The sequence below is a fragment of the Ruditapes philippinarum genome, unplaced genomic scaffold, assembly GCF_026571515.1.
Source record: "Ruditapes philippinarum isolate M1 unplaced genomic scaffold, ASM2657151v2 ctg265_1_1_1_1, whole genome shotgun sequence".
Classification (NCBI taxonomy): domain Eukaryota; kingdom Metazoa; phylum Mollusca; class Bivalvia; order Venerida; family Veneridae; genus Ruditapes; species Ruditapes philippinarum.
The window spans coordinates 641,413-764,164 of record NW_026855197.1 but is presented as its reverse complement, the minus strand read 5'-3'; the positions used below and the strand labels follow the sequence as shown (position 1 = coordinate 764,164).

The following is a 122,752-nucleotide window of genomic DNA, read 5'->3' as shown; positions in this document are numbered from 1 at the left end:
AGGTCAGCCTGCACATTTATAATATCTAATTAGGACTCTGTACTATTAATGGTTCTGTACTATAATTTTGTTATAGAAATCCTACTAACTTACAAAAGGCTGTGGAGAATTCATAGCAGCACAAGTCTAGAGAACAGTTAACAATAATTATTGGTTTATATATTTTAACACTATGCTAGATACAGGCCATAAAAACCTGTGTAGTATATACATGTACAGAGATTTACATATAAACCTAAAACAGGTTTTTTGGTAATAACTTATTAAGAAATGTTTAAGTTAGTGATAAAATATTGACACTTTTGTATTAATTTTTATCATTAATTTTATTTATGAGTTTTATAAGATAATTTTCATGCTTTGACAGCATTGATATATCACATTTAGGAAGAGGGTTGCATGTAATTATTGTATATCTAAGTACAAACGTTTTTTCATTGTATGATTTATGATACAATATTTTTTTCTCTATGCAAATTTGTATTATTGTTAAGTACATTGTTTATGAATATTAGATTTTTATTGAGTACAAGGTTGTATATTGTGTGTGAAATATTTAAATTTTAAGGTTGTAACAGAACTTTAAAGTACAGGTAAAAACAAGACTGGTCATTGTGTTAGATATAAAGAAGTAACTCTCAATGAATCTTGAAATGAATAAAGGGTACCAGTCTATAGATATACTGCCCATTTAATGCTGTTTAATCCATGCATCATGACAGCTTTCATATGATTTTAAAATCTACTAGTCTTACCTTACAAATGTTTCTGAAGAATCTACTAGTACTGACACTTGTTTTTATTAGCAAAGAATCAGGTCAGTTCTAGTTCAGAATCCAAGAAACACTTGTAGTATAGCTGCCTGTTTGAATATGACTGAAATATTATGAAAAGTGGTGCTTTACTTGATTCAGCAAACATACATGTATTATCACATGGCATAGCTAGTTTTCAGTGTAATATAGCCAGAATCATACTTATTTCTTTATATGTTGTAATGAAAGTTTCTCCATGATAGAATTTAAATGATATGAAAATGTACCTGACAAATTGACAATGGTTATTTTGCTGTTTATATTAAAGATTGTCTGGGTTAAACATGTTATTTTGTGTAAACTTGTAACAAACTTGTCCTAGAGATGTTATATATACATATAGCTAGACACACTGACGTCGTATGTTATATAACACTCTCCTGAACTTGTTCAATATGAATCTATATGAAATGATAACTGATGAAAGATTTTACATGAATCAGGCAAGATTTATACCATTTTCTACTCATTTTTGCCCTATGAATGACTGTTTTACTTTTTATCACAATTAATTTGTACCCAAATAAATTTGTTATTTTATTACTTTATGCTCAGATGATGATGAAACTTCTATACATGACAATGAGAATTCTTTGTTTATGAAGTTTACCAGTATTTGTTATTAGACGTGAGTCTATATTGAGGGATATGTTGAAGTGATGATAGGGCAGGCTTATACATAAGACTGGATATTTAAAGATTTGAGTCATAAAAAAATATCAAATGTCTTTAATTTAAATTAACTTCTTTTTCTCATGTTTTTGTTTCTATCCTAAAATACTATAAACAGGAATAATTAAAAAGGAATAAATATGAAAAGCACTTTAATAATAGCAATAGTTTATAAATTTATACATGTATGTCTATTTACCATTGTTGTAAAACTTCCAATTATGTCACAATAATGGTCCTGTAAGAAGTACAATGTACCATGTTAAGACAGTTTAAGTATACTAGTTGTAATGAGATTTAAAAAATTGTTTTGTTCTGTAATACTTCATGTGATATTGTTAATGATGATAATGTTTAAGATGAAGAACAAATTTATTAAAACTTAAAAATAAGATGATATACATGTTTCTTTCCTTTTTCTGAAGTTTATATGAAATACTGCAATTCTTGTAGAACAAAAAATAATTTCAAACACTAAAATGAACTATTTTGACATCTATTGCATTATTTGAGTAACATTTTTCTCACACATAATATTTCATTATCACACCAATATGATATTTGACTATCACACCAATGTTATATTTTACTGCCTAACCAATGTGATATTTTACTCTCAGGCCAATGTCACATGTGATATTTCAACATCACCCTTCCCTTCCATACCAATTTAATATTTCAAACTCACAACAATCAGATATTTTATTGTCTAATATTATCACTCACACCAATGTGATATTTCGTTCACACCACTGAGATGTTTCATACTCACACCAGTGTATTTTACTCTCACCACCAATGTGATATATTACTCTCATGCCATGTGATATTTCACTGTCATACATGACTGGATATCTCACTAAAAAAAACCATCACATTTTAATGTATTCTGACAGGAATATTATATTATAAGGTTATCTCACATTATTTAGTACAGTAATGAATTATATATTCTGTCAAACCTATATTGGACTTCTAAATTCGGAATTCTGTGCTGTATGTTACGATGCCGTCATCAGAAAGCTAACATCAACAGATGGTGAAGGAAGACATCAGGCGTGCATTATTTCACTATTTCACGTATTTTATATTTCTATTTGGGCAGAACTAACGACATTCCGTAAGTCAATATGTAATACATGTAACATGAATTATATTTTCTAATTTAGTATGTGAGTCTTGTGCCTGTGTTCAAACATCTGCTTTCAAATGATACCAAAACAAAAGCATGTATGTAGTCAACGGACGACAGATTTTATTCACATTTTATAAACGCTCGATTTAATTAGTGCTGAAATAACGGGCTTACATAAAAACTTGAGCAAAACTAGGAAATTCTGCTATAAATGTTTAAAATGACATTGGTAATGTTTCTTGCAACAACGATCGAAGAATCTTATGCAATTGTTTCGAGGTGGATGCATAAATTAAAAAATGGGCACGAATCAAGTAAAGAGTGCTTGTAATTCTGGTAGAGGACGTTTCATAGTTACTGACAAAACATTCATAAAGTCAAGCTTATAATTGTCAAAGAATCCCGGCTTTTATACTTACTGAGATAGCCCATATCGCAGGGATATCAAAATGAATTTCATTAGGTGAATAACTGCCACATGGATACCCCATTGCTAACATATTACCAGAAGAAGGAGCGAGTTCGAAAATTAATGAAAATGTTTCCTGAATATGACGGTCGCCGTATTTATAATATTGTGACTGGTAATAAAAGTTCGTTAGACTATTTTAATTTACGCCATTTTTCAAACGTGATAAGATTTGGGCTACGAAAAATATTCGTGGAACTTGCATTGCCATGAAAGTTATGTATGCTATTTTTCAATACGCCGTTTTGTCACATCCATACCAAACGTATTCTTCAGACTTGACACCATAGCTGTGACTTTTTCCTCTTTCCTAGACAGAAAAAAAACAACTTGCAGGTCATCGCTACAAGAGTAGAAATGAACTTCGACAATTTTAAGTTATTCAAAGGTATACCTATATAATGAGGACTACACTGAAGCATTCAAAAATTGGATTATAAAACGTCTGAAACTTTGTATTACAGTAGGAGGAGATTATTTTGAATGGTTGAAATAAAAAAAGTAAAATATTCTGGCTCTTTTGTTTGATTTATTGCATAGCATATTGACCTACTCTCGTAACATACATAAGAGAATCCAAAATCTCTGGTGGGACAATAATGTTTATAAATACTATATTATTCCAGTACGTCTGTTTAATATGACTTATATATGTCATGCATATTTCTGTTTACCTGGATAAGTCGAAAGTGGCATGCAGAAATCGGGTAAAAATAGGCATGTAGTTTTTATTATATAGACGATGGTCGCCCTTCATGAAGACATACATCTATGAAATATCAATTATAAAATCGGTCGGTGGGTCTTACAGTCGAAATATTGAAACTAGTATGTAGTGTGCACTGAGAATGTATAAGTTCATCTCATATTCTGAAGACTTGACACTAACTTTATATTCGTACTTTAACCATAATATTCATGATGATAATGGTGATGACGATGATGATATCATGATAAATACATGACGATTATATGATGTGATGAAGAAAACCTTGTACAATTACAATATTATCATTGCTAAATAAAATGCCAGCACGAAAAAGCTCATAATTGGAAATTAAACTTATTCTATTCTATCTGTTCTTTTCAGTGCTGGATTTAATGATTAACCATTATTGTGGCGTGCAGAAAGAAGCAAATAATACAAACAAACAAGCAAAAAAAAAAAGGTTGCAGATTCTTAACCGGATATCTTACGTTACGGCTCTTTTCAGCCTTTAGCCATTCTATTCAAGCGCTTAGTTGACATCGATCTATATCACTTGGCGGTTTGGTTGTAAATTTTGTATTATTTTTTTTTCGAAAATGCGAAAATAAAGGACGAATTTACATGTTTAAAGGTTTGTTTTTAATTGAAATCGTTTTTAATGTTTTCTGTATGTTAATATGTTTCAATGAAATTCAAGATCCAGCACATTTTTGCATAAATTACATGATAAATGTTTTGTTTACAAGTTTATACATGTTTCTATGCTAACAAAATTATTAATTGTTTATGCACTTACCCAGTTTTGTAGCTCTAGTTATTTAATTGATAGTACATAAAGCTGTTAGAAAGGCAAACTTAAATGGTGCACATCAGGAGCAACACTCCTCATAAACTCTAATCACTGTCCATGATATTATGAGTGTGGACTGCAAATTCTGGATGCTCATATTTTATCCTGGAAGTGGCTGGCCCGTACGGCTAGCCAAAAGTTCTAGCCGTACGTGAGTCACGTACGACTAGCCTGGACACACTGTATTGGCTAGCCGTACGGCACTTTTCAAAATTATATGGAAGACGAAAATGCATATGTTATTTTGTGTCTTTAAACGACGATTTTAATCAAATCTCCGCATTTGTCCTAGTGTGTTCACTTTATCACTTTAATAAAGATGCTCCGCAATTTTGCAAAAAAAAAAAAAATGAATACGAGTAAGCGTTGTATTATCTATCTTAATAAAATTAAGTGTCAAAGTTGCATGTTATAACGACCTTAATTTTCATGCTTATGATTTGTATGAAAGATGAATTGTTAAATCTGTTAATTAAGCACATGGATGGAATAAATAATGATCGGAGGCGAATAAATAAATAAATAAAAAGAATATCTAAAGAAAAAAAAACGGTGAAAAGGAGAAATAATATAATAATGCAAACTTTCCTTAATGATGGACGATGGACAAACTTCTATTATCAGAGCCTAACAACAATTATTTTCGGTGTTTTTTTTTTTGTTTTTGTTTTTTTAATTTAAAAATTAAACTTAATGAAACAAAAAAGGATTATTATCAAAATTTTGTAAACTATTTCAATTGATGTTATTTAACTGCAACCAAACGCTATTTTTTCTCGACGTCTTGAGATGACTAAGTACATTCTTTACTGTAGCCAACACGTCGATTAATCTCTAAAAAGTAAACAATCTTGACTAAAATCCTCGCTTAAAGTCATAATTAACATATGCACTTTCGCCTTCCATATATTTTTTAAAAGTGCCGTACGGCTAGCCAATACAGTGTGTCCTGGCTAGTCGTACGTGACTCACGTACGGCTAGAACTTTTGGCTAGCCGTACGGGCCCGTACGGCTAGCCACTTCCTTTTATCCTCATACTGCCAGTTTTCAATTAATGTACACAACAACTTTTCAATCATCCCAAGAAATTCTGTACTTTTTGAACATATTTGCCATGTAACCAAACTGAAACGCACATCTTGTATTTACTTTGATTACATTTATCAGCAAAAATGTCAATTATGGCGATAAAAACAAAATACCTGTACTTTCGTTCAAATCACAGGCTCTAGTCACATAATCAAATATTTTACATAACCGGTCTATATATGTATATAAAGATATCTTATTATAGTATATAGCCCATATATAAAGCTTTACAAAGTTTGTTTCAAGCACCTGTGGTTCAAATTAAGTAAAATATACGTTTTTCACTAATCCTTAATTTATCCAGTTACAAATTTCAATAATTTTCTGAAACTATTTGATTTACAGACTCAGTTTTTTGTGTCAATCTGTAGAAATGGATTCTAAGTTGGACCATTGCTTCACTCTTATTAAGTCATAATGTATACTGCACTTCAAAAGCTATAATTTTGATACATCTATGTACATATTTTACTGTACAATTCTTAATTGGAACATAATATGTCAGTAAAGTAACTGTCACTTAACCAAAGAAAAACATTCTCTCTGATAACTTTTCTAGAAGCGAGTCACATATACCCTAAGATCCAAAAAAAATTCAAAAGAACATGCTTTTTCTGTAATGCAAATTGAGATGTACATTCATACCCAAATTGTGACAGCTTAACTACTGCAAATAGATATCAAAATTGTAAAATGGCATTATAGATAGGTTAAAATTGTTTATTACCATAATTTATCTGAGGTTGAGTTATTCAAAATTTCTTCACAATACATAATTGGTTATATTTCAACATTGTATGACCATTTTTATGTGGTGTAGTACATATTTTGTTAAAGACATTTTCTGGAGTTTTCATATAGACATACAGGCAAAATTAAAACTGTTCCAAAGAATTTCTTTAAACTTGACATGTTGTTAGAACATTTTAAGTGGGAACAAATTGTGGTCACCGTTCTCATTTTTGAGTTATCTGCCCTTGAATTGGACTTTTTCGTTAAATTTAAGAGCAGATAATTTACAATAAAGGGAAACAATACATTTTTTCTAATTTTCATCACGATTACCTTCGTCTTCGTCGATATGCAAAATATCAAGAATGAATTTAGAGTGGCTTGTTTTTTTTTCACTTCTTCTTTTAACCTGTGCATTTTTTCTTAAAATATATCCTATTTTTTAAGAATTTCAAGTACCTTGATTTTCATTGAAAAAAAATTACAGAAACGATATAAGGAATTGCAAGTAATTATGTATTGTATTTAACAATAAAAAGAAAAACATTATCCAGAAGTAAAAACAAGAATTCATTTAAGTATGTATAAGTTATCTGCCCTTTAAATGACCTTAGATAAGTAGAAAATTATGATGCAGGGGCAGATAACTAAGAAATGAGCAGTTTTAGAAATTAGGATTTGAATCGACTAGACAGGTCGGACTACCAGATTGGAATATTCACTAGCCCAAAAGACATTTCACTAGCACAATTGATATTCATTTGTTCAAAACAGTTGTTTATATTGCCTCTGAAAATACAGTAGCCTGGTCGGGCTTGTTACTGTGAAAAGTTGGTAGCCCAGGAGAAATTTGGTAGTCAGGGGCTATCAGACTACCGCTAATTTCGAAAACTGAATGAGAACGGTGACCTCAATTTTGTTGTTGCTTAAAATGGTTTTGTTATCATATTCTAACAACATGCCAAGTTTAAAGAAATTCTATTGAACAGTTTTAATGTTGCCTATATGTCACACTTGAATTTGCTCATGTCATTCTAATTGGCCCGGGTCAGCAGAGCTAAAAATAGAAAAACCTTTAAACATCTTCTTCTACAGAACTAATTGATGGATGATCACCAAACTTTGTCTGTAGCATTCTTGGGTAGTCCTTTATCAAGTTTGCTCATATTAATTTGATTGGCCCCTTTTAGGGGTCTCTAGGGCTAAAAATAGAAAAACCTTTAAACGTCTATTTCTACAGAACTATTTGATGGATGATCACTAAACTTTGTCTGTAGCATTCTTAGGTAGTCTTTTATCAAGTTTGCTAATATTATTTTGATTGGCCTCTTTTAGGGGTCTCTATGGCTAAAAAAAAGAAAAACCTTAAAATATCTTCTCCTACAGAACTAATTGATGGATTATCACCAAACTTTGTCTGTAGCATTCTTGGGTAGCCTTTTATCAAGTTTGCTCATATTAATTTGTAGCCTGGTCGGGGCCGCAAAAGCTAAAAATAGAAATACCTTTACATGTCTATTTCTACAGAACTAATTGATGGAAGATCACCAAACTTTGTCTGTGGCATTCTTGAGTAGTCTTCTATTAAGTTTGCTCATATAAATTTGATTGGCTCCTTTTAGGGGCCTCAAAAGCTAAAAATAGAAATACATGTACCTTTAAATGTGTCTATTTCTACAGAACTAATGGATGGATGATCACCAAACTTTGTCTGTAGCATTGTTGGGTAGTCTTTTATCAACTTTGCTCATATTATTTTGATTAGCTCCTTTTAGGGGCCGCTAAAATTAAAAATAGAAATACGTTTAAACAGCTTCTCCTACAGAACTAATTAATGGATGATCACCAAACTTTGTCTGTAGCATTTTTGGGTAATCTTTTATCAAGTTTGCTTATATTAAATTGATAAGCCCCTTTTTGGGGCCACTAAAGCTAAAAATAGAAAAAGCCTTCGAACATCATTTCCTACTGAAATTATTGATAGATGATCACCAACCTTTGTAGCATTCTTAGGTAGTCTTTTATCAAGTTTGCTCATATTAATTTGATTAGCCCCGTTTAAGCTAAAGCTTAAATGCCCCAGGTCATGGCATTTCTTCAAAAATGATTGTTTAAACATATTCTATGCTCAAATTTAATATTAGAATATATTGACATTCCAACACTGAAAAGCAGTTGTTTCTGGTGAGTGACTCAGAGGGCCATCATGGCCCTCTTGTTTCTTTCCTGTTATTAACATGCTATTCATTTCCTCATTCCACAATTTATGAAAAATAATATAAACTTTAGCCTTGTCAACATTCCTTTTAACCTGAAAGATACTCAGGCTATGACTGGGTTTTGAAGCCCAGACCTCTAGATTACTAGGCAGGCAAACAATCATATTGCTGCAGTATTTTGCTGTTTGTGAGTGACATATGCTTTTAATCGCTACTTAGAGTAGCTAATGAAATTATGTCAATAATACGAATAAAGCAAAGCCTAATAGCAAGTTGTATGACAGAATTTTCTGAATTAAAGAAACTCTCCGGAGAACGACTTGTGTGAACTTTCTTTAGGAATCTTATAACTTTGAAAGTAAGGACACCTGAGTTTAGAGATATGTCCTATATAGTAACAGTCCTGAATGCAATCTTCAATAGCATACCAAATTACCCATAATTTTGTACGGTTGGTGTTTGATGCTATTGCCTGTAGACTTGATCTCAGTTTTTATTCAAAAATTTAATGAAGTCTAAATATTTCATATCATGACACCAAAATAGCTGAAGAAAAAGAATTGCATGGGTATGATTATCATAAAACTGAAGTGAAAAACAATAAAGATTATGCTAAATTATTGCAATATGTCAATTTAAAAGTTATAATTAATAAATTGTACATAACTTCACTTGCAAAGTATGAAAATGATTTACAAAGTGATTTTAAAAGGTCAAATTTAACAGGATAATCCAAGCAAGTTTTATTTAATACTAGTAAAATCATTATCAAAATTGTGTGTTTTTTTCAGATGGCTGAGAGTAACTTTGTGATGCAGAATCAGTTGAAGTTTAATCTGGGAATTCCACTGGCTGCCTCTAATGTTGCTGTTAGGTAAGATATCATAAGTAAAACAATTCAGCATACAAATTGTTATATGATTCCATTTATAAGCTTTCAGTTTAAGGAATAAAATAGAATTTTTAATTATTTTTAACATTTCTTATTATCTTGTGACAGAAAAGAAACTGTCACAATCTTATAACACCAATTAAATTTTAGGGAGTGTGAGTATTATGAAAACAAACATAAACGATATTACTGTATATTTTCTAAACTGGTGGCCTTACTTTTTCGGGGATCCTAGAGGTTAGGTACTGTAAATTTGAAATACCATCAAAATAAAATTAATGTGTTCTGTCTTTGTATAATTTATGCTGAATTATGTATACTAAAAGTACCAGCTCTGTTAGAATTTGTGCTTTTTTCCTTTGTAAAATAAATTATCAAATTGGTAACTCAGTTTTCTTTTTCTTTGTATAATGAGGAGAGGGCTGGAGACAAGTATAATGGGTAGAAAATATAATTATCGTATATGTTAGTAAGTTCAGATGAATAAATTGTCTTGCGTTATTCAAATTTTAGGTATCACAAACCGAATCCAATTGTGGTTGAAAGAGCTGGTGGTGTGATCAATGTACCTCCTTCATCTAGACCTGTTCCATCCAACCAGCCTGCCTCAGCTCGATCCTCTTTAGCAGATGATAGAATGGCTCTAGCTGTAAAACTTGCTCAGAGAGATTTGAAGAGGCAAAAAGAGAGCATGCCAGCTAGGAGCAGAAGTCCTTCTCCAAAGGCAACAAAAACTAAATTTAGTAAAGGTATGTGTACTTCAAGTTTACAATAGAATAGATTTTCAATCTTTCAATCTCTGTAAACATGGCTACCATAAGTGGATGTTTGGGATTTATTTACACCTTAATTTTGGCTTGTGACTTCCAAAATGTAATGCTTTTCCTGCTGTACCTTCTGTAGACTTCCTGTATCAGATTTTGCAGTCTCTGACTTATAAATGTTTAAACTGATTGGAAGCCCTGCCACAAGATCCCTTCCTGTTTTCAATATTGACAAGTGTAGATCATTAAATATTGCAATTTACTTGGTAAATTCATGCTCCTCATTTTTTTCTGGTTTAATGATCTACAAAAGACCAAAATTACAGTTTACTGTATTTTCCAAATTTACTTTGTATATGATAAAGAACATTCTAAGAATTTTAAGAATTATATGTAATCTGTAGGTTTATGTTTGACTGATATATTTCTAAATTTGTTTTTGCAATAGCTAGCTTGTAGTCATCTTAATGTAATGTTTGTACATGTATAAATATTATAAAATGAATGATATTTTAAAGGTGGAACTAAGATGGTGTATACAAAAGACTGTAGAGATAGATCAAGGAGATTACAGGAGAAACAAGCTGGTAGAGATCCACTGAAAGTTCGAGAACAAGGCTGGAACTCGGGTACTACTGTGGCTAGAACTCAAACACCTCCCAGGGATAGAATGGCCAGGCTTAATCTACCAGGTACATTTACGTTTTATATAATACTTCTTGTATGTAATCATGTTCTTCACAGTATCACTCATTTAGAATGGGTTCAGGTATACCTAAATAAAAAAAATTAAGTCATGAATTCGGTAAATATGAACAAAAAACAACAACAAGTTACAACAACATTTTTTTGATACTTTTTTATGCACTGATTGTTTAGTAGATAGATTTAGTTTATAAGACAATTTGGCACGTAGTGGCTACTTATATAATCCTTGTTTAAAAGGACTCATTTCTTCTAAAATATGTGTTGATTGATTTAAAGATTGATCTAATATACTTGAACTTGCAACCCATTAGAGATATAGATTTAGATCATTATCAAAGGTCTATATAAACTTAATTTATATTTTCAGTAACAACAAACTCTCCCCCTACTAGAGATACAGATCATTATCCGAGGTCTATATCAAGTGATAATCCAGTACAAGAGATTGAGAGAATGCAGAAAGAGATGGAAGGATATCTACAACAAATACAAGTCATTGAGCAAAAAGCTATGAGCGGTATATTTTCATATATAATTTGTACTTGTTTCTCACATTTTTTTAATGACAGGGATAGAGTACTCTTATACTTACTTAAGCGGTCTGTTATACTCCCCAGTACTCTGCCAAACTTACAAGTACATGTTGAAGCACTGTGTTAAAAGGAGTTAGTTCTTATAATTCTCTCAGCACAGGTAAGTACAGCTGTTTATGAACAAGTGGTTATGGTTGTTTACTTTAAACCACTAACCTACTCACTGCTCTGTGTTTAAAGCCTGTCATGGACTTTGGATTATTTCATAAGGAAACTATCCAGCTAGTTTACAGAAAATATGTGGTTCTACTCAGGTGCACATTGTGTCTGAAATAATGCATAGGGGGGGGGGGGGGCACCTGAGGTCTTCCTCCGTCAGTAAAACTGATAAATCGCCTTCTGACCTATATAGTGTTGGTGCAATATAATGAAATCAAAAACCAAAAACTCTTAGCACTGGCAAGTACTTTACTTAAACATGCAGCATTTCACATGAAAATAATTACATATAAATTCATATTTTGTTAAAACTATTTATATAATTTTCATTGGTTTGATTTTTTGTTAAAACTTTATTCAGGCATGTAGCTTTATAATCTTTTAATAAAAAAATGATTTTTTTTTTGAAGAACTGTATTAATCTCTTTGTTCTTTTCATAGTAAAATAGTAAAAGGCAAGACTGCAAGAGAATATATTTGTTGAAAAAAAGATGTTATACTTGGTGTTATAGTGGTAATTTTATGTAGAAATCTTGTTTTTTCATTGTTTTAGAGGGAGCAGGAGATTTTATGCAGCCAGCAAAGTCAAGAAAGAGAGACGGTTACCTGAGTGATGAGGAGGATCCGGCACGGCGCGCACTGCGCCAGGAAGAACAAGCTACACGTTCGGCACGGCAGATCTATAACCTGAGGCAACAGGTTCGAGCTTTACAAGATCAGGTGACTAGAGGGGAAGGAAGAAAAGTTAAACACACTAAAAAGGTTGGTAGCTTTAAATTACAGAAATTTATCTGTTTAATTAGGTTAAAAAGTAATGTTTAAACATCAAAATAATGTTTTATAGGTCATATAGATGTTGAAAAGCAAGAATATTAGGCACACCATGTGGTTGACACATATAGTATCAAAGCATGTATAGCTTTAGTTTATTATGTTTCTATACTGGTTAGGGAAATAAACTTGGCCGAAAAACCGTGTTTTGGGGGCATATTTCATTTATTTGTTTACGTATTCTGATGAATCTTGCACCATAATAAACTTCAGCACTTCGATTTTCCGGTATCATCATAAAAGTTATATTCAGAAACATAGCGGGTAATTTAGAGAGGCCCTGGAAGAGGTACGTAAAAAGGATATTTTTAACGCGCGCGAGTAGATAATTCCGGCTCTTTGTTTTTCTTCTTAAACGAGTAAGTTAAAAGGTAAAATAAAATGTTAAGACATTTTATTATTTCTTTGCTGTTCATTTATGTCAAATAAAAAATATTTGTTACCAAAATTGTTGAACATTACGTTAGTATAATGAATATCTATGATAACACGATATTTATATGCAACGTACTATGTAACATATAAATCATTTTTACGTAAAAACACATGCATTATCATTTATTAACGTATAACGAAATATGTAGTTAAAGAATTAGTGATTCTTATTTATTTTTGCTTAGCTTAACAGAGTGAAGAAGAAATTATTTTAGTGGTATTCAACCTACACATTAACATATAAAAGGAGCACTTAACATCAGCCTTTTCAATCCATTCCACTTAAAGATTACAATTGTGTCATCAGCTCTTTTTTTCTGAGTTAGCAAGACAAAAGTGAGTCTGAATTTCATCTACAAAATGTATACGTAAACGTCGTCTGCTTTATCCGTAGTCGGTCAATATATAAAAGTACCCCTGTGCGGGCCTCAAAACGAGCATCTGCTGCACATGCGCACAACAATGGGATTCCCGTACTTTTTATAGGCATGTTTTGTAAACAAACAGGTGAAAGTCTGTGTTATTTTTTAAATATCTTACCAAACTTGACAAAATTTCCAGATATTGTCGAATTCCAGCGATAGTATGAGATGGTGAGCTTGATTACATTAAAAATTCTGATAACTCGATTTAATTATAAAGAGCCGAGTTTATCAACCAGCCGAAGTTATCTCCCCAACCAGTAATAATGTACAACCTTTGCAGAGCAAAATCCTTTTGGAGGCAAACAGTTTGGTTGTTGTTGAGAGTTGTTGCTCTAGAGAGGTTATATTTGTTCTTAAGTATAATTTACTTTTGGGAGAATTGGTACTGTTTTTGTAATGGGTTTATTGCTTATTGCTATGCAGATGACTGCTCTATATATATATATAGCACTACAGGTGGCATGATAGAAAGGTTAACACATTAAAATAGGAATCTAAGGATCCTAGCTACATGAGTTCAAACCCAGTAAGAAGAAACTTGAGCAAGAAACTTTACACTCATTTCTCAGTACACAGGTTCCAGGAATAGATTTGAGAGTTTGTCTATAAGCTCATAGCTTTCTACACAATTTTAATTGAAATGAATTCTGTATAGACTAATAACTTTTTATTATGTTTTTATTGGAGATAATAATTTTGCTGAACTATATTTTCATCTAGAGTCAGGTGATGTTAAGACTGGCTGCTGCACATAGAGGAGCTGTACGAGCTATCCAAGGGTTTGTAAACCAGCAGCTGCCACAACAAGACTTGCGCAAGGGACTCCCAACTGGCTACCACGAGCTAGCATTGTTGATAAGACAGCTCGCTCTGCTCAGTACGCACATTCGCACCAAGGATGACTCGGTCAATGTTAAACAAGATCTTATTAGTATGCTTGATAGAGTAGATGTAAGTGAAATCATGATATTTAAGATTTAGTGGTTATTTATCTGTTTATTTTGTTGGATTTTAAGGCAAACCAAAACTGTAAAGGTTTTATGGTGATTTTCCAGCTTTACTGGTGAAGGTAGACCAGTAGTGCCCCTCGTGCATTATTTCAGGCATAAGGAGGGCACCTGAGTAAAACCAATGACCTTTTATAAGCTGGCTAGTTAGCTTCCTCATATGAAAAGTTTGAAAGTCCTTGATGGGATTCGAACTGACAGCACTGAGGGGCAAGTGATTTGAAGTTGATGTCTTCAGTCACTGCAGAAATGTGATAACATCATGTCAAAATATAAAGTGATTATTTATTCTGCATTGAAATTATTTTATCTATAATCTCAGGAAATCATGACAATCCTATTAAACATTGGAACTTTTATTTTTGCTTATTCCTGTCTGAAGAATTTTATACTGAAAGTTTATACTGTATTGCTTGACACAACTGTATACTTAAGTTTATAGGGATCTTGTGATTGTTATATTGAAGGAGTTGAACAAGGCCTGGTGTGCTGAACTAGAAGAAAAAGAGGATCAAGTTTACACAGAGGAACCTCGCCGGAAATCACCAACAGGCCGGCAGGGGGCGCCACCTGTACAGAAAAACAAGGTCAAACAAGAACAGCAGAGAAAATTTGGGAAGGAAAATAGACCGAAAGGTAGGAATATAGGAATTTGTCTATGTTGTCTACCATATAGTATAAGTGATGTAAAAGTAATCACTGTTGTGGGGGGTGGTATTTAGAAATTTAAAATTTTAAAATTCGATTCATACAAATATTTAATTTGTCATATAAGTGTGAATGATTCCATTAAAGAGCATAATGATTTATAATTTAAGATGTTTATTAATACTATCTTGTCAATAAATGAGCAAACCAAAACATATAATTATAACAAATTATTGACTAACCATGTTTATTTCGTTTTGTTCTTTTTCAGGTTTATTAAAGAAACAGTTCTACAAAGGAACAAAGCCAATACAAAAGTCTCAAAAACCAAGTAAGTACTGGTAGTGCATACATCTAGGCATGTTTAACTATGTTGTTTGTAAGAATATGTAGGAAAAAACTGCTTCAAATATCAAGTAAATATTAAAGATGAAAATGAAATAATTTTTTTAGTAAGTAAATGTAATTTCTACCTAACTGATTGTCATTCTTGTAACCATGACATTACATTCATGCAAAACAATATACAAGGGAAGATCCATTGTGAATACTTGCTCGTCACTGTATAAATCCTTTGAAATATATTCATATATTTTTTGGGAGCCTGTAGGGGGCAGTGTCTAGTTTTCATTATATAATTTAATAAAAAAAAAATAGTTTATCACATGAGGCTGCTTGTTTTCAATGTGATAGAACCATTATGTATTTCTTTATATTGCACATGTGTAATATTTGCAATATAACATTTGCATACATTATCACATTACAGGAAAGTTGACACCAGAAAGACAGAATGTTCTTCAGGCAGGAATTCAGGCATATTTGAGAGAGGATGCAAGACAGGGCGAGCGAAATGTTGCCTGGGAGATACCTGGTGATGAAAGTATGGCCACTGAGCAAGGCAACTCGAGTTTAATTCTGCCAAAAGGTTTGCAGTTCAAACGGGAGAAAGCTCAAAGATCTGTAACACTGGCAGTTCCAGAGTCACATTTCTCCGACCCAACACTTTCTTCCTGTCTGAAAACTAAACAACATCAAGAACATGAACCCAGAAGGTATCAATTTACATGTATATCACACTCTTACATATTTAAATAATGTATTTTGCTGGGTAGATAAAACTTGTTACATGTTTATGAGTGGCTAGAAATTGTATTTTCAGAAACATAGATAAAATATTGATTTCTATTGACTATTTGAAAGGTCATGTCTACTAATTCAGTAAAATACATTATCAAATCAAATGTTTTCTAATCAGTAAAACTTTTTTTAGTCAGGAACCATGGAGACCAGGTGGAAGTACTCACAGGTCCCCTGGCAGGTCAAGGTCACGAGATAGAAGTAGGTCAAAGAGTCCAAGGTCAAGAGTAAGAAACATTCAAATGCAGGATATGGATACAGAGCTGATGCAGTAAGATAATTTAGATATTGTTATTTCATTTACATGTACTTACTTTATTAATAAGACTTTAGACAATAGATGTTTTGTCACTTTTAAGATATGTTATCAACTTATGAGGATATTTGTTTGTTTTCAATGTAATTTTGTTGGTTATTTAATCATGTTCTCAAATTGTGAGCTCTAGAAAAAATACTTTCAGAAGTTGTGAAGCCAGGAGCTGAGATACCTGTAGATTTTTATGGGTCATTTGGTGTACACATTACTGTTGCAATGAAATTGGAATTTGTCAAAAAAGTTTTATATGTTAAATGAGATTTTCATCAATCTTAAAATCATTAAGAAAATGTTTCCTAGAACATGGGTTAGATTTATCAAATTGAAGCTGAATCCTAATTGCTCTTGTATATAGATGTATTACATGCAATTTGCAGGGAGTTATTTCCTGAAGGTGTTGATGGAATGGGCAGAAGGGGTAGGTCAGCAAGTCCAAGGTCAAGGTCACAAAGACAGAGATCATTGAGTCCACCTAGGTCACCAGAAACAAGGTCAGTGATATAATTCTTATATCATTTAATATGAATTGTAAACAAATTATCATTTCAATAAAACTTATTTAACTTTAACATGTAGCATGGAAACCCTGTATTATCAATGTACATAACTTTTTTGCCATGTTTGTTTTAGGTTTAAATGTTGAACTTAATATCTTAACTTTAGTGTCAAGCAAACATATTTGCATTAAACATTGCATGTTTTGTTGAATTGGGTCAAAAACATTTTAAGTTTGTCATAAGCTTGACCATACATAACCAAATATTCAGAATACTGGTTAATAGAGATGCATTGATAATACAGAGTTTGAGTATATTTCCACAAGCAGTTTTACAAAAACAAGCAATAGTTTACTAACCATGTATATTTATAGGTCACGTTTCACTGCACACAAGATGAGGTCAAGACTTGATAAGCTGCAACAGAAAGCTGAAGTAAGTTTGACTGACACTTTAATTCTTTTTTTCTTGTCTGCCCAAAAAGTATTTAAGACAAGCTTTTGGTCTGCAAACCTTAAATTTTAGAGTTCAAGTTCAATGATTTTGTTTTTGCTGAACTGATCTGATTGGCTTCATAAGGGTCACAGGACATAATTTGCAGGTCTTGTTTAACTGAAAGGGCATACCAAAAGAAAAAAAGAGAGAAATATTAAATATATAAGATATAATTGGTAACATCAGCAATAATTAGTTAGAATTTTACCACTAATTTTTTAAGTCATAAAAATAACAAGACTAAAATTACCATGTGCTTTAATGTTTTAAAATATGATAGGATTTCATATGAGTTTGATTTTAACATGCACTTTCCAGTAGATTTTTCTCTATAATTATATATCTAGTTAATGAATAATTGCAATGTAAATCAGAAAAGGCATTGCTTCATTCTTTTCCCCCGCTATTTTGATCCAAATTGTTTGCAACTTTACATTTTAGATATATGTGTATCATGTATGTATATGATCTATTTAAGGATATGAGTATGGTGAAGGAAAGGGAGAGAGAGTTATCAGAAATTAACATGAGACAGATGCTTGCTGAACGTGCCAGAGAACAGGTATTTTATCATGTATAACACAGCATGTTGTGAGTACTTATTCACCATCAGAAATTCGGCCCCATTCCCCCCACAAAATAGTATGTTTTTCCCCCCTCAAAGCCGAAATTTCCCACTATATGGCAGCCCTAATTTGCCTGCAATGAATATCATTTTTTTTTGCAACTAACTGCCAAAAATGTTTTACTTTTGCTGTAAGAGTTACTGTTAAGCAAGGTTGTTTACAAATCATTTTCTGGTAGGTAAGGGGAGCTACTCCCGGCGTCCCAACAAGTTTAACATGCGACACATTGATAATTTAGATCCGTATATTAAGAAAAAGCGACGTATTTTAAACTTGTGTTGCAAGAGTTGCTCCCCTTTTCTACCGCAAAGAAAACAATATAAAATAAGTAAACAAATAAAATTCCCCCTCCTATTGCATATTCCCCCCTCCAATGGGCACTGACCCCCTTCCCCAAAAGTGAAAAAAACACTGTCTGAAAAACAGTGAATTATTTTTTGTTTGTTTAAGAAGTGGTAAATGAATAAAAGTGTCAAAACATGATGTCATGACTTAGTCAATACAAGTTATGGAACATAAAATGTCAGTTTGGATGTACATGTATGTCTCTAGTGGGAAATGACTATATCTTTATCAAGTTTAAAAACAAGTCTGTCCTCTATGTACCTTTATAATCATGATAAATACAGTCAAACTAGTGAACAAAGGTCCATCCAAAGTAGAGACTGAACATGACTTTTATAGACAAGGGGTCTTTATATTGTGGTTACTCTGTTGTATTAAGTCAATGAAGTTTGGTCAAGAAGTGGCCTCTATAAACAGTGTGATTTTTATTCTGAAGTGGTCTTTAATACAGGTTTAACTGTACATGTTTCAGGGCAGCATTAAAGGTGACATGATGACTGATATGATATTAAATGACATTTTACATGACACCGCAGCTGAGTTGCAGGCTGTAGAAGATGACAACAATATCTATGATGAGGCAGTAACCATGCAGCATAACCCTACCCTAGAAAATATTTATCAAAGATTAGAACAAATGGAGGTAAAGTTTTATGGAGAAAAAGTTTTCTTTTACAAAAATTTTGTTCTTGACTTCACCTTGTTAAATTACTTTAGCAAATGTTTTTTTACCTATCATATACTGTACATGTAAAAAATATCGCTGGCATATTTACATCTTTTTATTACAAAATGTTTAGATAAAAAAATGTTTCAGAGCAAAAAAATGTGTTAAGACATAGATTATTACCTATCTGTACAGCTTGAGGCGGTTGATATTAGACGTAGATGGGGTACTCTTCACTTTGAGGAGGAAAATAGCTCATCAATATTGAAAACCAGAAGTATAGAGAGGCCTTCAGGACCAGTTGCCATGGAGATAACAAGAAAAGATCCCTCACAGTCTCATAGAGTTCAAAGTTCAAGGTAAAAACAAAAACACGAAAAAAAAACTATCACCCATAAGATTCAAGGTGATCCCATTTATTATTGTCAAAAAGTGAGTAAACATGTAGCTCTGGTACCATATCCTTCACTGACCTTATGAATCTTTTATGATGAGTACATGTACTGATGCAGCTACAAAATATAATTAGAAAACATTTCACAAAATCATAACTATTGCAAATTTAAATTATTTTGTGACTATTTGAAGAGTTGTTGGGCTGTCTTACTTGTACAACTGCATATAACTTTGGCTAAAGTTTTACTGTCAATTTCATCATATTTAACTTAATATCTTATTAATCATTGACAGTACATGTATTTGCTTGAAACTTCACAAATGTCTCTATTATCATAATTTAAATTCCTTATCCAAGACCCATACCTCTAGCATGAATTTTTGTATTGTTTTGATTAGGTAACACACTAGCATGATACAGGGATATGTTAGTTTATTGTATAATTATCTTTTTGTATTAGGGCATTTGACAAGGAGGCAGAAGGTCCAATAATCTTCACAAAGTCTGCACCAGCACCTGGTTATAGTCAGAGAACAACTATAGTAGAAACAGAGGAGGCATTGTTGAGTGATTTCCCTATAGATTTACCACTGAGGTAAGTTGCTGCTACATCTTTACACTATTAGGTCACTCATACTGTTCAGTTTACCAATGTGAATACATACAAGCTACAGTAGAAACCCTGCATAAAATCACCCCAGAATAATGACCACCTACTATTTAGACGGATCTTTAATCACCTGGGTTTCCACTGTATAGTGGGGTGTGAGGGCCTGATCATTATATACCAGTGGCTACACCATTAGAGTACAAATTTAGGTGTTCAGACTTTGATCCCATTTTACTCCAATTAAAATTACTTATAGTATTTCAGATGAGAAATTATTTTGGAAGAAACTGTGAATGATTGTGCTATGTATTGGTGACTTACATCTAAATGCATTCTTGCTGATTAAAGTAATTGGTGATTTCTTTTGGATATGAGTATTGCTGTACATTGAGCTACTCTTCAAAAACAAAACAATTTACAATTTTAAGGAGGAGACATTCATACAAGTTTGCAGTTAAGCCTTAAAAAAAATGAATGTATAAGTAAAAAAAAAATATGTTTTGAAATATTTTATTGTAGGAGTGGTAAGATACGTTTAAAGTTACCCGACTCTGCTGTGAGGGATATTCACAGTAACCTTGAAAAATACCAGAGACATTTAAGAAAAACTTCACACCAGTCACACAGTAAATTTGATCCTTGGAAACTCGTTGAGGAGTAAGTGTGCTTTTTATTTAATATCTTATTATTATTTTAGGTATAATTTATTTACATATACATGTTGCTTGTTAAAGTCAGCACAGTAGGTAGAATTGTAATGTAAAGAACTTTGATTGATATTGATTAAGCTTTCTATACAGTACATATTTCTCTATGACAGTTTGATTGGTTACAATATTGCAAATGCAGTTCATTCTTTATACATGTATTAAATTATTTAATTAGAGAAGTAAAAGTCAGTTTTCATAGAATTTCGAGGCTTGCTGCTGCTTTATGTTGTTTCTTTACTATTAATTATGTCTCCCCCACCTCGGGGGGAGACATATTGTTTTTGCCCTGTCCGTCCGTCAGTCCGTCCGTCCGTCCGTCAGTCCGTCCGTCCATTCTTCGTTTCCGGACGATAACTAGAGTTCCTTTTGACCTACAGCTCTCAAACTTCATAGGATGAATGGTCTTATTGAGCAGATGATCCCTATTGTTTTTGGGGTCAGTAGTTCAAAGGTCAAGGTCACACTGACCGTTGGTCAATTTCTCGTTTCCGGATGATAACTAGAGTTCCTTTAGACCTACAGACCTCAAACTTCATAGGATGATTGGTCTTATTGAGCAGATGATCCCTATTGTTTTTGGGGTCAGTAGTTCAAAGGTCAAGGTCACAGTGACCGTTGGTCAATTTCTCGTTTCCGGATGATAACTAGAGTTCCTTTTGACCTACAACCCTCAAACTTCATAGGATGATTGGTCTTATTAATCAAATGATCCCTATTGTTTTAATGGTCAGTAGGTCAAAGGTCAAGGTCACAGCGACCGTTGGTTAATTTCTCCTTTCCGGATGATAACTAGAGTTCCTTTAGACGTACAACCCTCAAACTTCATAGGATGATTGGTCTTATTGAGCAGATGATCCCTCTTGTTTATGGGGTCAGTAGGTCAAAGGTTAAGGTCACAGTGACCATTGGTGTGACTACAACACACAACACACTTATTGACCATATCTACCAGAGAGGCTTGATTGTGAAAACGAGTGGAGTCATCCCAACACACTACAGTTATCATGATTTGACATACATTGAAATAAGAGTTGTCTTTCAATAGTGTAAAAAATCTGACAATATGAACGTTTGTTTCAAGTATCATCAAAATCCTTCAAAGGGTTGAAGAGTTATGGAGCAGACACAATTTCCTTTAATTTCGTTTGTGAAACTATATATGATATGACATTCAAGTGTCAAGTAGACCTTGACCTTGGAACCAGCCATACGAAACATGTACTCTACACGTTCTCTGGATGTGGTGAATTTTTGTTTCAAGTATCTACCAGAGAGGCTTCATTGTGAAAACGAGTGGAGTCATCCCAACACACTACAGTTATCATGATTTTACATACATTGTAATTTGAGTTGTCTTTCAATAGTGTAAAAAAATCTGACAATATGAACGTTTGTTTCAAGTATCATCAAAATCCTTTAAAGGTTTGAAGAATTATGGAGCAGACACAATTTCATTTAATTTCATTTGTGAAACTATATATGATATGACCATCAAGTGCAATTTCGTTTGACGCCCGCCTGCCATACGCTGATTGAATAACCAGGATTTTCAAAATTGAATACCTGGTTAAAAACAAACAGTTTAGGAAGCATCTTCTCATACAACCTTAACAATAGAAACCATCCATAGACAGCCTTCATTGAAGTGACTACCGGGTATTTACATTATCTTATCTCCATTTCCATTCCTGTTTCCATTCACAGTTATTCTCAGCAGTGGGGGAGACATGCGCTTTTTTACAAAAGCATCCTCTAGTTTTAAATAATAGTTCATTTGTGATGTGAATATGAAATTTAACTTGAAGTAATTTTTGCGCCTTTTGTTAAATAGTACAAAACATTCAAATTGCTATTGATTTTAATTACAGAATATCAGATCAAGTTTTAACAGAGTGCCTTAATGAGATAGAGAAAGAACTAGAAGATGTCGAAGAAAATATTGTCCATCAAGTTTGTAAATCTGAATTTGCTCTACCAGAACCTTCTACTGTACAAAAACATGTGGAGGAAGTGAATGAGGATTATGGGTATGATCAGAATATGGAACCAGTCAGTACTAGTAGACATGAAAGTTTGAGAAGCAGACAAGATGATAATTATTTTAGAACCAGTCAACAGGAAGTTGATGAGGCATCTGCTCCAAGAGAAAGTGCAGAAAGGTCAATTCTTCAAAGTAGTGCAGACAAATCAAGAGAGAATGGACATAGCTCTAAAAAAGAAGTTAGTTTTGGACAGGATGTGAGTTATGGACGAGAAGCAAGTTATGAGAGGGAAGTAAGTTATGAGAGGGAAGTAAGTTATGAGAGGGAAGAAAGTTTTGAAAAGGAAGGAAGTTTCGGACATGGAGCTATTTTTGACGCAGCTGATTTAGATGCTGCATTTGATGGAGACACAGTGAGAGATCAGTATGTTGATGATACTTATGAAGAAGATGATGAAATCTCAGAAGTTTCACCGATAGATAGTGACGAACTTGAATATTCCACAGATGAGACTTGATGATTTTGTTAGTTTATTCTAAGTATACTTGTATGTAGGAATTATTTATATAGGAAAGTATAAGTATGAGTTACAGTGAATGTAGCATTATCTATTATATATCTACATCAGTTGTGGGTGCTTATTTTGTTGCCTGGAAAAATTTTGATTGGATAAAATCAAATTAAAACTAAACCTTACTCTACTAAAATTGTATAATATTGGCTTGTGTAACTTTGGAATTGTAAGAATCCATTTATACTTCAATCTTTAACCTGAGAGCAGTAAAATAATTCTACTAATGCAACCAGTGCAGACCAAACGTCACATTCATAGTATGCAGTCACTACTGGGTCAATAGATATTCTGAAATCTGCCCTAAAAATGATGAATGGTTTTGTTCCAGAAAGATGGACAAGTCCATTTAAGATAGTTATTGTGGTAAAGATATACATATTTCAATCATAAAAAATAAATTTTGTATAGCCAATATTATAAACTATGGATACACTGCACACAATTGAAGACTTTAATCTGTTGGCATGAGTAATTGATTATTCTGATTAGTGTTTAATGATGTAGAAATATCATATGATCTTTTTAATATCTTATTTTAAAATACATAATATAAGTCTTAACTTTATGTATAATATTTTTACTTATTTTTGTTTATTCATCCATCTTTACCAACTTATTTCCAAAAAAGAACTGAATGTTTTTTGATGACAAACGTTAATGGTTTGCACAGCAATTTTATTTGTTGCTTCATTTGTATAAATATTTGAAAGTATGAAATAAAATAGTTTATTAGGTAAATATTTTTTCATTAGACACTACTTTGTTTGTAGTGATCAGATTATTAGCTTATGTCCTGTATTATAAAGTTAGTTCTTTTTAATATTTCTCAAATGTTTTTAATTTATCATCTCTGAATGTTGTTGTGTGTTAATGGGATTACCAAAACTGCACTGTCATCATTTAGCACGCAGTGAGGACTACTTTGTACTGAATAGTGCCTTGATATTTTACAATTTTTATCATCAAAGAGAATGCCAATAAACATTCTCCCTGAATGACAAGATGTTTGATTAGATAGCATATTGACACAGAAATAGAATCATCATTTTTTTCGAAAGGGGGAGGGCAGGGAAGATCAACAAAAGTTGAATAGAATACTGAACTATATAATTACAGATATGTTTTTCGGAATATTTTGAGGTTGCTATTAGAATGAATTATGTTAAACTATTTATAGAATACTCTTTCTTGTATGATTGATTATAGGTATTATCAAAATGTTATAATGCTAAATACCATGGTATTTTTCCTTGTTAATATTGTATACATATTATATATGAGCCGCGTCACTACAAAACCAAAATAATGGTTTTGCGACCAGCATGGATCCAGACCAGTCTGAGCATCCGCGCAGTCTGATCAGGATTCATGCTGTTCGCTATAAGTTTCTCTACTTGTTATAGAGTTTGTAAGCAAACAGCATGGATCCTGATTAGACTGCGCGGATGTGCAGGCTAGTCTGGATCCATGCTGGTCGCAAACTCATTATGTTGGCTTTGTCATGACGCGGCTCAATTGATTTTCTGTGATAATAAATGTGATATATTTACTCTAGTTATTTCGTGATGAATCATTCAACAAGGGAACAAATGACATATCCAGTCTTCTAAATATTCTCTATCAACTTACATTATATAAGTGACTGTGAACTTTTATCAGCCATTAATGACCTTTATTGGGAACAATTTAATATTTTTACATAATTCTGTCTATTGGTTCTAAAGTTACATCATATTAGCTGAGTAGGACAAGTGTCAAATGTGAGGACATGGGATTTGTGAATCATGTTTTACTGTGACGATTTATTGGACAAAAATAATTGTTTAATGTCATTGTTTCAAATGATTTGTTTAGAGTTGTCAGCAATTAGTTTGTGAAGATATTGCAATTTTCTCACTTCTTAGTGTGCTATGATAGCATATTACTCAAAACAAACAAATGCCCTCACTATACCTATGTGATCCCTTCCAAATTCAGTTTGTTCAAACTTTGCTGTATTAATATTGGTAGACAAAGTACAATCTTTTACCTGTTAATATATATATATTTATACATCGGATCCGAGAGGTAAATTTTAGAGTAAAATAAGAACAAAAATTGAAAAAATCGTCTGGAATTCGGAGTAGACAGGTTCCGGATCCGAAAGGTTTTTTTACTATTGAAAATAGAACGAATAAAATTGGGACCGGACACTTTGTGCGGATAAGAAAGGATTCCGGATTAGAAGGGTTCGGATTAGCAAGGCTCCACTGTACATACATCTTCTTGCCAAAACTTGTTCTTTCCTAATTCCATATACATTCTCTTTGATCAGATCGTGCTGATTGTGCTAATATTTGTTTATTCTCCTAAGACTTGTCCACCTGGACTTTTGAAAAAAAAATCCTTGTGAAAATCTGCATTCTGATATATTAATATTATGATTTCTCTTCTCTTAGGATCTTTCAGTGTCTGCCTTATTAATGAATCTACCATATTACCTTTTACTCTGTCAGTGTGACTTAATTGCAAACACACACAAAATTACAAAACCATCTTGGTGATCTCTATATAGAAAAATATCCCAAATACTAACTTTTTTCAAATTTTACTTTTAAAAAACAACATATAAATCACAGCAAATTTATTTTCTAGTTTTGCAAAATGTTTCCAATTGTAAAGTACTATATCAAGATCAAAATCATACAAACAAAAATTCAAAACTAATCCCAACTAGCAACTTTTATGCTAAAATATAAGTAATTGGCAAGGCTTTTTGGCATGCTGAACAGTTTTTAGTAGTTAAACAATAAATCTTTTCAACTATATATATTTCTGTAAACATCTTCATTTTAACACCTAATACCTGTGCTGATGACAATATTTTCATGAACTTTATTTTGCACTGCAATACAGTAATTCAATGTCTGTTTGTTTTTTCTCTTAGATTTCACCATACAGTATAGTGATATTAAACGCAATCGGTATAATATTGCCCTTTATACGAATATGAATTTATATAGTCATAGTACCGTAATACCGGTGTTCTTAAATTTTAGTTTTTTTCCTAACGTATAAATTGGAAGTTCCAAATATAGGTTATATATCGTTTCCGCCTCCGTTTCTACAGACATATTTGTTTAATCTTGTATGTTGATTCCTCTTTTATCTTATGCTAAGAAGTTCAATGAGCATTAGTTATACGTTTTATCTGATGTTATTACTCTTTGATAACAGAAAGGAATTTAATAAAGTTGTTTTGTCCCATAATCGATGCTTAAATTGTGTTACCATGGTAACGAGAATACTTTCACTGTATTTCTCTCTACATCAATAAGTGTCATGTTGTATTGAGATACAAGCAGTTTGTCCGAGTTTGGAGTCAACACGATCTTGTGTGGGTTGTTAACTCCTTCCACGATGACGTCACCCATGATCTCACCTTCCGTGTTCACCATCAGAATATTGTGAGACTTATTTCCCGCCACAAATAGTCGGTTGCCATGCAACGCGATGCCTTTTGGCAGTTTGAGCCCGTCGTAACGTATTTCCCAGAGCTTCTCCCCTTGTGTAGTCAAGGCGATCACTGTCTTCTTGTAACGGTCAGTGACGTACATACATCCTGCTGTTCTGTCAAGGACAATGTATTCTGGGAAAAAGAAGAGGTTATGACCTACATTATCTTTACTTATGACCTTCAGCTCGCGCCCATCACGTGACATCAGCTTCACACAAGGGGGAGAGTCGTAACAGCAGACAGCAAGCATATAGTTGGAATAAGAGATTCCCCAACATTTTGCCCCAGTCTGAATTGCTGCCAGAATGGTTATATCTGACTCCCGTACCTGCATCAGTAGGAATCTCTTCTCCCTTGGCAGTGTTACTGCAATCTCACTTGAAGAAATGGCGGTAATATCAAACGGACGGGCCGACAACACTCGCTCACCAACCCAACGATAATCCGGATCGTAAAGCTTGATTTTACGATGAACTTGGTCTGCCAGAAGTATCCGACCATCATTAAGAATTTCAGCGCCAGTAATACAGCAATTATCACGGTCCTGAGCATTCCGAACTTTAAAATATACTTCTAGTTTGCCCTGTGGAATATTATTTCTCCGCTCTTGTATTGGAACTGGTGTTATAGAGGGGGATGGCGGGAAGATCTTGAGGTCGCTGTCAATATTTCGCGTGTCCCTTTTCTGACGATGGCTCTTCTTGGGTGAGTTGGACTCCATCGATTCGTTACGCGATTCAACAATTCTTTCCTCTGGTATTAGAATGGTGTCGGCCCGGACTGTGTATGGTGGCGGGATACGGACTTCTTGATGGGAGAGAGAAAATTTCCCCATCTCTTTCAACGTACCTAGGAAGATTTGCAAGCTCTGGTCTGGAGAGAAAACAAGGAAAACATCTTTCATATGCCTTGATACTTCCTTCAAACTCTTCTCGCAGAAGTTCCCCTCTCTCCTCGCTTTATTGTAGGTTATCAATACATCTGCGTCCGTACCATGCGTCATCGAATTTTGCAATACTGCTGTGGCGTTCTTAGTGGTATTAACAAGATCCTGGGTGCGCTCGATTTCTCGTTGGAACTGGATTACCTCTGCTTTCTTCAGATCTTCAAGTTCAGCTAACGCTCTTTCCTCCTGTGAAGAGAGTATATCATTTATTTGCTGACGTATACTAGATATCTGTTTCTTTACATTACTAGCGGCATCTTCAATAGTTTCCACGGCGTGTTTTCGGTTGTCAAGGATACGAAGACCCCAGCTGGTCTGATGTTTGAGCTTCTCCATCACGCTTTTAGCCTCGTCGCGTTGTTTGGAAGCTGCCTCGGAGGAGCTAAGAATACTCGTACAAAGTCGATGGAAACCGGTTGCACATGTTGAACAAATTACCTGAAATTGAAGGATAATATTACTGTTGAGCGTAAAAGGGGGTTTGGCCCATTGTCAGTTTATTACATAAGCGAACTCCGTTAGAAAATCCACAATATTCAACGATAACAATAATTTCAATTGTGAAATGTTATATTACATGATACAGAAGTGATAACTATTAAATGTGGTATTTTTGTCATAAGTCTGATATTTAATTGGTGGAACGGAAACTGTTCCTATTTATTCATGACTAAAGTATAGCTGTTAAGTCTTTTTCTTAATTTCATTTTACTCAACGAACCTGCGCGTGATCCTCGCAGTAAAAATCAAGGAATTTGCCCTCGTGTTCTTGACAAGGTGTCCGCAGCAACGTACTCTTGATAGGTTGAAGTTTGATACTGGCAATGTCAACCTGTTTATGGTTCCTCGAGATCTTCAGGCTGCTGTGCTGGTTCTCACAATCTTCACACATGGCTTCACCGCAGTTCTCACACCACGTGACCGCCAACGTGTTTTCTCCGCGTGTATCACAAGGATCACATTTCCTGCCCTCGGATCTTAACTTGACAGCCTCGATTAAACCAATGATAAACTGGTTTTGTGGTAACGATTCCGCCCATGTACTTGGTCCTGCAATAAATGTATATAAAGATTTAAGAATACTCTCCATTCTAGGATAATGTCGTACTATCTTAAAAACACACGCAAAGCTCATCCAAACTCGCATGTATAAATATGCACGATACATACATTAAGATCATATCTAGGCAGGTGTGACAGTGAGTAAAACGTAATTCTTTTACAGTTTCTATTCATTTCTTAGATAACATGTACTGTAAAATTAAAGCAACTCTATTCTGCATAGAATATTTCAGAAAATTACTATATACGTGGTTAAATACATAAGTTTAGACAATCGCATCTTGACGGCCTTAACGTCAATCTTTCGTATAAGGACTATGTGACAAATTTAAGAACTTTTATTAGTTTCAAATACCTTGTAAAACATTTGGTGAATCAACAAACTGATGACATTTCGGACAATCGAACCCCTTTGGCACGTGTACACCTTTCGTGTTTGCGTCGATGTGGTCAGATATACAGGTCAGACAAAATGTGTGTAAACACGGGAGAGAACGCGGGTCGGCATACTCCTCAGTGCAAATAGGGCACGACAGAAACTCCTCACTCACGTGACCTCCTTCATCATTATCCTCCATTATATGTTCTTTTATCCAAATAAATGCAGAAAATAAGATCTGCAATGATGAAAAATGAACAAACACATTTATGTTTACTTTAAACAAGGCTTATGTATTTTCTTGTACAGTAACAGTCGAATGAGATTCAACGAAATCAAGTGTCTGAATGGTTAAAAAATCTGGGAAACAAAGTGATCCCTTGAAAGCATTAGGCACAACAAAGTTACAAATGAAAATTGCAGACTAGGTTTGATTGATTCTGTACATGAGGGATAATGAAAAGTGCAACATCCCCCATGCCCACCCCCCCCCCCCCCCCCCCCCCCCCCCCAGCACCGACTTGAGCGGTACTCAATTTGCAACACTTAAAAGTGCAGGAAAGTCATAGGTGATCAAACCCCTCGCTACTTCACAGATAGTTCGACTCCCGATTAAGGCACATTACATAATGTAAAGAAGTTATCTAGACAATGACTTTAAACACACGTGACTGCTCGTGACAAATATGCACGTGAACAATCGTCTCTGATCTTCCTGAACCAGTTAAAGCTGGAAATACGTCATATGACCTTAACACTAACCGTGTGACTGATATGCATACTACAAAATGAATAAATACAAACTTCTTTAAATTGATAACTTTACATCAAACTTTCAGATCACTTTTTATTTAAAAATAAACTATACTGAAATAAGAAAACATTAAAAAGAAATCAGAAATAAGTTTTACCTTCTCGAGTTAATAATTACTAAAATCTCTTATTCCACCATTTTAATTAGAAGACAATATAACAATCCCCTCGTCGTTAGGGAGAGGTGTTTGATTTCTTTTGTGACAGTTTAGAAAGCCAATAGAATAACATGTTATATTTATTGATCTTTATTTTCTTTTGTTTTAAAAAAATGTTGTTAGTTTACTTTTGAAAGTGAAACCATTGTCGCCATTGTGTAAATTAATCTTTAGAAAAAAATGTCCGACAAGGATTTTTACTGTTAAATAGTTTTTCTCCTTATTTCTGCACTGTAAGTATCTTTACATTTATTTTATCACTGAACACCATATTTCACAGATCAGCTCGAAGTTATTCTTATTTCTAATAATTTGCCTCGTTAACATAGTTATTAAGTAATTTAAAACGCGAGTTGAAATGTCAAGGGGTTTGAGCAATTTCATGTTCTTGATTAAAAACTTTTTGCCATAAATTGCAATCAAAGTGTTCATTACTTTTTTCCTAGTAATAGAGAAATGGGAGAATGCTCAGATTTCTGTTTTACGATAAAATTATCGTATTTGTAATAAGATCATGCCATATAACACTGTTATTAAACTGTTCTTTTTTTTACAATCATATTTGTAAGTCTATCCTCTGAAAATGAGATTACATCGTTTTTAATTGAATGTTGATTTTGTTGTTGTTGTTGTTGTTGTTTCTTTAATAACTTGTAAACACGTTTGAAAATGTTATGCTATCATAGGTATGTATGCACCCTTTACGATGTTTGTGACATTGGCATAATATCATATAATATATAACAATATTACATGTTTGATATATCATATCGTAAGTGAGTTTTATTAATACATCAGACCAAAAGTTCCTTTTCCTTTAACATGTTTATATAATATTCTCTGTATTTTTTGGGGTTAAATATAGATATATTTCTGACTCAATGGTATAAAGAAACTGATAAAGTATCAATTTCAGCCAACTTTTTTGATACATATTATAAAGTTGCCACAAATAGGATTCAAACCAACAATGACAAGGTCCATATACCAAACGTTACCACAGCTCGCGGCGAGTTTAAAGAGCCAACTTTTTAAGTTTATTACTTTCATATATTTTCAATGAGTGAAATAGACATGATTTTAAACAATGATATTTTTATCAATATAGGATTGATTTCAACTGTAGTTCAAATGAGTGGTTTTAAACAAATACCTGTTTACAACAAACTTTTTCTGTTTAAGATCAAATATCAGCATACTTATAGGCATTAATTCAAATGACTAATTAAAGTTCTAAATTCTGTCACGGTTAGCAAAACATTGCGTACTACAGGGTAAGAAATCATTATTTTGTGACAGACAATTTTTCAACTGTTTCGCTTTTCACTGAATCGTGTCTAATATTTAAGCAAAATTACTTTAAATTATTAAGTTAAAAAACTTTAATTTAAATTTGTAATTTAATTAATATATAATACTATATTTCAAAAGGGGAATCGCCCCCAAATGACGAAATAAAAGTTTTAAAAATTTAAATTCATGCAAATTGAAAAAAATGAATAAATTTTGCTTTGGAAAAATTAATTAAGATTCATTGAGCCTCCCCTTAAATTTAAAATAAAAAAATTTAATTTTCTTCTCTGGTACAAAAAGGTTTTATAATGTTAATTAATAGATTTAAACATTTAGGTGCTTTCACGTGAAAAAGTAGCTTAATATGAAAGATTTGTATATTTAAAAAATGTTATTTTAAAATGGTATTTTTACTTCAAATAAAAATAGCTAAACTTTTACTTAATTTTCCAAAAAAAAAGAAAAAATTGGTTAAATTTTTTGGCAAATGGTACCATTTTGGAAATACGAAGGACACCAAAAAAAAGCATTTGGAGACCCAAAATTGGCCCTTTAATGATAAAGGCGCCCTTTTACAAAATCCCCGGCAAACAATAAAGTTCTTTTTTACAGTTTAAAGAGAAGACTTTCGCCATGGAGCGGAATTACAATACCATTAGTGAAGATTTTCTCACGTGTCCTATATGTAAAGATGACTTTACTGACCCACGTGCCTTGCCATGCCTTCATGCTTTCTGTAAAACGTGCGTCTCAGATCACATTAATCAGGTGACTAAAGGTCAAAGGGCACCTAAGGGTTTTGACTGTCCCGTATGCAAGCGGTATGTTGATGCGCCCGACCCTCATCAAGCCCCGGGGACATGGGCGGAGAGATTACCATCCAGTCATCTCATCAATAGTTTGATGGACAATGTTCGTCTGCGGAATGACGTAAGTAAATGCGACCCATGCTTCCGCCGGAAGGATAAGGTCATTGCCTCGAAATGGTGTAAAGAATGCGCTGAAGCACTATGCGAGCAGTGTGTCGCGTTTCATAAATCGTTAAAATACTCGCATAACCATAACCTGTTGGAATTTGAAGAGCTAAGACAACAGCCCATTAAGAATACTTTACCAAGACCACCATGTCCACAACACGAAAATACAACTCTTGGTTTCTTTTGTGAGGATCATCAGAAGGTCTGCTGCTCCTCGTGCGTTACGGTTGATCACAGAAAATGCTCTCACGTGACTACAAGCGTTGATGCTGCTTCTAAATATAGAAATGAAGTTGATACACTCACGGAAAAGCTACGTCATCAAAATGGTTGGTCAGCAAGAATAATGGAGAATCGACAGCATAGTATGAAGCTTCTGGATGACGCAGAAGCTCAGTTGAAGAGTCAGATCATCAGTATCAGGCAGCAGTTTGATGAACTTCTGCGCACGCAGGAAAAACAAATGCTTGATGATCTTAAAGCAATTAAAACAAAGGAGAGACATAAATATGAAAAAGAAGTGGCCAAATGTGAGGAAATGATTTGCACGACGGGAAATGCGTTAAACATCGTGAAGAATTCGATGCAGCATGGAACTGATTCAGATATTCTCATGTCCGTGAACAGTGTTAAGAAAGAAGCGAAAAATTGCGATCGCAGTCTGTCAGAATTATCCAAAACCTTAACAGACATTTTGTTAATATTTACACCAGACCGCATGTTATCACAGGTACTTGGTTCCCTTAAGGAGATGGGAAAGATATCGTTCAGCCACTCACATGTGCACGTGCAGCCTCCATACAACCTTAATGTAAACTCGAGCATTGACTCGGAACCGGAAACAGAACGTTTCACTCCAGACACGCCTATTCACGAAAAGGAGAAATCTCTGACACAGAGACGACATCTTGAAGAACGGAAACTCATCGACGACACTCCGCGTTCCTCGAGAATGTCTCAACAGTCCAAAACAAGTTCAAGAAGATCCCGGCACTCGCCAATGTTGAACACCTCGCGCAGTATGACTAACTCTAAACAAGATTCCAGACAGAGCTCTAGACAAAACTCTGTGTCCAAATTTCTGGACGATTCTCCGCGTTCGAAGGCGTCGAGGAACTCGGACATTTTCCATGCTACAATTGACGCGATTGAAGGCGAAACTACTCCGCGCAGTAACAGTCGTATACTTTCTCCTATGACACCAATGGGACGGGGCTCAGACCGACGTATCAGTGGTAACCCAGCCGCACTCGAGTTCTTTTTCAAGGTAAGGTTTCTTTAATTCATTTGTACGGTTGGTTTAAACATATTTATTCGACAAAACATTTAACAAGTGAACAATATTTACAAAGTACATTTTGGGATTGGGCAGAAAGCTACAAAGCTTATGAGCTAGTGTCCTCTCCCATTTGTATGGTTATTACCTTGTTACGTTTTAAATAAAATGACATCTTTCCATAATAAGATTATTTCTGGTACTTTGTGTAAATGTTTTTTCAGTATATTTGGTTGCCTCGCTAACATCAGTTATAATGGTACATTACGGCTGCATAAAAATATTGTTTATATATACTCACTGTGACATTAAGTAGGTAAATTGGTGTAGCCCATGTGATTGTTCATATGTGATGATGTTCTTAACATGCTAGTTCCCATATAAAATTTTTTTCCCCTTTACTTTTTTTGGAAAAAAAAATGTTTTTTGAACAAAGATTACAAATTTAAATTTTTTTTCAGGCCCCGCACTGGGTCAGGGAAAACGCGAAAAAAGTTACTGGGCAAAGGGGGCCACCTATCTGTCGGAAAGGCCCTAATTAAAAATAGTTGATCAGATGTTGAGGAAATTGGAAATTGTTTTTATCAGAATTTTTTCCTGGATAGGAGAGAAAGTTTTTCCTGGGCCCGACCTTAAAAGATTTTATGTAAAGTTACTGATAACGAGGTTTGCCGGGGCCCTTTCCTAAGAGAAAAGAAAAAACAAGTCTTTTCCCCGGGAATGAATTATTCCTTTTAGTTAATTTTTTAAACTAGGCCAGATAAGGCTTGCAAGGGTTTAAAGGGACTTTTGCACATTATTTGTGTTGTTTTGTATCATTGTAATCATGAGTTCCCTATAGCTGATGACACGGTTATAAAGAAATTAAAGCCGTGATAAAGTGAAATTTTACATACATTGTAATGTCAACAATCGATCTATGTTATGCCCCGGTCACATATTCACGGATAATGCCACGGAAGAGCTACGGTCTAATCGTTCACGGATTACTACGGAAATAGGAAATTTCGTAGTCCGCTACGTTCCAGTACGGACACACAACGGTATGAGTACGGAGTCCGTATCGGATTTACCACCAAAAGCCCCCGGAGAGACACGGATAGTTACGGACCGACAACGGTTTTGATACGGAGCGACACGAATCAGGGACGGACGCACTAAGGATACACTACGGTCTGCTACGGTATAAGCACGGGTTAGTACGAATAAGTACGGTCTAAAACGGAGAAGAACGTATTGATACGGAGAAGAACGAATTGCCACGGATCTATACGGACCTAATACATCCGTCCACAACCTCTTGCTTGCTCATTTACAAAATGCCTTAAAAGAAGAACACCTAGAAAACGAATTGCAGAGTTCAATGATTTTGGCGGAGAGGACTCGGCCTAATCGCGTCCGACCCCCGAGACACATCAGGTCCGATTAAAGTTCTTTCTTGAAGGACGCTGGATCCTCAACAAGTTCGGCCATGAGAGCCTCATACTAAACTTGAAGCGGTCTTCGTAAAAGCCCATCTCTAGTCCACCATCTCGTCTGTCTTCTCTTACCTGATTAGATATGGACTAGTAATCATTAATGAAAAAAGTTGATCAATACTGCTTCTCTTTTGATTTTAAGATTTGCTGTTCATCTTACAATTACATTAGTTATCGTGATGTTTATGTTTTAAAAATATGTAAAAAGCTTATTAATTAATCTTATTATCACTCAAGGGCCAGCCTCCGAGGCTTATGAGACACTTCGTTTTATGTACATATTTACTCTTATTTCACGATCCAATGTTTGTAAAATATGTAACATTAAATGTTATTCTATTACTTATGAATTGTAGTACGATATTAATATAAATTTACTTCTATGCATGTCATCAAGCAGCTCGACCACAGCCTCCGCATTCTGAGCCATTTCAATATAAAGTTGCAGCCAGTAAATGGCAATTATCATTTATTAAATGTTTCCGCAAATATGTCTGTTTTTTATCAAGAAGGTAGTATTTATACCCTTGAAAAAGTACATGATACTTAATTCATCCGTACTAAACAGTGGTGGACCGTACCATTCCGTACCGTTTCGTGTTGCAACGCAATAAACCGTATAAGACCGTGCTAATCCTTGCCTCTCCGTAGTACAACGTATTACGATCGTGGCTTTCCGTGACAATGCCGTATTAATCTATATTAAAACCGTAGCTTATACGTAGGGTAACCGTACAAATACGTAGTTCTCCGTACAAAACCGTGGAAATCCGTGACAAGCTGGTGGACTACGAATCAGTACGGACTAGTACGGTTTTCGTACGGACCAGTACGTATCAGTACGGATTAATACGGACTAGAACGGATACACTACGGTTGATTTTTCCGTAGCAAATTTTTGTGCATGTTCAAAAATTGTCAAGGATCGCTACGGATATACAAGGACTACTACGATTGATTACGGTTACAATACGGAGAGCTACTGACCAGTACGGGTAGCTACGGACAATGCCGGAATTAAACCGTGGCTCTTCCGTGGGCGTAGTCCGTGAATATGTGACCGGGGTATTATGTATCTGTCAAACAATACATGTAACCGTGGAATATCACGCAGTTTATTACAACCGCATATATCATTTTCATACCATCAGTAATCCTTCGTGATATCACGATTTCGATTAAACCATTAATTTGTCTATGTGAGGTTTAGAGCGCACGCTATATGTTCAGCGAAGTAATTTATTGCTGTAGTATACGTATATTTTATTTTATTTTTAATTGAAGAACCACAAATATAATTTTTGAATATTAAAATTCAGTTCGACAGACGGACTTTCTACCAACGTTCACTATCAGTACTGGCGCGAAATGTTGGGGTTTAGATTTTAACGCCTCCTACAAGAGATTCGCCGTCTGCTGTTATACTCAGCCGCCATGTATCAAGATATTCTCTAGAAGTGATGGTCGTGAAATTAAATCTTTGGCACGTGACAGAACCGGTGTTGAACTGTTCTTCTTTCCTGACTACGTTGCGATGGACAGTGCAGGTAAATCATAAAGCTACAATGTAATTCTATGAGTTTGTTTATTGGTAATCTAAGAATAAAAATTCAATTAAATCGAATACCATGGTACTGTATAGTAAGAAAGATGCAGGACATCTGAATATGGTGTAGGAATTGTGTTATTTGTGACTATTTTCATTAAAACGCGCGTGGTTAGCGCAATACATTATTCGTAGATAACAGCGCAAGGAAAACTGTGTTTTTGAATTATTTTCTCTTCATTGAAGAAAATTAATTACGACTTAAAAACGATTTGTAGTATACAGCAATCTAATTTCTGTCAGGTTCTATTTTCAGGAAGACATTTGTTTGTTACCGACAAATACAAGAAATCTGTGATAGGGTTGACGATGGAAGGCGAGAAGAGATGGGAATGTAGTTATAGTGGTTTGAAGAACCCACGTGGTATATGTGTTGTAGGTAACCGTATCTATGTGGCAGGATGCCGCTCCCACAGGTTTGTTCTTTGATGTTTAGTACTTTGTCTCGTGCAATGAAATGTTTACTTATTAACCGACAAAGTATGTCTTTTTCTCTCTTTTCTATTAAATATTTGAGGAAAGATTGTTTATTTTGTAAAACGATGCATTTCCAGTTTCATTCTTTATTTTTTGTCTGGGATGTTTTTTCTTAAACATAACTGTTCTCATACACTTGTCATATTGGACCTGTGATTCTATCCAGGTGCTTGTTTGGGTGTCAATAACATGCAAAGTTGCTTTAAATATGATCCTACTGCGTCGACGTAACTGACACTATACCCCATCACACACATATGCGGGCATGCAAATAGGAAACTGTAACTTTTGACAAGTGACAATATTTTGATCAATTTTCAGTTGTTCAAACATATTTTAATTTAATTTCAGCGTTGTGTTGCTAAGCACAGATGGTGAAATCATCGGGGACGTTATTGTAGAAGGGATTTCATTCCCCAACAAGATTTGTCTCAGTCCCCACAATGATCGTCTGTTAGTTACTCAGTTTCAAGGAACGCTTATTGACATAGAGAGAAACACAGTGAAAATATACAGACTTGATTAATCAAATTATTCCATGTGTGAACGCTCATCAAAAGAAACTTTATATTGTGTGAAAAAATATGTTACAGGAAAATTAGAGATGAATATACGGTATATTAAGTGAAATTAAATATTTATATTTGATTGTAGTAGTAATCTGTTACATACTCTTGTTGATGTATAATTCTGATTGATTGATTGATTTGCAAGCGATTGCATATCTGATTTAAATCATTATTTTTTAATTATTTGTTTGTTTATTTGTGATTTATTGCTTTACTTTCTTTTAACTGGTTGTTTATTAAAAGTTATATTGATTAATTGATTTATTAATTTATTTATTTAAATGATCGACTGATTAAATTGAGATTGGACTGTTGTTGGAATAAAGTATATTTGTTTGTTCACTTGTGGATGGATGATTGATTGATTGTTTTATTATTGATTGATTACATATGATTGACAGTTGTACTCATGACTGAATAACCATAGAATTTACTTTTGCAGCTTAACATTGATTGATTGATATATTGATTGACTGATTGTTTGACTTGTGATTGATTGGACAATTTACTGGTGAATGATTCTTTTATTAACTAATAATTGTTATCTTAATGATTGATTAATTTTTATCTATTGATGGATTCCTCTTTGATTGATATACAAAGTTTAACTGGACTTCATCATATATAAAGTTGATTGATATAGTATTAAATGAATTCTAATTGAAATGATCAGTGCAAGTAATGATTAATTGCTTTGATAATATATTTTTTGAATTAATGTCTAACTTTTTTTCTGTTTTGCTATAGAAATGTTAATACATGATGACTGTGATATTAAGTGGTATACCCATCGATGATGTAATACTTTAGGGTGAACGCATCAATAATGATTGAGATAATTTAGGTAAACGCATCAATAATAATTGAGATAATTGGGGTAAACGCATCAATAACGATTGAGATAATTGAGGTAAACGCATCAATAATGATTGAGATAATTCGGGTAAACGTATAAAAAATGATTGAGATTATTGGGGTAAACGCATCAATAACGATAATGATATTTTGGGATAAACGCATCAATAATTATTGAGATAATTTGGGGGGAACGCATCAATATTGATTGTGATAATTGGGGTAAACGCATCAATGGTAGTTTTTATATTTGGGGGTTATGCACCAATGATGGTTGTGATATTTGAGGTAACGCATCAATATTGATTGAGATAATTTGGGGTAAACGCATCAATAATGATTGAGATTATTGGGGGTAAACACATCAATAATCATTGTGATATTTGAGGAGCAACACATCGGTGATTGCAATATTTGAGGTTTAACCATCAATGATGAGTGTGATATTTGTGGGTAAACGCATCAATGATGACTTTGATGTTTTAAGTTAAAGGCATTAATAATGACTGCGATATGGGGGGGGGGGGTACATTAATGATAATTTGGATAATTGGGGTTTAACACGTCAAAGATTACGGAAATATTTGCTGTTATTTGTTGTGAGTGTCATAATATACGTTTTATTTAATTTATTTTTTGTCTTCGTTTTCTTTTCTTTGCACGCATTGCGACTGTTTTTTTAAATAAATAAATCAAAAGGATAGATGCATGCTAAAATTAAAGTTATAATACTGCTGCATGTTATGGACAATAGGACACGCGTTGACGGCGTTTTTTCTATGTTAGATTAAGTAGACATTTTATAATTTTTTTGAAAATGTTTCAATCTACATGTACAAAGTAAAAAACTGTTGTTAATTTGTAATTTTTGATATATATATTTAAAACTTGTTTCACTTACTTTTGAAAATTGTTTAGTTTTCTTCAATGATACAGTGATGTAGAAAATCTGACAGTTTGTACTCGTGTGTGTTAACAGCATTAAATATTTGTGTGCATTAATGTGTTTTCTTTTTAAATGTCCATTCATAAAAAATAAATGTTAATATATCTGTATACACATGATAGGAGTTCACATCCATATATCTTATTCCAAAATGTCATATAAACGTGTAAGCTCCCTTTCTTTTTTATGTCTCCTTGAAAAAAAATCAACATATAGGGGTTACTTTTGTCGGCGTCGGTGGCCGCGTCCCCTTTGGCTTGTCCGGAGCATAACCCAGTCACTAAAAGTCGGATTGACTCCAAACTAGGTATGCATGCTTCTTTCAATGACCCAAAGTGCACTGTATAAGAATTGTTACTATGCTCTGTGCATTTTTTTAGTTCATGCCCTTCATTAATGTTCATACTTTATTTTTGTCCGGGTCATTTCTCCTTAACTGTAAAAGCTATAGCCTTTAAACTTCATAGGATGATAGAAAGTGCAGTACTCAAAAACTGGTACTCTGTACTTCATGATTTTTGAGTTATTGCCCTTTGTTAATTTTCATACTTATTTTATATCCTGGCCAATTCTCCTAAACTTTAAAAGCAATTGACTTGAAACTTCATAGGATGATGGATCTCCTTAAGAAGTGCAGTGCACGAGAGCTTGTACTCTGCACGTTTTGACTTTTAGTTATTGCCCTTTGTTAACTTTTATACTTAATAGGCTTGTCCAGTGAGTTATTGGCCTTTGTTAATTTTTATAATTTATTTTTGTTGGGGCCAGTTCGCCTAAACTATAAAAGCTATGGACTTGAAACTTCATAGCATGAGATATCTCATTGAGAAGAAGTACAGTGAACAAGAACCGATACTCTGTACTTAGTTATTGTCCTTTGTTAAGTTTCATACTTGGTGGATATCCGAGGATGCATATCCCTACATTCCAGCTTCTGGATAATTTTATAGCATTTCTTACCCCAAGCGAACTATATGTGGATTATGACAAAGTAATGATGTATTATGTCTACAAATATTGGAATATTTCATTTATAACCGAACGCTTGATTACAGGCGTATGCATTCAATAATCGTTAGCTATAATTATCAAGCTCCTGGGTGACCAAGACTCCAAAGACTTAAGATCAATTATGTCATTGACAAGACGGAAACCAGATCACAGTTATACAAGTGGGGTTATATTAGGTTAGTGGTGTATTAGGTCAGGAAAGTAATTAATTATCTTAACAGGAGGCTAATATAATTTTAGTATTTCCAAGAATTGTTCTAAACATTAATTAGAATAGATGTAAAAATACTTATAAGTACTAGTATACATTGAGTTACAAGTACTAGTATTCATTGAGAAAGTTGCGAAAACAAAATGGACAGTTTTTGGATTTATTTTCATACCTCTTTCCTCCTTATCCTTTTGAACGCTATTAATAGTTATTACTTATCAATGCTCTTCATAATTGGAGGAAATAAAAGAATCAAACAAAACACTTGTAGCTGGGGGTTGCCTTTTAGGGCTGAGGCATCAGCATTGCAGTCACCGCGTTTATTTCTGTATCAGGCGACTAAATGGGTTCGAATAATTGGACTCTATGCATCTCATAGCTCCAGCAGGTGAAGTGCTTTTTACCCCTGGTGTTGTAAGTTTGAAACATCCGAGGTTAGCCAAAATCATGTTTCCTGTTTCGGCGCCATGTGACCTAAATTGTGTTATTGTGTTGTAAAACCAAACAAACAAACATGGAAATCAGCTCATGACACATTGAAATAGGATATTAATTAACATCATTTATCAGAATGAAAGAATAGCTGCTAATATACGACTCTAGTAAGTTATGTACAAGAAAAACCCTACGTCCGTCCCGTTTCAACCTATTGGAATAGCGGAGACTTAGACTTTTTCCTGAGTGGATAATGCGTCGGACTAGTAATTTAAGCATTGCTTATCGCTTGGGGTCAAAACTCAGCAGGAACAATCCTTTGTTTTCTTGAGCAAGCAACCACACACCTTTTGATGAGTACTATTGCTTGCATGGCAGGAACGGATTTGTTGGGTTTAACGCCGCGCGAACATTGTGTAGGTCGTATGGCGACTTTTCAGCTTCACTGGGGAAGGAGGACCTCAGGTGCCCTTCCATGAATTTATTCAGACACAAAAGGGCACGTGAAGTGAACCACTGACGACATTAACCTTTTGGCCACGGACGCCTCAGAAACAGTTTCGAGAGTGCTTCTCAACAACAATCAAACTGAAATAAATTCTATATACAGTAAGAAATGATCCTATTTTGAGGGTACATTAAAAAGATCACTTTCTAAATGTCCCTAAACTACGAGACGAAAATCAAAACCATCTCATTGACATGAAGTGCGGGGATTGAGGAATATAAAAAGTCGGCCTATTTCCCCCGCCATCAGCGCATTACTTCGGGGTCGATGTCGAGATATTAATCAAATGACTTATGAATTATAATATCATATATTTTCTACCTTCCATTCAGACTAGGCACACGTCTTTAAACTAATTTCCACTGAGAAATGATAATCAAATTTTGAAAGTTACTGCATGTAAGACGTTGAACGCAATTAGTTCACCACGAATGTATAATTAACATTAACCCATTAACCAGCAGAATTCCTAGAATTAGGAAATCTAATTCCACGTGCACTAATACGTCACGGTTTAGTATCGAATATGCAATGGTCTTCCGTTGCCATGATTATGGATTTGCCTTGACCTAATCGTTATAACGATTTTGTGCGTTTTTTGTGCGTTTTTTGTGCGTTATTATTATTATTATTATTATCATTATTATTATTATTATTATCATCATAATCATCATCATTATCATTATCATCATCATTTATGTGCTTGGAGTGGGGAGACTGAGGTGTAAATTGAATTACGCTGTTATTTGATCCGGTAATCCAAACTAGCTCTTGATAATGTCATCTCAATTGCTGTAATATGCTATATATAATTTAGTATCTCCCTGACAAAGTCTTATATATATTTTATGATATTCACATGATGAACACTGCTCCCATTATAATTTACAATATTTCGTTAAATTATTGTGTCCGGTATTTTTGTTTGCTTTAACACTATTGCAAGACAATTTTACAGTATTAAGTTGCATGTTATTGAAGTAACACATACTGACGTATAGATTCTTAAACATTTTATTGAAACATGAAACTGCAATATTGTCGGAATAAGCTTAACAATCACGTGACACATGCACATATTGGAATACCTTAGAAGACATGTTGCCATGACGATTTGTATGTAATTTATGAAGTAATATTCTACAAGATGTTATTTTCTGCAGACGACAAAAATTTCCCGCGCTGATGGAAGAACAGACGATGTTTTCAAATGTGTCGAAAATGTCAACAACTACAATACCGCTTCAACATCAAGGTAAGCTCGTTAATTGTCTTTATTTTTTATAATTTCCTTTTACAGATAAGTGTATTTTAGAAATCAATATACTGGAATGTTTTCACTCATTTAATGTTATCATTGTAATATTTACTTTCGATAATTATATCAAAACGTTTACAGGTGCGTTCACAAAAACTGACGAATCAATAAGCAAAAGCGAGACCGCTTAAAATGATGCTTTCTGATTAAGGCGTGGTCGGCATTACTTTTTTTTCTTAAAATAAAAGACCGACACAGATCACGTGATTGATAAAGTTTTCTGTCAATTACAAGTCTATGATGAAACTACAGTTTAATATTTATTTGTGTCATTAAATAACAACATGGAAATTGTGTGTCTCGTCAAAAACATTGTCTAAACATGGAATTACTCTTTCACGCATCTGTATAATTATATACATAACTTCAGAAAATAAATACAGGAATGAATGAATAAATAAATAGATAATCAATCAATCAATCAATAAGTAAATCAATCAATCAAATGAGTGAGTGAGTGAGTGAGTGAGTGAATAAATGAATGAATGAATGAATGAATGAATGAAAAGAAATAAAGAAATGAATATATAAAATAAATGGGGTGAATGACAGGTTGTATGTTATAAAATTGTATACTTTTGCACAACAAATAACATGTGTTTAAAGTAAGAATTTTGCGAAGCTGACCACGCATTGTTCATGTGAGCGTCTTTTATTTGCCTTGTAGACAAGTTCCCATTTTTCTATGGTGGCTGATTCGTGCCATTCGTGTTTTCGCCTCGCGACCCCGCCAAGAGAAAACTCGAGAATAAACGAGTTAATGGCGGGACGCGGATCGAAAAGTCGCTAATTAGCGGGGGCGCAGCGTTAAGTTTAATAAATAAAACTTCGCCCCGCGGGGCGTGGAACGAGATAAAAGAAATAAATCAGCGGGGGCGCGGAGCGAAAACACACTAAAAAAGCGCCCCCGCTAAATAGCGTGTTTTCGCTCCGCGCCCCCACCATTTTAACTTGTTAATTCTCGACGTTTCGCTTGGCGGGGTCGCGGGTCGAAAACACGCTAATGAGCGGAGGCGCGGGGCGGAATTGTATCCATTAACCTTCGCCCCGTGCCCTCGCTAATAAGCGTGTTTTCGCTCCGCCGTTTTATTTCTAAAATCTCGCTCCGCGTCCCAGCGGGACGACGTTTCGTTTATTAAACTTCACCCCGCGCCATCGCTAATAAGCGTGTTTTTGCTCCGCGCTCCCGCCATGTAACTTGTTAATTCTCGACATTTCGCTTGGTGGGGTCGCGAGCACGATTAAATTGGCGGGTGCGGGTCGAAGTTAAATTTATAAAACATTGTCCCGCGCCCCCGCTAATTAGCGTGTTTTCGCTCCGCGCCCCTGCATTTTATTTCTTTAATCTCGTTCCGCGCTCCCCGGGGGGTGAAGTTTTATTTATTAATCTTCGCCCCGCGCCCCCGCTCATTAGCGTATTTTCGCTCCGTGCCCCCGCCATTTCAACTTGTCCGGGGTCGCGGGGCGAAAACACCATATTTTTCAGCTTGCCATTTTGAATTGATTTTAATCAAAATTTCACAGAACTTTTATCGCCAGTAAATTTCGATACCTGTAATACCATTATGTATGACGGAGTTGTGGCCCTTGCAATGGCTAGTAGATAAGACAAGCTCAAATTTTCTGCATTACGTTTACATTTACGTCGGGAAACAAAGATAGTCACAGATTGTTTATCCTTCAAATATGATTTAAAATATCATTTATAGTCATTTTTTAAAGCATCAAGAGAGTCTATTTTACGAAATTATAAATATATAAAAATAAATACAAATAGCTTTTACTATGTCACTTAAGTTCTAAAACTATCTACGTCTTAAAATCACTTTTTCGGCGATAAATACATGCATGGTGCGTCGCAACATGAATATAAGTTTTTTACTCTTTGTTTTTTAAATTTAAAAAGATGAAAAAAGTAGCACATATATCTTAAACAAAGTGTCTATGACGTCAAACTTTTCAAAAATGTAAAAGAACCTCTTTAAGACCATGCTTAATAATTTAACAGGTGTATCAGATTTCCTCTTTGACTTTCTGTTCTCGACGTGCAAATCTTACTTTTAGTGGGCAATAAGATACGTATCTCCCGGCAAATGTTTTGACTAACACTGGAACACATTTCTACATTTTTATTCAAAGAAATTCACTGGAATTATAAAACTCGAAACAAAAATGTTTCCAGGTACGTAAAAGTTTGTTTAAAACGTTTCCTACATGTATATTCAAGTTAATTTTCTTTAGAAACCAGATACATGTATATGCAAGTGTTACCATGACTGGCGTCAGTATTCTAGGCAGCAAAATCTACCCGAACACATTAAAGGCACATTATGCGTCAGAAATGAATAATTTTTTCTTCCTTCTTTAGAAAGGGCAAACATTAGTTTTACAACATTCAATAATGGTTTGTAAGCATGTTAGATGCTTGGGCGTTCGAAGGATAACCCACTTCCACCTCATACCAGTGAGACGGCACTCGCAAACGATTTCTTGCGTTACTTTAGTGACAAAATCCTTAAACTTCGTGATGATCTGGATAACATAAACACAGAAACATCATCTTCAGTGATTGATAGTATTATGGCATCTGATGTACCATCAAGTGAAAATATCATGAACAAATTTATACCACTAAATGAAAAAGACATAATCAAACTTGTGAGTGAATCAAAAACAACAACATGTGAGTTGGACGTTATGCCAACACCAAAGCTGAAAGAAAATCTTCATTTGATTGCACCTGTTGTGACAGAAATCGTGAATCGGTCATTGTCTTCTGGTGTTTTTCCAGAGACGTGGAAGAGCGCTGTTATTAAGCCCCTTTTGAAAAAGAAAGGCCTTCCCTTAGAATTGAAAAACTATCGGCCTGTATCAAACCTGTCATTCTTGTCGAAAATTCTTGAAAAAGCTGCAATGAACCAAATTTCAAGCCACATTGAGTCCAACAATTTGTTACCATCTTACCAAAGTGCATACCGTAAATTTCACAGTGTTGAGTCTGCTATGATGAAAATGTACAGTGATCTGCTAGAAACAGCTGATAGCCGCCATGTGACAATAGTTGTAATGATTGATTTAAGCGCCGCCTTCGATACTATCGATATACCAATATTACTTGAAATCCTACAGAAAAACTTTGCCATACAGGGTATTCCATTAAAGTGGATCGAATCTTATTTAACCAACAGAGATATGAAAGTAGTCATTGAACAGTCTTCATCGGATACTGAGCCACTGAGGTTCGGGGTTCCCCAGGGTTCTTGTGCTGGACCGGTGATATTTACTCTCTATATAGCTGCCCTTAACAAAAATAGTCCAGAAATATCCGGCGGATTTGTATGGATATGCAGACGATCATAAAGTGGCATTTAAAATTAGAGCTGGTGACCATCACAGCGAAGAAATCGTTCGCCAAAAATTAACTGACTGTCTTAATGATATTGTGTCATGGATGACTAGATTTAAGTTAAAAATGAACAATAGCAAAACAGAAATCATCATTTATGGTACAAGACATCAGCTGAAGAAATTGAACATTTCAAGTGTCAATGTTGGTGGAGTCGAAGTCAACTGTGTTGACAATGTGAGAGACCTTGGAGTACAGATGACCAGCACTTTAAGTTTTGACATCCATATTCAAAAGAAGTGTCAGATTGCACACATGCAGTTAAGAAATTTGAAAGCAATCAGAAAACATCTCACTCAGAAATCTGCAGAAATCCTTGTTCACGGTTTGATTCATTCACATTTAGACTTTTGCAATGGATTATTCGCTGATATTCCAGCCTATCAACTTGATAAATTACAACGTGTGCAAAATTATGCTGCTAGAATTGTCACTGGAGCTGCTTACTATCAATCCAGTGCTGAAATTCTTAAATCACTCCACTGGCTTCCAATTCGAGCAAGAATCATGTACAAAGTTATTGTGACTGTGTTTCGTGTTGCAAATGGCACCGCTCCATTGTATCTTCGTAAATTGTTCACTAAATGCCAGAGTCAGTACAGGAAAAGACTGAGATCCTCATCATCTAGCCACATTCGGTTTGATATACCATCAACAAATTCAAAACTTGCTGATAGATCCTTGGCCATTGTGGGACCTAAATGGTGGAATTCATTGCCAGACTATCTGAAGGACATTACCAATGAAAATCAGTTTAAGGCCAAACTTAAAACATACTTGTTTGGACTGTTTTTCAACTAGAGTTGTAGATTGGCTGTGCCATCGATACTGGGTTTGGGAGTGTCTTGATCAAGCATATGTGTATATAGTCTTAACAATGTACAGCGCAATCGAATATTTAATACATTTTTGCGCTATATAAATGTCTTGTATTTGTATTTGTATTTGTAATCAGCGAAAGAAATAGCGCCGGATGTGAAATTATTTGTTATGAAAGTAGCAAAATTTTAACAAAGTAGTATTTTGACTTAAAATACCGTACTAAGTCACTGTAACTGTTCTATCTGCCAAAAGACAACATAGGCAAAAGATGGTTCATGTGATTGGCCAATCAGTAACCTTTTAGAAATAAAAGCAGGACATCAGAAATAAAAATCTTTTGAAAAATAAAAAGGTAAAAAATAATGCATTTCTGGGGCATAATGGGCCTTTAAAACACTAAAAAATCTGCAAGTGACAACCAGTTTGATTTACAGGTCTATATAGAAGCACATACTTCTAACGTCTAGACAATTAAATCCCTATGCACGTGAAAATTGATATATAATGTGATAGAAAACAAAAGATTATTTCATCGTTATGTGAAGATAATTCTATTTTATAATTTTCTTGGGACTTCACAAACACCCTATACCTGATAAATAGACGATCAATTTAAAATGTTTGGTACCTAAGCTTTCTCTAACCGTATTAAATCTATTATTTATTTTGAATATTTGAGGAAAAATGATATGTAAACACGTGTATATATACAAAACCTATATAATGATTAATCATTTTGAATGGTTACATTCCCGTTTAACATCGATATGTTCTAACATCGATATGTTATCGGTAAATAATAGATAACCAAACGATGACCATTAATTTTTCTCCAGGAAATGCATGTACCGTAAAATTTCCGGTTTTCAGACTTACACCAATGAAAACTGATACCTCGGTTCACTTTTAGTTGACAAATCGATATATGACAGGTGGACATAGATATATCACCGACGGACATCGATACAGCACCGATACATTACCGATAAAAATCAAGCAGTTATATATCATTAACAAACAACGATATCTACAAGACGTGAAACAAAATTTTCGATAAATTTATTCAGGATATGGGAAGAAATAGCATGTTTGGTATTCGAATATTATGATCATTTATAGACGCAAAATCAAACCGAGTCTGAGTCTAAGTCTTTCGCTAAGAAAAGTAGCCACAAATATTTATTGCATCAGATTTGCATAATTTGTGTTGACATTACATTGAACCCCGTCTACGTCCAAGAATTATCAAAATTTACTGGATATTTAAGACGATAAACCAACTTGATATAAAACTTGATATAAAACTTATTTATTCCGTATTAAAGGCACATTGAACCTCGTAAATGTATTCATTCTTTCTTCTGTAGAAAGGGCAAACATGTATTTTATAAGCTGTAATAGTGGATGAACACTGTAAGATGCTTATCATCTGAAGAAAATAGAGCCAAATGTGAAATAATAGTGATAAAGGTATCAAAATGTAAACAATGTAGTATTTTGACTGACATACAAAACAATTAGTCATTAATTATACCTGGATTATTTGCCAAAATGCAAAAAAAAAAGATAGCTAAGGACTATGACCACTATGTAATGTTTTGAAAACAGTTACAGGGGGTAACAAATATAAAACATTATTTTTTAGTATTTTTGAAGCTTAATGGGCCTTTAATTTGATGATGTTAATGTCCCCTGTAGCACACCGTAGAAAGTATGGCGACAGATTGTAACGCACCTTTACCTACTTGTATCGATTCATCAACATGAGCGCGACAGAACAATGTTTCACTAATAAGATCAAATTAGTGACGAGAAAAAACTAGCTTTAATGGAGGTGTGTGTAAATATAGTAATATTATATTATTTACTAGTATTTAAAGGCCATCAGTAACGTGCATAGACTACTTGTTCTTGATGAAATGCTATTGCTAGTGGATAATGTAAGACAGTGCACTTGATACAGCATTTCAGTTCTTAAAATGTGCGGACATACAGTTGTCCATAACCTTGATCCCGGTTCAACAAATCAGATTTCGACAGACTTTGAGTAGCAGGAAGTGGTTATAGTGGAGGAGAGGTGTAGGGAGTCGTAGCAGATCGACCCCCGGAGCACGCGACCGCTTTAAAGAAGTTTCGTGCAGTACAAATGTGTAGGAATTACTAGTATATGTATAACCAAGGATTGTATTAATTGAGAATGTAATAGTACGTGATCCGGATTATTAATAATTGTTGCTTAACCAGTTTTTTTTCTTTGTTGTTGTTGTTTTGTTGTTGTTTTTTGTCTACATTACATCAATGTGATATGTAGTATCCTACTAGATAGTATGTCAAATTAAATTATGTTGTTTTTTTCATTTTGAGTACTGTATTAACAATTTGTTAACTAATCTTTATTGACAGATCGTTTATTTTGAACTTATTAATATATGTTAATAAATCAAATTGTACATATATATCTTGGCTTTCAGCTAATACAAAATGAGAGTCGCTTTTCTGTATAAATTGATGTTAAAATTTTCCTGTTTTTTTTTTGAAGATCTTGTGAAGTGTTTTTTTGAAATTCTATAGCCTATTGTCATAAGTATTTAATTTTTGATGATGTATTTGGTATTTTTGGACTTCTGACAGACGGAATATTTTATAGTATATCAGTCTTTAATACTAAAATAGACAAAATGGTGTTTACTAAATGCTATTTTCACTAAGACATACGTGGCCTACACGTATATGGAAATTCTATTGTTTAACCAAGTATAAAACATAATTTTAGTCTTTATTTAAGTTATAATATTGACTTATGAGCAGTTATGTAACACATAAAAAATAATGAAATCTTTTGTCAATCAGACGTCAAGATGAATACCTACAAAAAGTACTTTTTTCAAAATGATAACATTTTATCATTAGCTTTTAATTTACATACGTTCACTATCAATTTTAGCATACAGGTAGCCTTAGTCTAAGACAAAGAAAAAACCAACAAATTATAACTGCATATTTGCATAAAGTCATATACAGCTATTGCATTTTACAACATATTAAACGTTGAGAAAAAAGATGGATATAGACAAAAGTATTAGATGTCCAATTTATATTTCATGTCTAAAATGCTTTATTTCAAAAAGTTGAGTAAATTAGGCAATGACTTTGAAATGTTCCCCTTATTTAGGCAAAGAATTAGATGTTTTGTTTAAAGATATGTTTGATTATGTCTTTCAGAGTATTGAAATATATAATACTATTTTCTCTATTTTAGTGATGATTGAGAAATGGATGCTTGTGCTACTGATCGTTGGTTGTACATCACTCGTGTTTCTGATTTGTTTTCCCATCGACTTCTATCTGTACCGACGTCGCCGACGACTTGCTAGAGAACGGAAAAATCTCACCATGTATAGACCTCAAACCCAGTCCAACAGAGCCGCCCAAATCCACGCGAAAGTCACTGTAGCGGAAGTGGCTGCAGAAATAGATTTTGAGGAAATGAACAAAAAAGACCGGAAAGTTTACCGCGCTCAACGCGGAATCATGCGTTTTCTTAGCCTAATTAGAAAGAAAGACAAACAGACACTGAATCATTCAAAGGATTTCAAATCTGAGAATAGCTCCGAATGTCGCGTTCTTACCACGCCGGAAACAAGTAATACTATGGCACATTCGGAAAACAAAAATCATTTAGATCATAGTACAAGTACGAGGTCACAAGATTTCGGAGAAATCTCGCGAGGTGAGAAGGACTACGTTGAGATTAATGTGCCGAACTCCTGGAAGAAAAGTATGGAATTAGTAAGTCAGGATTCTAAACAGTTTAACTATGGGGAAAATGAACCACAAATCAATTCTTCAAGCACCGCTTATAACCCCGCAGAATCTAGGTCACATATTATACCCGTAAAAAGTAGAGGTACAATCAATTTCAAACCGGAAAGAAGTAACATGACATCACGTGACCATACCGGAAGTAATCGAGATATAATAGTTGAAAGTAAAGCAGAATATGGTCAATCTGAGGTCACCAAAGGTGAAAACATTCAAAGTGAAGACAGTGGATTTTATACTCATCTTAGTGTTGAAGATACTAATAGAGAAATGTACACGCCAATTCAAGAATTTCGAGACTCGGACAACGAGACGGAATTTCAACATCAAGAAAATCTTGTGCATTCTAATTCGGATCAAAATATCTCTTTCACTCCCAAATCAGCTAAAGTTTCGTTTAAATCAAGAAAAAAGGGTAACGTTATTTCCCCAACAAACAAACTAACGTCCAGTTTATCGGAACAATTTTGTATTGAAGAGAAAGAAAACAGTACCCTGAGTAAGGCAAGAACACTTTCTCTCTCTACAACTTTCGAAGAGCCTTCGGCACGATCTAGCAAGTGGACCAAGAAAAAAGAATCAATTCTAAAGAAACAGTCGTCTGACTCAATGCCCGAGTTACAGCGATATCAAAAAGAAAAATTTTAAACGTTCGTGAATTTAATCAAAACATTGAAAAGTTAATCAAAGTAACCAATGCGTATTAATCTGTTTGTTTCGTACTTTTTTGTTACCTATATGGTATTACAAATTGCGTTTAGCGATGGGTCAAGGTAGTTGGTCCTCGGTCGGAGCATGTTAGTAGAACGATTAAGGTGCATTGTACAATGTATATTTGTTATTTATAACGTGACGTGATATAACAATAATATATGTGTGGACTCAACCTGCAAGTGATAACTTTTGAAAAATATACATTGTAACAAGAAGTATTACATTATATTATAACACTCATTATACTTATTACTATAACTGATTATTTATTGTTGCGGTGAATAATTCAAGCCTATCCATCGAGTTTGTAATAAATTCTTCATACAAAAATACATATGCACCATGTTTTTATAATTATATGAATAAAAAAACCTTTTTGATATAGAATTTACCAAGCTACTTGTCAGATATACGTGTGTGGTCTTGTCAATATATATTTGTTAAATACCTGTCATGTCAAGCTGTTGATATATAAAACATTGTATATAATGCTCATATAAAACTGTTCAATTAATTTTAATAATTTTGTAAAGATTTCATAGCCTATGAATTTTGGAGAGCGCATAAAGACATTTGTCGAAAAAACACTCTCTTGATATAATACCAGCCAATTATATCACTGATAATATAAGGTTATTATACACTGTTGAGCAAAATAACTGAATTCTATTGGACGAATACACACCTGTCAAACATATATTGGACGAGGCGCTACCCGATTCTGATATAGGTTTGCAGCTGTGTACGAGTCCAATATAGAATCAGTATTGTTCTCACCAATGTATAAACACCTCTTCATTTCACATTTTTGGCATTTTGACAGAACTTTGTTACTTGAAGTACAAATGGAATTGATATGTTTTTTTTTTAACCAGAAAATGAGGCTAGATGGAGTACGATATGCATTTGATAGAGATGTTTTAGAAGGCTATATGAGGTACCGTCGGATATGTATTTGATATTGATTTTTGGACCCTGGAAATGGAAACAATGCTTAATTGATAAGATTGGATCCGATATTAATATCAATTGGAATATCACGTGACCCAAACGCTGAAAGTTCATATGGTTATATTTGGTGTGAAATAATGCATGTATAACTATTGCTAATATAATACAGAAATAGAACAAAATCAGAATAAGATACCATTTATACCAAATCAGAAGAGATTTAATAAATTCAAGTAAATGCTCAGCTCTTTATTGCCTTCTGAATTTATATGTATATAATAATCTTTTATATATAACGAGTTTCTTAGAATCTCCGTTTATTGATATCTCGTTTCCATAGAAACACGAATCAATGTAAATAAATAGAATTCTGTTATCTACGCTTTTAGCTCTGACGTTATTTGATTAAAATTGTGTCTGGTCATTTTTCCCCTTTTTTAATCATCTCACAAATAAAAAACAAATGTTGACAGGTTGACACTCCGAATCGCACATTTGTTGTGCGACAATGTCTACTTCTTAAACACGGTGTCTTGTTCTTGGGAACTTCTCCTTGGTCATTTTTGTTTATTTTCTTGTGTTTTATCTACGCTACAGGTCATTGTGACGTAAAGGGAGACATAAAATTACAACAAAACAACAATAAAATACATAACCACCAGCTGAGTTTTACGTGCGTTTGTATAGTTTTGTCCATTTTATCTTTATCCAAGGAAACCCATATCGAGGACTCCCACAAAATTGTGACAGTTAAAGTGAATTTGACTATAATTGAATATCTCTAATGCCATAAATAATTATGTTGATAGTATTTAGTGTAAGTGTTAGATACATGGTCCAATATGATATAACAATATATAGCACGCAATTAAGTGCTATAGAAAAAAAATACTGTTCATCATATATATGTTTATAATAAATCACTTTAGAAATCTGTCATTTTTTTGTTTTCCAGAAAAATTTCATAAATTCTTTGCTTCGTTACTTTTTTAATAAATAATGAAGCTGTCAAGTCAACACACATTAAAGTGGATTGGTCTATCTACAATGGGCATACTATCCATAAGTATTTCAAATATTGATAAAAACAATAGAAATGTATTTGGATGATGTAATAAAATATTTCTGGTAAACTAAATTTAAACTAAATTAACAATAATATTTTGTTCTAGAACACTTTATCTTCTATATAGGATGATATATTCATATCAAGTGATGTCCTGGTTGTTCCTGAAAATACACAAAGGTGTGTGATATGATAATAAGATTTTCTTTTGAATCGATGTGTTATACGCCTATATACGAGTAATTTGATATAATTTAATAAAATAGAAATGTGATAATACACTAAATTAATTAATGTTGTTTGCTAAGGTACGATCTCTTTAACACTCTGTATAAGTAGAGTCATACTGTTGCTCTCAGAATTGGTAAATTTACTTGATTTATTTCTGGATTATGAAATGCCTTTGGCAAATTTGCGATAAATTTGTAAAGAAGTCAAAAACTTTGTAATTAAATGGATATTCAGTTCTTATTAAAATAGGAATTTCCAATAGATTCTGACATACATTCTTAGTTTCAGGAAACCTCTCCTACATTTCAAATGTGATATATGCTGCCAGTTACTGGTATAGGAAGGTATGAAATCACAGCAATAGGTTTACCTTTATTTTCACAAGTAAATGTCTCTAAACCCTCCACACATCGTCATCTTATTGCGGTTACATCATAAGTTCTTTTAAATTTAATTTGAGTTAATTAATTATTGCACTAAGTTGACAACATATCATTTGGATCACCTGTAAGATGTTACGTTGAATGAAATTAAATACAGATAGACAGACAGACAGATTTACAATCAGGTTCTACAGTACATACCCTTGAGAACATGATTCATTTTAACAATTGTAGGTTTATATACACATGTATAACAAAATATTTTTATTCTTATTAACTTGTTTTAATCAACTAACACAAAATACAAATTTGTCATATTGTTTTTGTGTATTTCCTTCTTTCATCGCACTGTTTTAATATTGTTCATGTGACTGATTATTTTTTATTTTAACAAAAATAAGCCTGCCCATTATATATCGTTCCATGAATTTTCAGTTGCTTAATCTCATGTTATCAAACCTTTAATCTCACCTGTGATCTTCAAATAAAATTGATTTTTTTTTCGTTTTCGATTACTTACTGTATTACACGACTAAAGGGAAGGAATGCATGCAAATATCTTAAATTATAGTCGTCATAGTTGTTCCCCTTGTAGTGTCATTATAGTCTCGTCATAGTTGTTCCCCTTGTATTGATCGGATTGGTGTATTACTATATTTCTGACAAAATGTGTTTTATCTTAGATATATATTAAAACACAATATTGACAGTGGCGGGTCAGAGAAAGTCTAAGGAAGGGATAACGATAGTGGTTGGTGCTATTTTGACATTTTTGCTGAGCATACATGCATACTGCCTGTTTTCAAGTAGATGAATATGCACAATTATCAAAATTTGCCATGTTTTATCATACGTGACATTCTCATATTTATTACATCCAGGGTTTGTTCTTTAAAGAATGGTTTAGAGCATGTAATATGCTTATCACCTGGGGAAAGTAATTATAAATTATGAAATTATTTGTTATAAAAGAAGCAGTATGTAAACAACGTAGTATTTTGACTTCCATACAATGTACTAAATTACTATAACTGTACTACTTTCCAAAATGGGAATTGATAAAATCAAAATACTCAAATTCTCCCATTTTGTATATGGGAAAATGACGAAACATATGGTGATGGGAGTATTCTTCCATATCTTAAAATTCTTCCATTTAAATTAAATTTTCAAGCATGCGAATTTTTAAACTCGGCATACAGAACTGTACACTAGCACACGCGCACGCAAACACACACACATCGCATGCGTGCACGCACGTACATATACGTGCACACACACACGCACAAATATTCTACCAAAATACAGGAAACACTTTATATATAATTATCCTTATTGTTGTTTTGTTTTTTTCTTGTTCAAATATTAGTAAAAGCATCAACACGTTGTACATTTGTACATTGCAAGTTACTCGTGTTGTTTTATTCAGCTGGTGATTCGGTATTTATTTAACTTAATTATTGTCAAACGGTAAATAATAGATCAGAGAGAATTAAGAATGTTTGTTTGATAAAGTTAAAAACCCGCATCTTTAGGTAAGTCAGTCAATAAACGTACAATTAATTAAATGTGCCTAATTCGATAACTGCAAGAGAAAACTTCATTAGAGTGTCGCTCAGGTAAACAAGAAAACAACAGAAGGGAAATCACTGACGTGTTTCACTCCCACCAGTTGTTTTCTTTATAAAAAAAATCTGCGTTCTTTTCTTAGTGAAATATGTAAAGAAGTTAATGATTATATATATATAATTCTGTTTTACTTTGCTTTGCTGTATTTTTTTATAAATGGAAGAGGGGAAAGGACTTTTTCCGTGTAAAAACTTATGATAATTTTTTACGTGTTTGAACCAGTGGATAAAATGAGGATGTATTGCAAATTAACATTTCAAATAAAAATGGATATACTCGTACACTCTATATCAATTTAAAATATATGTTACTTCTCAGATGTTGAAATGCCCTATGATGTTGGAAATAACACACAGAGGAAGAATAAAAGAAATGTAAGTACATATTATTATATGCTTTACCGTGATATTTATGAATAGGTTTGGGTTTATAAGTTATAAAGTACCAAATTAAATTGGTCAATAGCGGCACTGACAAATTTAGTGTTTGAAATTATTTTTTAAAAGGAAAATGTAAATGTGTTACAATTTATTTGGCATACTGCAATCCAATCGGACAAAAAAAATATTTCAAACACTAATTGGTTATTGTTTTGTTCAAACACCAAATATAACATTATAACAAGCAAGGATAACATAGATTTTTTCTGCAATGTTTATCATACAGATTTAATTTAAACAAAACTTCAATAAACATTGAAAATTGCATAAAATAAATTTTTACGGATATAGTAGGAAGCTTTAAATGCTTAAAAAACGAGTTTTGCCAAAGAGCAAATCATTTTTGTCGCCGTAACATATCAGGACATTCATAAAATCAAATACCCTATGGACGCTAAAGAGAGTATCACGTGCAAAAGAAGGGCACATCATTTATTTCCTCATTTTTATTTTATTTACTGAAGTTAGCTCTTGATAAATAAGATCGTAAACTAATATTACACATCCCGCTGTTTAATTTCGTATATCTTTTTTATATTAAATTTCTAACTATTTACATTGAACAAATTAAATCGTTTTATATATTCTTTTTCATTACTCCAATAATTATAATAAGTTGGCATATATACATTGTACCATGTTCATGTTATAGCTGTTTTGCAGTTCGCCTTCGGAAGACAAACTTAACAAACTTTGAACTGAAAAATTTAGTACTTTTCCACATTCCTTAAAAAATACATTTTAACTGACTGATATTAAAATAATCTTGTGTTTTTACGGTTTTAGTTACATATTTTTGGGGGTTTGAGTAACAGTTTTGGTTCCATTATGCCTCTGAAATGCTTTTATTTTTATTTCTCAAAAACTTTTTAATTTCGGTGTACTTTTATAGTTTCCAAAATCTACTCATTGGCCAATTACCTGAACAATCTTGTTCATCTGCTGCTTTTTTGGCAATTAGTACAGTTATGTTAGAACATGTATTTTGGATGAGTACTTTGTTTACATTTTGCTACTTTTATGAACAATTATTTCTCATCTTCAGGTAACAAACATTTCACATTCTTTTAAACAATTATTTAAATATTATAAAATTCATAGTTGCTCTTTCGTCAAAAGTAAATAATTATTTATTTCCGAGTGAGGAAAACGCCTAATGGTCTTTCGTGCACCATTTCAGATGTGTAATGGACGAGTAAAACAATCGAGATACTGGCATAAAACATAAAGTCCCTGTAGGGTTTCGTTCCCGCATCGACTAGAGGCTAATGATTCCTGATGGTAGCAATTTCAATAAATAAGCCACGAGAATGCCGTGTATTACAGTAACATAAAATCGGTACATCAAATAAATCATTTTAAACGCAATACCTACAAGGCATATAAACGTGCATACTGATTGTTTTGTAATTCCAGTAGATATTATGCACTAACAATTGTTTCGTGGCAGCTAGTTGATGGCAACAGCTGTATTTAATCAACCGACAGTTTTTCAAAATATGATATATCGTATTCATTATTACAAATGACATTCATAGGTATTCAATACTTGTTGAATACTAGACTACTAGAATTAAAGAACAGGTAAAACTATACCGTGCAATAAATAAACATGGAACTTATGTCTCATAAGTACGTGTAGGTTCAATACTGAATTTATTCAACGGGTTCAATAAAGTCAGTATTGAACCTAAACGAATATAATATTCTATTTATCTCATACACAAAATAAAGACTGTTTAAAGTGTAAAAGAACCATATTTTCAGGGTCTTTAGACCGTTTGTATAACGCAAATGACGTGACGTCAAATTATATGCACGGGCATGATACCATCTTCACGGAGTCGCAAAAGCGGCACGGGTATGTGATAAAAGAATCTTATTTTGCTTTAATTAGTTTTGGTCCTTACCTTTTGTTTTTTCGTTATGTTAAAGCGAACTGGTCTTCAATGAGCACACATTGAATAACTGCTTCAAATACTGATAAAAATAATACAAATGTATCATAAAAAACGTTGATGGAGTTTTAAGTGATTAAGTGATGAATAATAATATTTTGTACAATTTATCTGCGGTGTAAATATGTATCATGAATTGTACAACACATTCATATATAATTCTTTAGTGGTCTGTTGTCATGCCTAAATTTTATTAACATAATTATTCATGACCTTCAATTATAGACTAATTCACTTTAAAGATATTACGACGAATGTTAGATCTATTCTAAGACCTAAATTATTGTTTATTTTTCTTTTTACTTTGTAAAAAGTTCTGAGGAGATGTATGTGAAATGATCTTTACAGACGAACGTTTTTCTCATTCGGTTTGGACTGTGCTTGTTAAATTTACTAGAAAAGAACCAAAACAAGTTTACCTCTTGTCGTTAATTTGTAATACTTTTAATGTAAAAAAGCAACAAACACAAGTACAAAATGTACTTTTTGCAGAATAAATTGATTAAATTAAATTTTAATATTACACAGAAGAGAGGAGGACTTTAAAATTGATCCAAGTCAATATTTTAAGGGAATCAGTAATCTATGATTTATGACAGGATCCGAATTGTGTTTAGTTTTCAATATATGTGTTTAACCCTTTCCATAACCATAGAATTCACGTTTGGAAAATAATAAAACGTCGTGCATAATCCCCATGTGTTTCTGTGTCATTCACTTAGCGTTTGTAATTTTTAAGTTATATTAGGATCCAGATTTCTTCGAAAGGACAAATGATAGACGTGAAACAGACAGATGAAGGGATGAAAAACTTAAAATTACACAATCTCCATATAGTTCTCTATACTCATATCAAGTATCAACAACCTAATGTCTGTACTGGTAGACGGACATACTGGCAACAAGACGGACGGACAGACGGAGGAAAAATGTATCTAATATGACGTGCATAATCTCTATATGATTCTCTACTTACATACCAAATATTATGAACCCTAGCATTTGTACGTTTTGAGTTATGGCAGGATCCAGATTTGTTCATTGTCATTGTTTTCCACCACTTCCGTTACCATAGTATGAACAGCAATTAAAAGTTAAATGACGTGTATAGTATCCATATGGTTTTTCTGCTCCTTAATTTGCAATTTACCAAATATCATCAACCTAGCTACTGTACACTTTTTTTCTGGCCGAATCTAGATTTTATTTCGGTGGAGTACTTAAATGTATACAAGCAGAATATGAACAATTAGACAACTCTTCTACTTTTGAAGGCATTCATATCCGAAAGAAAACTAAAACATGGATATGTGTGTTTGTTTGTATTTATGTTAACATGTATTGACGTTGCCATAATGAAATATTTGTAAACAGCCAAAGGCAATGCCAATAAACTTTGAACTTTGATAATTATTTATGTATTTTAGGGAAAAGCGTTCACAAAGTTCATATATATAGACCGCTGCAGTGTCAGGAATTCTTCCTAAATGGCCAGAAGTTAAATTCACCGACAATAGATGGAACAGTTTGCATTAAATGATGATGATTTTGAAACGACCGCTGTGAAAATAGAGTTACCTCGACAAGGTTAGTATGGAAATGATAAATATGGTAAACAAAGGAACAAAAAAAAACAAAAAAACAAAACAACAAAACAAACAGACAACAAAAACATGCGTTCTGCATATGGATCTCTTTACACTAGTACTCTCTGTATTTACGTGCATTTGGTGTTACTATAATGCGCTGCGTGAGCACGTGTACTCAATGTAACGAGGGCGGTATATGGGTGTAACACGTGCATTTAGTTCAATATAATGTTTACTGCGTAATACGGCTTGACTGCAATTAATTTTGTGTAAATACAAAAAAAATTAAAGGTTTCCATTACATAGACATTGTATATTATGACGAGGTATATTGAAAAGGCATGTGTTTGTTGAAGTACCGCACATGCATTGATTATAAAGAAATTGGTATCTTAGCGATGTCCCTTCGAAATGAGACTCTTACCCATAGCGACTTGGATCGTAGTTCGCCGTATAAGACTTAAAAATGTAATTGCAAGCATATAAATACTAGTATTGATCAGGAAAATATATTAAAACGTTTTATTTGAATAAGCTTTGAGTATTTGAGATAACATAATTAGAAAAAAAAATCATCCACCGAACTCTTGATTTACAAGAATATTACAAGCGTGAGTCTGTGAACAAACGTGAAGGACAGGAGACAGCTGGTGACAGCTGCACATTGATATGTTGCAGTTTCACTCACTGCAGGGGGGGGGGGGGGGGGTGTCGGAAAATGCAAACCTCAGAATATGAACTTTCCCATCCCAGGGCCGTATAGATAAGGCGTGGAACAGCTTAAGATTGATGTACTAGTACCTGTATTTTGCTATGACAGGTTTTATCTTTATTGGTGATCTAACAGGCCATGACCGTAGATTTATGACCAATTATTTGTTAGTTTACTGTATACCGAAACAAACAAATAAATATTCCTCACCAAATGCCGACAGAGTACAAAAGAGAGAAAAATAAATAATTCATATAAAGATTAACTTCTCCCGCAATATTGATCCTTGCTCCCGTTAGAAGCTTCTAAAGATATTCTAAGATAAGATTTTCTATTGTATGCCTTCACACGATTTTGATAATTAAGTCCACCAGACATGTAACAATAAATAAAACTTAAAATAGATCTGCTTCCCTGGATAAAATAGGTTATATAAATCAAGGTTGATTGAAGTTAAAGAAACATGTCCGCTTCAGGGTGGCGAAGTACGTACAGATTAAGAGTGAATATTTTTCACAGAACAAGAAGAAGCAGTTTTATTGTGGTTTTATTTGTTGTTAATTAGATTAGATCTGTTACGGTAAGGACTTAATTAGTGTCTAGTAAGAACAAAAGAATTAGAAAAATTGATCTCTGCAAATCATGTTGCGAACACCACTTTACCATATTTGTACGATGCGTTTAGCACTTGGTTTTTCATATAATATGTAATTTAATTTTACCCATGAGATATGGTTCTATATCAAACAAATTCTAGCCGGAGTTGAGTTAAAAGTATTGAACGGTTTTTAGGTCTTCTGGCACAATTAAATAAATATTCTGGAAAAATCGAGTGAACGATTGATCTGAAATTTTGCCTACAACCGAAGTTATTGGTCCACACACATCAAGTGATACTAAACTCTGGAAAAAAAATTCCAGTCCGGCCATTTCGAAAAAAAAACAAGTGCCAACAGAATAAAGTCCCTTAAATGGAAAAATGCATCCACTTCCTCATGTTATTGCCTTGTTAAGAAATGATACAAGTTGAATTAAAAATGCTTGCAATAAATGATACAAACATCGGACCGAAAAAAAGTACATTTTCATAAAACATTCAATTGTAAAGATAGTGTATAATAAATGCTAAACCCACTGTGTTTATGTAGAAAAAAGTTAACATTACTTTTTGACATTTATTTCAGTGATGATCGAGAAATGGAAGCTAGTTTTACTCATCGTCGGCTGCTCATCATTCATGTTCATCATTTACTTTCCTATAGACTTCTTTTTGTATAGACGAAGAAAACGTTTAGCAAGAGAACGCCAGAAACAAAGCGCGTGCAGATCTTCACCGGTAAGAGCGGCACAGTGTCATGCTCACGTGACACCGCCAAATGTTTCCGCTGAGACTGAATATAATGAAATAGATGAAATTGAACAGAGAAAACTCCGAGCTCAAAGAGGCGTTATAAGATTTCTAAACATGCTTAGAATGAAGAAATCGAATGCGGAGATGTTAGGAAACAGGGACACAGTTCCCTCAGATAAAAGCGTCAGTCCAAGAGTTAATATTATACCGGATCCGGAAACAGTTACGTCTACAAACGGAAGTGCTCATTTTTTGAGTGACTTTGAAGGCAGTTCAATTCAGAAATCTAATTATAGTTTGTATGATGACGACTATCTCGACTATACACCGGAGAAGAAAATATCAAATACTGCCAAAAACTTGAATGAAAACCAAGATGTGTATTCCATAAATATGAGAAAATCACACTTGGGAGTTCAATTCGATAAGAAGATGTCAAAGTTTACAGCCGAAAAGATCAACAGAGGCTCCCCGCCTAATACTAGTCGCGGTAAAAAGAAGACAGGTTTGTCCGCAATGGGACCACTTGAAAATGCGACAGACTTTTTCAGTGAATCAGATTATTTCATAAGTCCAGTTCCGTCTAGAAATGAGTCAATGATTTACATTGGAGAAAATGATAAAGACATAGTTAACATAAATAAAGTTCATCAAGAAGTGATATCAGATACTAACAATTTGTCGTCTGCGGGGAATATATTCGACAATGAGTCAAATGCACCGACGTCTAATAGTGTTAGAAACAGCGAAGTTAAGACGGACGATTCGTCTGAAAACACGCGGGACAATACTGCGTTGATGTTCCAAACAGATTCTGATAAAGATAGGAAGTCTTTTGTCAGGCATAAAAAGTTAAATCATTCGCAGTCGGATATGTGTATGGTGAGCAAGCCGAACTTTTCAAAACTTTCACATAAGAATGGTCGGAAACGTAACGTCATACTACCAGTGTGTAGTGATACATTTACAGAACAAATGAACTATATGCATACAGAAAGTAGTTCCAGTGATAAGTCATTGCCTATTTCCATACCGATATTTGCGGAATATTCAGGTACTCCTAAAATCAAAAGGAAAAAGAAGAAAAAATCCATTTTGAGAAAGAAAGGATCAGATTCAATGCCAGATCTTTTCTACGACACAGAGTCATTCAGTTGTGCAAATGAATAATTATTATTTTTATATGTTGTTTTATCGTGCCTGAGTTGCAGCAGCTGATACTAAAAATGGTAGTTTTGTTTCGGGGAAATAATTGCTTGTGTTGTACAGCTAGAGACCTCAGTTTGGTCAGAAACACGAACCACTTAATAAGGCGTTAAATCTTCGGCAGATCATTCAGCCTGTAAACAACTAAGCAGTGTTATTTTCCTAGCAAGAAAACGAGTATCTAAGTCGTAAATGATGGCAACTGTTTCCACATGAAAATTAATAATATATTATAACGCTGACAATGGTGGATATTGTTTGAAAAGTATATAACCTCCTAGTGTTTTATTTAAGAAAAATCTTAAATATGTTCTGGCGATATATTTTTAAAGATTTGGTCGAATGTCGTAATTACATAGCATAATCACCAGATTATAAAGTACATGTATATGCTTTAGAAAAATGTTTCCCTTCCTATAAAGAAAATATAATAGAATATACATTATGTTTTCTATAAAGACTGTTTTTCAAACGGTCCATTAATAACGAGATTTTGTTATAAAACGAGATGTATTCCTTATGAATACATATTGTAATAAATATGTATACAATTGTTAATTTTTATTTAATTAGTGAACTTATCGGATCTTCAGAAATTTAAAATTTAATGCTGCAAATACGCATTTGCGAATACACCACTACTATATATTCCAAACAAGAAAGCCATGTTGGCTATAAATCGCTCACCTGAGAACTTTTCCAAGACAAAATTATAATTCTCATAATTCTTATAATGCAAATAAACAAGTAGGTCACTGTTCAATGTCATGCAGGTCAAAGTTTTATCCCAAACGTAAAACTCTTGTTTTTTTCTTCTTCAAATATTTGGGCCATTGCTGATAAATTTTAAAGTAGGCCACTAAAATGTCATGTTCTGAGTAATTCCAAGAACAAAAGTCTATATGTGATCAAGATTTCTTTAACAAAGACAACATTGTCGCAAAATACATCCGTCACAAAAGTTTTTGAGAGAGATGTGGGAATTATAGATATGCATAAATAGGAGATATGCTCTGGGCAATATCCGGAAAATATCTGGATATTTTTATCACTCGTGACATTGACCTTGCAAATATTAACCTAAATTACATGTGTCACACTTGAAGTCATGATAGTTATCATTTGTGTTACAATCCGTCAATAATTGATGACTAAAATGGTCCCCGTACACAAACTTTGACCTCTCTATGTGCCCCTGAATTTGGTAGCAGGGACCTGGATTATGTGCACAATAAGCCTCACAATGGTGAATATTTGTGCCAAGTTACATTAAAATACCCCAATGAATGCAGATGTTCGGCTCCGAACAAGCAGTTTTCAATGACCTCTAAATGTGGCCATACCCTTTAACCTAGAGACCTATTTCATGCACGTGACACTGCCTCTCATAGTAATGAACATTTCTATGAAGTTTCATTAGAATCCCACCATGCGTGGAGGAGCTATGCTCTGGACAAAATTTCTATATTTTATCATCTTTAGTGACCTTGGCCTTGCATATATTAGCCTTAATTAAATGTTTCAAACCTGTAGCTATGATAATCAATAAATGATTACTAAATGGTCCGAATATACATTTTCATATTTTTATCTGAATTTTGACCCCTATGTGTGACATTGACCTTGGACGTAGAGACCTTAATTTTGCACGCGACACTCCGCCTCACAATGGTAAACATTTGTGCCAAGCTATATTGAAATCCCTTTAAGCATGTAGAAGTTTTGCTTCGGACAAGTTTTTTCAATGATCTCTAAATGTCACCTTGACCTTTGACATGGAGACCTAGTTCATGATAATAACACTGCTTGTCATAGTGGTGAACATTACTATGAAGTTTCATTATAATCCTTCAATATATGTAGAAGATATGCTCTAGACACAATCTCTATATTTTATCATCTTTAGTGACCTTGACTATCATCTTTAGTGACCTTGACCTTGCATAAATTAACCTAAAATAACATGTTTTACACCAGTTGTTATGATAATGACCATTTGTGTTTCAATCCCTCAATAAATGATGATATAATGGTCCGAATACACGTTTTCATATTTTTATCTGAACTTTGACCCCTATGTGTGACCTTGACATTAGCCGCGTAGACCTAAATGTGCACGCGACATTCTTCCTTACAATGGTGAACATTTCTGCCAAGTAATATTGAAATCTCTCCATGTATGTAGACGTGTTGCTCCAGACAAGTTTTTTTCAATGACACCTTTGTGTGACCTTGACCTTTAACCTAAAGACCTGTTTCATGTGCGCGACACAGCTTCTCATATTGGTGAATATTTCTATGAAGTTAAATTAAAATTCCTCCATGCGTGTACGAGATATGCTCTGGACAAAATCTCTATATTTAATCATCTTTAGTGACCTTGGCCTTGCATATATTAACCTGAATAAAATGTTTCACACCAGAAGTCATGATAATGACCATTTGTGTTTCAATCCCTCTATAAATGATTACTAAATGGTCCGAATACACATTTTCATATTTTTATTTGAACTTTGACCCTATGTGTGACATTGACCTTAGTTACAGGGACCTGAATTTAGCTCGCGACTCTGCCTCACAAAGGTGAACATTTGTGCCAAGTTTTATTGAAATCCCTCCATGCATGTAGAAGTTTTGCTCCGGACAAGCGTTTTTCAATTACCTCTAAGTGTGACCTTGTCCTTTGACATAGAGACCTGGTTTATGTGCGCGACACACTTCTTATAATGTTAAGTTTCATTAAAATTCCTCTATGCGTGTAGGAGATATGCTCCGGACAAAAAGTGGACGCCGCCCACTCGCCCGCCAAACGGGCGTATATAAAAATGTCACTGTTATAGTTCATGTGAAACATAGCATCAATGTTGCGCGTGGCCATAATTTCATATGTATACAATGATTTCATATAGGGACATAATCGACGCCTGGTGTGTGCTAAATTGTAATCGAAGGTCGATAATTTGAACCTCTAGGCCTGATGGTTTCGTTCAATATTTTCACTGTCTATATAAAATTAATAAATCCTATTAACGGGGCAATTATTGACTAAAATTTTGTCAATTTTTAGCACTAAATGATGCGATATACTAATGATCAGAACAATAGGCCATGTAACATTGGGGATGATTCATACCCATTTGGGATTTGTTTAATGTAAAAGAGTTTTATTAGAAATTTCAGTATTTAGACAAAAAAAAATTTTAAACTAGTGCAAAAATTTTCTTAAACTTTGCACAACTACGAAATTTGTGAAAAATATAAGAAGGAAATTATCAAGCAAAATGGCCTTCAAGGTTATCTGACCTTAAGAATTGCACTCAAATTTTAATTGCGAACAAGTATTCTATGTTTTAAAATGAATATCCTTTGGTAACTAACCTCAACAAGAAGGTTAAGCATACAAAACAATCTCAGCTAATCTACATGCATAACTTTGCAAAATATGATTTTACGATTATTTTCCATTGTGATATGGCATCACATATACCAAGTACATGTATAGTAAAATGGATCGATTTGTTTTTTGACCAATGAATTCACGATTTCTTCAACGGCGAAGGTAAAGACACTATCAGTAACAGTAAATTTTCTACAATATGCTTAATAGTTAACTTCTTAAGGTGACAGCAGACACTTTCCGTGGTACTCACATAAATGTCATTTAAACCAAGTTATTTTAGTAATAATTGTTATTTATTTAATCTTTGTGCATTAAATGTCGTTGATCATCATAAAAAATAACATATTTGAAAAAAATGCCTTTGTAAATGATTGATTTTGAATAAAAATCCTAAAATTTTAAATCGTCATATCAAAGTCATTTTTTATTTTTTTTGTCACCAAACTTTTGGAAAATAACCATACTTATATTATCTGGGGAACCGTGTCTCAAATTTTTTTCTATCTTTTCTCAAAAAAATATTACGTAACGTCAAACATTTTATGCGACTTTTTTCACCATACATATTACGTAATTAAAGATAATTAAGTCGCTGATTGAGCAAACAAAAATCCCTGACACAATTCCCTCCGTAAATGAATTTCCTTTCATGTGCTTTAAAACCGCATGTTAATTGCTTGATTATTAAAAAAAGTTATGCCGATTCAAAGTTAGTCCGACCCGCATCAAACGAAGTGTCATAAATCGGCTGTTCTCTCTCGGACCCCTACGTGTCACGTTAATAATTGCATAATACACAAATATCGCACCAGAGAGGGTCACAAGATTGCGGTAACATACTCTAACAAACATTTTATGACCCAGTGACATCTGACCAATTAAAAAAGCTGCTGATTAATATCAGTTTATAGCCGAAATTTCTTCAATTCTTAACGTGATTTCCTGTGCCGTCTGGTATCTGTCGCACATGTCACGTTTACTATCGGTAAAATTTGAGGCACTCAGTGGGGGGAAATGGAACGCATTTGCGCACCGCTAGCGGGGTATTTAATTGTTTCCTTTTTGAAGTTTATTATTATTATCATCAGCATTATTATTGTATTATACCAGTGTCACTCTGCCTGTGTATTCGTGTATGAAATTCCGTTAAAATATAAGATAAAATAACAAAAAACTGAGCTTCTGACAGTCTTTTAAAGTCCATGGTAGATGTACAAATAAGAACGGGATATTATATATTTTTTCCACCAAATTGATAATGATGCACATATTTTAATAGAAATAAAAGGTATTACTCGATCATTATGATCTGGCCTTCTTGACTTCTATTATCATGAATATCATCTATGCAATTTATTTTCACTGAGAAAATATTTTAATATCTTTTTTTTTATTCATAGAGAAATAATCATCCTTAGACAATCTAAAATGGTTTAGAAATTTGTCAGGGACACCTTACCACAAGTCATATAGGCTTTCACATAAAAAAATGTTGTCTGTTTTTGTTGTTGTTTTACTTGACATTATTAGAAAACGAGGTTGAATGTAAAGTTAGCCCTTGAATCCGTACAAAAGTCTGTCAACTCAATGTAATATCTATCAGATTAACGGGACAGACAAATTATTTTCACACATTATGGATATTTTAGCAACTACATTTTTAATCTGGGACATACGATAAGTTATAGTATATCCCAGTTTTAATCAACCCGGCCCGTGGTTGTGCGATTTGCCGCTATGCTTAATTATTTGTTTCATACATTATGTTACGTACATTGGCCGACAATTTCTTAATTTATAAAAAAGACTAAATGTTGAGATATTCATAAAAGATGTATCGTAGTTGTACGATACATGTATTACGAGAAGTATGGACCAGTATGGACCTGTAATTCACGGATATATGGAACTACCGATTTCCCTCATTGATGCCTCAACAGGGGGCGGAGCGTTATCGATAATTGACAGGTTACGCGAATAGCAGATACAAATAGTATAGGTACCGTTTTAAAACGTTTAAAAACACATTTTTTGGACTAACTGCTTCCAAAATTAAATCACGAATGTGTTCAGAAAAGGTTGATAAATCTACTTAGCAAAAATCTCATTTTAGGTATTTTCAGTGATAATTGACTCCGTTGTCACCTTAATTTAATATTGAACATTACACAGCTAAATTCAATTGGTTTTATTTGCATCATCAAGGTGCAACCACATACGAAGTTTTAATGTTATAACTTTGTTAGAATTAAAGTTAATGACTTTAACATTTGAGAGATTTTGGCATATTCATATTTTGTGCTAAAAATCACTCTCCAATTGGGAGTCAGGTGCATATATTGAGCAATTGTGCATGGTAACATGGAAGTATCTTTACTAACTACCAGTATGTTTAGTTACTATGTATAATTGATGATTTATATTTCGATATTTATTACTATCACTGGGGTAGTCTTGACTAGATGAGTAGATATTAATGACTCCAGAGAGGTCAACTCAATAATTCTCATAACTTACATAACGAGATATTCTCCATGTGCCTTGGTATTGATGCACTCTGTTTTAATGATCACCACGTGGCATTTGTTGTGGCAACACTGCTTCATGCAAAATGTTCGTATTTGAATTATAAACCATGTTCCAGGTAAATATCTGTCTATACCAATGGTATATATAACTTTCTACTGTAGTTCTTTTACTTTTTCTGATATACTTAGAGATTTTTTTCTATGTTGAAATATGTATAGGTGTAGATAATGTGTCATAATTTTCTGCAAGGGAAAAGTACAAGAGCTACATTGGGAAAAAATGTACCACTGGATTGGGAAATATTGACCTGGAGCATGACATATGTTTATTAATCAAATACTCAAGTAAAAAATAACCAAAAATCAATAGCAGTGATCCAATATTACTGTAACACATGTAATATAATCACCCACAGCCAAATTCAAGAGATATATATATGTAAATGGCTGCGAATTCGGAGAAAAATGCATATTGTGTTTTCGTAAATTGTATATAAAGTTAATGTTCCTTGTCTTTTTTTTTAAGTTTACAGCTGTAATTTTATTCCATTCTCAACATTATTACGAGAGGTAAACAAAACACCAGAAAATGAAACTGATATTAGGTGGTGTTCCAGATAACGGCAGAGGGGCACATTAATTTTACCAAAGCACAGTTCAACCACCGCAACGTTCCTAGGCAGGCTATCAAGCAGTGTAATTACCAGTGCTAGTTGCCTTCACTTTGACAAGGACCTGATAACTTTTGTACATACCAGAGCAGAGGTACAGTGCGAATGACTTCACGATCAATCACAATGAAAGTGACCTGCACCATCTGGGATTTGGAACCCAGGTCGCCCGATTCACAGTCCAGCGCTCTGATAAGAGGTGATCTACAGATAATGATTCGCTATTGGCCAGCTAGTATTAATCACTATAAAGAATATAATTTCACAGACGTTATATCAATAGTTGTACATATCTTATTATGGTATAATTTCTAAGGGCCATTAAAGCAGGTAATTAGATTTGTATTAGACTTGAAAATGATTCATATTGATAAAAAGTTCTGCTATTTCAGAAGGAAATTGTGCTATATAAATGGTTTATTTGTTGATTTATTTATCAAACTTTCAGTAATAAATAGAGAACCTTAGAACTCTCTTAAATGCACCAAATTACATCAATGTTTTCAAAACTTAGCGATTGTGTCACTAAACTAGCTATGTAAATTTTAACAACTTAATATGTAACATAATATAAACAACTGGAATAAAGATCATATTTATTTGAGATATGCATGTACATGTATATAATTCTTGAAAATTAAATTAATTGAAATTTAATGCAGTCCCTTGACATATAAGAACAAAGAAATCATGTAAAGCAATATCATAATGTGAAAACAATATTGATTTAATATACAAGGCATTATGTGCCTTTAATTGAATGATCATAACCATACATACATTTAACTAGGTTTAAACCTTTTGAAGGTAAACATTATGTACTTTATAAATGTCATAGAACAAAATGGTTAACTTTATCCTAAGATAATAAGATACACTAAAATCAGACTGTTAGTTGACCAAACCAGTTTAACATTTTATGAATCTGGTCTTGAACACTGGTCCTAGCTGTACCCCCGTAAGCTTTGTACTGACTCACTGATGTCTCATAACTCCAGATCTGTAATACATCCTCCGTAAACTCACCACTGAAATATGTACAATAAGTTATGAATATAAATGTACAACGTTGTGTACAATACAGGATAATTAGGGCTGGTACACAATTGTTAAATCATAAGGGACTCACTTCCATGTTTTTCTACAACCAGAATACATTTTAGTATTTGAAAGCCCCTTGTCTGACTGTGCAGACAACACATTATTAAGTCAGCTGTCAAGAAATAATTTTACTCCTACCTGACAGATTTTAAGTCCTCTAAAGTCAGTTTATCTATGGAACAACCTTTAGTTTCTGCCAAGGCCACACAACTACCTGAGAGACCATGTGCTGTACGAAATGGTATCTGAAATCAAAATATAGTAAGTAAAATAATTATAAAGGTGCACTTATACTTACTCAAAGTTAAATTATATAGCTTCATGGTAGATGTCCTGTGTTTCATTTCCAGTCTGGTAAAGAATTTGATATCCAGTCTGGTAAAAAATTTGATATCCAGTCTGGTAAAAAAAATTATTTTCAGTCTGGTAAATTTTTTTTATTTTCAGTCTGGTACAGAATTGGATCTCCAGTTTGTACAGACAGCTTATTAATAATATTAGATTTATTGTTATTTACTGCTTTGCCACGTAAAACAATGATTTCTTTACCAAGAACAAAGTTGTTAAAATTAACACTCTTCCTAACTAACTAACATGACAGCGTTGTTACAAACTGACAAATAAACTCAACAATTGTTTAACTTACCCCTTTTCTTACTAGGTAATATGCCAGATCTGTGGCTAACATATCTGGACTCTGTGCTGCCTGCATTTTCTCCTCATGTATCTACATGTAAATTGCATTGTTAATAAACATCTTATTGAAATAAAATATTGGAAGAACAAAAGCCTAGGTTTATGCGGGAACTTTATTTCTTCACAAAAGGAAATAATTCAGTGAAAAATCAAAGTTGTAATTATGGGGTCAAGAGTCTTAGCCCATGACTTATAGCCATCATCCTAAAGACATGTGTTTAATTTCAGCTGAAAATGATGTCCACTGGCAAATGAGATATTAAGCTTTAAGTAAAATTTTAAACAAGTGTAGCATTGATATCAGGATGAGTATATTATTCTTCACAAAACTGGGCTAAAAACTTAATAACTTTATTTCTGCCACTGAATAACTTTATGAAAATGAAATGTTGACAAAAAAACTATGTATTTCTTACATAAACTCAAGTCAGATTTATGTGTCAATTTCTATTAAAGTTACAGATTTAAATTAGGCTTTAAAACAAACCATTAACAAACATTTCATTTTAAAATTATGTTCATGGCTAAGTTTTGAAAAAAGTATCATAGAATTACTTTTTAACTTTGCACTGATGCAATTAAAATGTCCCTCATGCAATTAAAGTGTCCTTGGCTTCTACAGATGGTAATGGACTAGAATGCATGCATAGAAAGATATTTTAACTAGAAAACTAGACAATAACCTTTAGTGTAGAAATAACACCTGTAGCTATCTGTAGAGAATCTTCAAGTGTGTCGTACACATCAAACATGGCGACTTTATCCTCCTATGATTATATAAATAATACCCTACATTACTATACAATATATATATATCTAGTTTGACAATGTCTAATTATGCTCTATTAAGACTAAAGTTGGAGTTTCTTATCTGGAACTAAACCAGTACCGGTGCCATATGGAGAAACACAGATGGAGCCCACAATGGCACCAATCAATGATCCCTGGGTTAGAGGCAGACAACGTGTGACCACTAGTTCACCTTGCAAAGTATGTATTTATTGACCAGTATTAACGGTGTTGAAAATTGTATACATTTGTAACAGATTCTTACCTCATAGATATCTCATAGCATATCTATATTCATGGTTGCAATACAAGATTAGCTGGTAGGGAAAGCAAAAAGTTAGGCTAGATTTTCTTGCATATGCATTTAAACTTCTTTTATGATTTTAACTCTGTAAATACAATGTATTAGTGAGAATTTGAACTGCCCTAAGCCACCACCATAAAGTGTAGACACATGGCCATCTGGTTAACATGTCAGGCAAGTTATCAAAGGATTTCTAGCTGTATGGGTTCAAACACCGTCAGTTGTTGCTTCTTTGAACAAGAAACTTTACAGTACTTTCTCAGTACTGGTTGGTTCCAGGAACGATCAAAGAGTGTGTCTATAAGCTTATAGCTTCCTACACAATCAAACAAAAATAAATTCTGTATAAATTATTGGTAAGTAAGGCCAGGCAGCATATCTTTGTATTCTGTACTGTTGGCCACTGAATTGTAAAGTTTTGACATTGAAATCTCCTTGAATAACAACGGATGATTCCATATTCAAAACTTATATTAGTTTAGCAGTGTTGTGCAATAACTTATGACAAAATGATAATAAATGATTATTATACTACACCTGTAAATCTTTGTTGTATGTGCTAGGTAATCCCTTCAATGTCATCATAAACCCACAACACTGAAATATAATATATAATTAATGTACAATGTCATGGTGATAATAGTCTATAGGACAAGATGCATTGAGGATTTGGGTCAAACTTTGTAACAAACATGTTCGCTTAAATAAGTACTAAATGTCTAAATTGAAGCAGTTAGTTTACAAAAATTTGAGGACATTAATTATTGCTAAAAAACAAAATGTAAATTATCAAAGGTGGGTAACTGGTGTTGTATCATTTTAAGGTATTTAATTTTTTTACTCCCCTTTGATTCTATTGAGATTTACAATACAAAATAAAGAAAACTTTCAATAAGGAAAAAAATAATAAGAATCGGTTTTTCTTTCATCTTTAATTATTTAAAATAATATGATAAAAAATAAAGAAGAAAACCTTACTCTTCCAAATATTGTTCCAGATTTGCCCCTGATTAATTCTAGACTGTCTGAGTTTTTCTTCTGTGGCATTAGACTGCTTCCTGTACTACAACAATAAAGTGAAAACATTTTATTGAAAATTTGGTCTTAGAAGTGCATATTAGTAATAACAGTTTAAATAAAATTCAGTATGAAAAAATTGGTCTTAGAATTACATAATTGTTAATTATGTTCAAACAAAATTCAGTACAGATTTAGGAAGTTTTATTACTCTTTATAATTCAAGCTTTAACACACTGAAAAAAAATGGGAAAACTTAATTGCTTCCATATATGTCCTGCACAATGTTTAAAAGTTAAAAAAAAAACAACAAAAAAAACACAGAATGCATTTCAACTCAAACCTTGCATTATCCACAACAATACATTAAGAATTGATATCTTTTTCCTAAATATATCACTATTCACTAGCACTAGTAAGAAACTAGTTGAGGCCAGTTTGTTTATGTAAGAAGTTACCTGTAAGCATCAGACAGACTAACAAAGCCAAACTCTTTACTGGAGTACAGTATCAAATCTTCTGCCCATCTACTTATATGAATACTCATTAAACTTGCCCAGGACAAAAACTCAACTGAAATTTAAATAGATTAGCTGAAATTTTAACTGAATTTTAAATTGAAATAACTCAACTGAAATTTAAATAAAGTGACTGAAATTTAAATAAATCAAATGATAGTTAATTAACTCAACTGAATTTAATTAATTTAACCAGAATTTAAAAGAATCAAATGAAACTTAAATAACTTGCCTTAAATTCAATTTATTCAACTGAAATTGAAATGACTCACCTAACTCAACTGAAATTTAAACTACATTAGGAGCAATTGAGCAAAACTTACTGAAAGGATTCATTACATGTTACAAAACAAATTGCAGACATGGTTTAATCAATAAGTCTTTTCACAACAGGCGATGGAAGTACCATATCAATCGAAGACATGTACAACTTCTCAAGTCCCAAAAACCATTGTTTTAAAACTATTCAAACTTAAAGTATTTGCATTAATGATATGAAGACCTCGGACAGGGGGAGACACCCACTGGTAAGTACAACTGAAGATCTTCAGCAAGTTAGCTGGTAATTGTTTCCCATAATGAAATTAAAAATCTAACCTATAAAATCTCTGTCACTGACTGCATCCAAACTGTTATCAGTTACACCAGAAAAACCAAGATCTGAAAAAATGAAATAAGAATCATAAGTTGTCTCCCTTTACACACTAGAAAGAAGAGTTATTTCCCTTATAAAAACAAAAATGTGTTATAAAACAAAAATTCATTATCTTATTTTTCTTTAAATTAGCTGAAAAATCATTTTCAAAAATCATTTTAGACTTACAGACACATCAATTACTGTTTATTCTCTTTAATAATAGTCAACTTGCTTAATAAATTCAGTAATGAACTTAAATTTATTTAATATTTTCTATTTATTTATACACTTAAAAGAGACCTTTTGACAGAAAACGTTACATTTCTACTGGGTTTTATTTTTTCAATAAGTAACCATGCCTGACAGCAAATGCAACAACTGTCCCTGCATATATTTAACACATTTTGGTTCAAACAAACTAAAATTTTTGTTTTCAAATATTTTTTTAAAATACATTTGTATGCCGCTGTGATATTACACAAATATACTATAAATAGATACGGAGTAGTTATATTGAAGTTACAGTTATGTACAGATTGTAACACATAAATGGTTCCATCTTACCTAGTTAGTAAATTTCAATTAAAGTTAATCAAACAGGGCAAATTTGACCAAAATACTCATGAAATTTATCAGTCTAGTTAAAGACTTACCAGTTGCCAGGGTAACTCTGTCTATATCAAATGGATTTCCTGCAATGGCACCACTTCCTAGTGGACATACATTACATCTGTCTGATAACTGGGTCAGTCTCTCATAGTCTCTCCTCAACATCCAAACATAACTGTAATATACAGAGAATAATGGTTTGATCACATTTTTTATTTCATCAAATGATATTTTTTCCCAATGGTACATTAACATATGGATCTGTAATAATTTATTTATTTCTTATTGTTTTCACCATATGATTCAGATTTGGTCTTGATTTATTATTTCATATCAACTTTTATGACAACACATGTTACTAACCTAGACACTGGGGAACTTATTTATATTTTCAAAACAGACTCATTGTTAATTTTTTTTAAATGATAAACATTACAAGGCACATATATAATTATTATAAATAACAGGTGCCAGCAGGTCGTGTCCTCCACTATTTTCAATGCCTGATAATATACACTATGTAATGTAAACATGGATATGGCAGTATTAGGAATCAAGATACTACAGGAATAACCGAATATTGTAAGTTCATATACATATATGAAAGTTAATATACATGAATAATTCAGTGGAAATTAAAGATCGAAATATTGGTCTTGATCAGTGATTAAAACGATTACTTAAGTTTCACAGCATAGATACATAAAACATTAATTCTAACCTCATCATCCAATGGCTCCATCTGATTGGCTGAGCTCTCTGTAGATGGGTGTATCCTGGCATTAACACATCTATCTCACTTAAATATATTATACACACTTATTATAAAAAGAGTAATTGAAACTAAACACATATTCTTTTCTTACGAATAAAAGAACATACTAATAAAACATAAATAGAAAATAATCAAACCTAAATAATAAAATCTTCAAAAAGAATCCTACAAATGTTTTCTAGAAGTGAGAAATCTTCAAAAAATGAAATATTTCAATAACAAGCATTTCTCAATAAAATATAAAGTAATTTTTATGATTTTTTATCAGATGTCACGTTGTCTACATTTCTGTATTCAAGTCATCTCATAAATGGAATATTGCAGAGAGAAAAACAACACACAATATATATAGACATCAATGGCATCAGAGCAACATCATTCAGCTTAATATCATTTTCAATACTTTTTTTGAAAAATCTGACCAATTTTTATGTAAATTCTGTGAATGACTTTATTTTTTATCTTTTTCATAAAAAAAAAATCGTATTTTACTTTTAACTATGTAATTCATGAAAATATAATTACTGGTGAACACAACAATTTTTATTCTCACCTTTCAGCTCTTTGAACCATAACTTTCATGAGATCAACAAGACGAGATTTCAATGATCTCACAGCTTTTCTAAACCATAATCTCATATCCACAGCAACTTGATCATTCCTACTGCGACCTGTATGTAACTTTCCCGCTGTATCTCCTATCAGTTCCTGTTTGTAAGACATGTATAGGGATTTTTGTGTGATTTTTAAGTGTGTATTAAATATAAATGGTAATGACTACATTAGGCGCATGGTACTGGTCGGGGACCATAAACCGGACACTTTTTGAACATTTTTCTATACAGATTTCATAACTTCAGACCTAAACATTTGACACAGTACAGCTAGGTTCTTCTCCTAACTAACAAACTAGTTTGTTTATTTCTGATTGTATTGACACTTTTATCTGAGGCTCGTTAAGGAGGGTATCAAAATTACCTAAATTGTCTACACTACAGTACCATGTGTCCGTACAGATATGTACATGACGTGATTTATTTCAGATAAAAGCTTGGGTGTTTTAATTTTTTATTTTTAACATGATTAACAATATTTCAGCAACAAATGCTGAAGTTTTGGAAATTCTATAGTTTACTCTGCAAATGATTATAAATGGTATATGAGGTCAGGCATTGCTTTCTTGATGCCCAAATTTCAATGTCAACATTCTCAAAATAGACATTAAACAATTAGCATTTACGAAGTTTGAAATAAATTTATTTACTTAATTATTGAAGAAAAATGCAATTATTGTTGATAAAAAAGTGACTGACAACCACTGAACAAAATCAATTATGCTATAAGCATGATATCAGAAAAGTTCAACAATCAAAACTATAGTTCAGTTCAATATGGACTGTGCATTTCATTACAATAATAGACTCAACTAAAAATGTGTCCATAGGACACAGATTATGGACACAGATTCTCCCCAACATTCTACTATTCTGTCAGTCAGTAGACAGACAGCATGGCAGCAGAACATAGGTAAGTCATTTTTCTTTTTCTTTTTTGAGGCCCAAACAAGGTAACCCCAAAGGTAAATCTACATTTACACCTCCAATCTTTTAGCGGGGGCATAATAAAGTTTCAATTACATCTGGCATATTTCCTCTGTCATAAATTTACCAAAGGATCTTATCAATGTTGTTTTTTTCTTATAAGTCCCCAACCCCCATAAAAAGTCACACTTTAAACTGTATTATGTACATGTATTACCTTGAGTCTACGTTCATTAGCTGTATGAATATCTTCATCACCTTGTTTGACCTCAAAAACACCACCTGACCATTCTTCACCTATCTGTATTGAACAAATTAAACAAATTTATTATTTTTTTTAAAAAATGGTTGAATCCATCTTAAATTGCCAGTCTATGAAAACCACACTGACAGTGTCCACTTGTACAGACCAACTATTATTAAGTAATGATATATCATTTTATATATTATAGCAACATGTAATTTGCAATAGCAAGCACCTGTTATTCGACTTTTGATATACATGTAATTGATATAGTTAGGATTTTATTTGTTTGTTTTTTTTCAAAGTATTTAACACTTACTATGGATGATTTCATCATTTCCATAATTATTAATGTTCTACTGTAATAAGTGTGACCTAAGCTAGGTGGATAATTTGGCTAAAACTGAGCAAATACATGTGTACATAACAAAAAATTCGCAATATTTCTACGAAAGGTTCCTGATCTTTTATTTGGCACTGCTAAAAGCAAAGGTTTAAATGTTAAGACATTGGTAATTTGGTCTCCTTTTATAATAAAGATCTGAATATTTTACTAACATAGAAAATTCCTGAACCTGTTGGAACCACATATAATTTAGCCTTTACCAACAGTATAGACAGGCTAGCCAGCACATCTGTGCAGCCTGACCTGGTAGCTGAATGTTTTGTATTTTGATGTTGAAAAGTGAAAATCCTTAAATATTGAATGGACTGTTCCAAATTCAAAGCAAGGCAAAGTCTATTATACAAATTTTAGAAGGTTAAGGGTTAAATTATGTTTTTTTTTTAATGTGGCTTGATTTAGAATTATTGCCTAAGTCTTACCTTATCTAAACCACTGACAATGGCCAACATTTCTTGTTCTGTAAGAAGACCTGCCTTGTGTATACATCTAGCATAGGCTTTACTTCCGTCAAGGTCTTCACGCCACATGCGTTTATCATACGATATTGATTGATTATATTTCTCCATTACCGGGTCTGTTGCCCCAGTAAACCTACCACCCCATAGCTTGTTACCCTGTTTACAAGGGAAAAAAAGTATTTTACACTCAATTAAAAAGCACAAATTTGCAAACATCACTGTAAACAAGATATGTTTCCATAGGACACAAATTAACCCACATACCACTGTTTTATCAGTCTACAGATAAACAGCTTTACAGATGGACAACAACTAAATCTATGTACCTCCCATCTCTCTTGGTAGGGGCATAGTAAAAACAAGTGTAAACAAATGTTTACAGTCAGATTAGCTGAAAGTATATCAAACATATAACTTGCACAAACATTGTTCACTTATTGAGGTTTCACTTAATTATCATGCACAGTCACAAACCAATTAGACATTTTGCCTGGCCAAGATCCGACTGTGTTAAGTATTGGAGGCAGACTTCCATGGTTGATCCTAAGTGGAACCTTTCACTAGCATACTGGAGTGCCATGTCATATTAAAGTATTCTTCAGCAAGAGTTTGGGAACTCACACCTGGCAGAAATTAATGAATTTCAGTCAGTCAACTTAACCAACTGGCCAAATAACTCTCACTAAAATTAAGCAAAGTATCTCTGTACAAATGCTTGTCAACTATCTGAGTCCAATATTAAGTCAACTATCTGAGTCCAATAAGTCAACTATCTGAGTCCAATTAGTTCTTACTGACCTGAAAAACTTTGAGCTATGCTACAGTGCAAACTTTATGAAAACAAAATAACATACCTCTGGTGTTGCCATCTTCTTCAAGAAACAACACTAAGATCCACTTGCTTAGAAGCAATCAAAGGCTGAAATACTAGAAATAATCCACTAATCAAAATGCTAGAAATAATCAACTGGTCAAAATGCTAGAAATAATCAACTGGTCAAAATGCTAGAAATAATCCACAGGTCAAACGCAAGTAATAATTTGCAGATCAAACTGATGGAAACAAGAAAACTAAATTAAGACATGAATTGTCAGAGAAAATTTACAATCGTACAAGTAGACATGATAATAAGAAAATAATTAGCATTAATTTCATGTATTCATTCTATCTATATAAAAAGCTAGTAAAACAAATAATTATTGTATGACCTAATTTACAAACGTTTAGCTTTAGATTATCAATAACCAATTAATAACCAATTAAAGAATAACTCACCTGATATGTTGATTCAAACCTCTTTATCTCCACTACCAGCAATAATCATACTGGTCACTTAGCAACAGATAAAATCAATTCTTTTCCATCTGTCAGAAAGTTTTGTCAAATTAAGCTGTTAAATTATCTTGTTATCAGTAATTGTTCAGGGAGAATTTGCTGATAAATATAGAAACAGTTTACTTAATTTACACACACATGTGAGACAATGTTGACACTGTGTGTACCTGTTACTGATAAGGCAGTTTTATATCCTTGCTTTACTCAAAAATGTTTAGTTTTACCGGATATCTTTATTTCATGAGTCTTTATTTTATCATTATATAATCCCAATTGAATTTTAACAAGTGACCAGCTTTCGAAACCAGTACCAAATATTGACGCAAAATGGATAGAACCATGTCCAACCTTGAATCCATGGCTTATTAGATAATCCATGGCCTATTAGGTAATCCATGACATTAGATAATCTATGACCTTTTAGGTAATCCATAGGTTATTAGATAATCCATGGCCTATTAGGTAATCCATGACATTAGATTAGGTAATCCATAGTTTATTAGATAATCCATGGCCTATTAGATTATCCTTGACCTGATTATTAGGTAAACCATGGTATATAAGGCAATGCATGGCCTATAAGGCAATTCTTGGTCTATTGGATAATTTATGGCCTATTAAATAATCCATAGCCTAGTAGTTAATCCATGGCCTAGTAGGCATACAACAGCCCATTAGGTGTTAGGTATGAAAAGACTGAAAATTTAATTTGTGACCTCTAACATGGCAGGCACTTACTTTATTATGACACAGTTACATTGTGTTCAGGCCAGTTATTCACTTAAGATAAAATTACAATCTTACACATTGAACTGTTTATTGTTAACTTTTTTAAAATTTTATATTTTAAGTTAGTTTGTACCTTGATTTACTGAGACAAAGTCAACATGTAGTCGTGTACATGTGCGATGAAATCAACAGTATAAATCAACAGTATAAAAATAACTAAGTGACATCTTAAATTAATGATCAGTCATGAAGTATGTAAATAACTTACATGTATAATTTTGTACCAAAACAACTGAAGATTGTGAACTGATTCACCTATTTTAATTGAAACAAACTGGAAACTTAATCATTTAGAGAAAATAAAATTAATGAAGCTTGAAAGTGTAACACTTTCAAGCTTCATTAATTTTATTTTCTCTAAATGATTAGGTTGCTTCTCACGAATACGAGATAGGACAGAGTTGTGACGGCCAACCATGACACTAGCGTTGTCAGACCCATACCCAATGCATTGCTTCCATGGTATATTCTGATCCCTGAAACAGAAAAAAATATCAATTATCATACCTAATATATTATTCATCATTTCATAATTTAAAACAGTTTAAATTGATCCTTCCAATTAGATGTAAATCATAGCCTTACAGAATATTACATTTTGTAGACACCTGTCGTGGATGCATGTTAATCGCCATGACAATTAACAATTTTCATTCAAAATAACATAATTGGCATTAATTGACAGTGTATTTGTTTAACAATAAACGGTACTTACCAGATTTTAGTCTCCCTCGCATGTGCCTAATTACTGTTATCAGCAATTATAAACCCCGAAGTCAAGCTGTGAAAAACTGACAATATACAAACAAATTTGCCGATACCAAGGTCAAGGTAATTAGACTGTGTTACATTTTTAGTGAAATAGACAGACTGTGGATGGGTAAAACGAATCGATATCGGTAAACCAGTCAATAAATGTTTACACTGATCATGATTACCGAAACGCTTGTGTTGTAAAATTTTTATTGCTTTTGAAATGAAATATCGGTAGTTTGTAAACCCCGAGCGGTAGGGGGGTCTTAGTTGGCCAAAATCGGTAGTCTACCGCCCAAATCGGTAGGGTTCACATGTATGAGTGTTATAGACAAAAATTTCTGAATAACATTTTGAATCAATCTTATTCCAGTCATAAATGTCAGGTTATAAAGATGGTTCTGTTACAAATATTCACTTTAATTTACTTTTAATATATATAGGAACACAATTTCTAGTTTAATTTTTGGAATTATAACATAATATTTCCTCTTTTTTAAGATATCTTTATTTCATAACAAATCAAGGGAGACAATTCAATGATTAAAGTAAATCTTAACATAATTTCTTCCCTTAAATTATTCAATGTTTCAAACAAGATACATAGGTAATTACACCTATACTCTCTGAATTATTTTACAGACTTCATTGTCTCCTCATACTTTGTATGATTTTGAAAATACAAACTAAAACAGTTTTAGAACATACTCTAACAGTGCAAATGCAGAGAGAAAAAACATCCCATGAATTACAGTATTAACTTTATATCATTTATTCTGTATAAAGTTTATTTTCGGGGGCAATATAAATGCCTGGCAATGTGTGGGATGTGCTAACATGTTGCTGTTACTAACAACAATTTGGTCTTTTTCATAAAACTGCCGATACTCAATGTTCCGGTTCGTCAATATCTTCATCTGGTGCACACTGTAACACAAAATCATTATCTTATTATTACCAAAACTTTTGATAACCCCCTAATATCATTTTCAATGAATATCAGCATAGCCATTACAATAAAATAGAGCAAACCAAATGCAATGCAACTTTGACACTTTACAAATCTGACAAACATTATTAGAGAAAATGTTTACTTTGCACATCCTTAAGGCTTAATGGCAAACATTATAGTTTTTATGTATTGAGATTCTTAATATAACACAATTTTCTGCATACCCCCATACCCCCAGAAAGGGCATTGACCCTGGTGAGCTTAACCTTTGACCCTTTGGCCTCTGTGTGGCGGGTAGCTCAAGGTGCATGCACCTGCAAAGTGTCAGGCTGTAGGTGGAGGGACTTCTGAGTTATGGCCAAGGTTAGTTTTTAACAAACATACATACAGACAACCAAAAATCAATATGACCTTCAGATTTATAGATTTGAAAGAATAAAAACATGTTTGAAGCAATAGTACATTGGATAGTTTATTATTCTATGACAAAATACTCCAGCTTAACACTATTGATGTAAGATTACTACTCAAGACGTACTGAAAGCATTACTTATATCAAAATATATCAAATTACACATGCAATTACATTTCAATAAAAACTTACGTAGTATTCAACAAAGCAGACTTGTCCGTCTTCATTTTTGATCATATATTGTAGTGAGAGGAAACCACGGTTATCTGTACGTATAGACACTCTAGATGATAATGCAAGGGCTTTCACTGACGGCTTTAACAACGATACCTTATACCTAAACAGTTAAAGAAATGATAAATAAATATATAAAATATTAATTTTTGTCCCATTTCAACAATATTAACATTAAAAGAAGTAAAACACATTTGCAAAAAGCAAAAATTACTGTCATATTAGAACATAATTTCATGTCTACATTCTTGACAGATAAGTACTTTAGCCTTCATGAAGAGGTGAAATTGTTAAAGAAAAGCATCAATGAATTCTTTAAAGAAGAGCATCACATGAGGTGTTAAGGCTCTTTTGTTCAGAGCAACCACTGTCACAAAATTTTAAGTTCAAAAGCAGCGTAAATAAAACAAGAACTGTTGGAGGACAGTAACGCTCGACTATTCGAAAATTTGTCACAAGGGTGATTCATTGAGTATAATAATGCTTACCTATATGAATACATAAAATTGTCCGAAAAGGTACAAACCCTTCAAGTTTCAATACATTCCCTTCAGTAGTTATGGAGATACAAGCTTACACACAAAAACTTAACCAAGAATTTATGAATCAAAAAGGGGCATAATTATGCAAAAAAGTAAATCAGAGTTATGGGACTTGTGCCAATCATCTTAGATAATCGCAGAGAACAAGTGTGTGAAGTTTCAATCCATTCCCTTCAGTAGTTATGGAGATACCAGCTTACACGCAAAAACTTAACCAAGAATTTCTAAGTCGAAAAAGGGGCATAATTATGTAAAAAGGCAAATCAGAGTTATGGGACTTGTGCCAATCATCTTAGATAATCACAGAGAACAAGTGTGTGAAGTTTCAATCCATTCCCTTCAGTAGTTATGGAGATACCAGCTTACACGCAAAAACTTAACCAAGAATTTCTAAGTCGAAAAAGGGGCATAATTATGTAAAAAAGCAAATCAGAGTTATGGGACTTGTGCCAATCATCTTAGATAATCACAGAGAACAAGTGTGTGAAGTTTCAATCCATTCCCTTCAGTAGTTATGGAGATACCAGCTTACATACAAAAACTTAACCAAGAATTTCTAAGTCGAAAAAGGGGCATAATTATGTAAAAAAGCAAATCAGAGTTATGGGACTTGTGCCAATCATCTTAGATAATCACAGAGAACAAGTGTGTGAGGTTTCAATCCATTCCCTTCAGTAGTTATGGAGATACCAGCTTACATACAAAAACTTAACCAAGAATTTCTAAGTCGAAAAAGGGGCATAATTATGAAAAAAAGCAAATCAGAGTTATGGGACTTGTGCCAATCATCTTAGATAATCACAGAGAACAAGTGTGTGAAGTTTCAATCCATTCCCTTCAGCAGTTATGGAGATACCAGCTTACATACAAAAACTTAACCACAGGGCCGCCGCCGCCGCCGACAAATGGGTGACTGCATTAGCTCGATTATTCTGTGAATAGTCGAGCTAAAAATGAAGTTTTCAGAATTATGCCCTTTGTCTTACAACTGCACCTTGTTATGATAAGCAAATATTCCAAGTTTCATGTCTGTCACTTTTAAAATATTTGAATAATGGGCTAAAGTTTTTGCACAACAATGATAACGATTTGCAGTGATAATAGCTTGACTATTTCTTCGAAACAAACAAGCTAAAAATTGGTGGTTAGGAACAAGAACTCGGGTTTCATACAGACACAGATGCTAACACTATCATTATGTTCAAAAGTCTTACAATAACTACTGGTAAACATATTATGTGGCATGATGGAAAATGTATCATTTTATTTTTGTGATTCATGATATATCATAGAAAATCAACATTATACCTATTTGTTTGAGTTTGTGCACATTGAAATGACTCCATCATATCTGAATCTTTTGGGAAATCTGACTGAAATGTAAAATTACCTTTACAATAAAGTTATTTCAGTAGTTTACAATGATATAGTCTACCAGTAAATTCAAGGGAGTGTCCATAGTAGAAGATTGAAGGTAGCCTCCCAGAAATCATTGATTTTTCAAGGTACATGTATTTCTTTATCTATTTTAGTATGATAATTTCATCTATGTGGGTTTTTTTCTTCTAACTATATCTGACTATACTGACAACAGTGGCAAAAGAAAAACAAACATATGGCCAAATCATGCATGTACGAGGGTTGTCCCAAAAGTCCGTGACAAATTTTATAGCCGGTTCATTTTTAACGCCAATTGAAAATAATTCACACATACAACAGTTAAGTTTATTATTTAACATTACAACAAATCATTTACAAAAAAGTTACTCAAGTTACTTAGAAATTTTCAGTATTAACGACATTGGTTTGAGTTGCCGGCGCACGTCAAATAATTTACATTTTGTTATGAATAGGCTGAAATTAATTACGTATATTTCAAATATCTGATGATGTGTCTGCACAATGTCAGGTTGACTTCATCTGCTGCTATGTTTAAATCATCTCAGAAAATTTTAGTTAAATAACTTAAGAAACGAAAAAGATAGGTATAAATGAAAATATCTCATATAAAATAGGAAAGTTAAAATGGCGACGTTCAAAGAATTTGCGGCGCAGTGAACAGGTCACTCAGGTTTCATGACTATTTCGAGATGACACATGTTACGATTTTCAACAAATATACCAAATAGAACAGTTTAGCAACATGTCCTGAGCACTTGTGTACAAAAGGCATGAACGGAACCAGAGTTTTGCGCTACAAAAAGCGAAAATATGGAAAACACGGATAGGAAGACCGATCTTCGCCGCCTATTTCCTACAGCAAAAAACAGGTGTAACGAGACCAGAAGTTCGCGTATAGCAAAAATTAATGTATGCCATCCAAACATTCAACAGACATTAACAACCACATGATTTAAATCAGAAATTAACGATTACTGGGTACCATTATTGCTTTGAAAGCCATTGAGAGTATTTGAGAAAGGCGCCTTATATAGATTCAACACGGTCTTTGACGTTGGACGTGCGCCGCGATTCAGTTAGTTGCCATGGTGTTTATGGCATATTTTTGTTGTTTGTTGATATTTTTCTATGAAAATTTGTGAAAATGTTTAAATTATATGGGTTTATAACATATTAAAATATAAAAGTCGTACCTGTTTCATTTAGCTTTTAAACAATCTTGTCACAGAATATTGGGACAACCCTCGTACTTGATTATTAACACATATTGTTACTTTTGAAAACATTTCTTCTAGGCAATCAATGGGTAAAATTCAGGTTAGTTTTTTTTATCTACATAAGAATTTTGTTATGTGTCATACAAAATATTTCTTCCTTTTTCTGGCAATTATTATTGGAAACTGCTTGTCTTTCTGTTCAATGAAAGGCACACAATTCCCACACAAATTATACTAGTACATGTAATTAAACTCTTAAAAAAATCATAAAGGTCAGATAATTCCTAGGTCAAATAATTCCTGTCAAGTTTGGCTGGTATTTATTTGCTCAGTAGTTATGCAGATAATATGTCAAGCTTAAATGAAAAAGATGTCTTGTGATCACAAAAACACAATATGAGCTCGATTTATACTTCATGTGCTGCCATGTGTTGTTCTATACTTACAAACGTACTGCCAGCATTCCCGAAAGTTGACAGTCTAAAATGTGGTGTATCGGGTGACATCAGGAACTCTAACACGTCACTTGTCATATCTAACTCACTAAATGCCTCCTTTAAACACTCAGTCTGTAAAATATCAAATTAGTCTATATTATTGGTCTAGCCTTTGTGCTACCTACTCAAGAAAAAAATCAAATGAAATTATTTTTTTCATATTTTTACAAGACATTGTATTCAACAAGACTAATAATATTTGATGTTCCTTCATACAGAATTTATTTTAGTTTGATTGTGAATGAAGCTTATAGAAACACTCTCAAATCCATTCCTGAACCAACCAGTACTGAGCAATGAGAGTAAAGTTTCTTGCTCAAGAAAACAACAGCTTGCGGAAAGCAATCGTTGTATTACAAATCTGACCTGATAACAACTCGGCCATGCCTTCTTAATATTATGTAGATAAGTGAAAAATTTAACACAGATTCAGGTATAGATCTATATGATTACCTTCAATACACATGTATAAATACAAGAACATGTTATATTTCTAGAAGAACAACACTTTATTGTTTCAATAGATACCTAATCAGTGAGACATATCATAATTTTATATATTTGATAAAAAAGAAAATGCAACTTGTTTTGTTATTTTGTGTGTGCATATACACTAAGCATTGTACCTCTCTAAGAAGTTTAATTCCAAGCTCCAAACAGTGTGATCTGAGTATCATATGACTTGTATACATGTACCACTTTTATTTTTACAATATCTCATCTAAAAACATAGAATAAATTTCAGTATCTCTGTTCAGAAAAAGAAATTCCAATATATATAAAACATTGTATTTTAATATACCTTCATAATAATTTTATTGATGACATTAGTACTGGAGAAGTTAAAATCTAGAACTTCATCAGGGTCCAGTGTTTTAATACTACAGTCTGTCAGCACACCATCTTCTTCAAGTCTACAATACATAATCAACATCTATAGCTCCACATGACTTATAACAAGAGCTGTCTGAGAAGCTGCATGCTTCACTTTTTCTCAATACTTGATGGTATCATAAAAAGAAAGTATATAAAGGACATAATACTGAAATACAGCTTTGAGAGCCATTCTGGTCAGTTCAATAGGTGAGACTGTGAATAGGGTGATCTGGGTTCAATTCCCTGAGAGTGCAGATCACTTTTGTTGTGATTGATCATGAATTCCCTTCTACCGTCATTCGCACTGTGCAATTGATCTGGCATGTACAGAAGTTATCAGTTTCTTGTGAAAGGGAAGGCATCTAGTACTGGTGAACTGCTTGACCACATGTCCAGGAATGATGCTGGGGCTAACCTGTGCTCTGGTAAATTCAATGTGGCTTGCTGCTGTGATCCCAAGTGAAAACTACCAACACCACTAATTCCAATACTGCTTTGATAATTTTACATGCCCGATATATAATGAAAAACTTACATTAATAGTAATGGAGAACCATATCCAGCATAACACATCTTTAAACTTGTTGCTGATCCTGCCACGGGTCCACTTCCAAATATAGTCAAACATTCCTACATATACACAAACAAAACACACAATTACTGAATCAGATGTACATGTACATGTATATTTTTATCAAAATTTCAAGAATAACACAGAAACCTCAACCAAAACTTCATGACATAGATGCTGACTAGTGTTAGTAGGACAGTCCTTTAATGTAATAGTTAGATGCTAATAAAAAAAATCAAGATTTTTTTTTGTGCATTTACTTTAGCACAAGCAATCAGACTTGTTAAATCCTCTGTCCTTCGAGCTCGGACATTAAATGCTACCTCATCTCCTGTTGATGACAATACACTGAAAAAGGAGCCTTTACCCTTCATTCATATATATTTTTCACTATAAAATTAAGAACCTAGTCAGTTAAGTAAATTAGTAATTACTGAACTGCCTTCTAATGTTACTGCACACAAACTTCAACCTGTTTGTTTGTTTTGTTTGGTTTTACGGCACAACAACACAATTTAGGTAATATTACGATGAAACAGGAAAGATGATTTTGGCTAACCTCGGATGTTACAAACTAAATAAAGTAACACCAAGAGTCAAAAACCACCTTACCTGCTGGAGCTAGGAGATACATAGATTCCATTTATTCAAATCCATTTTGGCTACAATTCTGAAGCCTCGACACTTAATTAAAGGCAACCCCTTGGCCATAAATGGAAAATCTTTAACATATGTGTATAATGCATAGATCCCTGACCTATCTAAATCTTATTATAAGATTAGTGGTTACAATAACAATTTCACCACAACCTCTTTGTTAACAAAAGAGAACATGTCAGTGTTAATTTTGTGGTTAAATCTATTACTTATATTCAAATAAAAGGTCAGAGTGGGGTCTATCAATCATGACAGAGATGCCGGGGTCTTACTCGATATACCAGTATTTTATATACATTTGTACTAAGCTAAATTTGTAGTAATCTATATATTTTATATTAAAATAAATTAATAAAATTAATAAAATGAGCACAAACCAGTAATACTGTGAGATTTATTTTAAATGTAAGTTGTTCTTCCTTGATAGTGAATTCCTGAAAAATTCCCTCCTGTATGAAAGCATTTGCCTGTATACATTTGGCATCCTCTACTGTAACCTTTAGTCCCATAGGGCTGGCAAACACTGTGGCTGTCTGGCAAATGAAATAAGAATATTTTCATTTTTATATTTCTACAATATTTAGGTTTTCAAATTAGTGTAAATGACTAGATTTTATCTCCATTTTATTATACATGTAGCACCAATATATAAGATATTTTTATCAGTTTACATGCAGATGAAAGAATTGTGAAACTTTTTCTTATCAAGTCTTTAATATATGATAAATTGGGAATGTCCCTCAAAACTGCAGCCAATGGAGGTAATGCAAGCTTCGATCTATTGCTGACGAAACAGAATAAATCCACAAGAGAAATCTCAGGTGCACAACTTCACATGCTGAGCAACATTCCTGTAAAGTTTCATGACACTAGATCAAATACTTTTTGAGATACATGCAACACAAGTTGAAAATCGTAAATTTTTGCACTAAAAATACTAAACAAAATTATCCACATGAAAATAGCCAGATGCACAACTACACATGCTGATCAACATTTCTATAAAGTTTCATGACTCTAGGTCAAATACTTTTTGAGCTACATGTGACACAAGTTGAAAATTGCAAATATTTACTACATCAAGGGCAATAACTCTAACAAAACAGAATAAATCCACAAGCAAAACCCCAGGTGCACAACTACACATGCTGAGCAACATTCCTGTAAGGTTTCATGACTCTAGGTCAAATACTTTTTGAGATATGTGCGACACAAGGTGAAAATTGCAAATTTTTACTAAGTCAAGGGCAATAACTCTAAAAATACTAAATATATCCACACAAAAATACCCAGGTGCACAACTTAACATGCTGATCAACATTCCTGTAACTAGAAATGTGTACATAGGACACGGATGCCCCCACACGCCACTGTTCTGTCAATCTTATGACTCTAGGTCAATTATTTTTTGGACTACATGTGCCACAAGTTGAAAACTAAAAATCAACAAAGGGCCATAATTCTGTTAAATTTGGTTGCAGCAGAAATTCCTTACTTTACTACCATCTACACATTAAGGTTGTTCATCCCTGGAAGTTAAAGCAAAATCTGCCATCCGGTTTGCATTCACAAAATTTCTACATAGTATATAGTGAAAAAATCAACAAAGGGCCATAATTCTGTTAAATTTGGTTGCAGAAAAAATTCCTTCCTTTACTACCATCTACACATTAAGGTTGTTCATCCCTGGAAGTTTAAGCAAAATCTGCCATCCGGTTTAAGAGGAGTTGCGTTCACAAAATTTCTACATAGTATATAGTGAAAAAATCAACAAAGGGCCATAATTCTGTTAAATTTGGTCGCAGCAAAAATTCCTTCCTTTACTACCATCTACACATTAAGGTTGTTCATCCCTGGAAGTAAAAGCAAAATCTGCTATCCGGTTTAAGAGGAGTTGCGTTCACAAAATTTCTACATAGTATATAGTGAAAAAATCAACAAAGGGCCATAATTCTGTTAAATTTGGTTGCAGCAAAAATTCCTTCCTTTACTACCATCTACACATTAAGGTTGCTCATCCCTAGAAGTTTAAGCAAAATCTGCCAACCGGTTTCAGAGGAGTTGCGTTCACAAGATTTCGGGACGTACGGACAGACGTACGGACGGACAGACAGACAGACGGACGGACGGACACTCGGACGGACAAGTGCAACGCTATATGCTCCCACTCTGTGGGGGCATAAAAATTCATGACACTAGGTCAAATTCTTTTTGAGTTACGTGTGACACAAGTTGAAAATTGTAAATTTTTACTAAGTAAAGGGCAATAACTCTAAAAATACTAAATATATCCACATGAAATACACAGGTGCAAACAACACCTGCTGATCAACATTTATATGAAGTTTCATGACCCTAGGTCAAATACTTTTTAAAAAGTGCTATGTGGACACAAAAGAGAACGGACAGACAGACAAGGGTAAATCTAAATGCCCCCTAAAAGACAAGGGTAAATCTAAATGCCCCACTTTAGGGGACACAAAAAAATTAAATGTATGCAAGTAAAAAGATGTTGCCATAATCCTTAGAGCTTTAAACAAATCCTTATATTTTCTTGCAAAATTCAGAGATAGTTGTACAAATAAAGATATTTTTAAGCAAATTTTTTACTCATTAAAAGCAAATGGCTAGAAACGAACCATAGGCTTGTATATTCGTAATATTTCCTCTAATTTAATCATTGGTTGGTTATTCAGGGATAGCGCGAACGCAGTCCCCACACAAATAAATTGCGTACCCGAGTAACCCACATTTGGGGCTATCGCAGACGTCAGCCCAACCGAAGTGCAATAGAGGGGCCTCTTTCTGGGGAAACCGCCTTGCTGATCACGGTATTCCCTGTACCAGGTAAGTATGATTTCCACACATTTTCTGCAGATTTTATACGACAACACAAATACAAACTTACGACCACTCTTTAATCATAAAAGAGACATAAATTTAACCAAGTTTATTAAATGAACCATTCAATCAATTATTTTAATATTAATATCATTATAATCCTACCAATTTCTTCTTAATAAGTTTAAATATAATTTCAACTTACACAATTTTGATTTTACAATAAATGCAATAAAGTAGAAAATTTACTTAGATTTAATTAACGTACATCCATTTTCTATAGTCATTCTAAAAATAGCTTGACTATTAAGGCCAGTTACTCTGTTTACACTACAATGATACATGTATGGGAGTTACCTCCAGTTATGTTGTATATAATCAGTGCATGACACGAACTTAATCTACATGTGAAAATATTTGCACATATTAAACTTACATAGTTTCCTAAGAAGGCCATAACCCTGGATCACTCACCTGAGATATATAGTTAGAAAAGGTCACAATATTTCAATATGGATCAAGTAGATCTAGTATCCAAAATTGAATTATCTATAAACTATTTACAGATGTTTGTTAGGAATTGCTTCCAGGCTCCAGCCAAATATCTAAGTTTGTAACACAAAAATATTTAAATCATTTAAGTTTAAACCCAGAGGCAGGTGTAAAAGTCCATAAGGTGATGTTACATGCCAAATACCGTAAAATTCCTATTAAACACCCCCAGGGGCTAAACTTTCCAAAAGGATAGCATTTATTAAAACATAAATTTTCCTTAAACCAAAAATCATTGTAAATAATTATGTTTGGTGTAAAATAAGTTTTCATAATAATGTTTAAAGCCAGAGGCAGGTGTAAAAGTCCATAAGGTGATGTTACATGCCAAATACCGTAAAATTCCTAATAAACACCCCCAGGGGCTAAACTTTATTAAAAATTTATTTATAAATTTTTCTTAAACCAAAAATCATTGTAAATAATTATGTTTGGTGTAAAATAAGTTTTCGTAATAATGTTTAAAAATTGGTAAAGTTTAAAAGTTCACATTTTGTGATTATAAAATGAAATGCATTCTGACTCCTCAATCCCTGAATTAAGTCACAGTTGTAGGTTCAAATCCAGCCAGGGACTTTGGATTTTTTTATTTAGGGAAATCTATCCAGCTACTGTAGCTTAGGTAACTGGGTAATTCTACTCAGAAGCCTGCTTGTGTCTGAAATAAATATTACGAAATACCTAAGCTGTGGCCACAAGAAGATTCAATGCTATAGAAAGCGTATGTTAAGGTCAATTGAGCAATGCAAATATGCTCTAGGATTTTCTGGTAGTTCTCCACAAGCAGAAGAAATGTGTTTTCCTTAAACTAAATGGCCCCAGGGGGTTGGTTGAATTTTGACCCAAGGAGCATGATTTATATAACTTTTCTAGAGGACCACAAGACAAGGCAATGAATGCTACAATGCAAATATGTAAGCTCTGGGTATCTTAGTTTCTGAGAAGATAGTGGTGGTTTTATAGCCCCAAAGCAGGAGATTAACAACAGCAATAAAATGTTTTGATGACAGAGTACACTACAGCCAATAAATGCATGAAACTGATGTAAAAACATGATTGCAGCCCTTAAGCCCCAGCCTGAAATCATGGCAGGCTAACAAGAACTATAATTGACTTGAATCGGCTATCCACATCTACTACAAGGATGTTCAAGTCTTATGGACTTTGCCTCCATATGACATTCACCGTTCTCAAACAGATTCTATGAAGGTTATAAATAATTCTATAGATCTTTACTAGTTTTAGCAGTGCTTTTAGCTGCGTGATTGAGTGTTTTGTTCCGTCTCACCATGTGTATAATAATTGCAGAACCTGGTAATGTTCAATTAGGATCCATACTCTTTGGAAGAAAAAGGCCTGAAGGACAAAAATTATATGAATTTCAAATTTCAAAATAATAATGATATGAATATCCATCACAACAGACTGCCTATAGTGTGCCGTGTACTGTACAATACTAGGATCTTTTCTCATATTGCCTGGACAAGAAAGATAACCAAAGAAAATGTAAAATTTCTCAGCATAATCTTCGTTTACAAATTTTTTTTTTAAAAAAAACAACGCTATTTATCACATAATTCATAGAACTTATACTTCGGTTTTCTTACATATATTATATGCGGAAAATGGTAAGACGTAAATGATTTAGGTGATATTCCTACGTAATTGTGTGAAAGAGAGGATGAAATTACCTATTGTGTTACTGAAAAAAAAAACTGTGTTTCTAAATCATGTTTTCTTGATAAAAGGAAACGTGACCTTCTAATTTTAACATGTTTATTGTTATTTTCATCTTCATTTTCCTGTTCTTTTCATTTTCCTGTAATGATTTCTAAATTGTGTAAGAAAAAAAAATAGAAATCAAACAGCAAACTCCTTGATAAACAAAACTTTGGAGGTTGATACACTTTGTGAAATAGAAAGTTTGGAATCAAATTCCAGAGACCAGTTCAAATCATTCTTTATATAAAACATTAAATAATAGTAATAATAGCTGTAATAGTTAAAAGACACGAAAAGTTGTTATCTTTGGCCAGGATGACACTTCAGCTTCTGTGTTTGTTTGTTATTTTTTTTCGGTTATATAGATTAATATTGAATAGAGCCAATGAGTTAGTGTGTAACTTTTTACGATGACCCCAGAAATAATTAAGTTTCTACAATATGAACATCATCCAAATATACTGTCTTATCTAACATTATATTTGCTATAGTACCACTTACCTTGACCCAAATATGGGGTCTCCCCAAGGCATCATTATTTAATTTTACCCATGAAATATGGTGCTATATCAGTCAAATATATTTCATATTTTTTTAAAAATAAATATGAAATATAAATATGAAAGTGGAAGAAGTCAAAAACTCATATTTGTTTTGAGGGACCTCTTTCGCCGATTTGTTTGAAAAATCTGATAAATACAAAACAACTTTTTCTTGAATTTTGTTTTGAAAACTATCTAGCATGATAGAAAATGTCTAACTAAGAAAATTAATCCGAACACCAATATTTTAATTCAGTAAATTAACGCTGTACAGTCGTTTAAAGAGTTGTTTACATGACGTCACAATGTAGCGCCAAACAGCGCGTGCTACGCATAAATTACTGCGCGCTGTTCAATTGCAGTTGGCAGCAAGCAAGGGGATTCGTTACCATTTTCTTTGATAATGAAATTAAATAAAAAGGTTATTTTTTCGTTTTTTTGTGAAATATGATATATATTTTCACTCAACATGATAAAATGCCACATATTTTCACTCGCCGTATCATGTTTCGTGAAAATATATACCATATTTCACGCAAACGAAAAAATATCCTCTTAATATTTAAATATAATAAACATATACCGGTAGATAACCATACAGTATTGATCAATTGCAAAATGACAGTTGTGTATTTCTATACTAAACGTTTGAGTTACTGTATTGCCTAGATACCCATTTCCAGATCTTCAATAATAAATTTAAAGTGCTAAATAAAACATTTGCAGAAAAAGAAAAAAAACACTTGAACAGTGAAACAGTCTTTTCCGTTTCCATTTGGTGAGTTGACAACGGATTTTTTGCAGTACATACTTGACAAGCTAGTGAGATGTAAGAAATAATATATCCCAAACAGTGATTTTATCGCTCAATAACATCACTGTTTGGAGTTCGGATGAGAGGAATTATATCACGAGGATGTAGCCCGAGTGATATAATGATGCGCATCTGACAACAAACAGTGATGTTATCAAGCGATAAAATCACCGATTTGGATATATTATTTCGATTCTAACAAGACATCAACAAATAAATGCTGCCGTACCTGATATTAAGCAAAATTGCGCCTGATTTGTTTCTGTACTTATTTTAAGCCCGTCGGATTTTTTAGTGGTTACGTCACATGTATAATGATTACGTCACATATCTAAATATAGAACGTCAACTGTGACTCTATTGCACACACAATTTCGGTTCTTCTATATTCAAAATAGTGAAAAATGCAGGTCGTGTTAGAATTATCAATAAACTATTGTTAGGTTGTGTTTTAGAGTAAAATAAAAAACGTTGACATGTGTAGTATTTATAAGCGTTATGCATTAAAAACATAAAACTTTCTGATCAATTTTCTCTTAAATTGAATAAGCTTTCCAGGTATGTTTATTTGTGGAAGAAATATTGAGTTTAAATAAGTATTTGAAGCTGTCAAAGTTAGCGATGAGATTCTGGTAGCTGGCACATACACTGTAACATAGAAGGAAAACTTTCCGCATTGTTTTGAATCGTAAGTGACCATCGTTTTTGTAATAAAAATCCCTCAAGCGCACAATTTGTTGGGCTAATTTTATCTGAACAGTGTCTTTCAAATTTCTATTTGACAAACACTGATCTGTCCAAAAGTCTGTCGTAAAATCATGGCAAGTTTAATTGGCTTTAAAATATAACAAGGACCCTTGTTTACGTTTTGAGTCTGCAATCTTAACTTGCCAAAATTATGGCAAGAAGGAAAAGTAAATTAGCAGATTAGAAGATTTCATTTTCAAATTTTGTATGTACCTCTTTGAAATGAATAGCTTTGAGGATGTTCGATACGTTTCTAGCGCTGTCAATTTTAGCAATCAGGACAAACTGCTCATCTTCTGAAGCAACTTGTGTTGACAAAGCCATGGGCATTTTTGTAAGTTTTTTCTATACAGCTAATATGTAAACTAAATTGCGCGGCTTATTTAACCGGTGCGTTTTAAAATGCATTCATGATATGTACGTGCTTACATTCCCCTTTGCGACTCATTTATTTTTTTGCGCACCTTATGACTATTGTTATTGTCACTTGAGCTTTCATGGAGCTTATCTCTGTGATAATAATAAACTAAATATTTTAAAATTTCGGATAAGAAATCATATTTTTTTTAAAGTTTTTATCCATGGATAATTTCAGGGATCGCAATTTATTGTCAGTCTCTTTGAAATAGATTATATTTGAAGGACCCTAGCTTCATCAGTTAAATCTGTGAATATAATTCTGAAGCAAACATAGAAAATAGTTTAAAAGAATTACAGAAAATTTCAACAACAACGAGTTTATTGAATATATAAAATGCTTATATAAATTTGAAACAAAAATCAAGGAAACACTTTATTACAGAATGTTTTATCAGCTAGGTTCGTGCAATATTTCTGAATTTAATTCGTGTAAATAATGATATTTTCTTAATGACATTGTAAATGTTATTTTAACTTCAATAACTATCTAACATCGGACATCTCGTGTTGATATGTAGTAGATTAAAATCATTTATATCTCACATACAAGTAACTATCTCCCATAACGTCTGGAGCAGAAGTTGTTGGATTCATTTTTGACAAAGCAGCTTTACTGTCTCGATACAGCAGCATTTTTCTTTTTGTTTCCAAATTTTTCATTTCATTAACATCTTTAAGGTCTTTATCTTTACTTTCTTCTGTGTTGCCGTCTACAACTACCGCATCGCTAGATTCAGAATCCTCCCAGACAGTTGACAGGTTACTTTCTTTTGGAAGTTCTTCCAGTGGAATTGTATCCGGATATATTGTTTGGTATTTCTGCTGAGCACTTCCACTTTCAGGCAAATCCTTGGAATCCAAATCATCAGCGTCTTGACTTTGTACACTTTCTGATACAGCTGAAGTTTCTGAATCTGTAGCCACCGCCAATGGGTTATCATCTTTTACAGGGATAACAGAACTTTCTTCATTCAAGAAACTTGTGTTAAGAGAATCATTTCTGCTTTCATTGCAAGAGTCAATGATCTCGTCAATATAGATATCTGTGCTGTTTGAAAATTCTAAAGCAAGTGCAGCGACTATTCGGGATGTTTTTGCCAAAGCTTCAGACACTTGGTGTGCTGACGATGCCTCCGCAATTGCACGGTTAGCAAATTCGAGAGCATATTTGGCTCTTATATCAGTTTCCTCTGCTTGTAACCTCGCCTTTATAACCAAATCTGCTATTTCTTTTATACAATAGTTAATGTCCTCTACAAAGTCACTAGCATACCCACTGTTAGCATCTAAATCGTTGCCGTATTCAGAGTTTTCTTCAAAAGCCTCGTTTACTTCCGCCATCATAGATAACTTCAAAATAACGTTACGCTGATGACGTCATTACGTATCATTCATGGATTAGTACGTTTTCCCGTATATTTTTATTTATAGATTTCTGACGTTCAAACAGAAATATAAAAGTTTGTGTTAAATACAAACTAATGTTTATTTAAGCATTACAATCAATACCTATCAAAATATGTGAAATTTTTTTTTTATTTCTATGAATTGTATAATAATGTGCTCTTTAAAAACACCCTTTGATTTAAACAATATTTATTTCTTCTTCCATACTTTCAAACAAAATTTCAATACTGCAGTATATATTTTAAATTGCATCCAGGATTGAGTAAATAGCTTAAAAAGCTTATATGAACCTATCTAAAATCACCCTTTATTTCTGACTGCTGTAGTTACTAGTAGTACTGTTCCTCGTCAACAAAAACGTTATTGAAATAAAACTAAAAGAGTGTAAATTTTCTCTGAGATAGTTCTTACAGTTTCATGGAATTTGTGCATACTCATCTGCAACTGTTTATCAGCATATATAACCTTTTTCTTTATTTCTTATTCTATATCTTCGATGGCTTAAAATATTTAATAAAGGTTAATTTATTTTATGTTTTAGCCGTTTTACTTTTATATATAATAACATTTTAACCTATATATAGTTTTATAACGTATATAATGATGCTCCCATTCATTCAAAATTTGTTGACAAATATGCACGTGGTTTTGTTTACATACAGGCCGACAAATCGCAAATCGATTGCTGACTTGAAACAACCAATGAGGGCGCCCCATGACGACACACCTCCGTAGTAAGTTAACCTTGACATGGTGTTTTTTCGGCTCATTCATTTTTCACCAATTAGTATCTTTTGATCTATACAATAAAAATACTATATATCGTCGTGCATTTAAAAAAGATTTGCGTACGGTAAACCGCACGAAGCAAGCAGTCGCTCGTGAAAAGTGGAAATTAAATTAATCGAGTGTTAGACAAACAGGTTGGTGTTATTTTTATGATTATTTTTGTTTCTGGCTACATTCAAACTATAAAGAACTTGTCTATACAATGTTTCATAGCGAAAATACGTACTTGTTGCTTACACAATTAATCATAATATTCTTTAAACACTTATTGTTATGTAATAAGAATTGCTGGCAATGAACCAAAATATTTCTCAGTGTATAAGTGCTCTAATAATAGAGTATCGATATATATGTATACATGTTTAATGATGAAAATATACATGTATGTTAATGCTTTTTCTTTCAGTAGATATCATAGACCATATGTTGACAAATCGATTATATAACATTTGCAGGAAACGGTTAACTTGAATCAGTTACAATTAATGATTAGATTTGTTATATAAATTAATTTAAACTGGAATTATATTTTTTTTAAAAAATGAGCCAGAAATGTGAAAATCAGTCCCAAAAACTGACCTGTGTGTAAATGTAAATATATATGTGCATCAAATATGTTAAGTATGTGAAATGCCTGAACTTTAATATATGCGTTCCGAACTTCCGTACGTGTCGGTTGGTTATTGATTATTGAACAATGCAATTGATTAAAAACTATTTAAAGGAGAGAGCATTGCCAAATCATTGACATAAAGGTGATAAAATGCCCGACAGTATTGATATGCTTTGCTTGGCAAGTATGTTAATCCACGAAACTTCTTAAAACGCTTTTATTCATTATGCAAACAACATAAAAATGCATTATGTACATGTTCTATGTTTTTATTGTTGTTACATATTTTACGCTTGTTAAAGATTACTATCTGCTCATTTAAAGACTTTACTGTACTCGGTAATGAATTAATAAACAATAACATTTCAACAATTAAACATTTTATATGAGATAGAATTAATGGTTGACAAGTTTTAAAAGTTATTTTCACACACATCATTTACAATACATGTAAAATATATACATGTATGTGTACATGACACGTGCACATTGCAAGTTATGAAAGGAACGTTGGTGGCCACTCAGGTGCCCGTGCATGCTTGAAATAATGCACGGAGGGGTAACTGAGGTCTTCCTCCACTAGTAAAGCTGGATAGTCGCCACATGACCTTCAAAGTGTCGGCGTGACTCAACAAAAGGTAGGTAATTAAAAGAGCCCAGGTTAATAATATTCGGGCACTTGTATTTCGTTTAGACATTCACAATTTTAAAATTATGCATACACGTGATTTGTACATATTTTGCTACATTAGAAACATTGCCATCAAATTTGCTATTGAAGCCTTAAAGTTTACTGTCACTTCCACTTTTAACACAAGGATGTTAACGTATACGAATGTTGACGGAGTAAGCTGATTTTGTGCTCAATATACTTAATGGATGAATACCTTAGCTGATCAGACGGAAGATATCCGGATGTTGACTTGTATATCGCAGTGAACTGTACAATTTCATTGAATGTATATATTTGCGTTGATCTACTTCACTGTGCATCACTGGTGAAACATTTCTGCTGGAGCCATTCATTTGTGTAATGTTATTGCTGAATAAATATATACTTTCATTCTTGCAGCTTGGCCTATATACGATTCATCATAATTAGATAAGTAAATGAGATAATATTTAGTTAATAGAAAATAAATGTATAACATATGACGATTATCATGTATGCATATTCTCTTGAACACAAATAATTTCTTCTCCAGTAGAAATGTACAAATGTTTATGTCAGTTTCGTTATGACTTTGATTGGATGAAGAAACATGACGTGAACGGAACTGCATGTGCTAGGAAAGAGAGCAAAAATTAAAAAAAAATGTAAAAACATTATTTGTTACATGTCAGTCTATGACAGGCTTAAAGCACATGTAAGTTAGTTCTAACTAAATGGAATTATAGATTTATGTATTAAATAAATGGAATTATAGATTTATGTATTAAATATATCCCTAGTGTCTTTAACATACGCCTCAAAAAGGGCATGTTTACAGGAACGTATGTATCAATTTGTTTGCTACTTTGCAGAGTGGCGCCCCTTTTCCCGCCAAAAGTAAAGTCAGCCTCTGAAGTAGGGAAACTGTTGGATTGATGGCGCTGAGATTTCTGCGATGTAAAACTGTGTATGGACACACAACAAAGTTTATTTCTAAACGAATAACTGTATATCCAGACAAGTTCAGATTGAGTAAATCCACAGCGTCGGCCGATGTGGCATCAGACGAAAATCGAACTTTTTCAACAGTACAAACGGAAAATAAAAGGAAGTTAGATGACGGACACCCGAATATTGATTTATCATTTGCAAACCCACAGGAGGCATATAGGAGTAAAACTACAGGGGAACTGTTACGAGCATATTTCGTCTTCCAGTTATGTTCAATACCATTGATTGTTACCCATAATAAAACGGTAGGTTGTTTTTTCACAATTTATACAGTAGATCTACCACTGCACGAGTTAATTGGAAGTGAGAGAATGGTATAATCTAAGTTTAGGACCAGTTAAATTTGGGATAAATGTGACAAATGGGGGAAAAATTCTTCAAATGTTGATAAATAGAATTTAATGTTTTATGTTTTGACCATCTAGCTAGAACCAGAGATGTAGATGTTATCTATGTCTCAGCAATATTACAGCAATATCTTATGTATTCATTTACCTGTCTATTACACAGTTTCATATCTTCTTCAAAATATAAGCACTAATTAATAAACACACAGCTATGCAAATGTACATGTAGCTATATTGTCAGGAAAATTTTATCTGATTATTTTAGAAGCAGCAGAGTTACAGCCCTTTGTACTTGTATGAGTTAATGCCCTTTGTATTTGTACTGTTTACATGACCCTTGATGGGTGACCCATCTTAATTGTAGTCTTTTTAAGGTCATCTGATGAAAAAATTGCATAAAAGAGGAAATGAATTACTGTAAGAAATTTGTGTCATTAATTACAGTTAATGAAATGGAGTCAGTCAATCCTTGGAACCAAACTCTTTCACAAATTGATGAAGGCAACATTCTATGGTCAGTTTGTGGCTGGAGAAGACCGGATTGCCATACGTCCACTGGTGAACCGAAACAAGTTGTTCGGCGTGAAGTCGATACTTGACTACAGTGCTGAGGAAGATGTGAGCAGTGAACAGGCAACGGAATCAGAAATGAGGTATGCTTGATTTTTTTCAGGCAATAGTATGAATTGTGATCTTGTAATGGGTTAGCTAACATATTCCCTACATAGGTTATTGGAATAGCAGATTTGGATGTTCAAACTTGTATAGAATTAGGTTTGTTGTCTGGAAAAAAAAACATGAGCCCTGTTTAGGATTCAAACTCTTGAAATCTGAGGGAAGTAAACTTATTAAAATGTTACAAATGTTTTTTTTTTATTGGACTATATTAAATGGTTACACTAGTATATTGTTTATATATATTTACAGTTCATGTGTACCAGAAAATATGACAGATATTGCTCAAGGTAAGTAAGAACTTTCCTCTTGTACAATCTTGTGGTCTTTATTTCAAATCTAATTGTGATGAATTATTCACCTAATATCATCTGATAATCCATCAATACTGTCAGGGCTTATTCTGTTTACCTTTTAACATTTTTAGCTTCTTACAGATTTACTTGTTCAATTTACGACCTTTGGGCAAATTACCAATAACCCTATTTACTGAAAATTTCAAATAATGTACCGACTGAATGGCAAACAGTGCAGACCAAGATAAGATGTCAGAGATATGCCAGCTGATCATGGTCTGCACTGGTAGCATAAGTAAATTATATTAGGTAGATTTAGTCACCACAACTAGCATTCAAAGGGTTTACGTAATGGTTTGGACATTTGATTGATTATTGTGCCAATATTAACACATTTTTGGTCATATTTCAGCAGTCAGTCTACCTAATTGTCTTTCCTAGTTTTTAAATTGGCATATTAATCAACCAACCAGTCAACCAAAAAACATTTGATGAAAAGCACAAAAATTATCAGTATTACCTCCCTTGAACTTAGCATTTTTATGAAAAAAAATGTTGTCTTTTTTAAATAACTTCTTTATTTCCTAATGTATCTACTTCAAACTTCATATATATGTTTCTTATTATCACTCAACATTTTTGAGAAGGTTAAATACTCTAGCAAGACTATTTCCAGAATTATGTCACCCTTGAACAAATCTCGAGAAATTGGTATTTTTTACTCCAACTTCTTCATTCCTTATAGGATTTACTTTAAAATCCCACATCGTAATAATATGACAAGGTTGTATAAACATAATTGCCTTACTAGGCAGGGAAACTTAACACATTACTGTGAAATAGACAAACTTAGAACTCAAAAGATTTAAGTTCATTCATGTCATTCATTCACTGGTAAAATTGAAATCAGAATGTTGCTGGGGTTCTAACCGGTAGGGGACTTATGGATTGCTTGCAATACTATGATAATTGCTTGTTTTTATTGAACTATATTAAATGGTTACACTAGTATATTGTTTATATATGTTTTATATATTTACAGTTCATGTGTACCAGAAAATATGACAGATATTGCTCAAGGTAAGTAAGAACTTTCCTCTTGTACAATCTTGTGGTCTTTATTTCAAATCTAATTGTGATGAATTATTCACCTAATATCATCTGATAATCCATCAATACTGTCAGGGCTTATTCTGTTTACCTTTTAACATTTTAGCTTCTTATAGATTTACTTGTTCAATTTACGACCCTTGGGCAAATTACCAATAACCCTATTTACTGAAAATTTCAAATAATGTACCGACTGAATGGCAAACAGTGCAGACCAAGATAAGATGTCAGAAATATGCCAGCTGATCATGGTCTGCACTGGTAGCATAAGTAAATTATATTAGGTAGATTTAGTCACCACAACTAGCATTCAAAGGGTTTACGTAATGGTTTGGACATTTGATTGATTATTGTGCCAATATTAACACATTTTTGGTCATATTTCAGCAGTCAGTCTACCTAATTGTCTTTCCTAGTTTTTAAATTGGCATATTAATCAACCAACCAGTCAACCAAAAAACATTTGATGAAAAAAACTAAATGACCAGCTAAAATGGTCTTGAACATTATAAATATAAGTAGTTTGAAACATAAATTTATTAATTTATAGAGCCTGACAGACAGAAGTTTCAGGCACATAGAGAGTTTGGTGACCGCAGAGACAAGGTTGTATCCAGTAGGACATATTTCTATGAAGGAGAAGACCAGTGTGATAAAAACATGAGAATATTCCTCGAGTCAATTGATGGTGTTGCAGGTAAAACATGAGAATATCATTTAAGTCAATAGATGGTGTTGGAGGTATTGTATATTTGAGATAAAAACATGAGAATATTCCTCGAGTCAATAGATGGTGTTGCAGGTATTGTTTATTTGAGATAAAAACATGAGAATATTCTTTCCTCAAGTCAATAGAAATGGTGTTGCAGGTATTGTATATTTGAGATAAAAACATGATAATATTCCTCAAGTCAATAGATGGTGATGGTGGCATTAAAACTTATCATTACTGAATATGACAGGTGTTTTAATTTTTATATTACATATTTAAATATGCGATAACCTGATTTTGTTTTAAAAAATATATCTGTAATTATTATTTTGTAGATGCAACCAAAAAGACTGGTTTCTGTGCAATAAAGTTGACAGCCCTTGGAAGGCCACAGTTATTGGTAGGTTGAAAATTAATAAACATTGGTGGAATATAATAAACATTGATTTGTGTAGGTACTGGAACTGATTGAGTTTTCAGTGATTTAATGATAAAAAAGCAAAAAAATAGTTAGTGAGAAGTTTTATTTAATCTGAGTTCAGATCTTATGTTGTACATGTAGCATAATGTTAAAAAAATTATTTACAACACTGATGTTAACCAGGTGAATTTGGTAACAACTGTTTAACTGCAAGTTGGCCTGAATATTCCATTGGCAACAGGTCCCTGTGAGCAAAAACATTCAAATATTCAATAAACTTTTTTAATAGGCAGAGATATAACAAACAAATGTTTAAAATTAATTAGGAATGAAAAGCCAAGAAAATTGAGTTCATAACAAACTCTGTACCTTTTTGTCCTCCACAGATAATATTAGAAATGTGTGGAAATGGCGTTGTCCTTCCGTCCAGATCTCTTTCCTTGAAATGAAATTATAAAAAGGGATATGAGGCTTGCCAAATGTCATCAAATCCACCTACGTTTTTCTTAAGTTATGGCCCTTTAATTGTTATTTAAAAAAAGGCATTGTTTAAAGAAAATATCTGTTTGAGCAATATTTTACAATTGTTTTGTTAGATTGTAATAAAACTCAACATGAATATAATAATAATAAATGATACTCATCAAATACGATTGGAAATTCTCAAATTATATACTATTACTGTTGTAGAATATATTATTTTTTAGCTCATCTGTTTCAAAGAAAAAGTCCAGCTTTTATGATGGCAGTCAGTCATGTGGTTGTCTTTGCAAAAACTTTAATGTAGCCAATTACTCAAACAATTATTAAAAAAAGATATTACTATGAAACTTGAAATACTTGCTTATCTTGACAAGAGGCAGTTGTGCAACAAGGGTCACGATTCTGAAAGCCATTTTATTGGAGTTATGCCCCTTTTGAACTTTTTTATGCCACCGCAGCATCTGCGATGCGGTGGCATATAGCGATTCACCTGTGTGTGTGTTTGTTTGTGTGTGTGTGTGTGTGTGTGTGTGTGTTATATAGATTATATAGTGAACTTAAAAAATCTTCTTGTAAAAAACCACTAGTCCAATTTCAACCAAACTTGGCAGGATTGATCCTTGGGTGAAGGGCTTCCAAAGTTGTTCAAAGAATTTTATTCCATGCAGAAATCTGGTTGCCATGGCAACCAAAAGGAATTATAAGAATAAATTTAAAAAATCTTCTTGTAAAGACCCAAAAGGCCTAGAGCTTAGATATTTTGCATAAGGCATTGCCTGGTAGACCTCTACCAAGATTGTTCAAATTATGGCCCTGGGGTCAAAATCGGCCCCGCCCCGGGGGTCATTGATTTTCACTATATGTACATATAGTAAAAACTTAAAATACCTTCTTGTAAAGACCCAAAAGGCCTAGAGCTTAGATATTTTGCATAAGGCATTGTCTGGTAGACCCTTACCAAGATTGTTCAAATTATAGCCCTGGGGTCAAAATCGGCTTGCCCCGGGGGTCATTGATTTTCACTTTATGTACATATAGTAAAAACTTAAAATGCCTTCTTGTAAAGACCCAAAAGGCCTAGAGCTTAGATATTTTGCATAAGGCATTGTCTGATAGACCTCTACCCAGATTGTTCAAATTATAGCCCTGGGGTCAAAATCTGCCCCTCCCCGGGGGTCATTGGTTTTCCTTTTATGTATATAGTATATAACTTTAAAAAAAATTCTTCTAGCAATTGACAAATGCTAAAGGTTAGATATTTTGCATGAAACATTCAGAAGTGAACTTCTAGCAAGATTGTTCAAATTATAGCCCTGGGGTCAAAATTGCCCGCGCCCCGGGGGTCATTGATTTTCAATATATACATAATAGTAAAAAAATAAAAAAATCTTATTTTCTGAAGGTACAAGGCTTAGAGCTTTAATATTTGTTAAATGATATCATCTATAGGTACTCTACCAAAGTTGTTCAAATTTTGTCTCTAGTGTCAAAATTAGCCCTGCCCTGGGGGCCACAGGTTTTCCTTATATGTATATAGTAAAAACTTAAAAAATCATCTTCTCTTAATTTACAAATGCTAAGTTAAGATATTTTGCATGAAACATTGTGTAGTGAACCTCTAGCAAGATTGTACAAATTATAGCCCTGGGGTCAAAATTGGCCCCATCCCCAGGGGTCATTGATTTTACTGTGTACATATAGTAAAACATTCTAAAATCTTCTTGTCTGAAGGTACAAGGCTTAGAGCTTTAATATTTGGTATATAATATCATCTATGGGTCCTCTACAAAAGTTGTTTTAATTATAACCCTAGTGTTAAAATTGCCCTGCTCCAGAGGCGATAGTTTTCCTTATATGTATAAAGTAAAAACTTGAAAAATTTTCTTCTCTGAATTGAAAAATCTTCTTCTTTGAATTGACATAGGCTAGAGGTTAAATATATGGCATGAGACTTTGCGAAGTGAACCTTTACCAAGATTGTTCAAATTATAGCCCTGGGGTCAAAATTGGTTCTGCCCCGGGGATCATTGATTTTCATTATGTACATAATATTATAGTAAAAAAAAAAAAATTTTTGTCTGAAGGTACAAGACATAGAGCTTTGATGTTTGCTATATAATATCATCTATAGGTCCTCTACCAAAGGTGTTCAAATTTTTCCCCTGGTGTCAAAATTGGCCCTGCCAGGGGGCAGTGATTCTCATTATGTACACACAGTAAAAACTGAAAATAAAACAAATGTTTTCTGAATGGGAGAAAGCTACAGTTTAGATATTTGACTTGAAATGTTGTTTGGTGGACCTGTATCAAGATTGTTTTGAATTAAACCCTTGGGTCCAAAATTTTGCCTTGCCCAAGGGGACAGTGACCTACTTTCTTGTCCTTTGATGTACAGCAATGAAATTTTGACCATGTGCACAGTTTTAGTTGTAAAATTGAACTTTGATATCAGGTGACCTAGATTTTGATGATGTGACCTACTTTCTTGTCCTTTGATGTACAGCTATGAAATTTGAACCATGTGCACAGATTAAGATGTAAAGTGAACTTTGATTTCAGCTGACCTAGATTTTGACAAAGTGTCTTACTGTGTTGTCCTTTGATGTAGTCATAAAATTTAGGCTGTGTGAAATATGACCTTCACCACCAAATTCACTAGACTCACGTGCATTGATATATTCCTACTCTGATCTTTTATTGAGTTAACAACAGATTTAACCACTAATCTGATAATAAGAATTAGATTATTTATAAGGTCAGGGATCTATGCATTATGACAATCTTCAAAATTGTATAGAAACAAAAAAATCTGTTCCTACACTACTATTTAGTATTGTATTAATGCGGTGGCATAGCATTTTTCACAAATGCAATCTTGTTTGTTGTTAAAATTCGTTATTGCCTTTAACAGATGAGCATCATCACAGCATGTCGTGCTCTTGTCTTTATATACTTTCAGTGCTACACAAAAATTTCATTTATAATTATATATTCTTTTTATCAACAGCTTCAAATGTCAGATGTGTTAGTGTCAGCGAGAAATTTCTTTGAGAAACTGACAAGTGAAGAGGGAGATAATTTCTCTAGAGGTTTTCGCGAGGATGAATTCCTACTGAAGTTACACGAGATGGGTGTAAAGATAACACCGGAGGAATGTAGCAGATGGTTCTCTATACTTGATGTTAGTCAGGACGGGTAGGGTGTTTATAATTAGTTAGGCAGAGTCAAGATGACTTAATCCTCAGTACTGTGTGTTACACAATTCATTTTAGTTCGATTGTATAGGAAGCTATAATTTAAGCTTATAGGCACACATGCTTTCAAAGCCAATTCTGGAACCAACTAGAAATGAGCAATAAGTCTAAAGTTTATTGCTCAAGGAAACAATGGCTTGCCCCTTGACAGGGTTTGAACCCACACAAATAGCGATTCTTAGATTACTAGTCCGACACACATTAACCACTCGGCCATGCCGCCACTATGTGTTTGACCTATACCGGGAATGATTGTTTTATCGTGTCTCTTTCATTTGAGAAAGCTATTAATCATAATTGCCGACTTAATTTATGTTGGTGATTCTACTCAGCTTTTCCTTAAATAATGAAGAGATTTTTGTCCAACATTTACATGTAAGCGGAAAGTTTCTATATGACCTTCACAACTTCAGTATTGCAATGATCTTTGTTTCATGATTATACCAAATTGATCATCATCATATTTGAAAAATGACTAGTATCTTAAATTTTAACCAAAAATGGCTAACCATTTGTCACCATGCAGTGTACAGCCAGACCTGAGCTTGCCTATGTTTGAAGTTTTTTTCAGAGTCTATATTGTTGGCCGATTTACTGAAAATTTTAATCTTGATATCCCTAAAATATATTACGGACAGTTTCAAAAAATTTGAGACTAGATAAGTCCATTGATGAAACTCAGCAACTTGGTTAAGGGTAAATATTTATTTGGAATATGGCTTGTACCTTGAATTGTTATGCACAGTTGTACAATTTTTTCCACTTCAAAGTAATCAAACTGTTTATAAAAATTATCATTTTATTTCAGGCAAGTTGATATTATGGACTGGGATAATCTGTTAGAAGTTAATATGAAACTGGATCAGCTCTTTGTCATTCCTGACCCTCAGGTAAATTATCTCCCTTTAAATTAAGTAAATTATATTTCTTATCTTGTAACTTCTCCATATTATCCTGCAATAGTTTTATTGGACTTTTCCTGCTCTGAATTCATATTTTTCAATCGTTATTGTGTATGCTGGTGTGATGTGCTAGCCTGGCCACATGCTGGTGTGATGTGCTAGCCTGGCCACATGCTGGTGTGATGGGTTAGCCTGGCCACATGCTGGTGTGATGTGCTATCCTGGCCACATGCTGGTGTGATGTGCTAGCCTGGCCACATGCTGGTGTGATGTGCTAGCCTGGCCACATGCTGGTGTGATGGGTTAGCCTGGCCACATGCTGGTGTGATGTGCTAGCCTGGCCACATGCTGGTGTGATGTGCTAGCCTGGCCACATGCTGGTGTGATGTGCTAGCCTGGCCACATGCTGGTGTGATGTGCTAGCCTGGCCACATGCTGGTGTGATGTGCTAGCCTGGCCACATGCTGGTGTGATGTGCTAGCCTTACCACATGCTGGTGTTATGTGCTAGCCTGGCCACATGCTGGTGTGATGTGCTAGCCTGGCCACATGCTGGTGTGATGTGCTAGCCTGGCCATATGCTGGTGTGATGTGCTAGCCTGGCCACATGCTGGTGTTATGTGCTAGCCTTGCCACATGCTGGTGTGATGTGCTAGCCTGGCCACATGCTGGTGTGATGTGCCAGCCTGGCCACATGCTGGTGTGATGGGTTAGCCTGGCCACATGCTGGTGTGATGTGCTAGCCTGGCCACATGCTGGTGTGATGTGCTAGCCTGGCCACATGCTGGTGTTATGTGCTAGCCTGGCCACATGCTGGTGTGATGTGCTAGCCTGGCCACATGCTGGTGTGATGTGCTAGCCTGGCCACATGCTGGTGTGATGTGCTAGCCTTACCACATGCTGGTGTTATGTGCTAGCCTGGCCACATGCTGGTGTGATGTGCTAGCCTGGCCACATGCTGGTGTGATGTGCTAGCCTGGCCATATGCTGGTGTGATGTGCTAGCCTGGCCACATGCTGGTGTTATGTGCTAGCCTTGCCACATGCTGGTGTGATGTGCTAGCCTGGCCACATGCTGGTGTGATGTGCTAGCCTGGCCACATGCTGGTGTGATGTGCTAGCCTGCCCCACATGCTGGTGTGACATGCTAGCCAGGCTGTATGCTTGTGTAATGTTCTAGCCTGGCTGCATGCTGGTTTGACATGCTAGCCTGGCCTTATGCTGGTGTAACATGCTTGCCTGGCCACATGCTGGTGTGATGTGCTATCCTGGCCACATGCTGGTGTGATGTGCTATCCTGGCCACATGCTGGTATGATGTGCTATCCTGGCCACATGCTGGTGTGATGTGCTATCCTGGCCACATGCTGGTGTGATGTGCTATCCTGGCCACATGCTGGTGCTAGCCTGGCTGTATGGTGATAGTGGAATATGTATCTTGTTAAAGGTGCTAGCATTCTAATGGCTTAAATTTTATTTAAATTTTTCAGACCGGAGAGCTGAAGCCGATGTTGCACTGCCTGGCAGACGACACAGAGAAAGAAATGAAAAATATGTTACACAGAGTAAATGAGATTACAAAGGTACATTTGTATATTTGTTATAAAAAATAAAGTTGTTATGTCTTACCCATATATATATCATGTAGATCTGTGCATTGCCATTTTTTTCTGTCCCATTACATAACATGATATTTATTTGTTCAAAGTTTATGATGCAATTCATAGTATGTATTATAGAAGCAAATTATTTGTGATGCATATTGCAATATTTAAGTTGAATTGCAATATAAACCATATCATCATACTTGCTTTTAAACTTGAAACCAATAGATGTTTATATATGAACAGATTACCAGCTTTTATAAGATTAAAGCACAAATTTAGCCGATCATTGTGAAAGTGAAAAAAATAATCCTCTCTGACTTTAAAAGTTTATAATAAAAGCCTCTACTTTCTATGGCGATGCATGTTTTTGTCTATTATTTTTATCTGAAAAGTTTATTCTGGCTTTTCTTGGTTCTTTTTATTTTACTTGTTTAATTGTTGGTGTATCTGACAGCCATATCTTTGTATTGCAAGGTGTAATCTATATTGCATTGCAATTTATTGACACAGATTCTGTCTGATACATACATTGAGAACAAGCCAATGAAACATTACACCTCTAGTATCATGCAATTAAGTATTTAATTAAATTCAGTATTGTTTTTTTTCAAAGGGTGTCAACAAATAACAATTAATACTGATAAGTTCTTTCAAAGTAAATATTTTTCTTTTTTTAAAGAAGTTATTATGTAACCTACCTAAAATGATTCATATAACTACAAATTTGATTGATTGTTATTACAAATTACAGTTATTAGTAAATTACACTGTATGTATTTACAGTATGCAGTGGAGAGAGATGTAAGAGTTATGGTTGATGCGGAACAATCATACTTCCAGCCGGCTATAAATAGATTAACGATGGAGATGATGAAAAAATTCAACAAAGAGAAAGCAATCATCTTTAATACATATCAATGTTATCTTAAGGTAACATTTTTACATTTCCTCTCAAAAACAGATTCAGTCAAACTGAGTCTGTAATTTTCATATAATTTTGTTGTTATCACTGCTTCTAAGTTAATATTCTCCCCAAGTTTTCCAGACTTTTTTGATTGATAATGTGTCTGCTGAAGGGGTATCATGTTCACAGGTTTACAACATGATATTTCACTTAATAAGATGTATTAATAATTTTTACATAGTGTTCACTCTGTAATAGAGATGCCACTCTTCACACACATAGTGCTCACACTGTAATGGAGATGACACTCTTCACACACATAGTGCTCACACTGTAATGGAGATTGCCACTCTTCACACACATAGTGCTCACACTGCAATGGAGATTGCCACTCTTCACACACATAGTGCTCACACTGCAAAGGAGATTGCCACTCTTCACACACATAGTGCTCACACTGTAATGGAGATGACACTCTTCACACACATAGTGCTCACTGCAATGGAGATTGCCACTCTTCACACACATAGTGCTCACACTGCAAAGGAGATTGCCACTCTTCACACACATAGTGCTCACACTGTAATGAAGGTTGCCACTTATCACTTTGATAGGAAGAATAAATGGGAAGCTTCAGAGACTTTTTAGCAAATTTTTTTAACTGTTTTCTTTTTGTATTAATTTTGTTCTGATAAAAAATGAATAATCAGAATATAGTATGACCTGTACTAAAAGTTTGTATCTGTAAATTTCAGTCAGCTCACAAAGCTATCAAGCTGGATCTAGACACAGCTGTAAGACACAATATTTACTTTGGTGCCAAACTTGTCAGAGGTGCTTATATGGAGCAGGTATATTGTGTGTTATACATATTTTATTTGTAATCAATATATTTTTTAAATCTTTTTATTTGTTTCGTAAAGTGCATTACAAAATCTGTTGCTCTTTAGGAAAACTATTTTAGGAAAACTATTTGAAGAATAGGGAGAACGATTGTAGTCACCCAGGCTTCGGCATCACACTTCGGTTAAGTTTTTGCATACAAGTTGGTATCTGAAAAGATATTGAAAGGAATGAGTTGAGTTGAAATATCACACACTTATTTAAGAGCATTATGGGAGGTTACTTTCTAAGGCTTATTACTCCAACATGGATTTTAATACAATTTTGCCCCTTTTTAAAGTTAGAAATTTCAACATTATTCAGGCTCTTGTTTTACTATCAAGCACTAAGAATAGTAAACTGTTGAGCAATTTTGCTGTCCTACTGACATCTCTTGTTATGGTATTAAATGTATCTTTGACTCAGGTATAGCCTACTCGGTATGTGTAATAATGCTATAATCCTGTGAATGTTGTGTAATTTTCTTAATCTCTTCTAATCTCTTCAAATTAAATCTAAAGCTCATAATTTTCTGAGATAATTTTGTTGGCTTAATTGTTTAATGACCTTTGACCTCCACTAAGGCTTAGCATTATATTTGAGGACAAATTAAAAGTAATTTGAAAAAAAAAAAGGTTATAACTTGCATATAAATTGTCAGGTTATTGACTTACCTGAACAAATGTGGCTTAAATCTGCACAAAACTGGCTTAAAATTGTTAAAAAAAAAAGCTGGCTTAAATCTGTAAAAAAACTGGCTTAAATCTGTAAAAAACTGACTTGAAATTGTAAAAAAAAAATTTGTACAAAACTGGCTTAAATCTGTACAAAAACAAACAGACATGAGAACTCACTTTTTGTATGCAAACAAACTTGACATGTTACAGGAGAGAGAACGTGCGGCCACAATTGGTTATGAGGATCCAATCAACCCATCATATGAGGCGACTACGGCCATGTATAACAAGGTATTACGAGAAGTTATGAGACAGATACAGTTACAAGAACGTGGAAGAATTGCAGTAATGGTCGCCAGTCATAACGAGGACACTGTCCGTTACACTGTAGAAAAGTAGGACATTTTCCAGTTCTTTAAGTAAAATCAATTTTTTTTAGCTCACCTCTCACAAAGTGACAGGGTGAGCTTTTGTGATCGCTTTTCGTCCGGCGTCCATCCGGCGTCCGTCCGTCCGTAAACTTTTACTTTAAATGACATCTCCTCATAAACCCCTAAGCCAATTTCATCCAAACTTCACAGGAATGTTCCTTTGGTGGTCACCTTTAAAAATTGTTCAAAGAATTTAATTCCATGCAGAACTCTGGTTGCCATGGCAACCGAAAGAAAAAACTTTAAATATCTTCTTTTAAAAAACCCTAAGAGCTAGAGCTTAGATATTTGGCATGAAACATCTTCTAATGAGTGTCTACCAAGTTTGTTCAAATAAAAGCCCTGGGGTCAAAATTGGCCCAGCCCCAAGGGGGTCTTTGATTTTCCCTATATGCATATAGTAAAAACTTAAAATATCTTCTTTTAAAGAACCCAAAAGAGCTAGAGCTATGATATTTAGCATGAAACATCTTCTAATGAGTGTCTACCAAGTTTATTCAAATAAAAGCCCTGGGGTCAAAATTGGCCCGGCCCCAGGGGGTCATTGATTTTCCCTATATGCATATAGTAAAAACTTAAAAAATCTTCTTTTAAAGTACTCAAAGAACTTGAGCTAAGATCTTTAGCATGAAACATGTTCTAATGGGTGTCTACCAAGTTTGTTCAAATAAAAGCCCTGTGGTCAAAATTGGCCCCGCCCTGGGGGTCATTGATTTTCCTTATATGTGTATAGCAAAAACTTAAAAAATCTTCTTTGAAAAAACCCGAATAGCTAGAGTTTAGATATTAAGCATGAAACATCTTCTAGTGAGTGTCTACCAAGTTTGTTCAAAAAAAAGCCCTGGGGTCAAAATTGGCCCCGTCCCAGGGGGTCTTTGATTTTCCCTAAATGCATATAGTAAAAACTTAAAAAATCTTCTTTTAAAGAACCCAAAGAGCTGGAGCTAAGATATTTAGCTTGAAACATTTTCTAATGAGTGTCTACCCAGTTTGTTCAAATAAAAGCCCTGGGGTCAAAATTGGCCCCGCCCCAGGGGGTCATTGATTTGTCCTATATGCATATAGTAAAAACTTAAAAATTCTTCTTTTAAAGAACACAAAGAGCTAGAGCTAAGATATTTAGCATGAAACATGTTCTTATTGGTGTCTACCAAGTTTATTCAAATAAAAGCCCTGGGGTCAAAATTGGCCCAGCCCCGGGGGTCATTGATTTTCCTTACATGTATATAGCAAAAACTTAAAAAATCTTCTTTGAAAAAATAGCTGGAGTTTAGATATTAAGCATGAAACATCTTCAAGTGAGTGTCTACAAAGTTTGTTCAAATAAAAGCCCTTGAGTTAAAATTGGCCCCCTGCCTTGGGTGTTATTGATTTTCCTTTTACAGTGTAACTTCCGAAAACCGAACACCCATGGGACTTGTCAAAAAGTTCGGATTTCAGAGGTTTCCGGAATTCAGAGGTATATGATAATGTGGACAAGACTAAGCTACTTAATATCACTAAATGTCAAGGAAGATGTGGCCATTACTGTAATATTATATATAATAGTCTTTTAATCAAGATTAAGATGTGAATGAAAAGAATACATTTTTATCTTCCCTGCAAATGCTTTTGGATTTCTATCAATTTGTAGAAATGTTGTTATTTGCATAACTTGACATATCGTCCGATGCTAGTTAATTAATTATCACATCAAATGCAATAAAATCCCTAAAGACGTTTGATGCATACATTGTCTAATTAATTGTCATTTAATCCGCTAATAAACACTTCAAATTAACTGACCGCCGTAAATTACTCTGATTAACCAACATACCATTTCACAGTTTGTGATTTTAACGCGTGTCAAATTACACGATCACCGCTAATTAGTAAACAATCGATAGGGAGATTAAATCTTCCTGCAGGGTAAACATTCTCGATTTACAATGTATTTCACACCTTTGACTATTTCCGGTTTTTGGAGGTAAAATTGCATTGATTTGACTTTAATGTTACGAAAATATCGTCCGGAATTCAGAATTTAGAAGTTCCGGAATTCAGAAGTATTATATTAATAGAAAATAGAAGGGAAAAAATCGGGACCGAAAAAATTGTTCGGTTTTAAGAAGTTTCCGGATTTCAGAAGTTCCGGAATTCGGAAGTTACACTGTATTTGTATAGCAAAAACTTAAAAATCTTCTTTGAAAAAACCCAAATAGCTAGAGTTTAGATATTAAGCATGAAACATCTTCTAGTAATTGCCTACAAAGTTTGTTCAAATAAAAGCCCTGGTGTCAAAATTGACCCCGCCCCCAGGGTGTCATTGGTTTTAACTACATGTGTATAGTAAAAACTTAAAAAATCTTCTTTTAAAAAAACCCAATGAGCTACAGCTTAGATGTTTAGCATGAAACATCTTCTTATGGGTGTCTACCAAGTTTGTTCAAATAAAAGCCCTTGGGTTAAAATTGGGGGGGGGGGGTAAGGGGGGGGGTAGATGGTTGTTTTTCATTATATGTGTGTAGTAAAAACTTGACATTGTGAAACATCTTCTAATGGGTGTCTTCCAAGTTTGTTCAAATTAAAGCCCTGGGGTTTAAACTGGCCCTCTCCGGGTGCCTTTATACAGGTGAGCATCCTCAGGGCCATCATGGCCCTCTTGTTTAAAGTTGTCAGGATAAGATTTCAAGGATGTTTGACTGTTTTAATATACTTGATGTCGGATGATCATTAAACTTTGTCACCCGACTTCTTGCCTGATTCTTCATCTAGATCTTTTTTAAATGTCATCTGTGGTGACATGATGCACCTTAAACCACTTAAAGATATTATTTGAAAACTGTAATTATTTGTACTCTTTCAGGCAACAAGAACAAAAATAGAAAGTACTTTCAGAAAGTATAAAAAAAACCTTCTTTTCATGGAGAAATACAGGCATCTGCTCTTAACTATTAAGTCCTTGAAAGACTTCTCATAAAATTATTCCTATAAATGTCATCATTTGACCACTTACAGGCTTCCACTGCTAAAAATATTTCACCTTGAATATATTCTTCTTATTTATGGATATATTAAATGGATTTTCACTTTAAGATATACTATGCTCACCCTTGAGTAAAATATTAATCACAGAAATTTATTGAACTTATCTATGAAATTCTTACTGAACATGTCTGATTTGAATAAAAGAATGAGTAAACTATGTATGAAAAGGTGCATTCCCTATTACAGGTCAAGTAAAGTTAGTCTTTTCTGAAATAAGCTGCCAGTAATTTTTTTTTATGGCACTATACATTCATATTATATCTATTTTGTGTGATGTCAAAACATTTTTGTTTTATTTTTACAAAGAGATTGTGTAGCAATTATCAATATTTTCTAAAAAAACTCAAATTTGAGCATAGTACATCTATTTATTATACATCCTCTTTTGCATTGCTAAATTTTCTTATTACATTTGTTGTAATTGTCAGAAGCTGACTGTAGCTGGAAGGGAATATTATTGCATTCCTCATGTTGTACAATGTGGACCTAAGAAAGAATAAAGTTCTGTTTTATTTTATGATAATTATTTGTTTATGTTACAGAATGAAGGAGTTTGGAGTAAAGCCTGCAGATAAAGTGATATGTTTTGGTCAGTTACTGGGAATGTGTGACCAGGTCAGCTTTCCATTAGGTAAGGATCATCTTGAGAAGTTTGTGTTATAAAAGTAAAACTGTTTTGTATTACAAATAGGCCTTTAATATAAAACTGGTAAAATGATATTATAGTTTTTGATAGCTTTTAACAGGAACTGTCTAAAAGTAAAGATAAGACAGTTTTAATCTGATGTCATTATACACCAATGGTTTCTCTTCACATACAAATTAAATTTTATAAAGGCTTCTTTTGTCAACTTATATTTTATATTCTTTTGAATATAGTTATGATTAAAATCAAGTCTGGACTCATTTACTGGGGTAATGAGTGCATGTTATACTTTAAATGGTGTAAATGTGCTAGCTTTAACAAGGTTTTTAAGCTCTTCTATTTAAAGAAAGGGGAGAACTTATGTGCTCATTCCAACGTTGCAGTCACAGTTTGCTTAAGTTTGTGTCTCCAAAATATAACTAGTCAGGGAATGGATTGAAACTTCACACACTTGTTCTCTGTGATTATATAACAGGATCGGCTCAGGTCCCATAAAGCTGAGTTATATTTTTACAGAGTTATGCCCCTTTTATTACTGTCAACCATTGAGAATTAGTCAAGTGCACCGTTATATTGACAGTTCTTGTTACTTTTTCATTTAAACCATGTTACAGTAAAAGTTAATATCTTTTATTGAAGGACAAGGAGGTTATTCTGTATACAAGTATGTACCGTACGGTCCCGTGGACGAGGTACTTCCATACCTGTCTCGTAGAGCCATGGAAAACAAAGGCATTCTGAAAAAAGTGAAAAAAGAGAAGAAACTATTATGGAAAGAAATATCTCGCAGAATAAAATCTGGACAATTAAGATATGATCCCCTAAAGAATCTCCCTGATATAACACCGGTGTGAAGTACTGGTAGCGTGGTTACAGGAGACCTACAGTCGATATACATAATCATTAGATATATCAGTGATAAATACATTTATACAATACTCTATGTGTTTGAATACTCATAATTTTCATTTTAAATAATAAACATTCTCCATTTTAGTTGAATCTCAACATTTTTAAAATCTATGGGGTTTTTTTTTAATGAGATTTTTATTTGTTATCATTTTTGATGTTTAGACTATGATAATAAATTCAGATCTGCACAAACACAAGAGCTTAGCCTGCATATACTGATCAGAACACATATAACTGCTCAATTACAATATCTAATGATCTTAAAATTCCTTAAAATGACTTGTGGACTGTTATTAATTCAAAACATGGCTAGTCAATTATTCTTGTCTAGTGATGGTACGGTTGAAAAGTTGATCAAGCCTTGGGGCCAACTACGGGTGGTTGGGGGGGGGGGGGTTGAGTAAGTATAAACTTAAGCCGGTTTGAAGTTGGTGAAGGAAAAAAGGATTAGATCTGAATTTATATGCAACACAATTAGACTGTGATTTATTCTAATGGCTATTTTCATAATGTTTGAATATCAGTTAATTTTATTTTGAAGTTTCTTTATATTTTGTGTTGGTTTTTTTATTTGACCATAATTGTTTTGTTGTTAATTTTTATTTGCTCACCAAAGTACAATGTAATGTGTTCAAAGTGAGCTTATTTAATCACTCAATTCTTTGTTAGAATTGTCTGTCCATCTGTTTGTTTGTCTGTTTGTCTGTCCTCGTATCTATCTGTCCTGACAAGAGGACATATTATAATGGTTTAGTGATTCTTTTGGTGCAATTTTGATATTATTGACTTTTATAGAAATCTTTGATGGTATTAGAACACTTGTTAACATTTTGTTAACATAAGTATGAAGATAACTTTTGACTTATTGGGAACTGAGCTATTTTTATTTATTTATATTTTTTTTATAAAAAATTGTGTAAATTGAAGAGTTTTGATTATGTTAGCATGTTATATTGAGGCAATGTTTATTCTTAGAGGTTTGGACTTCATTTACCAAAAAATAACAGTGAGAGTTGTATTACAATCACAGGATTTTTTCTTTCAATCATAGTTTGGATTTTAGGTTCATGTAAGGCACACTCTCAATTTTTTTGGCAACTATTGATGAATCTCATTGTATTGTTTGTTTAATGCACTATTGTTTTGTTATTATTGTACCACTATACTGTACAACTGCATAATATATACTGATACAGGTATACCAGTACTTTACATAAATAAAATATTATAACAGTTGACACCAAAATGGTCATTTAAATGATCACTTCCCTTAAAGGGAGACACAGGCAAAATTTTAATTTCTTAGTTTTGGATTTTTCTTTCATTTTTCTGTAAATGTACTCAAGATGAATACACTTAACAGTCAAAGGAACAAAACTTTTCTCCATATAAAGAATAAAATGGTGTTTTCCTAACTTGACCCGCGTGGGTCAGGTTAGAGCGCTACGATTTCACAATAGTTGTCACTGTATTTTCTGGAAACGTTAAAGAACATGTCAAATCAATAACATAGACTTGTTTCAATCATACAATATCCACAATACCTGTTATTATAACTTCCAGGGTTTGTTCAAATCACATGACTTGTTTTTAAACTATTCGATGATTCTGTTGGCGTCTAAATTTTGTTCAACATATATAGATATATTCAAGTTTCAAACCCAAAATATACAGAATTTATACAGAAATTCATGCTGGGAGTTTAAGAAATGTCATTTTAGGGTGATTTGAGTACAGTAGATCATTTTTATATTTTTGTCATTATTTTGCCTGAGTATCCCTTTAAAAAAAATAATTCATACATATTTGTACACTGTACATAAAAATTTTTCATAAAAGAGAGTGTTTTTATTGAGTGTTTACACTGTACACAGTAAGTTTATTGTGAAAGTGAGTCTTTACATTGAATGTTTACACTGTATACAGTGAATTTATCATAAAAGTGTGTTTAGATTAAGTGTTTACATTGTACACAGTAAATTTATTATATTATGAAAGTGAGTGTTTACATTGAATGTGTACACTGTAAATTTATCATTAAAGTTTGTCTTTACATTAAGTATTTACACTGAACACAGTAAAATTATTGTGAAAGTGAGTGTTTACATTGAATGTTTACACTGTACACTGTAAATTTATCATAAAAGTGAGTGTTGACTTTAAATGTTTACACTGTACACCTTAAATTTATCACAAAATTGAGTGTTTACACTATACACAGTAAATTTATCATGAAAATGAGTATTTACATTAAGTGTTTACACTGCACACAGTAATCTAATTGTAAAAGTGAGTGTTTACATTATGTGTTTACACTGTACACAGTAAAATCATGAAAGTCAGTGTTTACAATGTACATAGTAAATTTATCATCATGAAAGAGAGTGTTTTCATTGAGTGTTTTCATTGTACACAGTAAATTTATTGTGAAAGTGAGTGGTTACAATAAATGTTTACACTGTACATGGTGAATTTATCTTAAAAGTGAGTGTTTACATTAAGTGTTTACACAGTACACAGTAAATTTATAACAAAATTGAGGGGTTACACTGTTGACAGTAAATTTATCATGAAAATGAGTATTTACATTGTTTACACTGTACATAGTAAATTTATCATCATGAAAGAGTGTTTTCATTGAGTGTTTTCCTGTACACAGTAAATTTATTGTTATAGTGAGTGTTTACAATAAATGTTTACACTGCACATGGTAAATTTATCATAAAAGTGTGTGTTTACATTAAGTGTTTACACTGTACACAGTTAATTTATCACAAAATTGAGTGTTTACACTGTACACAGTAAATTTATCATAAAGATGTGTATATTTACATGGAATATTTACACTGTTCACAGTAAATTTATCACAAAATTGGGTGATAACATTTAGTGCTTACACTGTGCAAAGTATATGTATCATGCAATTGAGTGTTTAAATTGAGTGTTTGCACTGTACACAGTAAATTTATCATGAAAGTGAGTATTTACATTAAGTGTTTACACTGTACACTAAAGTTCTTTTAAACGTTAGTGTTACATTGAACACAGTAATTTTATTGTGAAAGTGAGTATTTACACATTGTATTTACACTGTACACAGTAAATTTATCATGAAAGTGAGTATTTACATTAAGTGTTTACACTGTACACTAAAGTTATTTTAAACGTTAGTGTTACATTGAACACAGTAATTTTATTGTGAAAGTGAGTATTTACACATTGTATTTACACTGTACACAGTAAATTTATCATGTTTGTGCGGAAATCTAAAAGCTTACAGATATACTCTCAAATATTCGTTTAATTATACATGTACATGTGTGGTGTTTTTAGGGGGGATTTTTTTTCCAATCATATAACATATCACTCTTCTGTGTTGGTCAGCATCTCTTTTAGATATTGTCAGTTAAACACAGTTAGCTTCATTATATTTTTAACACCATGTTATTACAAGACATAGTTATGTAAGGGCACTCCCTACAAAACAATTTTTTGACCACTGCTTAAATACTCTTTCACTATATTGTAACTATGCACAAAGACAAAAATATGAAAACTACAGATGGTTCAACCACTGTTCAGTTATATGGGTAAAAATTGTATGATAAGCTTCATCTTTGGGTCAATATATTTAGCATACTTAATATTCTTTTAAAGTATGTAATTTGATAGCATAATTTTTTTTTGCTATATAAGGCACCAGTTTTTATGATCATGTTTACATAAGTGGTTTTATCCTGGTTTTTTTCTTTTTTAGTAAAGAAATGGCATCTTTCTGTATATACCATACATTTATGATATTTTGTTATTTAAACCATTAAA

General features: G+C 33.3%; 8 protein-coding genes and 1 non-coding gene across 12 annotated transcripts; 5 read left to right on the top strand and 4 right to left on the bottom strand.

Annotated features, from left to right (window-relative positions):
• The first annotated feature begins 4,315 nt into the window (after positions 1-4,315).
• LOC132742451 (protein moonraker-like) lies at positions 4,316-24,583 on the top strand. Its single transcript, XM_060730882.1, has 19 exons — positions 4,316-4,431; positions 9,483-9,565; positions 10,097-10,332; positions 10,866-11,039; positions 11,423-11,572; positions 12,361-12,569; positions 14,219-14,449; positions 14,973-15,141; positions 15,425-15,484; positions 15,923-16,208; positions 16,427-16,564; positions 16,987-17,100; positions 17,481-17,541; positions 18,080-18,163; positions 19,045-19,215; positions 19,435-19,598; positions 20,097-20,231; positions 20,766-20,903; positions 22,825-24,583. Exons 2-19 carry the CDS (start codon positions 9,483-9,485, stop codon positions 23,453-23,455), a joined length of 3,234 nt encoding a protein of 1,077 aa, XP_060586865.1. The 5' UTR covers positions 4,316-4,431; the 3' UTR covers positions 23,456-24,583.
• A 1,488-nt stretch (positions 24,584-26,071) lies between these two features.
• LOC132742450 (E3 ubiquitin-protein ligase TRIM56-like) lies at positions 26,072-30,437 on the bottom strand. Its single transcript, XM_060730881.1, has 4 exons — positions 30,307-30,437; positions 29,372-29,633; positions 28,676-29,004; positions 26,072-28,392 (listed from the first exon to the last, which is right to left on the bottom strand). The coding sequence occupies exons 2-4, from the start codon at positions 29,592-29,594 to the stop codon at positions 26,779-26,781; spliced, it is 2,166 nt and encodes a 721-aa protein (XP_060586864.1). The 5' UTR covers positions 29,595-29,633; positions 30,307-30,437; the 3' UTR covers positions 26,072-26,778.
• A 1,831-nt stretch (positions 30,438-32,268) lies between these two features.
• Positions 32,269-39,895, top strand: LOC132742421 (transcription intermediary factor 1-alpha-like). The gene is made up of 5 exons (XM_060730841.1): positions 32,269-33,903; positions 34,374-34,434; positions 36,710-36,937; positions 37,253-37,412; positions 37,825-39,895. Exons 1-5 carry the CDS (start codon positions 32,293-32,295, stop codon positions 37,997-37,999), a joined length of 2,235 nt encoding a protein of 744 aa, XP_060586824.1. The 5' UTR covers positions 32,269-32,292; the 3' UTR covers positions 38,000-39,895.
• A 3,052-nt stretch (positions 39,896-42,947) lies between these two features.
• On the top strand, positions 42,948-52,422 carry LOC132742415 (uncharacterized). 2 transcript variants are annotated; one of them, XM_060730835.1, is made up of 2 exons: positions 42,948-43,263; positions 50,814-52,422. In XM_060730835.1, exons 1-2 carry the CDS (start codon positions 43,194-43,196, stop codon positions 52,022-52,024), a joined length of 1,281 nt encoding a protein of 426 aa, XP_060586818.1. In that variant the 5' UTR covers positions 42,948-43,193; the 3' UTR covers positions 52,025-52,422. The 2 variants fall into 2 exon arrangements, with proteins under 2 accessions (XP_060586818.1, XP_060586819.1); XM_060730836.1 differs by lacking the exon at positions 42,948-43,263 and adding an exon at positions 49,322-49,759.
• Positions 52,423-60,181: 7,759 nt separating this feature from the next.
• On the top strand, positions 60,182-63,871 carry LOC132742414 (uncharacterized). The gene is made up of 2 exons (XM_060730834.1): positions 60,182-60,335; positions 62,234-63,871. Exons 1-2 carry the CDS (start codon positions 60,266-60,268, stop codon positions 63,568-63,570), a joined length of 1,407 nt encoding a protein of 468 aa, XP_060586817.1. The 5' UTR covers positions 60,182-60,265; the 3' UTR covers positions 63,571-63,871.
• Positions 63,872-70,735: 6,864 nt separating this feature from the next.
• LOC132742441 (argininosuccinate lyase-like) lies at positions 70,736-80,841 on the bottom strand. Its single transcript, XM_060730873.1, has 15 exons — positions 80,577-80,841; positions 80,155-80,227; positions 79,262-79,456; positions 78,410-78,493; positions 77,205-77,359; positions 76,598-76,675; positions 75,921-76,051; positions 75,228-75,290; positions 74,571-74,685; positions 74,074-74,158; positions 73,633-73,692; positions 72,686-72,769; positions 71,953-72,033; positions 71,445-71,551; positions 70,736-71,233 (listed from the first exon to the last, which is right to left on the bottom strand). Exons 2-15 carry the CDS (start codon positions 80,167-80,169, stop codon positions 71,089-71,091), a joined length of 1,398 nt encoding a protein of 465 aa, XP_060586856.1. The 5' UTR covers positions 80,170-80,227; positions 80,577-80,841; the 3' UTR covers positions 70,736-71,088.
• A 2,081-nt stretch (positions 80,842-82,922) lies between these two features.
• On the bottom strand, positions 82,923-97,184 carry LOC132742444 (cell cycle checkpoint protein RAD1-like). Of its 2 annotated transcripts, none has more exons than XM_060730876.1 (8): positions 96,969-97,184; positions 89,915-90,070; positions 88,845-88,939; positions 88,236-88,347; positions 87,383-87,505; positions 85,627-85,691; positions 83,735-83,879; positions 82,923-83,105 (listed from the first exon to the last, which is right to left on the bottom strand). In XM_060730876.1, exons 1-8 carry the CDS (start codon positions 97,083-97,085, stop codon positions 83,067-83,069), a joined length of 852 nt encoding a protein of 283 aa, XP_060586859.1. In that variant the 5' UTR covers positions 97,086-97,184; the 3' UTR covers positions 82,923-83,066. The 2 variants fall into 2 exon arrangements, with proteins under 2 accessions (XP_060586859.1, XP_060586860.1); XM_060730877.1 differs by lacking the exon at positions 96,969-97,184 and adding an exon at positions 92,275-92,404.
• On the bottom strand, positions 92,230-92,392 carry LOC132742454 (U1 spliceosomal RNA). The gene has a single exon (XR_009627432.1). It is a non-coding gene; the product is annotated as a U1 spliceosomal RNA (small nuclear RNA).
• Positions 97,185-99,285: 2,101 nt separating the features above from the next.
• Positions 99,286-120,205, top strand: LOC132742437 (proline dehydrogenase 1, mitochondrial-like). Of its 2 annotated transcripts, none has more exons than XM_060730868.1 (14): positions 99,286-99,505; positions 101,509-101,892; positions 102,439-102,647; positions 104,008-104,045; positions 104,626-104,772; positions 105,123-105,187; positions 108,699-108,886; positions 109,754-109,835; positions 111,335-111,427; positions 112,235-112,381; positions 113,111-113,206; positions 114,125-114,309; positions 117,915-118,003; positions 118,658-120,205. In XM_060730868.1, the coding sequence occupies exons 2-14, from the start codon at positions 101,572-101,574 to the stop codon at positions 118,870-118,872; spliced, it is 1,875 nt and encodes a 624-aa protein (XP_060586851.1). In that variant the 5' UTR covers positions 99,286-99,505; positions 101,509-101,571; the 3' UTR covers positions 118,873-120,205. The 2 variants fall into 2 exon arrangements, with proteins under 2 accessions (XP_060586851.1, XP_060586852.1); XM_060730869.1 differs by lacking the exon at positions 99,286-99,505 and adding an exon at positions 99,518-100,622.
• The last annotated feature ends 2,547 nt before the right edge of the window (positions 120,206-122,752 follow it).

Bases quoted from the DNA above. Each gene is read 5' to 3' on its own strand.
- LOC132742415 (XM_060730835.1), top strand. From the start codon at position 43,194: ATGGAAGAACAGACGATGTTTTCAAATGTGTCGAAAATGTCAACAACT. The intron at 43,264-50,813 runs GTAAGCTCGTTA...TCTCTATTTTAG, and splicing joins AATACCGCTTCAACATCAAG to TGATGATTGAGAAATGGATG.
- LOC132742441 (XM_060730873.1), bottom strand. The intron at 76,676-77,204 runs GTGAGAATAAAA...AATATATTTAAG, and splicing joins ATGGTTCAAAGAGCTGAAAG to TGAGATAGATGTGTTAATGC. The intron at 74,159-74,570 runs GTAACTTCTTAC...TTATTGTTGTAG, and splicing joins AGTCTGTCTGATGCTTACAG to TACAGGAAGCAGTCTAATGC.
- LOC132742444 (XM_060730876.1), bottom strand. From the start codon at position 97,085: ATGCCCATGGCTTTGTCAACACAAGTTGCTTCAGAAGATGAGCAGTTT. The intron at 88,940-89,914 runs GTTTGTGCTCAT...GTGTATATGTAG, and splicing joins TAAATCTCACAGTATTACTG to GAATGTTTGACTATATTTGG. The intron at 88,348-88,844 runs GTAAGTTTTTCA...TATGTATTGTAG, and splicing joins GGTTCTCCATTACTATTAAT to ACTTGAAGAAGATGGTGTGC.
- LOC132742450 (XM_060730881.1), bottom strand. From the start codon at position 29,594: ATGGAGGATAATGATGAAGGAGGTCACGTGAGTGAGGAGTTTCTGTCG. The intron at 29,005-29,371 runs GTATTTGAAACT...CATTTATTGCAG, and splicing joins TTCACCAAATGTTTTACAAG to GACCAAGTACATGGGCGGAA. The intron at 28,393-28,675 runs GTTCGTTGAGTA...CTTCAATTTCAG, and splicing joins ACTGCGAGGATCACGCGCAG to GTAATTTGTTCAACATGTGC.
- LOC132742451 (XM_060730882.1), top strand. From the start codon at position 9,483: ATGGCTGAGAGTAACTTTGTGATGCAGAATCAGTTGAAGTTTAATCTG. The intron at 14,450-14,972 runs GTAAGTGAAATC...GTTATATTGAAG, and splicing joins GTATGCTTGATAGAGTAGAT to GAGTTGAACAAGGCCTGGTG. The intron at 15,485-15,922 runs GTAAGTACTGGT...ATCACATTACAG, and splicing joins ACAAAAGTCTCAAAAACCAA to GAAAGTTGACACCAGAAAGA.
- LOC132742437 (XM_060730868.1), top strand. From the start codon at position 101,572: ATGGCGCTGAGATTTCTGCGATGTAAAACTGTGTATGGACACACAACA. The intron at 104,046-104,625 runs GTAAGTAAGAAC...ATTAATTTATAG, and splicing joins TATGACAGATATTGCTCAAG to AGCCTGACAGACAGAAGTTT. The intron at 112,382-113,110 runs GTAACATTTTTA...TGTAAATTTCAG, and splicing joins CATATCAATGTTATCTTAAG to TCAGCTCACAAAGCTATCAA.
- LOC132742421 (XM_060730841.1), top strand. From the start codon at position 32,293: ATGGAGCGGAATTACAATACCATTAGTGAAGATTTTCTCACGTGTCCT. The intron at 33,904-34,373 runs GTAAGGTTTCTT...ATTTTTTTTCAG, and splicing joins CACTCGAGTTCTTTTTCAAG to GCCCCGCACTGGGTCAGGGA. The intron at 37,413-37,824 runs GTTTGTTCTTTG...ATTTAATTTCAG, and splicing joins GCAGGATGCCGCTCCCACAG to CGTTGTGTTGCTAAGCACAG.
- LOC132742414 (XM_060730834.1), top strand. From the start codon at position 60,266: ATGGAACAGTTTGCATTAAATGATGATGATTTTGAAACGACCGCTGTG. The intron at 60,336-62,233 runs GTTAGTATGGAA...CATTTATTTCAG, and splicing joins AATAGAGTTACCTCGACAAG to TGATGATCGAGAAATGGAAG.